Source organism: Grampus griseus (assembly GCF_964374135.1).
Source record: "Grampus griseus genome assembly, chromosome: 8".
Lineage (NCBI taxonomy): Eukaryota > Metazoa > Chordata > Mammalia > Artiodactyla > Delphinidae > Grampus > Grampus griseus.
Window position 1 is genome coordinate 87,282,699 of NC_139002.1, and position 144,179 is coordinate 87,426,877.

The 144,179-nt window shown below is 45.3% G+C and overlaps 1 protein-coding gene across 1 annotated transcript; it reads right to left on the bottom strand.

The window, feature by feature from the left end:
- Positions 1-1,125: 1,125 nt before the first annotated feature.
- Positions 1,126-94,370, bottom strand: SLC1A2 (solute carrier family 1 member 2). Its single transcript, XM_082660036.1, has 11 exons — positions 94,242-94,370; positions 50,841-50,980; positions 48,853-49,005; positions 46,752-47,002; positions 40,851-41,019; positions 36,358-36,484; positions 28,244-28,477; positions 22,860-23,054; positions 18,738-18,872; positions 5,638-5,869; positions 1,126-1,709 (listed from the first exon to the last, which is right to left on the bottom strand). The coding sequence occupies exons 1-11, from the start codon at positions 94,247-94,249 to the stop codon at positions 1,638-1,640; spliced, it is 1,716 nt and encodes a 571-aa protein (XP_082516162.1). The 5' UTR covers positions 94,250-94,370; the 3' UTR covers positions 1,126-1,637.
- Between the last annotated feature and the right edge of the window lie 49,809 nt (positions 94,371-144,179).

Genomic DNA, 144,179 nt, shown 5'->3' on the forward strand with positions numbered 1-144,179 from the left:
TGTATGTCCATAAACACCCTCTCCTAAGAAAATCTGGACTCTATGACTCTTCCTGAATATCTCAGCACCCATCTGCTGGCAGCAGATAAACACCTTAGCCTCACATTGGACCAAGGTTCTACACACGTCAAATGTGCTTATTTCTCAATGATTCATGCTCAAGTCCTCAGCGAACTCCTAAAGCCAGCAACCTAAGGAAAATACTGTGGGTTATTCAACAGAAAATGTTGAAAAATGTAGCTTGGAGGTGCCTACAGCATGCAAGGCACCGACTGGGCTATTCCAATTATATTATGTATTCCCTCAAACTTCCACAGCCTTGAGAAGATTCCATCTGTGAAGTCCTGTTGAGCCATCCTTTGTTCCTACTTCATGGTTCAAGGCTACCTTGACTTTGCCATAAGAATGTCACCTTTATAGGATTTTGCACCTATGTTTGTTTTCTGTTCCTTTCCACAGAGAAGACTGGGGGAAAAGATGGGCTCTGCTTCCAACTGTGTCCTGTAACTGGTTTTAGGTGCTGTGATATAATATAACAAAAAGCTTTCTGCATATTAGATAACTAACAGTGTTTTGGTTTTGTTTTTATCATGAGATTAGTATTAAAAGAGGCACAGCCAACCCGACTACCCTCCATCTGTGAGGAGAGTAGAATGATTAAGCCTTCTAGTCTGATGAGAACATGACTGAAATAAGTTGGGGATTAAGAACGTCTTTTTTTGGTAGAGACCCAAATAAGAATTGTATGAACGAAACAAAGACACTGAAGCCTAGATCAAGTAATCTCACTTGATGTCACTATGCCAGGTGATGCAAACGAAACACAAATTGGAATCTTTGAATCTGGTTAAAATTTATGCTGACTGTGCTCTCTTACTTTTGTCAATATATACAGAAGTTATATGTAAATTACATCCTAATCCCTTATCAAATTTAGAGCAAATGATGAAACCTACTTTGAAATTCAACAATTATTCCCATAAACTAGATGGGGTAGAGTAGAGACTCAGTGGGTTCCGTAACCGGCTACCTTTAAGATATGGCTCCCACTATGACTCTCTTTGAAACACTTAGCCATTTAACTTAAAGCGTATACGGAAGAGAAATTGTACCTTAGGATGGGTACTTTGTTTTAATCAACACAAGGACATACGCTACAAGACATTTAAGGGGATTTACTTCCGAAGGCTTCTAACAGAATCTCTTGTGTGTTACAAGGTGAAGCATGGAGAACATTGGAAGGAGTAACACACTGACTGTCTGCTCATGAATCCAAATCCCTGGAATGTGCCACACGGCTTTAGTCGTGTCCCCTGGGAAAAGACCATCCACGGTTCTGCATCTTGAGAGAAAAGGGAAGCTGGCAAGAACGCGTCTTCAATTCAAACTGATTCCTCCAGCGGCATCCATTCAAACAATAATACAAGTGAGAAAATTAGATGGTTACCAAGCATTATTTGGCAAAGACACAGCACCGTGCCTAACACTGACTCACAACAGATCCTCTAAGCCTCAGCTAACAGATTAAGTAAACATAGAAATATTTTTTTTTCTTTTTAAAGAAAGCTTGTTTATATCCTCTTTTACCATAAGATACGCTGGGGAGTTTATTCAAGAATTTGCTGACAGTCACATCCTTATTTTTCACGTTTCCAAGGTTCTTCTTCAACACTGCAGTCGGCTGACTTTCCGCTGGCTGCCAGAGTTACCTGAAAATAATTATCATCAATATCCAGCTTACGGGCCACGAACCAGAAAACCACCTGGGGGGTTACGTGGAGGACCACCAGACCCAGGTTCTACTACACGACTTAAATATTAATTTTAAACGTTGTTCCTTCCAAATCGATTTTGAACTGGTCTTAGTTTTCAACACTGACTTGCGAACATTAAAAAAAAAATACATATTTGCCTTGGGGGGTATTGAGCGACTAGAGATACTTTGCAGGTTGGGGGATAAATAACTTCTACTATGATTTTAGGGTTATGAGGGTGTCTCATTACCCATAGACCCCCCACACAACAATGCAGTCCTGAAAACACAGTGCCCTTGTGCTACTCCAAACAATCACAGAGAAAAAAAAATCCAGAACTAGGCAGCTAGCTCTACTCATGCACGTGAAAGGTTCAGTTGCAACGAGGCCAGGTGGAGTTTATACACGTCCAATTTTCAAATCACGATGGTCTGGCTCTACCATATAAGCTATCCAGGCTTTAAAAATTAAAAAGGAAAGGAGGGAATTAAAAGGCTGAAATCAGTATCTCTAAATTATGTCATTGCAGACATTTATTAATCAACTATAATCTCCAAACTGTCAGTATTATGCTTCCCTGGCTCTCAGCGAACTGAACCCTTACACAGAGTGGGAAGTTTTCCCCTCCACATCTAAGTCGTTTTCCTAGCTTACCTTCCATCTGTCTGTCCTCAACGTCATGTGCAAACTTAAACCCACGACTGATATTCCACATAATGGAGAGACTGGATTTATGGAAGCATTAGGAATATGGAGACATGACAAACGCAGCAATGTTTGAAAGAAATCTGGCCTTCCTTCTTACCCAAATGGAAGTGAGAGGCATGCATTATGAACGCACACAACATGCTAGGCACAGAAAACCTTTCACGAAGCAAGCAAATGAAAAGAAAAACTACTCATTCCTCCGGTCCCCATGAGGCCCCCGCCTTGTTTTTTTTTAAAAGACCATGCAACAAGCAAATGAAAGCATCCCATGCAGTTCTTCTGATTAAAATTAAAAACATTGCATAACTTCAAACTACGGTTACAAGGCAAGAGTTTGAAAATAGAGAGACCAACATGACAGAACAATGCTTAGAATGGTTAAAGTTGTGACCAGAGCGGCAGCAAACTTGTTTCCCCTTCAGTGAACTGTCAGGAAAGACAGCCAGGGACAAACTATCTGCCTGGAGCAAGCTGCCTGTTCACCATGACCTTGAATGTACCTATTTGGCTTTCAGTGATGAACCAGATCAATAGCTGTGCAACATTATGAATCATGGTGCCTTTGGAAAACCAGACAGAGCTCAGGTGGCAGGGGCAGGGAGGCTGTTGTTTTCAAATACCGAGACCTGTGTCTCTGAAGTAGCTGGGACTGCAACTTTTTTGGCATTTCCTTTTTCTGGCTGGATTAAAGGAAGCAGGGACTCCGCTCCCCCAGTCTATTCCACCCGGCTCCGTCCCAACACCTGGGTAATGGAAGAGCCAAAAGGGAAGAACTGGCAGTAAGCAGTGATGTCTCCCAACTCAGCTTTTAAAACAGTGAGACTGAGAATGGACCAGAAGGAGGTTCAAAGGCAGGAGTAGATGGGACTCAGATATTCTGGGAAAGCCTTCAAATTCATCTCCACAGCTCTGACTGCCTCCTTTGCATACAGGTGTCAACTCAGTTAACTGGTCTAGAGCGAGAAGGGTCGACTGACCTCGCCTCACAATCTTCACTGAGCTGAACCCATCACTTCACTAAAAACTGCAAACCGCCAAAGAGTTACTAAACCAATATGGCCGTTTCATCATTTCCATGATCTGCTCAGTTTCACCATTTGACCATCTAAACACTAATTCACCGAGTTTGCAGGTGGTTGGTTTGGTGGTCGATTACCTAGAAAGACTGAGCCACTATCTCTATCAAACTGTCCAGCAAAAAAGGTTATCTGAATTAAAGCATGGGGTCGAGATGCTAAACGTATACACTCAATAAATATATCTGAACAGCCTACTGCATGCCTGGTCCTGCTTTAGGGCACAGCAGTGATAAACAGGGACACCGTCTCTCTCATGGGCTTACTTCACAGTGATAGAGACAGCTGACCAACATTTCCCTTTAGGGACTGAACTGTTTGCTAAAATAAACGAAGCACATTTGTCCTGATGTGCTTGATATGCTTTAAGGGAAAAAAAAGGTGCAGGAAGTCTGAAATCTGAAGACATCTCCATGCCTATACACTTTCCTCAAAACTTGTCCTACACAATATCGTTAAGAAGCCTCTCCTGAGACGCTCCAAAAGGGCCGCACCAAAGGCAGTTAACCACGAGGACTCTTCTCATATATAACTGCAAAGTTAAAGAATATATGTGGTGATTTTAGTTTGTTTCCTACTACTATTTTTCCTCATAGGGAAGTAATTGCGATCAAGCTGTTATCTCCACTATACAACTGCACATTCATTTTGCTGTCCTCCAGTGCCTAACTCAGGGCTTTGCCGATTATGGGCACTCAATAAAACTTGACTAATAATCAAAATATAGGAGGTCATAGGAATAAGATGGGGGTGCTCAATTAAACCCCACAAGGCACACGATGAATACTTGTTAAATATAATAGAGCATAAAGCCATTCCATGGAATGTTGACCCTTGTTTACCAAAACTAACATTTTGATGGAGAATAAGCCAGCACAACCATCGAGATGTGGAAAACACGAACTTTCCAGGAGAATGGCGTATACCATTTAGGTGCGTCTGAATTTCTAACAATTTTAATTGTTTTCACTGAGCCACTTAATTTATGCAATTGCCTCTTGATGGGCGGGGTCCCTCCCTAATTTGCATCAGAGCCCTGGTTTACCCACACATGTAGCTTATACAGAGGGGATGAACCAAAGATGGTGGCTGCACCTATGATACAGTCCAGTAGAGGGGGTTGCTTCTGTGTCATCCTTCGTCGTCTGGCAGAAGCCATGGCATATAGTTGGAATGACCCAGAAATAACATAGGGAGAAATTAACTATTAAATGAGATCCATCAACAGGAGTCAAAAAGGTATCAGAAATCTGTGTTCGGTTCAGATTGGCCTCAGTTGCCACTTACAACACTTAAGAGTTGACACTGCTCACCTGCCAGGGTTTCTCCAAGTTTGCTTCACTCTGGTCATGACACTTTGACAATATCAAGTTAGTTACAATGAAGGCTGGACAGAGCCCATCAAGCTTGAAGACTTAGCATCCAACAGCTTGGAAAAGAGTCCGGAACATCCATGCTTCAGGAAGAATGGTGCTGCCAGGCAGTATGTGACATATAGTGTTTTTTTAAAGCCATCTACGGATAACTGTCCTGAAGGAGAGTTATTCTTTACTTGAAATTGCTTCCCCATTCTTGGGGCAAAGTGATTGCCAGGTGAAAACTCACCTTCCCACAAAAATAATGAAGAGAAAGAGAGCTGCACAAAGTTATGTGGGTACACTTTTGACCCACACATGATATACAGCAAGAAGGAATACTTGTGCTATGTAAATCAAATGATTCTGGGTATTTCTCTTGATGTTTCACTTGAACAGAATATTTGAAAGCCAGCAAGGCCCTAGAAACCACAAATTCTTGAGCGTAATATTCAAAGAAAACTGATTGAATTTGTGAAGTGGGTGGACGGGGGAGTCAAAATGATTGTTTTATATCACATGGATAAAACAAGCAACCGATTGGCTCTTTCACCGTTAGACTTGTGGATTTCCTGCCACGTTAGACACAGAGTTAGATGATCTGGGACTCAGAGACACTTGAGTTACATGATTCTTTAGAAAAATAAATGTGACAATAATACATGCAGGGCTTTGTGTTTGCTTTAAGAAATTGAGCATGCACTGCTATATACAGGTCTCGATATCCAGGAATGGGAACGGTACCTTGCACTCATCTACTATGACAGAGTTGTGTGCAGCATAGACACATTGGTTGGAGTTGTTTTCCCTGTGGTTCTTCATGTCATCATAAATGGACTGAGTCTTGGTCATTTCAATATCTTCATGCACTCGGTGCTGGGAGTCAATGGTGTCCAGCTCAGACTTGGAGAGGTGATAGACAATCCCAGCCCCAAAAGAGTCTCCCACAACATTGACGGATGTTCTCATCCTGTCCCTGGGGACAAAGAACAGGACACGTTTAGTGAGGAAGCAGTACGATGTGATGGTTGAGAGGTCAAAGGTCTAGAACGGAGAGACCTGGGGTTGAGTTCTGGCTCTACCTTTCCCTCTGCCTGGTCTGGGGCAAGTGACTTACTTTTAGGAGCCTTGATTTCCTTGTTTGTCAACTGGAGATAACAATCATACTCCTCTCATAAGCGCGTATGAAAATTAAATGAGACAATGTATGTAAATTGCTTAGCAAAATGTCTAATGAACGGTAAGTGCCCAATAAACAACAGGAAAAGAGAAAGGAGGAGGAGGGGAGGAAGAATTAGAGGGAAATAATGTGTCCGGATCTCAGAATTAGCTCCCAGACTGCAGCCATTCCTAGCTGTGTCCAGCAAGTCCTCTTGATTTAAACTGTTCTTCGAAGATTCCAGATTACCTCCACTTATTTTATTTACTAATTCTACAGGAAAGTGCAACCACCTGTGAATTCCCCCATAGTAGAAAATTCATCTTTTTTGTAAGGATCAAAACAACACTGCCTTCCCCCTGGGCCCCAGTCTGTCCCTAGCACACACATACACAGACACAGTTGTTGGGTAAGAAACCCAGTCACAATTTCCTCCCTGACCTATATGTGTAGTGCCTATGTGTCCTGAAAAAAACCAAAATGCTTTCTCTTGCACTCTCTGTTAATTAAAAAAAAAAAAAAAATCTTCCAGAGGGCCTCTTGAACCAAGAAGGGTTGAGAAAAATCCTTCCTCAAATCTTGTTTCTCAGGTTCTGACTTGAAAAAAATAGGATGGTTGATAACATCCCCTCTTAGAACGTCAGCACCAGGAAAACTAATTAAGTTCTTAAGAGTAAGTTGTAGTCTCTCACCCATAAGTTTAAATCAGTGTGAAGAGTCCTTTTGACCAGGCTTATGAGACACTCAAAGCTCTAAAAGGAAGGATGAAGGAAAACCACAAAGAAAAGAAAGAAAAAGAAGGAGTTTAGGTAAAAATGCTGCTGAGACATCTTAGTTCAGGGCACGCTAGTCTTCAATTTAAAATAAATAAATAGGGCTTCCCTGGTGGCGCAGTGGTCGAGAGTCCACCTGCCGATGCAGGGGACACGGGTTCGTGCCCCGGTCCAGGAAGATCCCACATGCCACGGAGCAGCTGGGCCCATGCGCCATGGCCACTGAGCCTGTGCATCCGGAGCCTGTGCTCCGCAACGGGAGAGGCCACAAGAGTGAGAGGCCTGTGTACCACAATAAAATAAAATAAAATAAAATAAATAAATAAATAAATAAAGGAAGATACTAGAATTGGTTTAAGGCAAAGTGGAAACCTTAATAGGTTCTTGGAACTAAGGCCTAAAATAAATTCTAGTTGCTATGATGAAATCTATTTCTCATTAGAGAACAGTAATTATGAAGTTGTACTAGGAGGAGTCTGGCCTGGTTCTCTTGCAAGGAACTTGGGAGCCAGCTGGCCTTCTGGTTTCAAGCAGGAAGATGCTGTCCATGAAAAAATAAAGATCAAAGCCCAGCTTCCACTCTCAGGGGCATCTCTCCATCTGAGAAGGCTCTTCCCCTCCCTTCCGCTTTAGAGAATCTGCCTCAGCGTGATAGTCTTAACATGAATGAAGACTGGGTCTTGAGGTCATCCACAGAATCAGGCTCTTGAACTCAAGATCACTAAGAAGCCCCAGTATAAGGAGGTGAGCAGGAATATGTATGAAGAAAAGCATGGACTCTGGAGGCAGGCTGACCTGGATGAAATGCCAGCTCTTCCCCTTACCTGTTGGACAACCTTGATCATACTTAACATTTGTGAGCCCTGGTTGTCTCATTCATAAAATGGAAATAATAAAAGTGTTCCCTACATAAGGGTTGTTGTGAACAAAATGCTTAGCACAGTTCCAGACATTTAATAAGAACTCACAAAACATTAATTTTACATGATGTATACTTTTCATATCACTATTAATCTTATCAAGTCAATTCATATATATTTTTGGCAGCTCCTAGGTAGAACATTCAAACATGCCTGCTTAAGCTACTCTCTACCCTGAAAACATTAACCCTATTTATAGCCCAATTCCTGTGGCAGCACACCCAACTAAACAGCTGAGTTATTTGTTCATCATGCAGTTGTAGTCTCCTTTGTTGCTTTTCAACTATACTTTCCATCCCTCCTGGCCTGTGCTCTGAGCCATGCACCCAACACCCCTGATCAATTGCTAAATTCCAAAGAGCACTAAAGTCTTGGAGAGGAATGCTTTCAATACTCACTTATCTCATGGCCCAGAAGAATCTGCCTTACTGGCAAGTAGAGGGACCAAAGGTAATGGTGGTGGTGATGATGATGGTAGCTAACTTTTATTTGTATAGGAATATACCTTATAGATATTACCTCTATATCCTCATTTAGTCCTCACCACGACTCTATAAGAAGGACTATTATCCACATTTAAGAGATGGAAACACTGAGGCCCAAAGAGAATAAGTGGCTTCCCAAAGTCACACACCCTAGTAGAGTCACAGAACCATATTTGGACACAGGCAACGTGCCTCCAGAATCCCCGAACAGATGAACTGGTTTGCAAGGCAGAAAGAGAGACACAGATGTAGAGAACAAACACGTGGACACCAAGTGGGGAAAGCAGGGGCCGGGTGGCAGTGGTGGGATGAATTGGGAGATTGGGGTTGACCTGTATACACTAATATGTATAAAACAGATAATAAGAACCTGCTGTATAAAAATAAATAAATAAATAAAATTAAACTAAAAAAAAAAGGATCCACTGTCTGCCACGTGACACAAAGCACCCAGGAGCCAGGCAGTCCCGATTCTGAATCTAGCTCAGCCACGTACGAACGGTGTGACCTGGGTGACTTCCCCAACCAGAATTTTTCTCATCCAGTCAAAATACCTACTTTACAAAACTTGGGGAAGATAATGCCAGTTCCTGATCCACAGCTCATACTCATTATGTGCTGTCTCCTGCCCCTTTTGGAGATAAGCATCACTCATATCACATCACGGGGACAAAAGCACAAAATACTATGCTCAAGGGGTAATTACTTTTCCAGCGTAATAATGCCATTTCCACTCAAATGAGTGATACAAGTTCACAAACTCCTCCTTCCTCAACTCTTGGCTTTCTTTGACACCAAACCCCACTCTCCTGAGCCGTCACTGAACCAAGTTTGGGGAACAGCATTTCTGGGTGAGTTCTCTCCAGATGTGCACGATGCTCATGTCTCTTCCATACGCTCAGGTCTCTTTGAATTTGAAGAGGAACTCTAGCCAATGGAAACAGTCACCAGGACAGTAATGGATGGAAGACAGAGTGGGGTGAAATCAAAGCAGACTAATGTTTGATGCCCAAATCAACATACAAAGGGCCCTGGACTTAGGGCTAAAACCCTAACCCAAGTGTTCTAACTCTCTCACTTCTTGCCTTAGCATGAAATATGGAATCAGGCTAATTCCAACTTCACAAGAAGTTGCGAGGGTTAAGTGAAATGAGAGACACAATGGGAATGCCTTAAATACTCATTAAAGATTGCAGGAGCACATAAGCCTGAAAATGGCTAAGTGGAAACAAGAGAAGAATGTGGACTCTAATACTTGCTGAGTTCTTTGTTAGTTCATTGATTCATTCAACAGGTATATAACGAGCATCTTAGTGTGTGCGCTATGCCAGGTGTCCAAGCAGTAAAGAGCAAGAAAAGACCCTTTCTTTGTTCTCTTTTCTGGTAGGACCCACACTCTCTTTACTTGTCTCTATCCCCCACTAGAGTAAGATAAATATTCTAATAGGAATAAGTGCTGCGTGTTCTTGGGTTTTGTAGGCAGGACAGTTTATCTACACTTGGGCCCCAGCAAAGGCTTGAATAGAAGTGTCTTGAGTCAGGCGTTAAGGGTGGGTCTGAGATAATGAGCTAGAGAGAAGAGAGAACTAATACGTGTAAAATCTAAGAGGTGGGTGCCCTCAGGAGTGTTCAGGATGACTAGTGAGTACAGTGAGAGGCAGAAAGTAAGGACTGACCAAATCATGTATAGCCTTATCAGTCAAGTGCAGGAGTTAGAACTTTATCCCGTGTGTGACAAGGAGCCATGGAAGGGAAGGATCACGCTTGTTCCATTATAAAAGATGGCAAGACTGAAAGAGCAAAATCCACTTAGTGAAGATGTGGGGAATATGGAGAAAGATGAATTTGAGAGACATTTAGGAGACAGAATTACAGGACTTGAGGACTGATTGGTTATAGAGAATAAAAAAGAAAAAGAGTCAAGAATTCCTCCCGAGTTTCTGGTTTGGACAACCAGTGGACAGGGCTACCACATGTAGGGGACACAACTCGTTGGGGTGAGAAAGATTCTGGTATCATGTCCCGCAAGTGGTTGGGAATACGGACTAAAGGTCAGGAGAGACAGCTGAGCTACAGGTAGGAAATTAGGAGTCAACACCTAGAGAGGCCATGGATGGGTGCCAAGGCAGGTTCAGCTCATCCTTGGGGAGAAGTAGAGTGAGACAAGCAGACAATCTAGTCTAGAACCCTGAGGGACACCAATATTTAAGGACTGGGCAAAGGAGTAAGAGCCTGCAAAGGTGGCAGGAAATTAGAAGAGCCTGGGGGAAGAGTGTTTCAAAAATAGAGGTGTGAAGGACAATACCCATCATTGCCTGGAGGTCGGGTGAGATAAGGGAAACCAGTGTCTCTTGGTTTCAGCAACGAAGAGGCCATGATTGACCTGGCAAGGGTAGTTTCGATACAAGGCAGGGACAACAGAAGCCTGCTCTCCATCGCTAGAAACTTGAATGAGAGATGAGGAAGAGGGCGTACTATGTAGAATCAACTTATTCAAGAAGACTGACTGAGACGGCGAGGAGACAGAACGGTAGACAGAGGCAGACGGAAGACAGAAATTTCAGTTTGCTTTTGAGGCCACAGGGGAATATCTGACCAACTCTGGGGAAGTCCGATTCTGGCCAAAAGCAGGATATGGGGATTTATGGTTCACATGTGGAAAATTTCTCCACAGGCAAATACTTTCATTTTCTCTCCCAACAGCCCTGACCCGTTCATGAAACCCTGCTGACCTCCGGAGTTTTTAGGCTGCTTGGTAAGAAGAATTTTAGAGGGCTTGCTGTTATTCTTGGGTCTGGATGTGGTGTGTCAGGACCTTGAGAAGGGGACAGAGGTGAAGGCAGAATCTTTAACTGAATGAATTCACTACAGATGACATAGCTATTCTTTGGGGACTACCGGGAATCAGAACCAAGAGGGGAGCTTGACGAAGCCCCTTCATGCTGCGGCGCCGGGTCTGGTGCCCTGGAAGAAAAGCATTTGCCAAGGTGCTCTCTCTCCTTCTCCTTCTTTCAGTGTAAATCTTCTGGCAGGAAGACGGTGGGATTGTCTGGAAGTCCTGCTCACAGACGAACAGAACCAAGGGGGCAGGGTCACTCAAGATTCATCTGGTCCCTGGTATTGGAGTGAACCACGTGAAATTCCCATTTTAATGTGTCCAGAAAGGCCAACTATTGGCAATTTCATACGAGTCAGCTTAATATTCATAGAAACAGATCACTGTGTCTGCCTCTCAGAATGCAGGGTGCACAGTGTGGCAGGTGGGTCACCTGAGGCCCCAGACCTTGAGAAGGCTGGCACGGTTCCGGGCAGCTGAGAGCTCAAACCACATGGGATTAGGGAAGGGAAGAAGGACCCACAGAAGCATTGGTTAAGAGTGTGAATTTTGGACTCAAGCCTGGATTGCAATCCTGGCTCCAGCAGGATTAGCTGGGAAAACAGCTTTTTCCACTCAGTTTTCTCATTTGTAAAACACGGAAAGTTATGTCCACCTGCAAGCATGTGGAGAAGGTAACAACGGCTAACCCATATGGAGCGCCTGTCCTCTGAGAGGTCCTCAGCCAAACTCTGCCTATAAAAGGCTTCACAGGGCGCCTGACCCAAACTCAGCGCTCAACCTTAACTGCTCACCGCCATCATCATCATTAGTCCAAGCGAAAAGGGGAGCAAGTCACTTCCTATCTTACTCCTCCATCACGTCTTATACGTTCCTCTTTTGCACCTAGCACTGTGGGGATTTTTTGACCACATCTATCCCCATTACTAGACTATTAGCCCTTTGAGAGTCGATACCACATTCGTTTACGACATGGGTAGGACCTGGGGGAAGGAGGTAGGCAGGTATGTGAAGGACGCAGGGTGGGGATGGATCATTATTTAAGAAGTGGCAGATTAACTCTAGAAGGAGAACTGTCTTTTGTTTAGCGAACATCCAGTTGGATATTTTGGTGGTGAAAAGTTAGGATGCAGGACAAGATCTAGAAGAAGGAGGAGAGAGACACCGAGAGACACAAGATTCCCTTACAGAGGAGAATGAGAGAGGTGTCTTGAAAGCTGGGGGAAGACACAGAGGAGGAGAGCCAGGAAGCCCAGCGAGGCAGGCAGAGACTGGAACTAAACAGGTGTAGGGAGAGGTTCCCCGTGTGGGGGACACTAAAGGATTTTTTTTTTAAGAAAATAAATGCCTATTATTAACATTTTACTTTCTGTAAATTAGTATTAGCAGTGATTACTTCAGAGAAACAAGACCTGAAATTATAGGGGCGGAAAAATTTTCCCTTCCTCCCTTCTAGATTCTTTGGCTGGTCTAATAATTATATTGAAAATTTAATTTTGTACATATACAATCGCTTCTCGGCCTTATGGCTAAGATCAAGTGTAATTTTGTACATATAGGAAAATTTAATTTTGTACATACCTGAGCCTTATAAAAATAGGAGACTCAAAAGCAGTCAGGCAGTTGAGGTTTATATCCCATCCTAAGCTAAGGAAGGGGATAAGGGTCTGGGGCTTGAAAGGGAGCGGGGGGAAACAATTCACAGGAAGAGCAAATATTTGGTAAAAAAATGTTTGCCCTGCCACGCAGGTAAGTCTCTCCGGTGAAAAAGTTCTCTCTGGTAATAGCATTCTTCCTGGTATAGGCCTCCTTTCTAAATTCTTGTAGGCAGTTAAGGGGAGGTAAAAAGCTTGTCTTGAGTCTGCTGGGTCTTGACTGCTTTCAGCTTAAAATAACCCACATGCCAACTGGCATTTTGCAGGGAGTCGCATATTCTGCTCCTTTTCAAGATTCAATTGTAGGTGAAGGGAGACTTCTCTTTCTCATTTTATAACTCTCCCGAGCTTGGTCCCTCCTCTCCCTTCCAGGAGCACATATTTCTTTTGTGAGCATTAAAACATGATTTCACTGTGTGGAACTATCGCCCCGCCTCCACCCCACCCCCCTGATGGGCAATTACACTGTGTTGAGTCAGGGACACTTTAGCAGGGGAAGAAAAGACTTAGTCGAAAAGGATAAGGATGTCATGCTAAGGATGACAGAGAAAGAAGATGAGGTAAGATGCAGAAAAAAGGAGAAATCAGTGGAAATAGGAAATCAAAGCAAAAGGCTTAAACATGAGCCCCTAGACTCTTCAGAGATAGGGTAGATGTAGGGATTGGTGTCCACCAGACATGGAATGAGGGTTAAATCAGTTATGTGTGTCTTAAATAAGAGAACGAGAACACAGATGGGCAAGCCTGGAACATCTAAGAAATAGCTGGATTGTCTGACTTTCAATTCCAGTTCAGCCCTTTAATATCTACTAAACTGAGATAAGTTTCTTGGCTCTCAGCCTCAGTTTTCTCAACTGTAAAACAGGGATATTACTAGCTGCCTCAAAATTTGCTGCAACTTTTTAAACAAGTCTGTGTAAAGAGTTAGAACAATGTCTGACGATGAAGGGGCACTCACTGAGCATTAGTTATCAGAGTCCTGTGTCCTTTTGATCTAGTTTCATTGCATGGACGCACATGATGTCAACCAGTGCTCAAAAAAGAGTAGAGATGCTCATATACTACAGTCAGGAGCTGCTGCTCCCTAATTCTGGTCCATTGCTTCTGGAAGTCAGGTCCCTGGACCAATCATCAGCATCCCCTGGGAACCTGTTAGAAAAGCTACTTCTCGGGCCCCTCCCCAGATCTCCTGAATCTCCAGGAGGTTTTGGTGCACGCTCGAGTTTGCGAACCAATGCTCCATTCCATCCTGGGAGGCTAATGAGGGAGCCTCTGAGTGCCCGCTGCAGGGTGGAGGCGCCCTCAGGCTTCCTTATAAGTGCCGTCTCAAGTATACCCCCTCATGAGCAAATATGTCCCCAGGAACAATCTCACTAGCAGTCCCATGTGATAAGTGGGCCATAGATGCACTTGGCTTTCCTTTTCCCAGACCCAGTTATTTATCATCTCTTCCTGGTATTGGCCCACAGTTCTCCTTCCATCCTGAATCCTTCAGAGAGAGAGGGGTGTCACAAGATCTCATAAACACCTGCCAAGGACTCCTGTTACAAAGGGCTTCTTAGATTCTGGGGAAGGTTCTGTTTTTACCAGCCCCACCCATCCGGTGTTCTAGGACTCGGATACTTTTCAGGGCTCGGAATCTTGGTTTCCACCATGACATTTACAGAGCAGCTAAGCCTGTTCATTGAAAAACGTCCAGGGCTCGGCGGGCAGTAATGAGGCTGGCTGATCTCCAGCAGCTGGCAAACACTCTGGCACGTTAAATGTCACTGCGGGCTTTGTTTGGTTTTAAATTGAAAAGTTGAAAGCTTACAAATTGAAAGCTTACAAACCTTGCCTGGGGAGGAAAAGAAACGCCCCCCTGTTCTTTGTCTCTGCTCTCCCTCCACAGACTACGTGTCACCAGGGAATCCCTGTACCCCCTCTCTCAACTCATGCCCCTGCCCCACTCACACGCTGATGGGCACCCAACAGCCACGGCGCCCATGACCAAGAGCGTGTTTCCAGAACTCCTCTTGCTGGTGACAAAGAATGTGGAACCATTCCTAATTCAAAGCAGATCTGACCTAGCTACAGACCCCTATGCACACTTTCCCAGGATCCTCTACCCTCCCTTCTTCTTTGCTTCTGAAAAGGAACGTTCATGCTTATTGTATACAAACATCCGTCACCAGCAGAAGCCTAGTCTGGGTCTTAAAACTAGAAGGGCACTCAAGGGCATGGGGTCTAGACTGTGCTTTCAAGCCGGTAAGTTACTGTTCCCATTGTACACACGACACAGCTGAATCCAGAGAGTGAGTAACTCGCCCGCAGCCCCACAGCCACCAGGTGCAGAGCTCAGACCCAGGGCTCCTGCCTCTGCCTTTCTTCCCTTGATCACGGGGCCTCTTTCCATCTGAGATCAGACCCCAGAACTCGAGGCGAGCCTTCAATCACTTTTCCCTTTCCAGCTGCAGCCTGGGGTAGAGTTTTCTCAAATGCAATTTCATCAGTAGAGTTAATCCAAATGTATCATCATTTTCTTGTTGTTCTGCCAGCACGTTTCAGCCCCGGAGTTGAGACGCCCTGCTCTGGGTGCAAGTGTGAGCACCTGAGCGCCCATTCGCTAACATTTAGGTCAGGAGGAGACAGGGTCTTGAATGTTTCATGAGGTGACTCTCCTCCAACAGGCTTGGAAGCACATGACTGTCAGAAAGACAGGGCCCACAGTGAATGACCTGGGGGGGTGGGGCTGGAGGACTTGAATTCTAAGAGTGGCTGAGACCTTGATTGTATCCCATTTGTCCCCACTTAACCTGTTTGTTTTGTTTTGTTTTAGTCCTGGGAGAGGGGAAAAACCAGGTCAAACAAAAAATTCTCTGATTAGCATGTAGAACCGGGGGTGACCCGAATCGGTCTGTTTTCCCCAACGTCTCTGACTCTGGACCCCTCTGTTCCTCCTCCCCACTGTTAGATCTGCTGGGTACCAACTAGGATGCTGTGTGCGGTGGCATGAAGGGCCCTGACCTGGCCACACAAGCTCCCCTGTGCCTTTTGATGCCCAGTTTCCTCATCTGTTAAACACACCATAGTGATCTTTAAGGATTAACTTTAAACTGATGTAAAGAGCATGGATGGGGAGGGGGAAGGGTAAGCTGTGACAAAGCGAGAGAGAGGCATGGACATATATACGCTACCAAACGTAAAATAGATAGCTAGTGGGAAGCAGCCACATAGCACAGGGAGATCAGCTTGGGGCTTTGTGACCGCCTAGAGGGGTGGGATAGGGAGGGAGGGAGGGAGGGAGATGCAAGAGGGAAGAGATATGGGAACATATGTTTATGTATAACTGATTCACTTTGTTATAAAGCAGAAACTAACACACCATTGTAAAGCAATTATACTCCAATAAAGATGTTAAAAAAAAAAAAAAAGAGCATGGTGGTACCACCAAATATCTGCTCCTTTCCTTCAGTCCTGATAACACAAGTACATTTTTCCACTTAAATGCATTTGCATTATAATGGAGGCAGCATCTATAATAATAACTGTTAAAGAGATGAATCTCTAATGGTGGATTTCAAGCCTCAGCAACAAGCCCAAGAAGAGAATAGGCAATGTAATTGGAGCAGGCAAAGGACCCTCGATGACAACGAAAGTTCAAGGGGCAAAGAGGCAGGGGGCTCAGTAAGCCGAAGCCACAAGGGAAGCAGCTGGGACTTTAATAGCTTCCTCTGTCTTTCTTCATGTGTAGAAAGGCCCCTGGTTATCACGCAGCAGCTCTGTGGGTGACTTTTAGCATGCATTTATTGAGCTCCTGCCGTGTGCTCTGTCCCCAAGCGGTTGCCACTGTCTTCATTTCCTCTTTGTCCTCCTCCTAACCAAATCCAACCCCACCCCTCTGTCTCCATCCTATTCCCTCCAAATCCTTCCACGATTCACTGCCACCGAATCTCAGCTGCCCCCATGACTGCCCCGTCTGAATGGACCTCATGAGAAAGATTGCCCCTTGGGGCGAGCGTAGGGCACAGAGAGCAACCAAGGTGGCGCTGAGGACCCCGCCACCCCTGCCTGAGACCGGCAGGGACAGATAAGAGTCATTTCCTTTGCTCGTCACCTTCCCACTATAGGCATTTCCAGAGCATTTCTCTGGTGACGGAAGAACCAGTCAGGAAGATCCGTGCCCTTCCTCGCAGCCCTCCTGAGTTGAACAGATTCAGTGCACTTCTCAGTTCTAACCTAAACTTCAACAGCAAGCAAGCTTTCTGGAAAGACCAGGCTTCCTTCTAGCCTTCCCAGATGTCCTTCTTCCCTTCAGTCACTTGCACGTTTCTCTCTTTGGAAGGGTGGTTGTAGAAGAGTGGAACTTGTTTCAGCATCGAGGAAACTCAAGTCCATAAAATGTGGCTTCTGGCTCTTAAAATCTTTGTCAATAAATGTCAGAAAGATTGCTAATGGAATGTAAGGTAATAAAAAGAAAATAAGTGTGAGCACTTTGGCCTTGGATCTCTGCACTTGTTACTCCGAGCCTCTGACTTTGAAGCCAATGGCATCCCCCAGATCCTGTCACTTAGCTCCAGTGCTGGACCAGAAGTATCAGTGTACATCCCATAGAATATCAGAGCCCCAGTGAGACCTTAGCAAGAATTGATTCCAACCTCCTTTTGGGGGACCATCTGGCTAGACTGACCCACCTTTGGGAATGGGCTGAGAGTCCCACACTAGGACAATGCCCTTCACTGGGAAAGGGAGCTGGGCTATGTATACACTGTCAAGTTCAAGCATCTCTGCATGGCCTCAAGGCTGTCCATCTTGCCTCACCTTTTACCACTCCTTGCCTTACACTTTGTGCTCCAACAATATCAAACCACTCATAGGTCCCCATACGATTTGTTGCCTCAGTGCCTTTGTGCGGGCTGGCCTTGACCAGAAAGTCCTATTGCCCCCAACACAGTTATGGACACCTGGGTAACTTCTACTTACCCGTTATGATCCAGCTCAGCTGTCACTGCCTTTAGAAGCTTGAATGCGGCCATGATTATGAATTGGTGGCCTCCAAAGCCAAGCAGACCTAGGGCCCAATCTCCACTCATTCTCCCTAAACCTCAGGCTTCTTATCTATAAAATGGCGGTTGCTAGAGGCAGCGGCGAAGGGCTCCACGCAGCAGCTGGCGCATCGTAGGCCCTCAAACTCAGCAGCCATCTTCCTTGTTTTCTGACTTCTCCACTCTGCCCTTCCATCCTAGTCTGGGATGTGTGTCTGTCTCCGTCGCTATTCTTCTATGTGTGTGCTCTTTTAAAATCTACTTTGTTGAAGTGTAATTTACATACAATAAAATGTACCCATTTTAAGCGTGTGGTATGGTGAGTTTCGACAAATGTGGACACCTGTGCATACCTGTGTACGTGGAACATTTCTATCTCTCCTAAAGCTTTCTTTGTGCCCTTCCCAGTCAATCCTCATGCCTCTACTTCTGGGCCCAGGCAACCATGATCTCTTTCTATTGCTAGAGATTATATTGTCTTTCCTAGAGCATCATAGAAATGGAATCATACAGTGTATATTCCTTTGTGCTTCGTTCACTCAGCATAGTGCCTTGAGATCCTTTGCCTGCTTTGGTAAGGGTCCCTTATAGCACAGGCTCCGGATGCGCAGGCTCAGCGGCCATGGCTCACGGGCCCAGCCGCTCCGCCGCATGTGGGATCTTCCCGGACCGGGGCACGAACCCGTGTCCCCTGCATCGGCAGGCGGACTCTCAACCACTGCGCCACCAGGGCAGCCCCCATTATAGCGTTGCTTTTAACTTTGTCTTATAATTTACCTGCTTCCTCCGCTAGACTCTGAAGCCCTCAAAGATTCTTTTCCTTCTCTGGTTCCCAAATAAGCACTCAGCAGATGTTGGAAGGAAGAAAGGAGGAGGGAAACAGGGGAGTTCTCAGGGGGATTGGTGAAGATCCTGGCTGCAGCCCTGCATCTTGTCCACCCCTGGGAGGCAGTGTTCACATCCCCAGCAGAAGCACACACACAGACACTTACAGCAGCCAGTCCACAGCCACCAGCAGGCTGATGTCCTCGGTCGGCAAGCCCACAGCCGTCAGAATGAGGAGCATGGTGACGAGCCCGGCACTGGGGATACTGGCTGCCCCAACGCTGGCCAGCGTGGCCGTGAGGCTGTGAGAACAGAAAAGGCCGGGTCAAGGGAAGAGAAAGTGGTCTTGGCAAAACCATCCCTGGCAGGCAATTCTCGGCTCTCATTTCTGCCGGCAATCATAAAATCCCCTTCTCCTCCCAAGGAATAAAGAAATCTGGAGGACCAAGACCCAGGAAATAGGGTCTATTTGGATGCTGCTTAACCTTGGTGGAAACTCATAAATTCATGGATGAGAGTCTTACCCCCATCACGACATCCAGTTCACTGAATATATCACAGGGCTCAAACAAGGTAAGCGTGGCTCTAAAAGCAGGCAAGGAAATATTAAAGAAGAAAAACAAGTCACCCTTAATCCTTCCACAGGAACACCACAGCATTCATTTCTGCTTACCCCTTTACGTCTCTGTGAGAAGCAGAGACTTCTAGTCTGCGTGGCAAGAGTCTGAGAAGGTTGCCAATGTTAACATGAGAACTCATAACAGCGAGTATCCAGACTCAACTGAGTGGACATCGGGGGAACAAATCAAAAGAATTCCAAAGGGCATTAAGGTTCAGATGCCTGGACGTTCCACCATGGGCTGGAAGATACATTATTCAGAAAGAGGGTGCCAAGACATGACAATAAAATAACAGGAGGCTTTCCTTCTGAAGCATCTCATCCCTTGCTTTCCAAGCAATGCCTAGGGCATACTCAGCACCATTTTGAAGTCGTCTCCGGAAGAGGGTTTAATCTAGGGTTCAAGGGCCCTGTCTAGACACCAGAGGGCCTCTGTGGTCCAGCAAAGGGCAGTGACTTTTTCTCCTCTTTTCTGGATGTTAATTATAAAAGCTATCATCATTTCTAAATGGAAGGAGGCTTATGAAAACATGGATTTGCAACTTGCTTTTCTAGCTGCTGAAAAGAAAAAAGGGGCTGCTTTCTTTGTGGTTATATGATTCCAGAATTTTTTTGGTAGGTCTTCGGGCTTGAAACTAAGAATCAGACTCCCAAACTGGTTTGCCAACTGGTGTGTCCAAGCTCAGAATCCTGGTCTTACGGTCAAGAGGAACCCAAATTTACCTACTCTTACATATGAGGAAAGAAAGGTCCTGGGAGGTCTTGTGTTTTGCACTGGTTTTTCCACATTGCCATCCTTCCCACATTTAGGCTTTCACAGAATAGACACTTCCACTAGGTGGGATCTAGAACCCATCTTTGCTTTTCCCCTGCTCCATTAACATGGAGTTGTTGTCAGGGTTTAAAGAACTCCATTTTGGTGGGAGATCCATCTAGGTCATAGGAGGTAGTAGCGTGTAGTGGTTATCAGTGAAGGTTCTAGAGTTGAATGACCTAGGTTCAAATCCCAACTCTGCCACTTAACCACATGACTTTGGGCAACTTACTTAACCTCTTTGTGCCTTGATTTTCTTATCTGTAGAAAAGAAGATAACAATGGTGTCTCACTTGTAGAGGCATCAGGAGCTCAGAAATAAAGCACTTAGAAGAGGCCAGCACATTGCAACCGGAGCTGCTTTGCAATGAAAACATCCTTAGTCCTGAGCGATGGCAGGTGGGAATTCTCAGTCATTTTCCCAAGATGGATAGAACACCAGGGAAGGGGAGCTTCCCAAGTTCCAATGATCTTGGCCTAGGCAATTTTGTTTACATCAGTTGCTTCTATTACATGAGTCACTCTTACACATCCCTGTGTACTGTGGCCACATTGTCTTGTTACCCCTTGGTTGTGTGAGACAAAATCCTATAAAGAAATCTTCCTGGTGGCTGGTTCTCTTTCTGTTCCTCCATCCCAATTATACCCTCACCTGACCACAGGTGGAGTGTCTGGGGCATTGTAAGTCCTGTGAAAGCTCCCTGGGCGGTGATCTCCCCATGTCCTTTTATCCCCTCCTGCTTTTCCTGTCCTTCCCTGACTCATTTCCCTATGGCTGGTTCTTGGATGTTGTACAAGTTACCACACACACACATTAATCACAGCAGAATGTCACAGTAACCCTGCAAGGTACATACGGTAGTACCACTGATTGGAAGGGTGGAGAAACTTAGGGTCACACAGCTTGAACATGGTCTGCTGGGATTTGAACACTTGTCTGCTTGATTCCAATACCACACTGGCTTTTGATGTCCCTTGATTCCTCCTCACATTGAAAACGCTATGACTTAATGAATTTGCTGAGAATTCCTGGCCACTGTTCTCCTGCCTGCAGGGAAATGAAAAGATGAGGAATGTACTTGGAAGCACAGCAATGAAGCTGGACTTGGCTATATTTTTCTGACTAAATTGAAGACATTGAACAACATACACTCCATGGAGAGGGGGCGGTCCCCCCAGAGACAGCCCTTGTGACATGTACAGATATGGCAGATTCAGCTGAAGTTGCCAGGGGCACAAGTATTAAATATATTTGGCCAACTTTATCCTTTGTCCAGTGAAAATTCTCAGTCGTATCATTGTTAAAATAAAGGATAAATTTAAATAATTCAAGCACAGTCTCAACCACCTGGTCACTCCCTGGTACATCCTCCCACCTCTAAGTCCTCATCTAATGGTGTGAGCTTGATGCGAAGCATGGTTGCTTCATCAATGAGGAGAATTCAGGGCCATTAAGAAGCTCTATTTGTCTTTGAATTTTAAAGCAAGGGAGATTGGCAGTCTCACATGCAATCTGTTAGGACAGAACTTAGATGGCTTGATAACCTGACCCAAAGCACGTTTTCCACTGAGTAACATCACGGCACTCACTATATCATAGTCACATTTTTCTTTCATATCCTAGGAGTACTGTATTTTATTAAGCATCAGTAATAGTAATAATACTAGTAGCTAACATTTATTGACAGGTGACTATGCTCTCAGCCACACTAGAATATATGATTATTGTACCCATTATACAGGAAACTGAGGCTCCCCTACAGTACTGCTATGGGCTGAGTTGTGTCCCCCCTGAATTCATTTGTTCAAGCCCTCACCTCCAGTGTGATGGTGTTTGGAGATACAGCCTTGGGAAGTAATTAGGTCATGAAGGTAGAGCCCTCATGATGGGATTAGTGTCCTTATAAGCAGAGATGTAAGAGAGCTCGCTCTCTCTCTCCATGCACCAAGGTAGGGCCATGTGAGCAAACATCTAGAAGGCAGTCATATGCAAGCCAGGAAGAGGACATTCACCAGGAGCTGAACCCGCTGGCCCCTTAATCTTGGACTTCCCAGCCTCCAGAACTGTGAGAAGTAAACATCTGCTGTTTGAGCCATAGTCTATGGTATTTTGTTACAGCAGCCCGAGCTGACTGAGACAAGTACATACCTCATAGGGTGGTTGTGAGGATTAGATAAATTAATATATGTAAGTAGGTGTGATCTTTAAGTTTGCAGAGAAGCGATGTGTTTTTAGTGACGTCTTGGAAAAGTATTCTTTCTGAATTTTTTAAAATGATGAATACATATGGTAAAAATACCTTTAGTAAAAACAACAAAAAATATTTGCTGTTTATTTGTAATATAATGTTATGCTATATTGAGGAATCTCTTCCTCCCCGTATTTCATCATTTTTGCCGTCACTCCTTGGAATGCTGAAGGGAACATATTTTAATGAAAGAGAAACTGGATCCAGAGTCAGTCGATGTTGGCCCCAGTGACAGCCCTGCTGGCTCGTTACTGATGGTATTACAGCCTCAGACAAACTACCATGCCCCTTGAAGCCTGTGCTTCCTCATCTATTAAATAATAGAAATAACTGCCTTGCAATGTCACAGGATTGTTAAAAATCAAATAATATCAAATTTCTGAAGCAATTTCACATGGGCAATACAAACATAAGGCATTAATATGAGCCTGATTCCTTCTGAACCCTTCCCTTTGAGCCTGCCAGTAGTTCCTCTTCTCCTTTACTTCCCTCACCATTCTTCTAACTGGAGAACAGCAGTTCAAGTGGCCTCTGTGAAATGGAGTTAGCATGGAAGGGGATAAGGTCAAAAGTTGTTTCAGTGCTTCACACCACCCATTTCACTCACCTTACGGTCACAATCTGGCCTCCATCTAGGATGACGCCATTCATCTGGGCTATAAAGATGGCGGCTACGGCTTCATAAAGGGCTGTACCGTCCATGTTAATGGTTGCTCCAACTGGTAGGACAAATCTGGTTACACGCTTATCAATCCCCAGATTTTCTTCTAGGCAACGGAAGGTGACGGGCAAAGTTCCGGCACTAAGGGGCAAAGAGAGAGAGAGAGACAAGAGTTATGTCCATTTTAGAGAAGCAAGACAAAGCACAAACCGAAATGCCACCACAAAGCTTTCATTCTTTTGTTCCAATCAATGTGACTTGAAAAAAGCAGTGTCTGGAGCTAAATTAAAAACCATCGATTTGCCATATAGGCCATTACAGAGTATTGAGTAGAGTTCTGTACTCCAGTAAAAATTTAAAAAATAAAATCCAAATAAAATTTAATTCTAATAATAAAGATAAAAAAGCCCATTGATTTGGGGTCTCAAATACAATCTTATTAACATGGTAATAGTCAGCAAAATATTTTTGTTGGTTCTAGCTTTTGAGATCTACTCAGAGCTTCAAGTTCTCCTTTCCCTTTGGTCATTGTTTCCATCTTGGATTAAATATTGAAGCCCATGTGATTGCCCACATCAATTGGGCTGCCAAAATAAAGTGTCAGAAAAGGATCAGCTACCAACAGTAAGATGGAATGAGGAATTCTTGAATGACCCATAATTTCATGCTAGAAACACTGTTTCCAACAAGATGACTACACGGGTTTTATCTAGCCCCTGGGAATTGCCCTGAGCCGGGCCTGCTAATGTTGAGAAGGCTGGACAAATATGTTAATGACCATTTAGCAAGAGTCCAAGCTTCTAGCAATTCACTGGGGACCCTCACAGACAGTCCAGCTCCCTGATAAATGGTCATTGCCAATTCTACAGTCTCTCCAATGACATAGGGCAGAAAAGCCTGTGCTCTGGAGCTAATCAAAGACCCAACATGGAGTGACTTCACCCCCACTCCTCCCAGGCATGGGATGGGAATTCACGACCATATGAATCAATTTCAAAGGCCAGAACTCCTGACATGTTCTGTGCCTTCTAAAACAGGAGACCTATAAGAGTAAGTGTTGCTGAAAGCCAGAATATTATTTCCATGTGGATAGAGGTGATGGGAGGGCAGGCGGATTTGCTTCAAAGTTTAAGTGATATGGAAAGCAATGTAGAACATTCCAACTGCCATGGGAGTACCTTGTGGTCCATTCTCTTCTCTCTTATTCAAACGTTAGCAAACTGTCCCCAGTGCAGACAGCACATTTTTCTCTCTTGCATTTACAGCCTTAGTCATAGCTCCCTCCTTCTACTTGTCAGAATTAGGGCTCCAGCCAAGCTGGACAAAGACATCTGCAGAGGTGTCAGTTTCTCAGAGAGTGGGACAGGACCGTCAGCTGCAGGGACGCTAAGTAAAATGCAGATTCCAGGGCCCACGCAGAACCATAAAAGTCCCTAAAGTTCTAAAATTAGGGTCTCCTAGATCTGCATGTTATCAACCCATGGACCCACAAGCCCTATTAACAACCTTAGGGAAACCAGAGTCATCTTACTGGAACATTCCTTGTGATTTTAGGTCAAGGGTCTTTCTCATGCCTCCTCTTTGGTCTTAGGTGAGGAGAAGAAATGGATGCTTGGAGATCTCTCATTACCAAAGCCTTATAAACCCAGGGAGAAAAGTTGGAGTCTGGCCTCATTCACATGCTGGGCTGCCATCGTACCTGGCTTGCTGCCCCAGCTGTTTTAATGAGAAGTTAGTGTCCCTTTATTCCTCTCTCACACACTCCCAGCCCTTTCCTAAGACCCCTTTGAGGTTACCAGGACACCATGACTAGCCTGAAATGGCAGCAAGGCTATGGGTGGCAGCTGAATTCTCATCGGTATGAATCTAAGGACACTGCTGGGAGGACTGGAACATATCCATTATCGTTACTGCATTCATTTTCCCACAGTGTCATCAAAGGGTCTTTAGACAATTCAACAGATTGGAAGAAACAACTGGTAAGGCATGAAAATATTCTTAATGTCACTACCGGACAGGCTTTGTGTCTTAAAAATCCATATGTACCCCATCAGTCCAAACTGGGACTTGAGAATTTTAACTCTTTCCTGTGTTAACAGGCTGACATTCTGACATTGTTTTTTTGGTTCCTGCCTCAGTGGCCATATGACAGTCTTCAAATGAATAATAACTGTCTGGTACTTGAGATTCTTCTTGTTTTTATCCAGATTAGTTTTAACAGCGCACTCGGAAGTCAGAGGGATGCAGAGAGACGTGTCGCAGGCCATCCCCACTCCATTCAGCTGCCCTGACACCAGCCTCTGTGCCTATTGAGAAAACGGGGTCAACCCTTCCCCTGCACATCCCCATTCAGTCCAACGTCTGAGGAGGTGGAAAGTATATTTAGCGCTGGCTGTCCCAGGGCTTTTCCCCTGTGGTCATAAGGGCAAACAAACCCTGAGTTAATTCTTAGTACGTGACTCCTGCTACAGTGACTTTTTTTAAAAAGAAATTCCTCATCTAGGCAAGAGCCACATTTTAACCAAAGATTAAAACCATATTTTTTTTTCAGATGAAATACAGGGCAAGGGGGAGATATGAGTCTAATGTTTGTGGTCTTGGTCAGATAACCCAAGATTTTGTCTTTGATTTAAATATGATTTTGGGTTTCCCCTATGCTTTTAAGATTTACCTTTGTCTTATAAAGGGGCTAGGATAATTGTCTAGTCATTCAAAAGAAAAGATAATGATAATATTTTGAAATAGTGTAGTATCAAAACCATAAAGGTATTGGAAGAAAATATAAAGTTATATTTTATAATCTTTGGCAGAAAAGATATCCCTAAGCAAAATCAAAGTTCTAAATACCAAAGGAAAACACTGACGACTTTGACTGCATACAAATTAAAACCTGCTAGTGGCAAAAAGCGCTGTAAGGGCTTCCCTGGTGGCGCAGTGGTTGAGAGTCCGCCTGCCGATGCAGGGGACACGGGTTCGTGCCCCGGTCCGGGAAGATCCCACATGCCGCAGAGCAGCTGGGCCCGTGAGCCGTGGCCGCTGTGCCTGGGCTCCGCAACGGGAGAGGACACAGCAGTGAGAGCCCGCGTACCGCAAAAAAAAAAAAAAAAAAAAAAAAAAGCGCTGTAAGTTTTTAAGACAAATGTCAAGTGAAGGGGGACACTATTTACAACATATGACACATAAGTTGATATTTCTATACATGTAGAGAGCTGAAAACCAATCAGGAAAGGATAAACACCCCAACAGGAAATTAAGCTCACAAACAATTCACAGGGCAGAAGAGGGGAGGGAAGGATGGTCAAAAAGAACATAAAAAAGATGTTTCCCCTCACTAGTAATCAAAATAATGCAAATTCAGTGAGATCACTTTTCACCAATAGGATTTGAAAGTATTAAAGTGACAGATAATGTTCAGTGTTGATGAGCAGGTGGATAAAGGCACACTCGTACCCAGTTTGTGGGTACATAAATGAGTGTACTTTTCTAAATAGTAATCTGGTGACATGTTTCAAAACCATCAGGGTGCTTACCACTGGATTCAGAAATTCCACTTCTAGAAATTTATCCCGAGGGGATCACCAAACATCCTTGCAGAAATGTATTTACAAGGATGCTTGTCACTGCCCTGTTTAATAGACTAGGTTTAAATGTACATTTGGGGTGGGGGATGTACTGTAGTACGTACAGTATATTATTATGAAGTTTAAAAATAGTAGTAATAGATATGTAGTAATAGATATAGTAAGAGCTATATTAATAGATATAACATAACTTTTATGATATGTTGACCAGTGAAAATAGCAGTGTACAATATCTATACATAATAAGAACTGGAAATGTACATAACTGTAAAGATTAACAAAAAGGTTACTACCAGTTATCAGTGGTGTTGCCCATTCTTCTTCCTCCAAAATTTTATACACTGTCTGAACTTTTTCATAATGACCAAATACCATGCTCATAACCAGAAAACAAAAATAAAACTAAACATGATTGTTTTTATTTTTGAAAAAAAAGTTAACTTTTTCACCAAAATGAGAAAATCTTTATGGATAGAGATACTTAGCGATAAGAAATGTATAGGACCAAGAAGGAAAAAGAAAATTTTGAAGTGTTTCCCTTCATCTTGGGAAACTGAATGCAGAATCTAGATCTCCCGAATTGTATAGATTTTCGCTTTTTCTGAAACCTCACACTCTACTAGTACAGAATTCTCACTGATTTGCAAGATGGAAATATAATTTGGCTTTCCCAGGTTGTCACCACTATTGGCCTGTTAGGTCACTTAAGAAAAACCTGACTGACTGCTCAGTAGTTTTGGAAAAAAAAAAAATAGCAGTCTCCCTGTGTCACAGCAGCTGCCTCCCTGGCAGTGAGTGGTCATGGGTTCTGTAACAAGGACCTGCCAACCTGTGACTCCAGAGATAACGCTGAGCTATGGGTTGCAGAGTTTACTTGCCTCCCTGCCACCTGCTTTATGGCCTCAGTCTTTGTTTTGTGACCCAAGGATACACATGCAGAAATAAAAGCAACTATTGCAGGCTGAAAGAATAAAACTCTTTTAGTCTTTGAAATTCTACATTGCTGGCTGTTTCTTATGTATCTGTTTTTGTTGGGTTGTTGGTTTTATTTTTGCTAAATTCAGTCCAAGATGATATCAAAAAAAAAAAAAAGAGGTTTTTTTGCTTGCACATCTCTGGAGTCCTCACTGGCCTCTGGGAGGAACTGGGACTAGGTAATGAAGAAGGAACTGACTCTCGGTCAATGTTAAGTCAAATCAGTGCCAACCTGACTTTCCTCAAAGTCAATGGGGCAGAGTAGTTCCATTACAGGTTCAAAGACTTGTCTGATTTCCGGTTTGTCTGAAAAATCTCACCTAACCTACCGTTTACCCTGCAAAACCTTGTTCTCCTACTTTTGAAAAATTATTCCAGTACAGTGATATAATAGCCTTTCTCAAATCACAAGTGAGAGAATTTCTTAAATAAAATAACATCCTGTTACACCCTTTTGGAAAACATTTAAAACTGAACTGATGCTATATGTGGCAAATTATGTCTAGAGATGAATAGCATGTATTCACCTGGGAAACAATATGAGATCATAGTTCCAAGACAGCTACATACCAGCAAAAAGTTCATCAGAAAGCTTAAAAGTTCCTAAAAGGAGTGAAGAATCTAAAATGTTCCACTTTTTCAAAAATATTTTAAACATATGTGAAAAGTGTTCTCACTGAACGCTGTGATGGGAAGGTTTTGAAAAAGAGGAAGTGACAAAGAAGGAAAAGGAATGAGCAGAGAGAAACAACAGTGATTTCTTGTGTTCTCTACCTGGAAGCAGTACCCAGGGCAGTGATCCAAGCTTGGAAAATTCCAGCAAAAAAAGAGAAAGGGTTTTTCCTGGTCACTAGAAAGTAAATCAAGGGGAGAAAGATGCCCCCATGGATGATGAGGCCGACAATCACCGTGATCATGTACATCCCCAGTTGTCTAGCAACCACTTCTAAGTCCTTGATGGCAATGATCTTCCCACAAATTAGGCAGGCGATACCTAGGGGAGAGTACCTGAAAAACATAAAAGAAAAAAAAAAAGCATTGAAGAGCTGGTGATGGGATTCAGAATTGAAATCAGGGCCCTCCTTCATACCACACCCTGAGGAAAACCCTTTGCATTCTTGTAGAGTGTTGCCAAAAGAGGACTATGAGATTCAATAGATGCTATAGTTTGCTTCTGACTAACTGCATTATCTGAAATATTTTCTATGGACCTGGTGGCCCCTGCTTTGATGAAAAATCCCAAGGCAAATTTTGTTGCTCAGGTAATTTTTTAGGGCTAAAGGAGACATGATTTACCACCTCTTAAGTAAGCACCAAGATAAAAGTTGAGAGACACCCAGGTTACATCTTTGAGAATCTTATTTGATTTCTCTGTTCCAGATCTCCTTCCTTGAAAATTGAGAATAAACTTAGAGCTTCTCAGAAAGCTCATTAGAGTTTCACCAATTTACAAACACTGGTGTTTGCAGATAGTGCTTTGTTTTTGCCTTGGAAGGAATCTAGGAAATACATTGAGAGAGAGAGAGAGAGAGAGAGAGAGAGAGAGAGAGAGAGAGAGCTGCCCAAACAAGAAAACCATCTGAGCCAAGAAGCATGTTTAGAAAAATGTGGTTTTATTCTTCCAAGTCTGAAAGTGTTTCTTTCCATACCTACTCCAAGAGTAACGCTGGCTGCCATCCATCGTGTTTCAAGAATATGGGGACACATCCACACACTTAATTCTTACAAAAACCCTAAAACCAAGGAATCATTATGCCTGTTTGGCAAACGAGGAAATTGAGGTTTGGAAAAGTTAAATAACTGGCCCAAGACCATGAAAACAGGAAGGAGGAGGAGAAGAATCTCAGATCTGTGAAACTCTGCCACTGGGGGTTTTCATCCCTGTCAACCAAACCACTTCCTTGAAGGAGCAATTGTAGCTTTCTGTACATAAGTAGACAATTTGTTCTTTACCAATCTATCCTAAAATAGACTTATTTTATATTTCTATATTATTATTATTTTATAGCACGCTTGGAAACAATCTACTGTTGTCCTCACTCTTGAGTCAGCTAACCACGCTCTCTCTCGTCTTGGGTATACTTTTTGTTTGGCAACACCCTTTTTTTATTGCCTAATCCGGTGGTGTTAGAGCATGAACTTGTTCAGCCTGTAACACTTCTGACTGAAATGAAAATGTTTGTGGGAACGTGGACACCTTATTAAGAATTATGAACATATTTGAAAGAAAGACTGTGGGGCAAATGAAGTCACGCTCCCAGCCTGGGGAGGGGAGTCAGGAAAAAGAGAGGGCCAGCAAGCAGATTGGGTGGCTTTTGTTTTTTCAGTTGTTTGGAGCAAAAGCACTTCCTGGGTTAAAGCAAAGCCATGAGGAGTAGACGAGAGTCATATACACGATTACACGAGACACAGAGCTTGTCCAGCCACTTACCAGCTATATGACCTTGGTTAGTGACTTATTCCCGTTTTACAGATGTGCAAGTCGAGGCGTAGAGAGGCTACCTGCAACCTCATGGGATTGCTGTGAGGATTAAGTTTTTGAACATGCATAGGTACGCGCTATCAAAAGTCCCTCCCCCATCCCTGTCAGTGCCATTAGTTCTCTGACTTCTGACACAGGAGTCCCTTGCAGGTTCTATTTTCACACATCTACCCCATGTCCCCTCATCACCTATGCGTCATGAGTCAAGTCTGAGTTGAAGAGGTTTACTAAGGCATCTCACAGGCTACTGCCACCCAACTGTGCATGTTTTTATGCGCAAACTATTTTTTCAAGAGGAATCTTCTCCTGAAAGAGCTGATTTGTAACTGACACTAAGTAGCTGGTGTCAGTTACGTGAGCGTGGCTACTCTCCCTGAGGAGCATCTAGCCTGTAGTCTCCGTTTCTCCATTCCTGGAGGTGCAGCCTGGCGATGTTTGAGGGCTGCTTTCCCGGGAATTAGGGAGTCAAGTCATTAAACCTTCGGCTTTCCCACCATTTTATATTATCTTGCGGTGCCCATAGTCACAACATCTCATAGATCCGTCGGGTGGTCTCAGGGGCCAGCTCTGTGTTCCCTGCGATTGTAGACAACTAAGCAGAATGCACTTTCTGATAAAACCAACAAGCATCCAGCTTCATAAAGCAGGAGACTAATTCTTTCCCAAGCACCAGTCGCCCCTTAAAGATGTCCAGAAAAACGCAAATACGAGCTGTTTTGGGTGCCATTTTGGGTTTTGAGCTGTTTTGGGTGCTCTTCTAGGACAAGCGATTTGTAGAATGGAGAGAAAATGTGTTCAAGGCTCTTTGCCAAGCAAGACCAGCTATAGAGACCCCTGGAGGACACATCTGCCGGAGCCCAATGTTAGAGAGAGGTGACAGGTTATCTCCAGAGCACTCAGCTTGCTGGGAGAAACCTGAGTCCCCACTATCAACGGACAGTGTCATTCAAAGGCCGGAAGGTAGAGTGTTAGGGTAAATAAATATGGCAAGCAGGGGCCCTAGTTAACCCAAACACTTTGGTCTCTGGAGCTAGAATGAGCCTTAATTAGGACAGGGAAAGAGACTTTGTTCTATGATGTTTTTTAGGGTCATGACTTCCCTGCACCTGTTTTCAAAGCAGGTAGCTTAAGCCTCCACTCAGGAGCTGGAGTTTCTGAGTTCCTGGGTTTCCATATGAACGAATTACCTTGTTGAAAATATACTCAATGGAAAAGAAAAGGCAAATGTTCAGGGCTCAAAGTCACCATTTAAAGTTTCTGAGATGAAGCAAACAAAGCCATAAACTAAAGTGCATAAAGAGGCTGAGAGCTCCCTTGAGTGTTCTGAAGCCAAGTGATGGCCAGTAATTGTTGGACCAGTTTCTAAGTTAGAAGGACATAACTACAGAGCTGGGAGAGGGAATGGCTCCCTTGCTGCCCTGAGACTGGCTATATCCTCAGCTCTGGGCTTCATTTTCAAAGCCACTGATTCATCCAGGACTGGCCTGTGGCATCTTTTCCTTACTGTTGCATCACCCATTCTTGCCTCTGCCCACTTTGCGCCTCAGTCCTTGTCATCCTAAGGTTCCAGCCAAGATGCCCCCTCAGGTCTGCTCTCTACTCCACAAACAGACTCGTCCACAGCACTAACATACCCTGAACTCAGTCAGTGCGTCCATAGACTTCTGCCTCAGAATTACCTGGCCTGCCTGAAACAACATGGATCCCCTGGACCCACCACATACCTATCGAGTTAGAATTTCCTGGAGCTGGCCTTGGGACATTTATATTTCAAACAAGTTCCTGGGTAATTCTGATGCGTTTGGAAATCAATGTTTCCAAATAAATCAATGTTTCCAGGAATAAAATCTGATCTGCAGCTGATGAAATACAGATAGTCCTTGGTTAGTCTTTGGAAACCATTTACTTTATTTAGCTGCATCTTATTCAAGGCCTTTGGTTTTAACCCACTAAAGTGATAAATTTGGGACTTTCAGGCATAGGACAGATGGTGGGCCAGACACCTGGAGTGGAGGTAAGTGGAGGGACTTTCTCAGTCCTGCCATAAAGCCACTGTGGTTCTGTCCCACATGTTGCCAACAGCAACACCACTCTGTCAGTTTGGGACAGATTTCGAGAGAACTTAGAGTTGGAAGTCTGTAAATAAAGACTTAAACATGGGCTTCCCTGGTGGCGCAGTGGTTGAGAGTCCGCCTGCCGATGCAGGGGACATGGGTTCGTGCCCCGGTCCGGGAAGATGCCACATGCCGCGGAGCGGCTGGGCCCGTGAGCCATGGCCGCTGAGCCTGCACGTCCGGAACCTGTGCTCCGCAACGGGAGAGGCCACAAGACTGAGAGGCCCGCGTACCGCAAAAAAAAAATAAAAATAAAAAAAATAAAGACTTAAACATACATTCCAAGAGTTACCTAAGGTGCTCTCGGTACTCAGGGTAAGGAAGTAACACAAATCTCCGTATTCCCAGTCCACTTAGGGAAAGGTTCTGGCTATCCAAGGAGTGACTTTTGCTGGGAGTTACCATATGAGGATTAGAACTTTTCATCAGGATAGAGTGAAAGTCAGTTCATGGAGCCTCCAGGCTCCATTATATCACCAGTGCCTAAAATTGTTGTCAGCACGGCAGAGGTGCTCAAAAGTATTTAGGAAGTGAAGGAATGAATGGATGGATGGGTGGACTGGTGGATGGATGGATGGTGGTGGTGGTGGGTTAACTGGGAGGGAGAATTGAAAGAGTGAGCAGAGATTTCACTTCTCACTTTATGTTTCTATGGTGGTGAGATTATGAGAAGTTTTACTTTCTATTTAAGTTTTGCAAATTTTGAAAAACATGTTTTAAAGTACTTTGTGAAAAAATGAGGATATGAAAATCACACCGAGATGAAGGTTTTTCTTATTTTTTGGTGATTCAGAGGGCTTTGCGGGGGCTTCCCTGGTGGCACGGTGGTTGGGAGTCCGCCTGCCGATGCAGGGGACACGGGTTCGTGCCCCGGTCCGGGAGGATCCCGCATGCTGCGGAGCGGCTGGGCCCGTGAGCCGTGGCCGCTGGGCCTGCGCGTCCGGAGCCTGTGCTCCATAACGGGGGAGGCCACAGCAGTGAGAGGCCCACGTACCGCAAAAAAAAACAAAAACAAAATCAGAGGGCTTTGCGGGATTCTTAAGGAATTCACAAATACAGAGAAGCAAAGGGTTACAGATTGAATTGATAATAATGGTAATTACAGTGTAACAACAATAATAATGCTAGTTCATACAAAATGCTCAGACAGGTCCTGGCACATAGGAAATGCTCCATAACTATTGGTCACAATTTCACTTAATTCTCACAGCAACCCTATGATATGGATTCTATGATCAATCCGTTTCACAGATCAGGACGAGGGGTTTAGAGTGTTTCTAACTTACCTAAAGTCACACAGCTAGTAAGAGGAGGATCCTGGGTTCAATCCAGTCTGAGGTCAGATGGAAGTTGATTAAGGTAATGCTTCTCTATAATTCCAATTGCTTAGGCTGTGCAATGAGTTAATCTCTGTGCTTAGTTTTCTCCTCTGGAAAATAGGGCTCACCAAAATACCTATTTTTGCTAGGTGTTATTGTGAAAAATAAATGAGTCAATGCATGTAAAGTATTGGAATAGTATTAAGCATACAGCAGGAATCTGGTAAATCTTAGTTGTGATTTAATAATAATTATAATATTATTATCTTCTCGATAATAGGTACAGGACAGTAACTGAAAAAGTATTGAGCATATAGCAAGAATTTAATAATTCTGTTATAATTTTATAATAATTATTGTTAGAATAATAGTAATCTCCTCAAAGATGCATTTTGCTATTACTACCCTTCTTACTACCACGTAGAGAAGACTATGAAAGAACTCTGATGATTTAAGCTTTGAGGGTGTCAGTTAAGGAGTGGTTGGTTGTTTTATCCAGAACCTTCTCACACACATCGTTTTCACTTGTTGATGAAGCAGCTAAAGAATGAAAGAAACGTGTAGGATTGGCACCTCACGTCATATTACACCCTCCGGACTGTTAGCCTAGATGAGGTAACCCAACAGCTGTCAGAAACTGTTCCATGGGTCTTATTCCTGACTCACAATTGCTCTTCATCTCCTGGGATATGATGCTAAATCTTTAGGAGATTTGGTTTCAGTGAAGAGGAAACTTCTCGATCCACACCCACTCCATCCCTGCAGAGAAGGGAGGCTACACTTTATCCCATGACTCATCTGATTTCCTAGAAGATTCCGTCTGCTCCAAGGGCTCAGTGGAAATGACAGTGGTATGGATAAAGGAAGGAATCTTCATACATTACCCACATCGCTGGCGTCATTAGACAGAAAAATGGACTGCCTATCTAGAGCTAGGGTGCTCACTCGGCTAGGAATTTTAGGAAATGAAGGCAGATCCTAAGGTTTAAAACCAAGAGCCCTATTCTGCTTCACGTATTACCATTTATTAATCTCTCAGCAAGCTCAGAATGGATTTAAAAATATTTTTACAGCATGACCTCGTGTGTGACTTGAAATCTTCACACAAAAGAAATATTCAGAAATCTAGCATTGACTGGGAAGTTGAAGAATCAGTACAATAATCGAAAAGAACACACTACGGCACTAGCATCCTTTCCATGTTTCTAAAGTACAAGAAAGCAATGACCAACACCAGCCAGACCTATTAAATACGGTTCGTGAAATCACGGGAAACATCTTCGTGATCTAGGACCCTGGGGCCTTCAGCGAGCCCCTCGCTCAAGTTTCAATAAGAATTTACTACCGGTACCTCATCATGTTTGGAGATAAAATACAAGAGAACAGATTGTGCCCTTGTAAGTTGGGAGGAAGGGTCAAGGAGAGGAAGAAGAGAGAACGAAGGTGGAATTTCAGGGGAAGACACGTGGAATCGGAGGAGGACCAGAGGCGGAGTGGGGAGGCTGGTGGGGAGCACAGGGAATCTGTAATGCGGAATTCCTGCGGCAAATAGAGCACACATGTGGTTTGGCCTTATTTCTAGGCAGGCATACGGGACCGTCATAGGGGTCTGAAATGAACGTATGTAAAAATCTTTCTGTCTGAGAGATACCGGACACGAGAAGTTTCCAGTGACTGGAGGTGACACAATTTCCTTGGTGAAGGAGAGAACACCTGTGCTCTGGGCTTCCCTATACTTCAGAACCACTGACCATAAACACACATGAAATGAAGTGGAGACAATATTGCTTACATGATTCAAACAACAACAAAAAACCCCCACCCGCTTACATATCCAAGGTTTTGATATCAGCATAAACCCCAGCTCTTCCTCTCCCTAGCTCTACACTCTTAAGCAAGTTAACCCACCTCAGTGAGCCTCAGTTGCCTTTTCTGTCCCATGGGGACCATAACACCATCTTTGCAGGGTTGTGGGGATTACATTTGATAGGTATGAAGCACTCTCATGGCTCTTGGCAGATAAGAGGAAATCAATAAAAGATAGTTTTTATGATGATGGTGGTCATGATGATGTTAAAGAATCAGGATTTAGTGTCTCTGGACCAGTTTTCTCTGCTGTAAAACCAGAGAGTGGGACCAGATTTCCAAGAGCACTTACAATTCTAACCTTTTGTGATTTCACTTTTTCTTGCACGGCCTGAGAACTGCCTTTTCTTTTTATATGAGTCACGAGTAACCCAGGTCGAAGGTGCATTGCTTTTGGACACCAGAATACTGGCGCAATGGTTCTCCCAGACACCCTGGGTCATGCCCTATCCCTGAGATCTTGGCCCTGTCTTGGTGTAGTGTATCCTGATACCGCTCACCTTCAGGATTACTAATTGGTTTTTTCAGCTTTTCTGTCCTTTCTTTCTTTCTTTTTTTTTTTTTTTTTAACGTCTTTTCTTCCAGGGCAGGGATGGAAGGGGCCATCCCTTTTTATGTAAGGGGCCAAGTACTAAATATTTTAGGTTTTACAGGCTACGCAGTCTTGGTCACAGCTACTCAACTCTGTCTTTTTGCACAAAAGTAACCCTTGACAATACATGAACAAATAGGTATGGTTGGGTTCCAACAAAACTATTTATGGGCACTGGATGTGAATTTCACATAATTTTCACGTGTGGTGGAATATTACTTCTCTTTTGATTTTTTTTTTCAGTCAAATAAAAACATAAAACCCATTCTTAATTCACGGGCCATACAAAACAAACGGCAGATAAGATTTGGCCCACAGGCTATAGTTTTCCAGCCCAGTTTCTAGTGAAAGCTCCAAAAAAGAGATTTGCATCCCTTTCTCAAAGTCTTTCTGGAGAGCCCTTTGCTTGGTTCACGCCTGCCCACTCTTTCCTGCTGGGAGGGCTCCAGTGTCCTCTGGCGACCCCACGGCCATCTCACACGCCACCACCGTGAAGTAAGAACAAGCCCACTTACCACATGATCATGATCACTAGCTTCATTACAATCTCATTCAAAATGTTGAAGAATTCCACCATCAGCTTGGCCTGCTCGCCCATCTTCCCCATGGCAATGCCAAAAGCAATGAAAAACCCTATCAGACCTGTTGGGTGAATCACAGGACACAGAAGGACAAATTACCAAGTATGTGTTTCTTCTCCCTTGTTCGTTACTATCCCCCGTGTGTGGAGCCACATTCTTACCACCTGTTACCCTATGAATTAGGCATTAAAAGACAAAAGCATTACGTTTCACACTTCTCCCCTGGATGATTATGGCTTTCCTGAATACTTTCCATACAAGCAAGTTGAACTGTAAGCAGGTTAGTTCCTTGCAGAAAAGGAATTCATTTTCATTCCAAACTGAAAAGTACTCTCTTCTCTCTCCTCCTCACTTACGAAATCATGTGGAAGCAGATTCCATTAGTACACAGATTAAAGAAGGAAGCCTTGTTGGGACTTGGGGATTATCATGCAAACTTTGGAGCCAATATTAGAATAGCAGAGACCAATTAGCCAATTCAGTCTCTGCCAGGGTTATGTCTGTATTAGTTTGGTGTTATCCCAAGTTCATGCGTGGCTGGTGTGTTTCACTCTAGGAAAATCCTAAACATAAAATATTTTTCCTGTTGCTGTGTGCCTAATTGGAGAAGGAGGAAGAATCTCGAAAAATCCAAGGGAAAGCAATGAAAAATCCAAAACAGTTGGGAAACCCCAAATGACCCAATTTGTTTGGATTTAACCTGTTATTTATTAATTCATCATCATTGTTTCCATGGTCAAAATGGTTAGAATGCTTTCTTTTTTATTGTGGTTTTTTTTATCAGGATCATAAAGTGAGAACATAGTCTTTGTTACTTCCTAGCCCCTTGGCCCTCTTCTCCCTTCACTTGATATCCCTTGACTTCCATCTAAATGCAGCCCCCCTCCCCCCAGCCCCCAGGCTCAATCTAATCCCAGGCCAGCAGGATTTGAGGAACCCTGTCCCCAGGTCTTGATGCTGGCATCAAATTGCACTAGGTCCTGGACCAAGCCCAACAGCCAACCTTGGGTCTTATTTCTATGTTACCTTTTACCTCATTCCCTGAGTATCTGTCCAGGGAACCTGCCTGATACGGTAGCTCCTCCTAGGCAAGACCTGGCTTCTCTCTCCCCAGAATAGTTTCTCTGGCTCCACTCTGTCCCACCCCTCTTCCTCAGCCTCTCACCCTGGAGTCTCACCCAGACCCTCCCAGGGACTGGGGCACACTACATGGCTAACAGATGTCCCTGTTACTGCCTGAAGGCTCTCTGGATTTCTGATAACCAGTCGTCATGCGCCCCCCAGCTCCCAATCTGTTATTGCCAATCTTGGGGCTCCAACGCTGAAGGCTTGCATGGACTATAAATCAATGTCATTGTCCCCTTGGCAACAGGCCCTTGCTTGCCCATCTGACTTTTTCTCTGACCTGCAGTACGGGCCATCCACTCTTCCCTCTCTCTCCCTCCTCTCCTTACACCTACCCTGTCCCAGTTTGGCAGACTTCATTTCCGGTCCCTCCCTATTCCATCCAATTTCCTATTGCGTCCGTCCTTTTATGCCTGCAGTCTTGAGCTGTATCAAAGTAAATGATAGCATTATGATATGATTCTCTTAGGGGAAAATTCTTTCTAAACCTCTGCTTTTACCTTTTCTCTAGTCACCGAAACCACTCACCTCCCACACCAAGCACACGTCAACCCAGACTGTTCAACTACCCTTTGCTCCCCTCAGCAAAAAAAATCTAGCACTTGCACTGAAATTGTTAATCCTCGGGAGTTAACATTTCCCCTTTTTAGCTCTTGGCCAGAAAGCTTAACTAGTGACTTATAAGTGAGTTATTGGCCATAAACACAAAGGCTTAATGAGAATTAGCATGACCTAGAATCAGAGTGACAGAAGAGAGTGACCTAGTTCTGTGGTAATGGAGGAAATCAAATTCAGGCTCTCGTCAAGCCCATGGAGAGGAGTTTGCTAGGTGTGTGGTGAACATTCTGGCTGAGAATAGCTAGTATCACTTGGTTAATTCCATTTGGAAATTTTAAGAGAAAATGTTCAAGGTCTCAAGGTCCCCAAGAACTAGAATAAAATAGCTTCCCTGGCAGGGTCACCAGAAACGGGCCATCTCTATGAGTGTAAGAGAGAGATGTTGAAAGGAGCTGTCTCACACAGGAGTTGATTTAAGTGGTTGGGATTGAAGTAGAGCCCGGAGCAGTCTGGAGGTTTTGGGGGTAAAGAAATGAGTCTTTAAAGAAGTGGGGGGCCAGAGCCAGGATTTTTCTCTTCACTCTTGCAATGCTTGATCCTTGGGACTTTCCAAAGCCAAAAAACAAACCAAAACCAAAAAAAAAAAAAAAAAAAAAAAAGGCCACCATCTCTGCCCTTGGAAGACAATGGAAAGAACCTTATTTCAGCCATGATTCGTAAAAGGGAAGTTTCTCAACAATCTAACCTCCCTTAGCTTTCCAGAGCTTCAATTTGCACTTGGAAACCCACAGCCAGCTTGTGCATTTCCCTCTGTAAACACTGCCTCATTGAAGTCGCTGGAACAGGGGTGTTTCATTTGAACAAAGCCCTCTTAGACTTGGTCACTGGGGTTGAGAGAGTCCTGAATTGTGTTGAAACTCCCTGGTACAGCCAAAGGTCATGTGACTTCCCAGAATCCACCAGAACTCTGGAAATGAGCACAAAAGTCTTCTGAATGATTCACCCCAAAGCACTGGCCCCATTACTCATGGCCACAGTAGAAAATAGTGGGGCCACTTTGGGTTTGTGGGGCAAGGTGATTTGGGAATGCCTGAAAGGGTCACAGATATGTGGACAGTGGGAGAGAAGAGCCACTCAGGGTTGGATGCTGAGGATATCTGCAAACCCTCCTTTTCAGAGGAACTCTCCTATCTTCTCCTCACTCCTTCCTCCTCTCGCCTCTCACTGGTTATCAGCAATGTTTATTGATCTTCTGTTGCCTGGCAACCCGGTCAGCTTATCTCTTCCCTCACTCTCTGCTTCCTGCCAGGTCAAAGAAAAAGACACTTTTCACTGGTCAGGCAATCCTTCTCCCTCCGCCTCTGTTTCTCCACCATTCTGGATAAGTAAGGAGAACGGTTACCAAATTTAGAACAAACAAAAAGGACTCCCAGCTAAAATCTGAATTTCAGAAAAACAATGAAAAACATTTTTTAGTACAAGTATATCCCATGCAATATTTGGGACATACTTAACACTTGAAAATTATTTGTTGTTTATCTGAAATTCACATGAAACTGGGCACCCTGTATTTTATCGGATGCCCCTATCAAGAGACAAGGGCATTTGATCTCCTAGATGGTAAAGTGAGCTCAACCTTTTCTAAACAGCTCTCATTCAAATCCTTAGAAATCTCGCTTGCATGGATCAACATACTTCTTCCACATAGATTTCCCATTTCTCCCAGCTTATGACCAAATGTCTTGTCTTGGGACACCATTCTAACAGTGGATGGGGGTTCTTATGGGTGGGGGAGTGAACCCGGAGGGTGGATGGGGAGTAAAGTGAGCAAACTGGAGTCACCCACACAATGGGGGGTCTCTATCCCCTGTGGGGTGTTTTCTACTGAGCCGCTTAGCACTCCACCCCCGGCCATTAATGATGACAGCGGCTCACAAGATAAAGCATATGGCGCGTACCATCGTGCCTACGTGCGCAATCTCGTTGAATCCTCACAACGATCTACAGGAGAAATGCCAACCCCATGCCCGCTTTACAGATGAATCTTGAGAAGTGGAGGAGGCAGCCCACGATTAGATAACCGGTGAGTGGTCCATAAGGGATCCAAACTGGATACAAACCAGTCTAACGTCAGAGCCAGAGAACCCCTGGGATGACACTCTCAGAAGGTTCCAAGCTCACTGAAATCCCAGAAAGTTAAGCCAGACAGTCTCCTTTTGACAAGCTCGTTTTGGCACCAGCGCCAACACGTTCGCTCCTGATAGCACTACATTTGTTTACAGACTGTGAGGGCTGGGGTGGGACAGCCCCCATGCCTAGCATAGTCCTGGGACAGACACAAGGGCGCCTCAAAAAGAAACGCTTAGGAAATGAAAGGATTGGACGTGTAACTTCATGAAATGGAGAGTCAGAGAGAGTGACTTGCCAACACCACGCAGAAAGTGGGGGCAAGTGCCCTGTGAACGTCAGTCCCCTCGCTTCGCCCATACCCCAGTCCAGCTGCCACGTCCCCACGTGCTGTTGCTCCTGCCGTCTCCCTCTCCCCTCCCCTCTCAGTTTTCAGTCCCAGTGACCCTCGAATTCGCTCCCCAGAGACAGCCTCTTGCTCCACCTACAGGACATCAGGGCGATCGGCTTTCTGAGAAGGAAGCCAGGATGCCTAGGTGCTGACCTGCAGGGAAAGCTGGCCACTGTGGCCCCGGCAGAGGCACCTCCCCCAAGGAGATGAAGCCCAGTGTGCCTACCTAAGACATTCATGCCGTCCTTGAACTCCAGGCCCTTCTTGATAACCACCTGCGTCTCCTCAGGCGGCTCAGTCACAGTCTCATTCAACAGCGAGAGGACAGCATTGGTGGCATTGCTGTCCTCGTCTGATGGAGTGGCCACCAGGACTTTCTTTGTCACTGTTTGAATCTAATGGAGTGGGGAAAAAAAACCATAAAGATGAGAGGTTTGGTGTAAAAGGTCACCAAAAGCCTGGCCGCTTACATAAATGTTTGAATTCCCAATATGTCAAAAATATTATAATTAAGAAATGGCCAAACAAGGTTATGAAATCAGGGAATATTTTATATGTTTGTGCTTGACAGAGTGACGCTTCATGGCACAAATGCAGTGGGAGACGACTGTCCTCATCCCACGATAATGACGGGATTTATAACATTCTTTTGTAACTACTATAAGCAGTGTGACTGGTAATGGGACCCAAGCTTCAAGTTGAGGGATGCCTGTCTGCTTGTTTCATTCCCATGGAGATAGTAGCAAATGTGAGACCCAGCTGGATGCCCTGCTCGCCCCTGTGGAGGGTCCTGGATCTGGTCACGAACAGGAGGGCAGGGGTCTTGTTGGAAGTCAGATCAGCACCTCATATCCAGGTGATTGGCTTCTCCCTGCCTGGTTCCTGTCGCACGGAATCTTCACAGGTCCACTCTCACTGAGGCTCCTCCCAGAGCCTGGCTCTGCTGGGAAGTTCCATGTAGCTGCCAGATGTGCCAGCTGCCAGCAGCCCCCATGGCAGGGTCACTGGCTCCTATGCCATATGTAAGGTGGGAAGACACCCACTCCTTCAGGGCGGTGGTGCCAAGCCTTGCTCAATGTTCCCCAAGCATCCCTGTGCAAACGGCCCCCTAAGAAGTTCTCATGCTACTCCTCGACATCTGGGGCGGCCACCCTATTTTTAAAGGTGCCAGGCACCCTGCATGCTGTGAAAACTCACGTCTAAGCCCCGAGAAACACTACCTCCAAGGGCATTAAAACAGAAGTCATGCAGAATCCTAGAACGTCAGTGCCGGCACGTAGTCGGCGACAGATGGCTGAAGCCTGAATAGATACAGAAGAGGGGGCATGGAGAAGTCAAGTGACTCATCAGACGTCGTAGAATTATTGGGAGAACTGGGACCTCAACTCAGATGCACTGACCACCGCTGAGGTCTTTCACCACCTGTGCTGCCTGATAAACTCTATGGACCCAACCGTACAGCAGCTGGGCCCGAGAGTAAGTAAGGCTGACCTGACCAGTTCTCCTAACTGGGAGAGAGGGAAGCATAGCATTCCCTGAGGCAAGGCGCTTGTGCAGGGAGAAGGGCAGCCCCAGCTGAATGGGAACGGGCAGTTCATTGGTCCCCTTGGTCTGGGCAACGCTGGCACAAAGAGAGAACGCAGGAAGGATCTGAAGGGAAGCTTCCATGAACAACAGAGTCACCCTCCTGGGGACAAAGTGGGGATCAGAGCCAACTGTAGGCCTATCCTGAGAAGGCTAAAGAAGCCAAAGTTCAAGTTCAAAGGAGTAACGGCCGTGGGCCTGAATAAATGGTGCTTCCAGGATCGGGGGGCGGCCAGCTGCTCCACCTTTGACAACTATTACTTCTTGTGTCAACAAGAGCCCCTCAAGGCTCACAGGGCTGAGTACCTAACCCCAGGACAGAGAGCTAGTAGTTTACTGAAGCAGCATTCAAAATGAGTTATGTTCACCTCCAAAATCTAGCTTCCAGAGAGCACGGCTCAGCGGCTGATTTGAAGGTTGGACGACAGGCCGGGTTCTCTGAGTTCTCAGTTCAAGCCTGTTTGGGTTGAAGAACCCCAGCTGGCTGCCAACTCCAGTCCCAGCCACCAGGGTCTCTCACCTTAAAACCTGCAAAAGCCTGCTCACTGACTCATCTCCTCTTCCTGGCTACCTGCGATCCCCAGGTAAGTAGCTACCTGGAGCTCTGTCTATATCCAGAGCTACCAGGTTGATTTTTTAAAAATAGAAAAACAGGGCTTCCCTGGTGGTGCAGTGGTTGAGAGTCCGCCTGCCGATGCAGGGGACATGGGTTCGTGCCCTGGTCCGGGAAGATCCCACATGCCGCGGAGCGGCTGGGCCCGTGAGCCATGGCCGCTGAGCCTGCGCGTCCGGAGCCTGTGCTCCGCAACGGGAGAGGCCACAACAGTGAGAGGCCCACGTACCGCAAAAATAAATAAATAAATAAATAAAATAAAAATAGAAAAACAGTCATCTCCTTGCCTAAACTCTTAGAATAAGAACCAGAGTTTGACCCTGGCCTGCCAGGTCCGCCTGCACCCACTCCACTCCCCAAGCAGCAGCCTTGCTTCTCTTCTCACCAAATGCTTGCCAACCTCCATGAGCCTCTGCCCCTGCTTAGCGGGCTCTTCCCCCAGTTCTCCTCAGGCTGGATCACTCTTTTTTTTTTTTTTTTTAATAAATTTATTTATTTTATTTATTTATTTTTGGCTGCGTTTGGGTCTTCGTTGCTGCGCACCAGCTTTCTCTAGTTGCTGGAGAGCGGGGGCTGCTCTTCGTTGCAGTGCGCGGGTGTCTCGTTGCGGTGGCTTCTCTTGTTGCAGAGCACAGGCTCTAGGTGCACGGGCTTCGGTAGTTGCAGCACGTGGGCTCGGTAGTTGTGTCTCACGGGCTCTAGCGCGCAGGCTCAGTAGTTGTCACGCACGGGCTTAGTTGCTCCGCGGCATGTGGGATCTTCCCAGACCAGGGCTTGAGCCCGTGTCCCCTGCATTGACAGGTGGATTCTTAACCACTGCGCCTCCAGGGAAGCCCCGGGCTGGCTCATTCTGACCCCTTATCGTCTCAGCTCAGACGTCTCCCCCAGTTACTAGCCCATCAGCCTGCTCCAGCTCTCAGAGTGCACTTACCTTAATTTTCAAGTACCTTGTGCGTTTACCTGACATTTGTTCTGGTCTATCTCCCTGCAGTCCCTGAATGTAAGTCAGCTCCACTGAGCAGGGACCCCGCCTGGTTCATTCTCTGTGGCGTCCTGTGCACCCAAATATCGGCCAAAGGAGCAAACCCAGTTCAGTGAATTCCCCGGAAGAAAGGACCCCATGTGGTCACTCTCACTGGGCCTGATGAATGTGGTCAGGCCACACCTGACAGCCCGTTGCCACCTTGGAAATCTCACCTTGGTTCAGAGTCAGCCCGGAGCAGTGAACAGGAGGCCTCCCTGCTCTCAGAGACACAGGTCCTGCCACCTTGGGGGAGGAGCCTCTGCACTGGAGACAGCACGACTTTCTCTTTATGTCTCTGTGTCTAACTCTGGTCCTGAAACTCCGTCCACCCAAGAGAGGTTATTTGAAACCACTCCCAGCTGTACCCCAAGGGCACGGAAGGCACCACCCAGCACCCTTTCTCTCTGGTAATTCCATGTCACCGTCAAAGAGTTCCCTTTCCTCCAACCCTCTTCAAGGCCCTCCTAAGCCTGCCGACTGCACCTAGTTTAAGCTTCCTTTCCTCTGGGCTGCCAGGAGTCTGGCTTAAGGAAGCTGCACCCTCCCTCACCCTGCGGTCACATATTCCACATGATTATTTCTCTGAGTGTCCTAACCCAAAGGACCATGTCCTTGGGCTTATAGCTGGAGGACTAAGGGCTCACTCCTCAGATGAATTTTGTCAGTGGAGGGGTGGGTCCAGGGCAGGGCTGAGGCAGGGAATGGCGTGGTCCTCTATTCTAGTGTCCCCCAGTGCCCCTTGCCCTGGGGGACACTAGAGATTGCCCATCGACCAGACAGGTCAGGGAGCACAAGCATGGCTGACACCACAGAAATTCACCGCAGCCCAGAGCAACAGCTCTGAGCGCTGCCTGCTTCTCACTTCTGCCTCACTGACTCAGACGAAAGGGACTCCTTCTTGCATGCAGCGTGGGCGTGATGGGGCACAGAAGGGAGGCCCAAACCTGTCCCTCCCCGTCCTTCCGATGCTACCCCTACGCCCAGACTCCTACCAGCTCAGCCTCCAGCTGCTACAGCTCCAGAGCTCTCTTTCCAAAACGTTAAGAATAGACTTGGCACCCGGTTGCGTCTATCACCCCAAAGCAAGCAAACTCACCTTTCTAAGCAGGCTGGCTGAGGGGCAGGCACATTGCACAGAGAGGGTACCGGTAAGCACCCCTTCCCTAGCCTGTTTCCATTCACTCCCCACCCAACTTCCCCTGCCTGGAATGTTTCCTTTAATATAGCTCCTTGCTACAAGTGCCTCTGAAGTGGTATTGGAAATCAGAGACCATATTCCAGATTTATCCAGAGTCAACTGGGCTCAGCAGTGATGGGCAATGGCACTTTGGGGACAGCTGGGAATGCAGACTTTTCTTCTCTGCGACCTGTTTCCTCAATGTATTCTTCTGTGATTCCCTGGAAATGGTTGAAGGAGGTTCCTTGATTCTAGTTTACGTCCAACCAGAGTTAATGTGAACTGAGGTGTATTCGAACCTAAACTTAGGTCTAGACAACAGGCTGGTGAGGGGGGCCTGGGCAGCTAACTCAGTGGTTCCACTTGAGAGAGGCTGGGATGTGGGACCCGGGATATCTGGGACTCTTTGCTGCAGTGCTTGCAGCTGGACAGACAGCAGAATACAAAGAAACTATAAGGGACTAAAAATAACTGCGTGCGTGCGCAGTTGGGGCAAATTAAGAACAACCAGATACAAAAAGACCCAAAACCCAACTGCCACTTCTGAGGTGTCTGGAGCAAAAGCAAAAGCTGCACACAGCACCACCAAGGGGGTGGGCATGCCACCCAAGCCACCCCTCCCGCCTAAGCCCTGGACCCATCCTCACCCTCACCCCATTTAAGGGACCAGCTTGCCGGCCCCGCCCCCCACCCCCAGGGAGGGAGCGGGGGAAGCTGTTACTTGTTTTCGCTGTACGGCAGCACAAGTCCAAAAAAGCCTTGCCTGAACTTCTCGTCTGGCCTCTTATCAATTTCTATTGATTAAAGAGTCCAAGAACCCTGGTCGGTAACACAGCCAGCAGAATCAACTGGTTTTAAGAGTCGTGTGTTAAAAACTAGATATGCCTGTGTGCAGCTGGTAGGAACATATATATCGATACAAATTTTGTAAGGCTATTTTTGCAACATCCAGCAAATTCAAAATATCAACTCTTTGGCAGGACAGTTTTGCTTCTAGAATTTATCCTTTAGAAATACTACACAACAATGAAAAACGAAAGAGAGAGATGACGCTAAAACACTGTTGAACGAAAAGGCAAGGTGTGACACAGTATGTACGATGCAGCACCACCAGAGCTGAATTTTTTTTAATTTTATGCACACGCGTACGTGACAAAGAAAATATACAGGAGGAAACATGAGTAGCTCTAGGGAAGCGACGTGGGGACTTGAATTTTTACTTTATGTGCATCTATAAACTTTCCAAAATCCTCATGTATTACTACCAGAATTTGACAAATACCCAGTCCCCGGGCCCACCCTGGAGATTCTGATTCTGTAGAGCACGTGCATTTTTAAATGGACCACATGTGGTTTTGTTATACTGCTAAGATCAAGAACCACTGAGTACTCTAGAGAGTTGTGGGCAAGGGTGATCAAAATGTCCCCTTGGACGACACAGAGACAAGAACCAAAGAGAAGAAAAAGAGATCAAAGAAAAAAAGGAGAAGAGGGACCCCAGAGCTAAATGTTATGAAGTGGACTGCAAAAGAAAGGGAAGGTTAAGAAAACAAAGACAACACGACTCCCATCCTAAACTCCTGCCCCAGATGACCCCATACAACCCCTAGGCAGAGTATAAATACGAAAAAAGTTACCCCCCAGAGCTGATTTGTTGAAACAGTCTCTAAGTTACCACCTCTGTAACTTAGGAGTTTGGAGAACAATGGATATCAGAACTCTAGGTTACCTGCTGAAAACAGGCTTGGACAAGGTTTTCAGGGAAGAGATTTCGAATAAGGTCCAGAAAGGCATCCAGGCTGGACACTTCATCGTTCTTCTGCCCAGGCCCCAGCTGCTTCTTGAGTTTGGGGTTCCCCGGGTGGATAGCCAAGACCAGGATGACCCCCAGCACTGCAGCGATGATGGTCGTGGACATGTAATATACCATAGCTCTCGTGCCTAAGCGGCCACTGGCTTTAGCATCCAGGCCTGACAACCCTGGATGGAAAAGAGATCCAGAATTATTAGTCCTGTTATTTTCCTGTTACTAGCCCCTCTCTGCATACCTATAACCAACCCTCGGCTTCGTATTACTCAAACGTATTAATGGTTAATTAAAGCTTCTTCACCTGAATATTTGGTCAATTCCACAGTTTACAATTCAATTTTCCAAGGATATTTTTGAGATTCTAGAGAACTGGGGAGAGTTGGAGAACATCTGGTTCAGGGTTTATAAACTGGTTGGTGACTACTTTTTGTCAGTCTGCAATAGTGAGTTAAAATTGAATACTCTCTTCAATTTTTGATTCTGAGATTATGTCCTTCCCATTTATTTGATATTAAGATATCCTTTCTTTATGAAGTGGTGGTCCTGGTACATGCTAGGTTTTTTTGTTGGTTTTAATGTCCTCGCTTAGGAAAATAAAAGATTGGTAGCCCTGTTTTCAAAACGTCTCTTGAATACATTACTGGTCATGAAATCAAAAGTCTGGAAAAGTGATTCTAGCACAGCCTTCTCATTCCCCTGAGGTGAAACTTGATGGACACCACATTTTCTGAGCTCAAGTAGGGATGTGAGAACAGGTGCACAAAACACCCAGCATGGGTGGGAGCTTCATCTATATTTCAGGAGCTTCTGTGATGGTTAGCGGAAATTCCAAGCAAGTCACAAAAACTCCAGCCTTCATTGGGTTTTTTTTCCAGTAGTTTCTTCAGTTTTTCTACTTCCTGGTTTCAGTTCCTGCTTTTACTAGACTGAGAGATGCAACCCTTTCTGGGGATCAGTCTTTTTTGCCGTGGGGGAGGAAGTTATCACTGATGTTAATAATTCTCTGAATGAAGCTGACCCACATGTGACACGTTTCGCCTTACAACCTGAAGTCTAATTCTGGCCAACGGAAGTGAGCTTTCCTTACCAGGTTGGCCAGTGTACAATCTGTTAAACAGGCATGGAGAACAAATTTTCTCTGGTTTAAAAAGGAGCATTTAAAGTAAAACATAGCTTCACTCAGTCTGAGGCTGAATGATAAGATCCTCCTGACACTGAGTCCTAGCTTTCCCTCACTGGATTCACTGATCAACCAGCTATGAGACTGTAGCATCTGAATCTCTTGGAGTTACCAGAGCTTCACTACCTTCAGAAGGTGGATGGTCCAGAGGTACAGCTTTCTCAAGGTCACCCAGCCTGTTGGCACCCAGATATAAACCAAAGCCCAGTTCTTCATCCCTAACTCAGAGCTTAGTCTCTAAACTTCATCTATTTATACCTTGTTTGAATAATATTATTTGGTAAGGAGGAAACTATCAGTATAAGCCCAGGGAGGGGAAAAAAATTCTTTCAAATAAAACAACTCTTTCAGCCAAAGGACAAGTGAACATGACCTATACATTAAGGGTACCTTTCTTCTGAAAAACTCGAAGGGTTTCATATCTAGTATTTCATTTATTTTTAATACCCACTTCCCTCTACACCCAATTAAGTAGTAAAGAGAAAATTTCTTTTTCTATTTGTTACCTTTATTTGTCAGTTTCTGAACAAATACAATTTGGGAAATGAGAAAAGTATACATTAAAAATTAAAATCACTCGATATGATCACTTTTAACATGCGGCTATTTCCTTTTTATCTTTTATTGCTAGACAGACAGATGGACCAACCAATAGATGGCAAACTCTATTTTTAGGGATGCTTATCCCAATTTTAGAGACAGGAAAAACCAAGGCTCTGAAGTGAAATGACACAGATGATCACATTCACTGATTCAACCAAATTGAGAATCTATGGTCAATCCAAAAGCTGGAGTGGGAGTATGACCCGCTTTGGCCCGGTGCCACAGAGGTGGTCTTACCTGTGATTAAACTGGAGATGATTAGAGGCAGAATGAGCATTTTTAGCATCCTCATGAGTATATCCCCTGGGAAGGCTATTAACATAACCACATCAGGGTGGATAGGAGATGCCAAGCGAAGAAGCCCTCCACATACTGCCCCCAGGATGACACCTATAAGAAAGGGGGAAAAATATGAATTTAGCTTTTGCCCTCATCAGATGAATAGCTCTAGAGATGTAGTTCAATGACATTGACCTTCCTCATACTTCTCCATCATCAGATGATGACTAACACATAACAAAAATACCATTAGAAAAGTGAAGTTGATTTTGATGACTCGTGAGAAAATACTTTGTATCTCCAACTATTCTAAAAGGCAGCACTAGAAGAGTCAAGAAGAGCCTTCTCAAGGCTTTGTGGGAAATATAACCTGGCAACTTGACTCTGACTTCTTTGAGGATATCATCCACTTGCAGAGTCACAGATTGTCAGCAGAAATAATCCACAGTGCCAGATACTGCTTCTCTTCACAGCCTAGGCTGGCCACATTCCATGGTGTTTAATGTTTTTCTTCCCTTTTGAACTGAATACCAAATAAAAGGAACATTTAAGGGACCAAGCTGGGGTGTTTTCTTTATTCTTCTATTTTCTTTGACTTCTGATCATTTCCCCATGGCTTATCCTCAAGAAGTTTTGTCTTTGACTTCTATGTCCTTGTACATGATCTTGAGACTTGCTGATCTTAGGAGAGGTCAAGGGGGGTGTCTAAAAATATATAATTTGGGAGGAAACAATTTGGGCAGAGATGCTAGCAGGAGCCTTTCACTTTGCATACGCAGGGATTCCACAAGAAAACCTTGGATCTCTCCAAACTGGTGGCCAACATAAACTACCTTCTGGAGTAAGAGGGGGAGGGAGGTCCTAGATATGTGGCTATGGTGTTAACGCCAGATATGCAAAGGGAGTAACATGGCCAAAAGCCTTATCTTTTTTTCTTCCACAGGTGAAAAACACACTTCTTCAAAACCTGTGATGAATGAAATTTGCTTCTGTAGAGGGTAACCCTTGGAAAACCCTACCATACCTGTGGTCTTCTTCTATTAAGTGAACTGAGCTGGGGGGCAAGTTCCCAGTCCTGACTCTAGTCCACCGACATCCAAGATGACTGACTCGAAGGAGAAGCCATGGACGATGTGTGTGTGTGTGTGTGTGTGTGTGTGTGTGTGTGTGTGTGTGTAGATGGCTCTTCATTGCTTCACTGTATAGCCTCATAAGAGTTGAAGAACAAGGAGGGGGAGTTGAGAAAGGAAAAGATGTGGTTGTCACTATAAGAAACCGTAATTTTCCCCATTTTCAATCAATCCTGGTCGAAAACCCAAGGCCAAGTCTGTAGCAACAGTCACACGAAAGGACAACCAGAGCTTGGGTGAGGCCAGAGGCAGGGGAGTAAGGCTTTTGAGGTGGAGCTGGAGTGGGTCAAGGCTTTGGGGCAAGCCTCTTCCACACGGACCTCGTTAGCCAATGTGCTAACTGAATCTAAGTTAATGAGGTGCTTGAAGAAGGTCAGACCTTGGGAGCCCTGTTAGTGGGGTTTAGGGCAACTGTTGCCTTTTTCTGGACACAGGTACTTCTCTAAATGTGGTATACTGACCATCTGCTTTGGAATCACCTAGAAGGTTTGCTAAGATGCAGATTCCTAGGTCTCACTCCAAGTGGCCCAGAGTCTCTGTGAGTAGGGCCTGGGAACCTGCATGCTGACATACCCATGGGAAATGTACACGCATACTGAAATCTGAGAACCACAAGAATCCCAAGGGGGCAAACATGGCTAGGGCAGGTGGCAGGGAAGATGACATCACTGAGGCAGCCGTGCCTGGGTAAAGGCAGAGTTAGGCAGAGCGTGTGGCTTGCTTTCCAGGGCGAGGGCTGGCTTCCAGAACCAGCTTCCACACTTAGCCAGGAGAGACCAGGGGAAGAGGGGAGGGTGGGGCAGGCCTGTCACCTACCGAACACGGTCAGCGTGAGCAGGAGATTCTTCCCCAGCTTGTCACACAAGCGCAGCCCCAGATGCCGGGGCTTCAGCTCCTCCGAGCTGAGGTGGCTGTCGTGCATCCGTACTTCCACCTGCTTGGGCATGTTGTTGGCACTAAAACAGAAGGGGAGGCAGTGCTTAGAGTCCACTGGGCATCTCTGCAGTTTGAGGGTCTCAGGTTGTAGGAGGCGAAACAGCCTTCCCCAGGCACAGCTGGGAATCTGGAACCATGGGCAGAAAAGTAAAAACCAGGGCAATTCAGGGCACCCTGAATTCCAGTTTGCCTATAAGCAGGTTACTAGGACACACCGAACACCAACACGCCAAGTGCTTTTGTCCCTGTTATCTTGGATCATCACAGAAAAAGGCATCACATAGGCAGTGGGAGGTTTTTCCAAGAGCTGCCCACCATGGTAACTCTCTGAGGCAAGTATCTCTGCCCTGTTTTACAGAAAGTAATTTGCCCAGGGTCACAGGCTAAAAGGAATGGATAGTCAAACTCCATATATGCCTGGCTTCAAAACCTGAGCTCTTTCATTCTTGTATCAACAGCAAGAAGATGGCTTTTGAATAATCCAAGGTCAGGAGCGTCCCAGCCTAAGTCACCGCTAAATTAAATGCCTCTGAGCTCAAGCCTTCCCCATTCTGGACACTGAAAAGTCATAAATGCTAGCAGTCCAGGTTTTTCCTCTCTTTTGGAAAAGATGGTTTATCTAGTAAAAAAAAAATTCATTCCATTGTGGTTTTTAAAAGGTCACTTGCATTATCAGGACTCCTCTAAGCTGCCAATAGTCATGCTACCCCGTGTCAAAGAAGTATGGCTTTAAGAAGCATGCGATCACCTTCACCCGTAGAGGCACCCCAGCCCTCTTCCAGAAAAACCCCATGTGAACCCAAGCTATGCTAAGACTCTGCCAATGGAGCCCTTGCCAGGATAATGAGTATACTGCCTTTTTTTCCAGCTACGTCACTTCCCAGGCCAGTAAGATTTCAAATTTAAGCTTGGGGACCAACATAGGAGGCCAAGTTTTCACTTTGACGTCTTAGGACGCCTTTGTTAGCTGCCATTTACAACCACCGTCACGTGACAAACAAACAAAACAAGTTCTTTAACACCTAGAAAGACAAGTCACAGTCTCCGAATAAATGACGATACCTTCCCAGATGGGCAGCTTCATCCAGATATTCTCACCACAGCCTGGGGAGATCTTCCTTTGGAACCAACAGAACTCTTCAGGTTAGTGGTCTGGAATCACTGGTTATAATGGAAATGGTGTGGGTTTTGGAAGCAGAGAGCCTGGGTTCAAATCATGACTCTATCACTTGCTAGCTGTGTTGTTTATAGAAAGAAGGGCTCAAGGCCTACCTTGTGGAAGTTAAACATGATAATGTATGTTGGGGGCCTGGCACGGCAGCCAACACAAGTGGTTCCTTTCTCCAGGGAACATTCACGACAAGCGTGACATTTAAGTTCGGGGACCCACCCAGTTGCACCATCGTTCTTTCAGGACACCAAGCTTAGCTTCCAGAGTCTCAGAGTCAAGACCAGGGACCCAACACAAGACTTACTTTTTCATAACAGGCTGCCTAATATACTTGCTTCCAGAATAAAACGATACAAATGAACTTATTTACAACACAGAAACAGATTTAGAAAGCAAATTTATGATTACCAAAGGGAAAGGTCAGGGGGGGATAAATTAGGAGTTTGGGATTAACATATACACACTACTATATATAAAATAGATAATCAACAAAGACCTACTGTATAGCACAGGGAACTCTTCTCAATAGTCCGTAATGACCTATATGGGAAAAGAATCTGAAAAAGAATGGATATATGTATATGTATAACTGAATCACTTTGCTGTGCACCTGAAACTAACACAACATTGTAAATCAACTCTACTTCAATAAAAAATAAAAATTATAAATAAATAAATAACAGAATATTTTAAAACTAGGAATAATGTGACATGGTCTGGTAGGACGCCCAGATGATAACATTAGTCAAAATATAAGCTTCTTGGGCTTCCCTTAATGGCCTAATATTCTACTCATCTGGTTAGTCTGGGGGCGATCTCTATCCGGCATACGTGTGTGTTAATGATCGCTCAGACAGTCTAAAGAAGAAAATAGGGCGTGAAGCTCACAGCAAGCAGACGGGGGCTTTCTGACCGGTGAGCAGTAAGTACCACTTCCTCCCGTCACCAAGTGAAACAGACGGAAAAGTTCTTTTTACAGTACAGCAGGGAAAATGATCAAAACCATCTTTTTAACACGGATAGACCATATTTCTATGCTTGCATTAGGATCTTTTTATATTTTTTAAACACTTCTCCAGCCAGTAATCTGAAGCTGTAAACCAGGAAGCTGCCAACGGAGAATGGGGGCCGTACGCGTTCAGAAGTGGTGAATGCGTTCGTTAGCCAGCCCTTGGCAAAAACTCTAGGAGCCCCTTGAGAGCGGAATCCCCTGCCTTCTGCTTCATTCGAAGCCCTCCTGCCACCGAAGTTAGAATCAGGCACGTGGTTGGTATTTCAGTGAGACTCACACGTATTTAAACCAGACATCCTGGCAGGATCCACGTGATGTGATGAAAGTGTCAAGCATCAAGGCAGCCGTGTCCAAGTGAAAACACACAAATATTAGGTTAACGTACACACCCGATCCAGCAGCGTGGCCGGATGCCTCCTGGCCACACTTCTTAGTTGCACAAAATCACTGTATGTTTAATGATTTGTCTTTTAAGCCATGACAAAATGTCCCTGAAGCCCTGAATCAAAACTGCCTCATCAAAGTGGCAGCATCAAAATGTCATGAACCCACAAGTACTGAGAGAATGCCTGTCACTTGCCCTCTTGAAGTTAAACATGTGCTCCAGGCTCAGAGGCGCTCCTAACCTCTGCACATAGAAAATCATTATTAAAGTACATCAGAGCCTTGGCTGGCCTCTGGGGATGCAGGGAGTCCCCGGAGAACTCTTTGTAAAGATCCTAGACCAGTCTAAGTGATCCCTGCATCCCCCAGAACACAAGGAGAGCTTGAAATGGAGACTATTATAGAACATAACATTAAATAATATTGTATAGCATAATACAGAGCTGCTTCTAAGCCTTATATATCTTCAGAAGAACAGATATAGTTTTGGTTTTGCTTTATTTTATATTCACCATTTCCAATGCTCTTTATTTCTTCCTATAATTCTGGGGTTTTTTCTTCCAGTTTTATTGAGATATAATTGACACACAGCACTGTATAAGTTTAAGGTAAGCAGCATGATAATTTTTATTGGACATCTTTATTGGAGTATAATTGCTTTACAGTGGTGTGTTAGTTTCTGCTGTACGACAAAGTGAATCAGCTATACGTGTACATATATCCCCATATCTCCTCCCTCTTGTGTCTCCCTCCCACCCTCCCTATCCCACCCCTCTAGGTGGTCATTAGTGGGAAGCAGCCGCATAGCACAGGGAGATCAGCATAATAATTTGATTTACATACAACATGAAGTGATTATCACGGTAAGTTTAGAAAACATCCGTCATCTAATATATGTACAAAATTAAAGAAAGAGAAAACAATTTTTTCCTTGTGATGAGAACTCTTAGGATTGACTCTTTTAACAACTTTCTTTACATCCCTAGAACAGATATAGTTTTTCAAATGAGATCACACACGTCCACAGCTACGTGAATGCTGGTTACTGAATGCACATAGTAACAGCAGTGATAACAAGGATAACTGGTGTTTACTGAGGACTCTGTGTGTCCAACACTATAGTCAGTGATGAGTAAGGTGTAATCCTCGTGCTTAAGGAGCTCTTAAGGGGAAACACAAAGCACGTTGTGTGGTACTTGTCTGCTTTACATATGGGCCATGATAAGGCCCTGTACAGGATGCTATGGGACACGGTAAGAATGGTGCCTAACCTAACTTTGGGGAAGAAGCCTGTTCAAGAAAGGCCCCCAGGAGGGGCTGATACCAGAGCTGGATCTTAAAGGATGGATTTAATTTAAATGTCTACATCCTCTACCAATATTTGAACCCTAAGAGCACCTTTAACACCTGGTCCCAAGCACTTGATAAGTGTTTGCTCAAAGAAATTAAGAATTGGAGAGCAGCTATAGAGGGCACTGTGCTCTCTCCTGGGAACCAGGCCCTTCTACAGTAGACTGGCAGCATACCACCTAGCACCCCTCATACCATTCTGCATCTGTTCCACAAATTCCCATTGGCCATATATTACAGGCCCCATGCTATTCTAGGTGATAAAATATCACAATAGACAAAGCCCTTGCTCTCACGGGCTGTACATTTTAGTGGGATAACAAATAAACGAATAAATATATTTCAAGTGGAGATAATGTACTAGGAAGTGGGTGACAGGTGGGAAGAAAGCAGAGTTATTTTGCATCCAGTGGTCAGAGAAGGAGGGCTTCGTGATAAGGGGACATTTGAACAGAAACCTGGAGGAATAAGGGGTCTCCTAAATTACCTAGGCAGTTTGTCCAGAGCTTAGCAAATAAATGGCATACACACAATTTGGAAATCTGTTGGTCCAAACCGGAGACCGAAGCTCCCACCAGATGCCAATCTTGGTGTCCACGCATTGGTTTTTAGCACAGGCTCTGATTCAAATAAGAGTCAAGGCAGTAATGCTGCATCCCATTACCATCATGAATATGGTGGAGGTTCAGTGACTGTCCCAGTTCCAAGCAAAAGAAATGGATATCAGAGAAAGGTGAGTTGGACACAGGAGGAGGCCCGAGGTCACGACAGCCTGCAGATTTACTTCTTTGGCAATGAACAGAAAGGGCAAGGCCTGATCGGGTAGGTCCACTGTATAAAGACAATAGGTTATTTCGAATGTGCACACTTATTCCCTCATGAATGTTCCCTCCCTACAACTTGTGGCCATGCAGACGGAACCAAGAAATAAGGATTTTGAAAGCCCAGGCATGGCTTGGTTATACCAAATCCATCAAGCCTGATGCTCTCCCCACACTGTTCACCACCTCTATTTCTACCCGGGTGCCTTCCGGATGGAAGATTTAGCAATATAATTCTTTAATACAGTATAAGCCAATTAGTCCACATCTCTCTCCATTGCCCAGCAAAGTAAGGCCATGCGATGGGAGAGCTGTTTGTATAATTTAAACTTGAACCATGAGCCTATAATTGCCTTCAGCCTTAGCTTCTCCACTAAACTGTTTAAACAGCTGTTAATTTTGCAGTCACTGCCCCGTCTTTCTCACACAAATCCATGTGAGTCCTGTTTCAAAGTCAAGCTCAGCTTATCATGCAACACATCCTCTGTGACTCCAAAGGGAACGTGTAACGGGGCTGGTGCTAAATTTTAAACAGTTCTCAGGACCTGCTTTGCATTTGCATTTGCTTTCCCTTGCTCTGCCAAGAGCCTCTAGTAACAGGCTCATTAGATGTGGTGCTGGATTCGGATTTCCTGCCTGACACACTTCTGTGTCAACTTAACTGGCACCAAATTATGTTTCCTCCTTCGCTGGTTCAATGAGGTGACAACAGAATGTTCCCCAAGGAAGCTAAAAGCAACCGGTGTGTTTTTGCCTGGAGGATGTGAGGTCTGCAATGGGCATCACCCATCTGACCCTCTGCTACTCAACTCTAAAGACCTCAGAGGCACAGAAGAGACAATGTCCAGAAATGGCCCTAAGGGGCGGACACTAGGTCAGACCCTCAAGAGCAAAAATAGTGGTTGTTGATGGGGCCTTCCCCCAAGGTGGTCAAGGTATTTGAAAAAGAATGCCGGAAATACCAGTGCTGTCAGCTCCAAGCACCACAAAACGGTGATTACAGTTGTGACTGTCCCATATCTGGGAATCCCCTGGTTCCCTAAAGAATGTCACACCCACAGGAAAAGGGACTGGAACTCTAAAACAGCTGGGAATTTCCAACAACCAGTCTCTTCACCCGGCACTACGAAATGATAAAAACACACTCTTAATATGAAATACCAATGGGGTTTAGGTATCAGTTTGGGCAGATTTTTATATTTGAGGTCCCAGGCTCTTAATCTGTAAAATAAGAGGGCTGGATTAGAAATTCTTTAACGTTCTAAAATTCTGTGATTCTCTAATTCTCCTGGGGTGGGAGGTGGTAATCAATAGCCTTCAGTTCCAGAGATGCAGCCTCCTTTCTATTCTATCCAGCACTGAATGAGCTTAGAGATCATGGGTGACTTAGAGATAAGAGACAAACCAATAATAACAGTGACAACCATTTCTTTATGTCTTTAGCTCCGTTTTTACCTTTCCTATCTCTGCTACATAAACATGTTTTTCTAGTGCTACTAAAGCTGAGTTTGGGGTCAAATTCAGTATACAATTCAGACACAGGCATCATCTTAATCCCCCATCCACGCTTGACCAATTCTCAGTCTAGACTTCTAAGGTGGGCAGGTCAATGCCGTGGGAATATAGTCAAACAGGTGAACTGGCATTGGGACCAGCCAATAGCCAAATCCACCACTGAATCACTGAGAGTCCACCTATCTCATTCATAGTCAACTCCCGTGGAACTGGACAGGATGCACTCACAGGAACATTCAAGATGAAAAATTGAGGGAAAGGAATCCTTTCTCCATATCACTTCCCAGGCCAAGGGGCTCAAACTGGCTAATGACATGAATCGCAAATAGAGAGTCAGGTGGGACTTTGGATGTTCTCACACAAGAAGTAGTAGGAGAGAGGGAAGAAGTAATGGGAGACAAAACCATGAGGGAGTAAGTAAAATCGCACTCACTCTGCCAAGAGCCGTAAGTCAAAACACTGGCTCTGATTAGCAGCTGAGACAAGGCACCTCAGTGGAATGAAATTACATAATAACGTGGTCATCGGATTCTTGGTTAAAATCTACCTTTTCCAGCTGTGGCTGGGACAAGGCATTCATTTAATCTCTTGGACAATAACATTCAACTCACTGGGTCATTACAGAGCCTTCAATAAGATAATACTTATGAAAGCACCAACAGCATCTAACATATGATTGATATTCAATTTTAGTTTGCTTTCTTTGTCTTAAATGCCCAAAATGGTGCAAAATGACCATTCAGATAGCTTAGCTACTGTTGAGTTTTAATAAGTCACTTTAGCAACAAATGGTATTTGTGCTCTTTACAAAAAGAAAGTTCTAGAAGGGGGTCCAAGTGGGTGGGAGCCTGGGAAGTTCCCACTGCTGTAGGCTTCCACACTGTGGAATGGCCTAGACTACCTCTCAAAGAGCATCAGGAATACAGTCTCAAGTATAAAACCTTTGGACTTCTGTGAAGTCCTCCCCAGGGTGGAGACTTAAGTTGGCCTTGACCCAGTGGAATTGCCCATTTCCAGAAAGGCTCACCACCCAAAACAGAAATAAGACACCAAGGCACAGTAAACCTCCAGGCCCAAGAGACAGAGTGGGATGGGGGCGTTTGATCTTCCCAAATTGGGAACCCTTTCGAAAAGTAAAGATTGAGCCATGGCCTAGGAGCACACTGGCCAGCCCAGTCCCCAGAGGCATGTCGATTCTGAAGTAACCGCCACCCCCTCTGGTTCACGGAACAACATGAAAATACATTTGAAAACTTCACATAACTTCAATCAACTGGAGGAGATTCATGGGGCATGCACTCTGGGTTTGAGCCACACGGAACTTGGCCCCAATCAGTTTGCCTTGAGGCAAACCGTCTCTTCCAGCTAAGATGTCCTCCCCACCCTACTCTCCAACCCAGCCTTCATAGACTAATTTCTATTTCTTCTTCAAAACTCAATTCAAGTGTGACTTCCCTCGGGAAGTCTTTGTTGACTCCCAAATTTGCTTTTTGGACGCTCCTTCTGCAGCTTACCCGAGCTTACCTGTGCTTACCTCTCTCAAGGTATTTATCACAATTTACTTGTCTGTTTCCCCACTAGAATATAAACTCTTCTTTTTTTTTTAAGAATAATAGTTCTACTATTTGATTAGTGCATTTCTTTCTTGTTTTTCCTTTTTTTTTTTTTTTTAAAGAAGATGTTGGGGGTAGGAGTTTATTAATTAATTAATTTATTTTTGCTGTGTTGGGTCTTCGTTTCTGTGCGAGGGCTTTCTCTAGTTGCGGCGAGCGGGGGCCACTCTTCATCGCGGTGCACGGGCCTCTCACTTATCGCGGCCTCTCGTTGCGGAACACAGGCTCCAGACACGTAGGCTCAGTAGTTGTGGCTCACGGGCCTAGTTGCTCCGTGGCATGTGGAGTCCTCCCAGACCAGGGCTCGAACCCGTGTCCCCTGCATTAGCAGGCAGATTCTCAACCACTGCTCCACCAAGGAAGCCCTAGAATATAAACTCTTTGAAGGCAAGATCTTGACTTACTTGACTCTGTCTTCCCCCCACTCAGCATGGTTTCTGGCATATAGTAGATGCTCAATTATTGTATGTTTAAATACATAAATGAATGAATGAATGAATGAAAAACATGTTCTAGTCACAGGTTCTGTGTGACACAGTTCTAGAGGGTAGTATTCTCAAAGACTAGGAAATCTGAGAAGAAGAGAGAAGAGAGCAAAAGCACAAACACCTGCATTAGAAAAACCAGTGGGTGGCAGGAAGGGGTGGGTCAGCACCACCCAGGGCTGGCCCTTCCCTGCTGCTGGTTTTGATCCAGCTGCCCTGCCCAAACGTGGTGGCTCCAGGGATTCCAGCATTCTTGGGGGAGGGTGGAGCCATGAACCAATCTGGGCTCAGCTAACATGACCTTCAGGGGAAACTGATGAGGACAAAGGAAGACGCCTTAGGACTCAATTGCCAAGATCAACATCCCTAAATTTGGATTCTCCAAAATGTGATCTTTCAACCAAAGAGCCTGGGCATTTATTCCCTTCCCAATGGGATTCTGATTTTAAGGTGCTCCCTTGATTAACAGAGCTCTGGATTTGGCCCTGAGGCCTGAGAATTTCTTTCTCTAGCCCCAGAAGCTTCCCAGACTGAGCCTTCCCAATCAGTCCCCCAGACAGGGGAGTGGCTGGAATGTTGACTAAGTGGCTTAATTAGCTGCAGGGCCTTCAGGCACCAGCAGAAACTGGGTGAGGCGTCCAGTAGCTGAGACTTTCTGGGCGTTTTGGTCACACCCTACAATTGCTTTTCTTCAGCGCAGTCCTCTCTCTCTTTGTGAGCAGAGCAGTCTGTCTGTGGGCCTTTTCTCACCTTTTAGACCAAGCAGACAAGCAGGAAACACAGTGTCAGTTCCAAGCAAGAAGGCAAGTCACCACCGTGACCATGCCAATGGTCGGTTCTCCCAGGGCTGGCGTTCAAAAGGCCACACCGTGGGGTGAGGCTTCAGGGCTTCTTTAAGGTTTCTCTATTGCTCTTCAAAGTCACCCGCTTCTGGCTCCCAGAGGCCTTGAAATTCCTTCTCGAGAGACCTGTTCCTTTGTATCCACGCAGGAGGCCAGATTAAAGCCAGAAATCCAGGGAAAAGCATTCACTGACACCCCAGTGAGAAGGAGCTTCTCAGATCTATCCTGAAGAACAAGACTTGCTGGGGAAAACTTCTCGACACAGGTCCTGACCAGAACCACACCCAGAAGCCAAATAAAAAGAGGGGAGAGGGCTTCCCTGGTGGCGCAGTGGTTGAGAGTCCGCCTGCCGATGCAGGGGACACGGGTTCGTGTCCCGGTCTAGGAAGATCCCACATGCCGCGGAGCGGCTGGGCCCGTGAGCCACGGCCACTGAGCCTGCACATCCGGAGCCTGTGCTCCGCAACGGGAGAGGCCACAACAGTGAGAGGCCCCTGTACCGCAAAAAAAATAAAAAATAAAAAATAAAATAAATAAATAAAATAAGATAAAAGAGGAACACAAAGGGACGAGCCTTCAGGGAATCTTCTTTTGGAAGATAAACTGTGTGTGAGAGTACTTTGCAGTTATGGGCATGGAAAAGCAGAGGCAAAGACCAGGAATTTCTTTTTTTGGCCTGTGAGACCACTCTCTTGTAACCTGGGCTACCCAGAAGCCCCACTGCTTTTGTCTCACCTGAAGGAGACCTTTACCTGTTCCCCAAATATAAGGTGTTTTCTGGGTCAAATTAGTACCTGTTCTTTTGTTGACAAATCCACCGCCATTGGAATCAGTCATTTGGGGTCCAAGCTAGAAATATAATATATATTTACTTCTAACACCATAATTTATTTAGTTTACTTGTTTATTTTTAAAGTCTTTATTCAAGTCTAAGGTGCACACAAAAAAGCACATAGATCTTAAGTAACTAGCTTGATTAATTTTCAGAAATTGAACACACATGTGAACATAGCCGCCAAATTAAAAAAGAAAGGAGAAAGAAAATTGCTAGGCTCAAGAAACCCTGTTGAGGCCACAGAGTTTTGAACTCAGTGACTTCAGAACTGCCTGGGGCAGTAGTAAAGTTCACATCCAGTGTCCTGACCTCCCCCCCTTTTTTTTTTTTTTTGGCAGTACGCGGGCCTCTCACTGTTGTGGCCTCTCCCGTTGCGGAGCACACGCTCCGGACGCGCAGGCTCAGCGGCCATGGCTCACGGGCCCAGCCGCTCCACGGCACGTGGGATCTTCCCGGACCAGGGCACGAACCCATGTCCCCTGCATCGGCAGGCGGACTCTCAACCACTGTGCCACCAGGGAAATCCTATTTTATTTTTTTAACATCTTTATTGAAGTATAATTGCTTTACAATGGTGTGTTAGTTTCTGCTGTATAACAAAATGAATCAGCTATACATATACATATATCCCCATATCTCCTCCCTCTTGCATCTCCCTCCCACCCCTCTAGGTGGTCACAAAGCACCGAGCTGATCTCCCTGTGCTATGCGGCTGCTTCCTACTAGCTATCTGTTTTACATTTGGTAGTGTATATATGTCCATGCCACTCTCTCACTTCATCCCAGCTTACCCTTCCCCCTCCCCGTGTCCTCAAGTCCATTCTCTACATCTGTGTCTTTATTCCTGTCCTGCCCCTAGGTTCTTCAGAACCATTTTTTTTTAGATTCCATATATATGTGTTAGCATACAGTATTTGTTTTTCTCTTTCTGACTTACTTCACTCTGTGTTCATCTTTTAAATTATAAATAATAACCAACATTTCATCTGTTGACCTTTAAACAGATAAGTTAATAATAACTTAAAATATGCATAGTTCACAAAATATTTTCACACCCATTGACTTATTTCCTCATGACACCCCTGAGAGGAAAAGAATTAGTCCGTCTTAGAAATGGAGATTCTGAAACTAACACACCATTGTAAAGCAATTATACTCCAATAAAGATGTTAAAAAAAAAAAAAGAAATGGAGACTCTGAAGCTCGCCCAAGTTCAGAAGCAGCAGAACTGGAATTTGAACCAGGTGGTCAAGCAGCCAGAATTAAACCTGTGCTGCGCTCTGCCTTTGAGTCCAGGGTCCTTTGGCTACATCCTCTCTAGGGATGTTTGCAGAGTGACGGACACAACAAAACTTCCGTCTCTGCCCAGGCACTAGCAACTTATGGGACATGTGATCCTAGCTCCTGGAGAAGGACAACAGAGGAGTGCGCCCCTAGGGGAAGGAAAAGGCATTGTGAGCTCTGGAAAGCCATCACCTTGTTGCCCGTCTTGGACAATCCATGCTCCTGGACGCCCACGCCCCGCTGCGGCCTCAGGTGTACCAGAGCGGACTGGCATCCACTGAAGTGGCTCCTCCCCTCAGGCAACCACAGCGTGCAGGAAGCACAGGCTGGTGTGAGATGCCTCCAGGGGTCACTCCAGCTCCCCCACTTCTTCACCAGGAAGGACTCTTCACTTCAGAGGCACTCACATGTCTGGTAACTTGTAATAATAAGGATAAAAATGATGATGATGACAATAATGATAGCAAGTAATGTTCATGCAAAGCTTACTTTGTACCAGGCAGTTAGACATGCTCTTTCTAAACGTTTTATGTGTATGAACTCATTTAATACCCACGAGAATCTCAGGAGGTAAATATATTATTAGCAACCTTTACTGAAGGGGAAAATGAGGCACAGGTTGGTTAAAAGATTTGCCCAATGTCACAGTTAGTGGGTAGCAGAGTCTGGATTTGAACCCAGACAGTCTTGAACTTGGAAGAACAGGTCAGCCCACTCTCCGTCTCCAGAACTAGAAAAATTGCTCTTTATATTAGATAACTTTGTGCTAACCACAAACATCGACACTGATCCTTTGATCAAGAGAATGATTTTGGTTTGGGGGAGAAAAGTCCAGAGAGAAGGCTAATGCCTAGTCCAAACCAAAGCCTGATGCAAGAACTACGTGGAATTCTAGAATTTCAGAACCAGGGAAGCTTTCAGTCTTCCCTCAATCTCAACCTCAGACAAATTATCTGGTTTGTCCTGATTACCTGGTCTGGAGCCCCAAATCTGTCTCTGGATTGCTTTTGATCTCCAAAATACAAAAAGCTACACCCGGATGCTTAGAGCAGCTCTATTCATAATTGCCAAAACTTGGGAGCAACCATGATGCCCTTCATTATGTGAATGGATAAATAAACTGTGGTATATTCAGATAATACAGTATTATTCAGTGCTAATAGAAAAGAAATGAACTATCAAGCCATGAAAGACACGGAGGAAACTTAAATGCATATAACTCAGTGAAAGAAGCCAGTGTGAAAAGGCTACTTGCTGTATGATTCCAACTATATGACATTCTGGAAAAGGCAAACTAGGCAAGCAGTAAAAAGATCAGTGTTTGCCAGGGGTAGGGATGAAAACACAGAGCATCGAGGAGTTTGGGGGGCAGTAAAACCGGTATCTATATGATACTATAATGGCAGATACATGTCATTGTACATTTCTCTAAACCCGTAGAATGTACACCACCAAGAGTGACCCCTAACATAAACTATGGACTTTGGATGACAATGACGTGTCAGTGTACGTCTGTCAATTGTAACAAACGTACCACTGCGGTGGTGGGGTATTGTTAGTGAGGGAAGATGTCCACATGTGGGAAAAGGGAGTCAATGGGAACTCTCTGTACCAGCTGCTCTATTTTGCTGTGAATCTAAAACTGTAAAGTTTCTAAAAACTTTAACTTTTAAACTTTCTATAAATTTTCTTTAAAAATTAAGTCTATTTAAAAACCGGGTCTTCCCTGGTGGTGCAGTGGTTGAGAATCTGCCTGCCAATGCAGGGGACATGGGCTCGAGCCCTGCTCTGGTAAGATCCCACGTGCCACGGAGCAACTAGGCCCGTGAGCCACAACTACTGAGCTTGCACGTCTGGAGCCTGTGCTCCGCAACAAGAGAGGCCGCGATAGTGAGAGGCCCGTGCACCGCGATGAAGAGTGGCCCCCGCCTGCCGCAACTAGAGAAAGCCCTCACACAGAAACAAAGACCGAACACAGCCAAAAATAAATATAAATAAATTAATTTTTAAAAACCCCGCAGATCTCTAAGCCCCATCCCTCAATATCCCAATTCAGCACATCAGGTGGGTCCTAGACCTCCCGACTTTTTAGAAAGCACCCAGCTGACTTTGGTGTCGTCAGTCCATGCGCTGATGTCTAGTCAACACCCAAACAGGTGCAGTGAAGGAGAGCTTTTGACGTCACACGTCTCATCATCTCACCATGGGACAGCTTTGACTATTACAGAGCTCTTCCTCTACCATGAGCCTAAATCTGTTTCCCTGTAGCTTCCACCCACTGGTTATTTTTCTACCCTGTGGAACCAGTTAATAATAATAGTAGTTAGCACCAGGCAATGTACTAGACACTTCACATGCACTATCTCACTGACGACTCGAAACACTTTCACGAGGTTGATACTATTATTATTCCTTCTTTATAGATGAAAAACTGGAGATCAGAGAGGTGAGGTCATTTGCCCAAAGCCAGGCAGCTGGTGAGTGGCTGAGATGGGATGTGAACCCAGCTCTACCTGTGCAAGGTGCATGCTCTTAATCACAACACGCTTGTAATACGTGAAGCCTAATTTCTCCTCCACCCACCAGCTTTCCAGACACATGAAGGAAGCTCTCCTCTCTGCCCAGATTTTTCTCTTCCTCAAATTCCTCACCAACCTGGTTGCAGCACCTCAAACCATTTACATCCCATTACAATGTTCCTCCTAGACCAGACACAGCCCTCCAGGTGGGGTCTGGCCATGTCCCTGCCCCCCTGAGCCAGTCAGGAAGGCTTTCTAAAATCTACCAGAGCTGAGGCTTCAGTCCTGCATTTGAAGAATGAAGGCCAGTAGGTAACTTCACACTTGAGAAGGAAGTTACTAAGAGTACTGGTAATAAATAAGGACCATTGATTGACTTTTTATTGTGTACCAGCATAATAATACGGATACAGAATAATGCCCACTCCCCCAAAATGCCCATGTCCTAATCCCCAGAACCTGTGACTATGTCAGTTACACGGCCAAAGGGAATTAAGGTTGCTAATTAACTGAACTTGAGATGGAGAGTTTATTCTGGATTATTCAAGTGGGACCAATATAATCACCAGGATTCTTAAAAGTAGAAGAAGGCAGGTGAGAGCGAGCGAGCTAGAGAAATGGCAACATGAGAAAGACCCAGTCCAACATTGCTGGCTTTGAAGATGGAGGAAGGGGCCATGCGCCAAGGAATGCGTGGACAGCTTCTGGAAGCTGGAAAAGCAAAGAAACAAACTCTTCTTTAGAGCCTTCAGAAATGGACACAGACCTGCTGACACCTTGATTTTAGCCCAGTGAGACCCATTTTCGTTTCTGATCTGCAGAATTATAAGAAAACAAATGAATCTGTGCTGCTTTAAGACACTCAATTTGTCTCAATTTGTTACAGCAACAATAGAAAGCTAGTGTACTACCAGATCCCAGGCTAAGTATCTTATTTGATGTTTATCATAAGCCTAAGAGGCCAGGCGGCAGATACTGAGAGTTTCTATCAATATCCACTCCTCTCCTTCTAGAGTTCTGTCCAGAGAGGCAGTATGCTCGAATACTTGCTTCTCAGCCTCCCTTACTGAGATGCAGGCAGAATTCTTCGACGCCACCCTTCCTTCCTTCTTCCAGCTTTGAGGGAAGCTCTAGATAAACACAGGCTAAAGCAACATCTTTGCTTAACCACTAAACTGTTTCAAAGGTTGGTCAACATCATGCTTCTAAATGGCTCCCATCACCTGTAAAAATTCATGAACGGAAACCCCGCTACAATGGAGTCAGGGGACCAGAAGGGAGAGCTCTCATGCACAGACCAACAGGAAGAGACATACTTTGCATCCCCAGCAGGGAGAGACCCTACTTTACTACCCTGAGCAGGAAGAAGAAAAATTTCCGCTTGTCTGGCAACAGTTCAGCCAGTGAGAGACTGTCACAACTCAGCCAATGAAAAGCCCCTAGACTTTGGACCCCCAGTTTCCTCCAGTGGACTTTTTTGTTTATAACAGCCCCTCCCAACTTCCCCTTCTCCTCCATAAAAGAGTCGCCTCTCCTTTGCTTTACCAGATTTGCACATGTTTCACCATAGTTGCATGTTCCAAATTGCAATTCTTCTCTGCTCCCGGTTAAGCCTCTTTTGCTGGTAAAAGTAACTGGCTGTTTTATTGCTTTAGTTTAACAATGAAGCCCAAGGAAGCATCTCAGGGCCTCCTAGATGACTTGTGTTTTTTCTTTCTTTGGTTCCTTCTAATACGCCGCTAAATATGTGGCTATCGATCTGTCAACTGTTCAGTCCCTGCTGATTCCACCAGATTGACTGCCCAATCTCCTCTTAACTAGTGTTATATGTTTATTTCACAAGTGATAAACTGAGTCATTCAATCACCACAGAATGGTAAACCTCTCACCAGGAAAGTTCCTTCTTAAGAGAAGAATGTGCATTTCTCAAACTGGTAGCTTATTGAGACAGATTGATTCACGGTGCTCTATGTAAACGTGGCCCAGCGCACAAGTGGACTACATCCTTTTTCATGATCCATTTCCCCCTTTTTAAGAGCCAGTCGCAGTTCATGGCATTCTAGAACTGTATTACTTCTTACATTAGAACCTGAAATCTTAATTGACTCTGACGCCATTTCTTTGAGTAATCCTATCTTGAGCCCCCAACCTACTTTTCATGCCTGTAATATCCTGCACGTCACGTTTCATCACGTTCAGATTGTCTCCTTGATGTCTGCATGTCTTCCCCACTAGACTTTAAACTCTGCAAGGGAAGGGCCTGTAACTACCCCTGGACCCAATACGCATTAGGTGCTCATTAAGACTTTGTTAAGGTACAGGTACAAGGGGGACCCAAGTCTGCAGGATCTAGGAGGTCACTTTGGTAAGTGGCAGAAGCCTTCCCAACTCAGGCACTGAACAAGAGGCTCCTCCTGTGGATACAGATTTGGAAAGGAGCCTAGAGAAAGCACAAGGAAAGGATGTAAAAAACTCCTTAGTCTTGAAGTTGACCAGAAGCTCAAACTAATGTCTGATGACCTTGCCAAAAGCAACCAGGGCTTCTAATGAACATAGGTGATCATACCTTGAATTTTTATGCATTCCTGAAGTCATTCCAGCAGCAACTCTTCCTGCCATCCCTGGAAGTGGTCTGGTATGCTGGCCACTGGACCACCAACACCACTTCACTCCACAGTAACTGAGGTGAAAGTCCTTCATCCCAGGTGCTTGGGAAGAAAGGCTCAATCTTGTCCAACTTGTAAAATCTTTCATTTATTTGAGTGTGGTTTCTTTCTGTGTCAAGGCCTTATCTGGTTGGCTCTTAAATCATGACATCAAAACAAGGATCATGTCTTGTCATTCCTTGTATCCACCATATAACGGCATGTACAATGCCAGACACCCAAGGTGTTCAGTGAAAACCAGTCGATCGGATTAAGTGCTAGGATAAAACATGGTCATAGCGAGGCAGGAGATAGATGGGCTTCAGGCTAGGCATTTACAACTGGCCTCCTGTTCACATTTCTTGGGGCAGGAAAGAGATGGGCTCTAGGCCGGACATTTGCAACTAGTCTCCTGTTTACATTTCCTGAGGCAGGAGGCAAGTGGGCTCCAGGCTAGGTATTTACAACCAGCCTCCTGTCTGCACTTCGAGATCGAAATAACAACAAGAACAGAGTAAATAGCTGGACTTTGCCCCCTGTGGACACTTTAATATAACAGTTATGGCAGGGACAGGGAGGGGCTAGGCCCTGTCTGAGTAAAAGATCAAGAGGTCACATATTTCCCATCCTTGGGGCAAGGGAGACACCGCACATGCGCAGAAAGTTTCCTTGGGGGTCAAAAGGGAGGGGGTGCCACCCCATAATAGGTGATGCCAAGGCCCCCATAGGCCTCTGGGCTGGAATCCATCTTGGAAAAGAGTTGTGCACACATGCTGAGGAGGGCCCTAGGACGGGTCAGGTGTGGAAAAAGAAACCAGGTAATTGGCCAAAGGTAAACAAAGACCCGGAAGAACTGCGGATATAACTGACTTAACCGCCTCTTTACCGCACTCCTCCTTATTAGGGGGGACGCCCACACCCTTTCTCTCCTGGTATGTATCTCTCTGCTTGCCTTCTGCCTTAACTAAACTGTTTCCCTGTGTGATCTTCCACTTGTGCTGTGTCTCTAACAATAAACTTTGTACCTGTTTTTACAGTTTTTGCCTCCTTGAGAAATGCATTTTTCAATGGGGGCAAGGGCCAGGGGAATTTTGCTTCCAGCCTCTAGATTCTGGTGGACGAGCAGCCAGGATTCCTGGTTTTCATCCAGGCTGCCCTGGTGCAATTCCTGGGCAGAAAACTAAGATCTTACTTCAAGCCACCATTCACTGCTGCCTCTCTGAGATCAGTAGGGATTGGGTGAGATCTGCAGTGTTCCTTGATATCAGTGTCCTGGACTCCAGGACACCCTAGGGCTTTGGGTTAACACAGAAGTGGCAGGCTTTCTTGCCATGGGTGACTTTGCCTCCTTCCTCTACCCACCCCATCTAGGTGCTCACAGTCAGCCCACCGTCCCTTACTTGAAAACAGATGCAATTCCACAATCCAATACACGGTAATCACTATTGTATGGGGAGAAGGGGAAGAGGTTTTACATCACACACCACCCAGCAAACACCTAATAGAAGTTCGTGGGAAGCATCTTTGTTCTTCCTCCTCAGACTCCCCCAAATTTCTCACTCTCAATTTCCATAGTCCATTGAGCAAAACACGAGCCTGATGGATTGTCCAACAGCTGCCCAGCTGTTTTGCCTCCAGCATGCTGCTTGGAGTGTGTCTCTTCCCCATGCCTACACAGCATGTCAAGTCCTCCCAAAGAGGTCTCTTTCTCAGCCACTAAGAATATATTCATATATTTTTACACTAAAAATAATGGAGAGAAGTCACAGAACGCATTCACTCCTTTAGGCAAGTGTTCCTTTTCTTTACTGTTAAGTTCAGTCAGCAGTAACTTATTAACACTCAGTGACACTATTAACGATAACAAGTTGGGAATTCTAAAAACCTCTTAATTTGCAGTGATAACTGCCAATAAATTGTTAATCATTTAAATTCTTCTTAACTAAACATCAATACTCTTCGTTTTGACCTTGTTATTGAAAAGTACTTAAAGGTGTTTGACCACTTTCCTGCCTTAGTAAGTAATGTCTAAGGAACGTGACAAAACTTGAATGAAATAGGCAAGCTTTTGCACTTGGAGTGTGTTACAAGAAAGGCTGTATACAATTTTTTTTTTTTTTTTTTGCGGTACGCGGGCCTCTCACTGTTGTGGCCTCTCCTGTTGTGGAGCACAGGCTCTGGACACGCAGGCTCAGCGGCCATGGCTCACGGGCCCAGCCACTCCACGGCATGTGGGATCTTCCCCGACCGGGGCACGAACCCGCGTCCCCTGCATCGGCAGGCGGACTCCCAACCACTGCGCCACCAGGGAAGCCCTGTATACAATTTTTGAGGTGTTGGTCCACATGACCATCTTCCCCCATCCCAACTTCATTTTTTCCCCACCAGTTCTCTCTTTCAGTTTATGTAAGTGCTTATAAATGCAAGAGTAACACACAGTTGTTGTTGCTGTTTTTTTAATTTGAATTATTTAACAAAATGTAAAAGCTAGTAGATTTCACATCAAAATCCAGATTTCTCCCATCTCTTAAAGTACTGGAAAAATCTAGCTATCCTCAGACTTCATTCCTGAGTGGCAACAATCAGCTAGAACTGAGAAGTGATTGTCCTTTAGACAGACACAGATTTTCCAGTCTGCCACGGTCCCCACCAGTCCCTATTGCTCCCTGACATGAAGGCCAAATGTCAAATACCACTTGTCATCATGCTTGCACTGCTGTTTTGCCTGAAAAAAAAAATGTTAACAGGAGAGTAAACTACCTCCTGATCTCGTCTGCACACCTGCCTGGCTCCTGTTAAGTTAGCAGGCCTTGTCCCATTTAGTTTCATCACTGAATAGATGGCGGCCTTTCCCTGTGTGCTGAAATAAAATCCCCAATCAAGGAATGAAGATTTATCGGCCAGGCTGCAAAGCAGGTGGAGCATGGTTTAGAGCGAATCATGTTGTTTCTAAAGATGTCACATGACTTACAGCTTTGAGCAAAGGTTCTCGGGGACAATTGTGAACACAGAAAAGCAAGTGACCTGACAGCAGATAGAGCCAATGGAGGAGGTACAATCAATGTCAGGCTGGCAGGCCACAGAGGGTGGAGTAGGCTTTACATTGTCTTCTCAGCAGGTCTCCTTGATATCATGGTTGCAGGATTAGAACCTTCTAGAGTAATGACTCAGCGTGTGCTAAAATGCTGAGAATCACTTCGGCCTTTTTTTGTTCCAAGTCTGCCATAAAGGGCAGGGTGTGCAGATTTGGTCATTTGGATCCCAGCCTGTACGGTCCGGCTGGGCAGCAATTATTTGCAGCATCTTTTAAGACAGACATTTTGTACAGTGTGAGAAGTGATTGTAAGTTAGTGTACAATTGAGGAAGCAGGATTCAGTAACTTGCCTGCTGTCAAATAGCTAGGAAAGGGCAGAGCGGGAAATGACAGGCTGATCTGTGTTCATTCAAAACCCAATCTCTTTCCACCACAATATGTTGGCTGTGAGAACCTGGAACTTCCAGATGAGAATGCATTCTTAGATATTCCTTGAATTACTGCATCATAGACCTGTGCTTGAATTGTTCCAGGTAGAGTGAGTGTGTGTGTGTGTGTGTGTGTGTGTGTGTAAAAGAAAGGGATTATTGTTTTGCACTTTCCTCTGAATGATGTAAGGACTCATTTTGTGGAGAAAGGAAGACGGCCTGTCATGAGTTAGCACTAGGCTCCTAGCAACAATGCAAAGCCAATGTGATCCAGTCTCAGATTTTCCCCCTTAGAAGATGATGATGAAAAGAGCTTTCTTGGCATTCCCTACCTCGCTCCCTTTGAAGGTAAACAGATAGGTCAGTTCCTCAACTGCATGCTATTGAATAGTCCCTCTTATTCATTGGTCTTGGTTATCAGTAATAGTGCTAGTTATACTATCATTTAGAGATACCAGCCCTGTGGCAAGTGACTTTCTTTGCTTGATCCTCATGAGTCTTTAAGGGGAGACTATTACTGTCCCCATTTTATAGACAAGGAAACTAACATGCCTAAACTTACCCACTAAGCAGCAGAACCACAGAACTAAACCTACATCTGTCCAACTCTAAAGCTCAAGTTTTTAAAGACCACATTCAAGTAACTGGGCAGCCAGTTCAAATACTCCATCCCTTGGTCTTCTTTTTCTAACTAACTAGAGCCTAGAGCAGGAGTCAGAAAATCATGGCCCACCAAACGGACCACAAAGCATGAGATATTTACTATCTGACCTTTACTGACCCTTGGGTTAGAGGAACAGTAAACCAAATCCCAAATGTTCCATTCTGTTTACCGAGGTCTCTGTAGTACTTGAGACCAGAGGACTATATGGCTTGTTTTTGATTCATGAAAAATTTCTTTTCATTGATTTATGTAAATGACCCTGAGTAATGAAAGTTGGAAATAAATTTGCAAAAGAAAAAAAAGCTGAAGAGCTGTGGTCCTATAATATCCACCTCTGGATCACTGCAGGATGACCGGTTAACCAAAACCCACAGAGGGCTTTGCTAGTCAGGAAGAATTTGCCCAAAGCGTATGACCCACTTAGTGTAGATAAAAATGCCCATGGGCCTCTCTCTGTCCATGTTGATGGCGGATTTGCGGGGAACCCTTTCATCCAAACCTAGATGTTTGGATGGCTACCGGCATACCAAGCCAACAGAAATAGTGGCAGAGGGCAGTAAGCAAGGCAATGAGTAACTCTCCATTTCATACACTGTTTTCAAAAGTACCAAGAGGTGTTTGGTAATCTTCATGTAAAACAAACATCGGAGTCATCCCAACAGCAAGGAGTTCTCCTGAGTCATAAAAACACATGCTGGTCCAGAATAAGGTCTTTCCACTGGCCCAAGAATGTGCCAAGAATAGTATCGATACTAAGTCACCACGCTACCCAGTTTGGATCCAAAAGTCAATGAATGTTTATGGTCTGATTCTACCTCTGTTTACAAATGTCCTAGGTGTACCATGTGTCTACAGGGCAGAGTCCTTCAAAACTGCAGGAGAAGGGCCAGAGGCAACAGCTACAAATTCTGAAGCGCCACTAGTTTGCTGTATAAACTTGTTCATGTGTTGTCTCTGGTCTGGGCCTAAGATTCATTGGTAAAATGAGCCATTTGCATTGGATATCCCTGTGGTGCCTTCTACTTGTGACTATCCCGTGACAAGGCCCAGTAGAGTACTGGCTTCTCACGTGGTAATTCAGAGGAAGTTGTAATAAAAACTGGGGTCTTAGCCATTTCTCAGCCCTTCATTCTTGCCATACTTAACTGGGAAAAAAATTTGCTGGAGAGACAACTTACCTCCTTCTGTTGGAGCATACGGTTATCTAGCAATCAACATTATGTAAAAAGGTAGTCTCCATGTAGGGAGCAGGATTATAAATCAGGATCCTTCTCTAGCAAGGGATCAGTAAGGGCAGTCTTTGCTGAAGCACGGATTCCATGAAATCTCACCCAACTGGATCCATCCATCCCACAGGGCCTTGAAGGGGAGCAGAACATGCCACCCCAAAATATCCCTCTTTGGTATGAGGATTATTTTGAGTGGAGTCAATCAAGGCCCAGCAGGCTCAGTTAAAGCTTTTTACCTTCCCCTTAACTGCCTAAAAGAATTTAGAAAGGAGGTCTGTATCTCTGGAAGAAAGCTATTACCAGAGGTAACTTTTTCATCTGAGAGACTTAACTGCACGGCAGGGCAAATGTTTGTTTGCCAAATATCTGCTCTTCTTCTCTCCCTGCAAACTGCCTCCCTCCCCTTTGAAGCCCTAGACCCCTATCCTTCTTCTTAGCTCAGGATGGTATGTAAGTCTCGATGGCCAGGCTGCCTTTGGGTCTCATATCTTTATGGAGTTCCTGTACATATGTGCATAAGTAATTAAATTTGTTTTTCTCCTGTTAATCTGCCTTTTTATTACACGAGCTATCAGCCAAGAACCTAGAAGAGCAGAGGGAAAATTATCACCCCACTCCTACAGCATCGTCTTATATTCCGCTTTGGAGAGAAGGACAAACACCAGGAGGAGTATGGTGCAGGGTGTGGCAACACAACCTCTCAGGGAGGTTGGTGTATGACTCGGTGCTATACCTTCACCAGCTAGAGGACTTTATAATGAGGACTGGACCTCAGACAGGCATCCCAGGGGACACACAAGACCTTCTGTCAGGGATGTACTGGTCCTAACACACCAAACCAAGATGAGAAAATAAATGTGAGAATATCAAATGATTTTCAACAAGAGTTAAGCATACGTTGGAATAGAAGGATGGATGGTTACATGGATGGACAGATGATTACATGACAGATACAAAATATACACACTTGTTATTGTATACAAAAAGATTACAGATAATATTTCTGGTGGATCACAGGACACTGTTAATAGCGATGGCCTCTGAGGAGAAGAATGAGTAAACGGGCATCTCAGGTGAGAGGGAGACTCATTGATTATTACCTCCTCTTTAGCAAAATTTGAATGTTTTGCCTTGTGTGTTAATTACTTTTTCAATGTAAGGATTAAAAATAAGAGAATTACCAAAAATATATTTAACGACAAACCTTCTAGTTTCATCTCCCAATGACTCAAAAGTTAGATGACCAGAACCCCATTTCCTCAAGCTTCCTGGTTAAGCTTTTTCTTTGAGGCTTGGTGAGATTGGCCACTGCAAACATACACCCTGGCGTGATCTCTTCTCCATGTCACTTCCCTGAACAGAGAGAGAAGAAGCAATGGGACCCAGCTCGTGACAGGCAAGTATGTGACACAGGACCTGCTGCTTTGGGGTCTGCCATAGCTCTGAGGTAAAGGGGAAGGGGATCATTAAGGAGCCAGGGTTCCAGCCACAAAGCCTCCAGTCCATCTGGGCACAGCCAGGTCCAGGAGGGTATCTCTGGCACAGAGATCAAAGAGCTGGCCTCAGCCTGGCCCCCAAGGCACTGGAAGTCTTCAGAATGGTCTCAGCTCCCTATCAGCTTTATGTCAGTGGGCAAAGTTTGTCTTCAAGAGAACAGGACCTGAAACAGAGCTGTCCACACACACACACACACACACACACACACACACACACACACACACACACACACACACAGGCACATTCTATAGGCAGAACCTGGGTCTGGCTTTACAGCCCAGGGCTGGTATCTCCAGCTGTATGAGACTCAGCTACTCATTTTCAGCCCTCCGTCTTCTTAGAAGGAAAGAGGATTTCAGAGAAGATTAAATCAGATACAATAACTTCTGCTAAGTGTCTGCCACAGAGTAGCAGTACTGTCCTTTCTTCTTGCCCCATTTCCTTCGGCTATTTTTGAAATAACAAAATGCTTTTTAAAGCATTCAATTGACTAAAAGAGACAACATAAACCCTTGTCAAAGTGAATTTTCACACTTCTTAGAAAACTCAGCAGACACTCCAGTGAGACTTGGATCTTTGGACTCATACGTAACAAGTTACGTAAGGGGCATCTTATTCCCCCAGTGTGCCCTCTGGGGTTATGGTGTGCAGCCTAAGGGCGAAAGGAAATGACGTAAGCGTAATCCTGGGAAATCGGCAAACAAAGCAGAGACCAGTTCAAGGAGCAAGGCAGCGGTCTGTTCCAGTGAATGTCTCAGAAGCCAGAAACTTCCAAATGGCTTAAAACACTGGTGGAGTACATTTGGTTGAGAGTAGGGGAGAAAATTGTCGAAATATTTTTTAAATGGTACGTCAGGTGCCAAACCACCTGAATCAGAGCTGGAACTGCAACAGGGCAGGGCCTTGAAGGTCCCCTGCCGCTCTAGCCTCCTCATTAACCTCTTAGTTGCTGCCTCCCAGGCAGGTCCAGGGCAGGAGGTGAGGGAACAGAAACTTGAGGTCAGGGCACTCTACCAACAAGTGTGAAAGTATTTCAATATTTGATTTATTTATTTATTTTTGGTTATTTCATCTGGTTTATTACCTAGCCACAGACCACATCAGTGACAGAGGGAGTCTCATTCTTCTAACATTAGTTTTAATAGTATGGTTATAAGCCAGCTATGTACACCAACATATTCCTTTCCATAGGATTCTGTGTTTTCAGAGTTATTAAAGTATATAACATAACCAGAGCTATGTTTCCGTATTGACTTCTAGATCAGAAAATGCTTTATACCTCCAAATCACTTTCACATCCCTATCCATACACATATGGTAAAAGCCGGTTGTTTTTGCAAAATATTTCAACATTTTAACTACCACCTGAGTGTCAGCCCTGGAGGAGAGGCATTTCTGAAATAGTCTTATTAACGAAAATGTGTGAAAACCATGTTAAAAACCCACCAACCTAGGCAGTATCACAAGCAACAGACAAAAAGATTCTCAATCACCTTGGAAATCAGGGCAGAGCAAAGGAAAACAGCAGCTCTCACATCAAATTGACAAAACACTTTGAAGTTATAACATCTAGGATCAGCAAGGACATGGGAAATTTAACATGGGAGTCTAGATTGGTAAGGCAGGGTGGAGGGAGGGTTGATGTGGTAGTTTCTATCAAAATAAAAAGTGTGCAATACCCTTTGATCCCCACCCCGGAAACATTTTTTCTTAATATCTGTCCTAGAGAAATGTGTATGTCTGTGCACAAAGACGTACATTCTTTGCTGAATTGTTTATAATAGTAAAACCTGTGAAATAACCTAAATTCCATCAATATGTAATGGTTGAAAAAATTCTGATACACTTTGATACAATGAAAGACTATGTACGTGTTAAAAAGGCTGATGTATCACTATTTGGAAAAATCTCCAAGATATAAATATGTGAAAATGTTATACATTTATAATGGACATTTATAATGCATGGAGAAAAATTCTGGAAGGAGAAGCAAAAAAATACTCTCAGGGTTTAACTCTGGGAATAAAAGAGGGTTTTCGAGGCAGGTGTGTGTTTACACATTTTTTGCAGGCTTTTTTTGTGTGTAGGTTTTGACTTTTTAAAAAAGTCATGTGTCATGCTCTATAATTAAAATTTATTTTGAGGAATGGTGAATCAGCCATCTAAAATGTTTTGAAGAGAACATAAAATTTTTTAACGCAGGAAAGTATTAACTTTTTAAAAGACAAAATTTAGAAGCTGTCCTTTAGAAAGGAGTTGTTATCAGGGAGGTCATAAGCCCTTTGTGCTGAATTTACTTTCAAGCTCACCCAACACAGATATTGACAAAAGATAACCTTAAGTCCGAAATGATTCTGAGGTTTATGCCCAAGAAACAGAACAAATAACCTGTCCAGAAGGACCAGAGGAAATGTACTTCCTGGAAAACTGGGTACCTTTTATCTTCTTCAAAATTAGAGGAAAATGCAGAATCTCTTTTCCTAGTCTGAATTCCACTTTTCCTTGGCCAGTAACAGAGGCAGTTGCATCCCATTCACACAGCAGTTCATGTAACAGAAAATACTAGCCCCAAACTGGTCCTGGCCACTTACGTTCAACACTGGGACATCTTCCCCAGAATGTTAATAATAATGATTCTAGGATAGGGCTGCAGCTTGCAAGTGAGACTTTCATCACTGTCCTGCCCTGACACATTGTGAGGACCCAGGCAAGTCACAACAAACATGGTGATGTGTCTGTAATGTCAGCACTCCATCTTCACAGGGGGTAACCCATTATCTGTGCACCAGAATAATAACAATCAATAATAATAATAATATCGGTGCACCAAGATCTGACCCCTTCATTTTGACACACACACACACACACACACACAGATCTGGCAATTTCGAAGGATTGATGAAATCAATGATAGATGCACCAACACTGTGAAATCCCTAGAAGGCTTCTGCCTAAACATCCATTGCAGTGCCCAGGTGAGCATTTCACAGCAGATGAAATTCTTGAAACCCAAGGTACATGGCTGAGAAGTGGCCACGCTAAGAACTCAGGTGGCGGAGTTCACAGCAGCACCGTTTGCAGCGGCCAGGACGTGAAGGCAGCCTGGGAAGCCATCGAGGGATGGATGGAGGGAGGATGTGGTGTGTGTGTGCGGTGGAATATTGCTCAGCTATGGAAAGGAGTGGAATGCTGCCACTTGCAGCGACATGGATGGCCCTGGAGATTATTGTGCTGGGTGGTGTGGGCCAGACAGAGCAGGATGAACTTCATGTAGTATTGCTTGTGTGGCGAGTCTAGACAAGTGATGCAGGTGAACTTATTTGCCGGACAGAGATAGACTCACGGACTTGGAAAGCAGACTTGTGATTGCTCCGGATGGGGGGAGGGATAAATCAGGAGTTTGGGAATGGAATACACACACTACTGTGTATAGAACGGATGGCCAACAGGAATATACTATATAGCACAGGGAACTATAGTCAATGTCTTGTAATAACCTATAACAGAAGAGAATGTAAAAAAAGAATACATATGTTTATATACATATGTGTGTAACTGAATTGCTTTGCTGTACACCTGAAACTAGCACAGAATTGTAGATCAATTATATTTCAATAAAATTTTTTTAAAAAGAACTCAGACCTTCATTTTCCATCATTTAAAAAATACTTTTTAGGGCTTCCCTGGTGGCGCAGTGGTTGAGAGTCTGCCTGCCGATTCAGGGGACACGGGTTCGTGCCCCGGTCCGGGAAGATCCCACATGCCGCGGAGCGGCTAGGCCCGTGAGCCATGGCCGCTGAGCCTGCGTGTCCAGAGCCTGTGCTCCGCAACGGGAGAGGCCACAACAGTGAGAGGCCCGCGTACCACAAAAAAAAAAAAAAAAAAAAAAATACTTTTTACATCTGAGACCCAAATATGATCCAAGTTATTAATTTGTTCGTTTACTCATCCATTCAGAAGATATTTACTGAGCATCTACTCTGGGCTTGGCACTATTCTACATACCACAGAAAGATCAGTGAACACAATAGAGGCTCACAAAGAGTGAGGTCATGAACAAATAATTAATGTCATATGGTAATAAGTACTGTAAAGTACTGTGAAAAAACAATGGAGTGATGTAATGGTGGGTGGGACAGAGAGTGACGGGGGACTATTTTATATAAGGGGGTCAGGAGGGGACATTTAATCAATGACTTGAAGAAAGTAAGGGTGACCATGTGGAATCCCTGGGAAATGTATTCTGAGAGTGAGAACAGCAAGTGCAAAGGCCCTGAAGCAGGCAAGGTGGTGAATTCTAAAAACAGCAAGGAGGATTTCCTTACCGTCATGCACACAGGCAAATTCTGTAAGCACATGTTTGATGCAGTTCAAGAAGCTTCCCCCTGAAAATGCACAGACAGAAACATTTTCCTTACCCCAAGACCCCTGGAGCCTTTTGTCCATGGACCCCAGTTAAGAAACTCTATTCTACTCCAACCATTGAAGATGGTGGCTTTGGAGCTAGTGTGACTCCAAACGGCTGAATCATGGCTGCCATGCCTCATGGGATGAAAGAGACAAAGAGGAGATGAATTCCTTCTTCAGACAACCTGCTGGTTCTGAATTTCCAAAGGGATGGGAGGCCCTTCCCTCATCTTGGGAGACAGAAATTAACCTGGGGCAATGATGAACAGGCTCAATCGCAGGCTCGCTCACTGCCCCCTCTCTGTGCAGGGAAAGCCTTCTGGGTCCTGAGCACTCTGATTGGATCCGATCCCACTGCCTTCTGAGTTGGAAGTGACCCAGAGGCACTTTTAGTCTCCAGAAGGTATAATAGTAAGAGAATCGAACCATTCAATTAGGCTTAGCAGCTCTGTTTCAGAGAGACAGCAAGTAACTGACAAATACTCCTGGTTTGTCTCTAAGTTGAGTTTTGAATGCCCCAGAGTAAAAAATTAATAACAGTAATTAAAAAAACAATAAATAGGCAGATTTAAGCAGTGCTGAATCCAAGCAACCCACTCTGTGATGTTTACTTTACCTGTTTCCCCTGCCAGTTTCTCTCAGGTCCCTACAGGACTCTCAGTGTTAAGACCATCACACCTAATAATTCTTGCTAAATACCAGGGTTCCAAGTACAGCTTCACCATAAAACACTTCATAAAATGTGTGAACTTGGCTCCTGCTTTTGCAAACGTGAGTCTGGCCCTCCTTCCTTTCTCCGCTCAGTGTTACACACACCTTCCCGCTCTTGGAGCCCTCTGCGCAGTCCTGAGGAACCCACCCCGGCCTGGTGCGCCTGCCACTGCGTTGATCAGTGAATTCTCTCTGCGAGGGAACCCTTGGGTGATTTCATTCCTTTTCTCCATGCAAGACTTCTGGGCATCAATCATGACAGCATCCACGAAGGTTGGAGCTTAACACTGTGAAACTCTTAGACTAGGAGGGACCAATGGGGACAGACAGGAGACAGGGGGATTGAAGTTTACCTCTCCTACACGAAGTGCACCAAGAAATACACACACGGGGCAAGGAGCAGGGGCTAGCAGGGCTAACGCTGACCCCCTTACCCACCAGACTCTTTCCTTGTCTCTTAAAAAAAAAATTTTGTGTTTCTCAGATTACATAAATAATATGCACTTTGTTTACAGAAAGATATAGAAAAGAAAATCCCCAGTAAATCCCATTGCCAGGAAAGTCTAAGTAATAGCCAATGCATATACCAAGCATTGTCTTCACCGCTTTACACTCATGTAAACCCATTTATTCATTTAAACCTCACAGCTACACTATAGGGGTGACATTACTTTAAGACCCATTTTGCAGATGAGAAAACCAAGGCAAAGAGAAATTAAGTAACTTGCCAACATTTCTTAGTTATTAAGCAGAAGAGCTGGAATTCAAACCCAGACCTTGTTCTTATGGCATTTTAATCGTAACTGCTTTCCATTAGAGGTGTCCATCTCTACCCAGCTCCCGCTGCTCTGGGGTCCAGCCCCCACGGGCTGTTCCTTCTCCTGCCAGCGCTCCAACCCTTTGTGAGCTTCCCTGAGCACCCTATATTCAATGGAGTTGACAGCAAACCAAAAAGGAAAAGAGGCCACTTTTCAGTCCACTCAGAATGTGGAGAACATCAACTATATGTACAGGATGGTGTGGACACAGTGACCACAAGGGGTTTGGTCTGATGGCAGAGACATGACATGTGAACAAGAACAACTAACAGCAGGAGTGTGGCCAGACTCTAAGCTCCTTGAGGGCAGGTTTGTATTGTATTCACTGCAGACTCAAAGGAGGCGGTTAGTGGCTGTTTGCCGAATGCCTGAAAGAGTAAGATAATAAGAATCTCGGCCCGTGGTGCTCTTCTGAAATCATAAAGAAGTTGGGTATGACTTTCCAGGTGAAGTGACAGTTCAGCTGAGACTCAGAGGCTGGATAAGACGTGACCAAGCAGAGAAGGGGGGCAGGATGCCCCACGGCTGACTCCACAAGACTTGGACCCAGGTGCTCCCAGCAGAGGTTCTGGAGGCAAGGGGCGGGGGCTGGGGAGGGAGTGGGAAAGGTAAGTAGGCTCAGGTCATCCCGGTGCTCCAATGCCAAAGGAAGGAGGGGAGACTTGGGAAAAAGATGTATCTAAAGGTAAAGATTTGGGAGTTAACCACTCTAATTAGCTCTCCAAGTGAGAGAACAGGCAAGAACAAAGACCTTAGAAAGGATGAGAGTTGAATCTCGCAACTAGTTTTGTGGGGAAAGAGGAGGAAGGAGAATCCTCCAAAAAGGAGGCAGAAAGGAGTCACGAGGAGCAGGAGAAGCATGAAGGCGTCGTGAGGAGCCATCTTAAGGGGCTTCCCCAAAAGCAGTGCTACTTCTTAGCGCTCCCACCAAAGGGACAGACACAGTAACTCAATGCAACGAGCCTCCCGCCCTCTGTCTCAGTGGCCTTTAGACCACCTTAAAGATAAGAATGGATCACAAGCCAATCAACTTTGGGGCAAAATCCAATTCAAAAATAGTGGCTGCCTGGAGCAATGTATTGAGAAGGATTCTGAAGCTCAATCCGGATTCAAAGTGAATGAGTTCTATGATCCATTAGAAATGTCTGCCATGGACACATAATTGATTGCCCATATTTGCCATCTTTGCCTCAGTAATTTGCACACACTTTATTTCTTAGATGTAGGGGCTCATTTAGAGCAGAGACTGTCATATATATATATATTTTTTGTTTTGTTTTGTTTCGGTACGCGGCCCTCTCACTGTTGTGGCCTCTCCCGTTGCGGAGCACAGGCTCCAGACGCGCAGGCTCAGCGGCCATGGCTCACGGGCCCAGCCACTCCGCGGCATGTGGGATCTTCCCGGACCGGGGCACGAACCCGTGAACCTGCATCGGCAGGCGGACTCTCAACCACTGCGCCACCAGGGAAGCCCCGAGACTGTCATATTTATCTTTGTGCCAGGCCCTGTGCCAGGTAGGCACTAGGGAACAGAGATCACTGTGCTCAGCAAATGTTTAAATGAATGCTCACACTCATTTGTTCCTAAGAACAATGACGACAAAGAAGCTGGGTGCTGTGAGCTTTCGGAATGCAGGGGTGGCAGAAGGGCCTTCTTCCTCCGAAGCCAGCTTTCCATTCTGACCCTGCCAGGGGCCAAACTCCCTATGACAGTCTGGGCTCCTCTTGGGCTGAGCTGAGGTTGCCCTCATTCAGGGAAAGTACCTAGCCAATGGACAACATCCATGCATTGCCCTGCAAGAGATGTTACTAACATAGCTGATAAATTCTGGAATTGATGGGCACGGCCTCACTAGGAACAGGCCTGTGAATCCAGGCTGACACCAAAGCCTTCCCCAGGCATCTGCTTCTGCAAAGGAGGCTTGTGGAATGTCAAAACAGAGACACACCCAGCTTGGCTTCCCCTGCGGTTAGTGAAAGAACTTCTAGCAATGAGTTGAGCCAATGAACAGCCATTTCTGGGGGTCTTCCCTCAAGTATTTATTGATGAGCAAACCCTATAATCCTCTTTGCTGTCCCTCAACCCTCAGCAGAGTGTCTTGTATGTAGTGGAGACTCAGTAATAAGACAGACACTTAAAGAACTCCTGAATAGATGGGGAGGAAGGAAGCACATGATTAACTGCCGAAGGAACGATGCACACACGCATCAGTGCTACTGGAGTTACAAAGAGATGGATGGGACAGTTTGGAACAGAGTCACAAAGGAGAAAGAAGAGTGTGGGCTGAGTTTGGAAGGCTGTAGGTAGATGTTCGATAGGGATAGAGAAGGGGAGACAGGCATCCGGCAGAGGAAAGGGAGGGCAAAAGCTCGGAGGCAGGACGGGAAAGGCAAAGTTCAGTAACAGGAGGAACAATGTGGGAGGAGAATCTGGGAGAAACAGGGAGCAAAGATTGGAAGCAGGGATGTGAATGGGGGGCACTGCAGGGGCCCAGGCAGTGAGGAATGAGGCCGGAATTAAGGTGTGGACTATATGGATGAAAATAAAGATGATAAAAAAAACCAAGCCCACACTGAAAGGGAGAATCAGGAAGGAATCAAAGGTGCAAAGGGAATCAAAGGCCAACAGGACCCTAGGAACAAACATCAAAGGACGGATGAAGTGGCAGTTTTCCGTAAGTCCTTAGAAACATGGATTATTTGTGGACTGCAGACCACCAAACCTTGTCTGGCAAATGCCCAGGGCCCAGAAATCAATCATTCAGATAGTTTTTTTTCTTTTGAAACCTATGGCGCTGTCCTCTTCGTCCTAGCTCCTTTTCCTCCCTTCCTTTTGTAGAGGAACAAAAAGGGAGGAAAGGCCCTTCCCCTCCAGATTTGCAATCTCCTTTGCTCTGGGCACTCACCCAGAGACCTGACAAAGTCCTGGTGTCTCTCATAGCAAAGATATGTATCTAACGCACTTACTATTCACAGGACATCTGCATTTAAAGGAAGCCTGGCTCAGATGCTTAGATTTTCTGGATGTCTGTCCACAGTTTCCTGTTTGCTGCATGCCTGGGAGGGGATGGAGTGAATAACCCCCAGTCCTTGGGCTCAGGGAGCTTACAGTTAAGCAATTGAAAAGGCCATTCTAGTCTGTTTTGTACTTATTTTTTTCATCGGGGGCAGAAGTCTTTAGTTATGAACAAGCTCTCCAGGGTACAAATCCCAGCTCCACCACTTACCAGCTAAGAAACTTGGAGTGAGTTTCTTAATGTCTCTGAGCCTCAGTTTTTCTCCTTTTTGGAATGTAAGCTCTGAATGGGATGACCCATGCAAAGGGCTCAGTTCAGTGCCCGGCACATGGCATTTACTCTGGTTACCTGCCAGCATGTGCCAGGAATCACTACTGACTTTTAGGACTCACACTCGGAGGACAAGACAACATCTCCCAAACCCCAGAGGCTGAGTGAGCCATTAAGTCTTATCAACCCTTCTTATTTCCAGATGGAGAAACCAAGAGACTCTCTTCTTCTTCCTTGTTTTATCTCGCAGCGTGTAGGGGTGGAAGATGCTATCAACATTTATTGAGCATCTACAGTGAGTCCAGCAGGGCATTAGGCATGTCCTAGGCTTTATCTCTTTTAATCCTCACAACAACCCACAAGGTACAAACGTTTAACCCAGATCAAGTGAGAAGGAAAAGAGAGACTGAGGGTGTGAAACTTCCCCAAGGTCCTATAGCTACTGCAGAGCTGGGCTTCAAGCCCGGGCCTCTCCAGCCACCTCAGATGCTTCCCCCGCTCTTGACTGGAGCCATACCTGAACCCCCGGTACCTGGGGATCCTCCCACGAAGGCACACCAAGATAAGATGTCATCCCAGTGTGTCCATTTCAGGCCCTAACAAGCTTGGCAGAAGCAACAAAACTTTCGACGATGTATTAAATACTCTTAGCTACTCCATCAAGTCTGATTGGGAAGATGCCCGCCTGGGGTTGGAGCCTCTCTCTGGTCTAGACCCAGACCCTGGGGTGGGTGACCTCCTAGCAGGCATTGGAAGCACCCTCCACTCATGGCCTTAAAAGCGTAATGGAAGGAGCTTTAATTCCATTCTTTGTATCATCTTGCACCTTGACCATACCACCTCTCTGAGAGAACATACTAAATCCCACCCACATTTTTATTTCCTTTCAGAGACTTTCTTACAGAGTGAACCCATCTACCCACTACCCTCATAGAATGGAATCCGCTGACCCAGTCTTCATTTGAGAGATTAATCATAATAGTATACTAACAATCGCTACTGAGTACTTACTCCGAGTCAGGTACTCTCCCAGAGAAATAGATACAATCAATCATTAGTTCCACTTTACAGATGGGAAAACTGAGGTTTAGAGTATGAGGTAGGTTAATCAAAGTCAGGCAACTGGTTAGTGGCATAGACAGAATACAAACCAGAAATGCTTTCCTTAGGAGCCCAGGCTCCACTCACTGTGTCACACGTTCTCTAGGGAAGCTGGGGCAGCCTCCCATTCCTTCCCCACCTCCCTGAATGGCCAGCACGTCTCCGCTCTCACAGATGGCACGTGGGCACCTGGGACTGTGGAGTCTGAAGAACACTCCAGACTAGCATATTTTCCTACCAACATGGACATGTGTGCCACCACTCCACCGCACTCAGCCCGGCCAGGAGGAGGTTAATAAGCCCAAAACCATCTGGTTTTCAAGTAATATTTAGTGACCTCATGAGATACAGTATCATTGTGAGTGCTCTGTGTGTACTTTTAGAATGCAAGACAGAAAACTGCATATATCACAATTTTAGGAAAACCGTACATTGCATCAAGATGCCAAAAAAAAAAAAAAAAAGGCACTAAAAGTTTCCAGTGGCTGTAATGGTAGGATGACGGATGCATTTTATTTCCTTATATATTGACGGATGCATTTTATTTCCTTATTAATTCTTTCCTTTATGTTCAAACTTTCTACAACAAACACAAATTAACCTTTAGAACAAGAAACAAAAAACTGACAAAAATAAGCCGATTGACCCCCAAAAAAGTCTACATTATTCACGGTAAAGACAAAGGATAGTTAATCTGTAAGTAACCTCACTGGCACATGCTCCGTCACCTGGCTGCTTAACACATCGTGCCTGGTTACGAATTTACACCTCCATGTAGCACTACGTGGTTTCCAAGCCTGCCTCTGATGCTAAGAGAGGAATGTCAGGGTTGGGAGTGAATTACCTTAACCTGTCCCTGGCCCCTTTCCAGTCTGAGCCACAGCCTTCTGCAGAGGGAAGGTTTATTTACCGACAGCCTTGTGATGCAGCTGGCCTATTTTTGGCTGGCAGGCAGGGCAGGATAGCTCTTTATCCACTCCTGCCTTGGCCGAGCCTCAGAGGTCAGAGAGACACGGCATTTTCATCTTGTCCCGGTGCCAAGGTTGTTTTTCTAGAAGCCACTCCAATGGCTGAGGAACCAGCCAGGCTCCAGCTCGCTTCTCCAAAGCACTGGCACAATTTCTCCTCTTAATAATATCAACCCCAGTTAGATTTGTAAAAACGTCTCAGAATGAGCTGTACCAAATCTGAGAGAGAGAGAGAGAGAATGCGAGCGGCCCTTCTTTTGTAATACACCTTAAAGGACACAGTTCACTCCAGGGGTTAGGCTGAGACAGTTGGGAGTAAGCTAATGCAATGGCTAAACAGTGCTGCAGAAGATGTAAATGGTAAATGGGAATTCAGGGCGTGGGGGAGAAGGGATCTGGGGAGGAAAAGGGAGGATCTTGACCAGGAAGCAAGAGGTCCTATCAACACAGTGGGGAGGTGGGAGCTTGCGTGGCAGAGATGGCCAATGAAGATTATCCTAGCTAGCAGGGGTGGTCAAAGGACCTTCAATAATAATAGCAATAATAATAACGTTGATAGTAATGATAGCTAACATTTCCAAAGCACTTAACTGCAGATGTCCTTCCAAGCACTTTATACCCACAACGATCCTGTGAGGTAGGTACTACTCTCATCCCCATTCCACAGGTGAAGAAACTGAGGCACCAAAAAGTACAGTTATCTGCCCAAAGTGACAGAGTAAGTGGGTTTTGAAAATCTCAGCCTGACTTTAGAAACTTTGTTCTTAACCACATCACTACACACTCTTTCCCTAAGAACAGAAATGCCAAAGGGACCACTGTATCCCACCCGCTGTGTTGTTCTGCAGGTAAGCCACCCGCTTCCCTCGCCGCTCAGACCATCAGTAAGCTCTGCTGTGTCTGCAGCCTCAAGGCTGTGGAACCCTGGGAAGCGGGGCATCAAAACGGCTTCCAGGGAGGGAAGGCAGGGTGGAAAGAGCCTGCACAGATGGTGACAGGGTGGAGAGGAAGAATTCGACAGAAGCAGGACTCAGATTGGGAGGTGCCTTGGAGAAATGCAAGCCTCTAAGAATCCATGGAAGAGAGGCTCAGTGGCCCTCCGAGTATGAGCTTCAAGTCAATTTCACGTAAATCATAAAGTACAGTAACATCCTGTGCCAAACTGGATGATTTGTGAAATTCTGAGACTCTGACACTTGAATCTTGATGCCTTACTTCCTTGGTTCTAAGGTAAGCTTTTTTCTTTCTTTAAATATTTTAGAACTTCTGAAATTGGAATATATACTTGCATATAATATTCAATATATACATCTATTGTGGTGTTTGCCTTTCTACTTGAAAAAACTATTATTAAATTGCTTTTGCAGATTACAACTAAGGGTGATTTAGGATGGAGTAAATGCAGCTGTTTAAGAACCTTCTGATCGGCCTTCCTGGTGGCACAGTTGTTAAGAATCCGCCTGCCAATGCAGGGGACATGGGTTCGAGCCCTGGTCCGGGAAGATCCCACATGCCGTGGTGCAACTAAGCCCGCGCGCCGCAACTACTGAGCCTGTGCTCTGGAGCACGTGAGCCACAACTACTGAGTCTGTGTGCTACAACTACTGAAGCCTGTGCACCTAGAGCCCGTGCTCCGCAACAAGAGAAGCCACTGCAATAAGCCCGAGCACCACAATGAACAGTAGCCCCTGCTCGCTGCAACTAGAGAAAGCCCACGGGCAGTAACAAAGACCCAATATAGCCATAAATAAATAAATAAGAACCTTCTGATAGAAGCAGATGCACTGACTTTCTCACTCACTTGTCTCTTTACTGTTAAGGTTTCCACGACTCAAGCCGTTCATACAAATGTACAGAAGCAAATCCCCGCCTCTGCCTCACCTAGCAGACTCCTGTTCATCCTTCTGGTCTTGGATCAAATATTTCTTCCTTCAGGAAGTCTTCCTGACCGCGAAGATCAGGTCTAACTTCCCTGTTTGTCTGTGTAATGGATTGATGTCCACCATCCTCCACTAGACTGTACCCGCCATGAGGGCAGGATTGGGCCTTTTTTCCCTCACGGTTAAATCACCACTTAAGAGCACAATACATAGCAGTACTATTCCCAATAGCCAAGACATAGAAACAACCTAAATGTCCATCAACAGATGAACGGATAAAGAAGATGTAATATTATATATATATATATATATATATATATATATATATATATATATATATACACAATGGAATATTACTCAGCCATAAAAAGAATGAAATAATGTCATTTGCAGCAACATGGATGGACCTAGAGATTATCATACTTAGCGAAGTAAGTCAGAAAGAGAAAGACAAATACCATATGATATCACTTATATGTAGAATCTAAAATACAACACAAATGAACATATCTATAAAACAGAAACAGACTCACAGACATAGAGAGCAGACTTGTGGTTGTCAAAGGGGAGGGGGCTGGGGGAGAGACGGATTGGGAGTTTGGGATTAGCAGATGCAAACTAGTATATATAGGATGGATAAACAACAAGGTCCTACTGTATAGCACAGGGAACTCTAGTCTATATCCTGTGATAAACCATAATGGAAAAGAATATGAAAAGGAATATATATATATGTATGTATGTATAACTGAGTCACTTTGCTGTACAGCAGAAATTAACACATTGTAAATCAATTACACTTCAATAAATTTTTTTTTAATTTTTGAAAATACAAAAAAAAGAGAGCACAATAGGAATTTCAATAATTCTTTGCTTCATGAATAAACTTGAGTCTCTAATGAGAGCTGGAAGACAAATGATTAATTCTTGCCTCAGATGATTCCAAATTCCTTTCAGAAATTCTTGGCGGGCTTCCCTGGTGGCTCAGTGGTTGAGAGTCCGCCTGGCGATGCAGGGGACACGGGTTCGTGCCCCGGTCCGGGAAGATCCCACGTGCCACGGGGCGGCTGGGCCCGTGAGCCATGGCCGCTGAGTCTGTGTGTCCGGAGCCTGTGCTCCGCAACGGGAGAGACCACAACAGTGACAGGCCCGCGTACCGCAAAAAAAAAAAAAAATTCTTGGCAAATATCACCACCTACAAGGGTGGACACGAGCTAGACTTTCAGGAGAGAAGAAAGTCTTGCCATCTTCCTACCATCACCGGACCATGTTGATATTTAATCCACTGCCTGTTATATAATATTTAGGCATTTATTATTTTTCTGTACTGGCTCCTAGTGACTCTTTCTTACTCCTCTTTCATTTATAAGCCAAATCCTCACTTGAATGAATGTTAAATAAATAAATCATATGACCACAACATTTAGTATAATAATAGTATACATTTTAAACCTTGAGGAAGGAAAACTTCAACAGAGGTATTGGAATGGTGCGATAGGTTATTATTGATACTCTTTCAAATCCTGTAATCCTTTCAACCATTGAGAAAAATTTCACACTTAGAAGGATCCCTAGAAACCTTCAGATCTGGCCACTTGGCAGATAAAAGCCAAAGACAACATCAGCTACCAGATGACAGAGGTGTCCTACCGGTGTATCCTGGCACAAGAGACCCCCTAGAATAAAAGGCAAAGCTTACGGCCAAAGGCTCTGTATTGGTCCACTGCTTCAGGCGCTTCTCTTTCGCCCTAACACAGCGGTTCTCAACCGGGGGCAATTCTACCATATCTGCAGACATTTCTCGTTGTCACAACTGAAGAGAAGGGGTGTTCCTTGCAGACAGAGGCCAGGGATGCTGCTGAACATCTCCCTGAACAGAGTTAGCTGGCTCCAAAGGCCAACAGTGCAAAGGGCAAGGAGCCCTGCTCCGAGAGATGTCAGAGAAGGACCCAGAAGGAGCTCTGGGCAATTCCTCACGCTTCTCGGCCCCAACCACAACATGCTCCCCTCACCACAACACATCTAAGCTTGTACATCATATACCAAGGCACTTGTCTACTGCCGTATGTACACAAATATGGGCCAGAGGACAGCCCCAGCGCCACCAGAAACATGACACATCTTCTGGGAGCAGCAATTTTACTCAGAATTCACTGAATTGTCTCGATTCTCAGATACATCTGGTTCCCGTATTTGAATATTTCTGAAAATGGAATGTGCCTTATAATTAATGCAGGTTTACCCGCCCCCGTGCTGTTATGAAGTCAATGGAAACTCTTACAAACGATTATGTATCAGAAGCAGAGAAACATGGTAGTTTAAAACACAACACATAGAAATCAACACAAATAGACGATGGAGTGTGATGTAAAATGTGCTTGAAAGACAAAGACTAAACACAAGCCTTCAGAGAATTTCTCTCTTGCAGCTCTTTCCACCAGTGTGAGGTCACATGCCTCCACCTCGTAGGTAGAAAAGTTCAAAGCGTAGACTTTACTCTCAGGATGAAAAACAACCAGTAGCCTGAGGGTCTGTGATGAGACCAACCATGGTGGGCTCGCTTTAAAACCTCAGGTGGTCTGCCCTCCTCCTCCTGGCCCTCAGCACCCTCCTCCCGCATCTCCACCCCATTCACCCCCGCTGTCTCTCTTCTGTTCTCTCCCATAACTGGTACCATTTCCGGTGGTCAGCACCTGGCGGCATTCCGAGGCTCACTAGGAGGACAGCACCCATGGGTCCTGCCTGTTGACTGCCTTGTTTGACTGCATGGGTGCTGCAAATCAGCAGGGCGTGGTCAGTACAATGGCTCTGGAGTGAGTGAGGCCAGTTACAGACCTAGACTCAGCACCTTGGCCGACTGTCTCCCGGACAAGCTTAGGTAACTCTTTACAGCTCGGTTTTCTCCTATGGAGAATGGCAGGGGATTATAATAGAACTTGCCCGCTACAGAGTTGTTTTTTCTTTTGGATATAAATAAAATAATCATGTGAAATACACAGTGCATGGCCAACTACCCATAACAGTTGTTTTGGTCTTCTGAGCGGGTTGTAAGACATCCAGCCACAGTGATTCTAAAGACTCCATAGCCTGGTACGTAGTCACACATTGGGTAATCCTGAATGGGTTGAATGCTATCAAATACATCTAAATGGGGGAAGCTTGTGATTTTTTTTCCAAGTTCATCCTCACAAACCTATAATAAACCCATACAAAATCAGTAATTGATTTTTTTAAATTATTATTAATTTTTTGGCTGCGTTGGGTCGTCGTTGCAGTGCGTGGGCTTTCTGTAGTTGCAGCGAGCAGGGGCTACTCTTTGTTGGGGTGCGTGGGCTTCTAATTGCAGTGGCTTCTCTTGTTGCGAAGCACGGGCTCTAGGCACATAGGCCTCAGTAGTTGTGGCACGCAGGCTCAGTAGTTGTGGCGCGCAGGCTCAGTAGTTGTGGCCCACAGGCTTAGATGCTCCACAGCATGTGGGATCCTCCCAGACCAGGGACTGAATCCGTGTCCCCTGCATTGGCAGGTGGATTCTTAACCACTGCGCCACCAGGGAAGTTCCACTAACTGATTTTTAACAATTAGTTAAAAATAAGGGATAATAGGGTCTTGTGTTCCTTTGTTCTATAAAATGTACAGGGATGAGATCTTTGACCCCACTGGTATCCCTGCATCGTAGAAAGGTTCAGTTGGAGAGAATTTAATAATGTTTATGCATGTCTCTGGTCAAGTGTTATGGCTGTGCATTTGCTAAGATTAAGACTCCAGACAACAACCAGGGCTCACCTGGAACTCTGGGCAGAATGCCTTTGGTCAGGATGTGAGCAGAGAGGGGTTAACATTCCAAGACAGTCACTTTGGGTCAAGAATACACTATGTCTTTTCTTTCTGAGGCAAGGAAATTTAAGGACCCTGCTCTGCCACTTGAAAGCAAACTGGTTCTGAAGGTCTAGAATATCACTTTTCTCTTGCTGTTTAGGCTTGCCTTAAAACATTTAGGGCAAGTAGGTGAATGGCATTGAGAGGTGTAAAATTTCTGACAATTTGGGGAGAAGATAAAGAAAAATGAGGGAAAATGAAAATGGAAGCAATCCTTTTCCTTCAGAGCTTTTCCCCAACACAAAACACCATGTTAATTTTAGAAACTTTCTACTAGCACATTACATATTTTAAAGTATTGTTTATCGTTAATAATTAACATGCTCTTTTAATTCGCACATTTTTTTTTGCAAGCATTGCGTGTACCTCCGGTTATGAAAAGGTACAAGTTTTCAAAAGTAAATTCAAACCTGTTGAACTTAACTTTAGATCCCTGTTAAGGCATCAAATATAAATATAATGACTTAAATCAGACAGGAGTGGGGCTTTGTGCAAACAAGTACATTTGGACATCATAAGTGGGAGTATTAATTGGAGTTAGTAATTCTGCAAGGAGGTAACAAGTATTATAAATCTGTTTATATTCATGGGCCTGGTAACCCCATCTTGGGAACAATGTCCAAGAAAAGTAAATTTAATTCAGACAAAGATGGTCATTTGTAGCACTATTTAGATAAGAAGAAAATTACGAACAGCTCCATTCAATCACTCTGAAGAGGTTAAGCAAATGATACCACAACAGTAGTGAAGTATAACGAAGCCAGTTAAAGATGTAATTTCTTATCCACATTCCCACACGGCAACCTAGTGCCTGTCCACACAGCTGGGCATAAAGCAGGTCCTCCACAAGGCCCGCACAAGACAAGAACGGACAGAAGAAAAACCACGAGGATAGAAGGGACGTTAGAACAGGAGTTTACAGTAAAATGATTTGAGTTCGTTTTCTTAAAAAAGGGAGGAGGGGGAAGGCAGCCTAAAAAACAGATATAAGACTAAAGATAATAACATGATCTCAAATATTATCCTATATTATGACTAGAAAAAGATTCATTCTAATAATGATTATCTCTGGTTGAAGGAGTTGCAGGTGATTTTTTCCCCCTTAATTATACTTTTAAGTATTTTGACAGTTATCTGAAATGAGCATACAGAACTTTTATGATCATATTATTAATAACCTTTTTTTAAAAAAAGAAACTATAAACAAATGAACCTTTAGGACTTAGTTTTAAACAGTGAGAGAAATGAGGCAAAATGTGAAAAGAATAAGTCATTTATATTACTGTGAAAAAGGAAAATCATCAGGTTTTTTACAGCTTGGTGTCATCCACCATGTCAAACACATAGAGTCCTCGCCCAAAATCCAAACTTTCCACAGTTTATCTCTTCTTTCTGATTTCCTGAATTATTGCTATCAGCAGTTTCTGCTTCATTTGACTCATTTTTTAAAAATTAATTTATTTATTTCTGGTTGCGTTGGGTCTTTGCAGGCTTTCTCTAGTTACGGTGAACAGGGACTACTCTTCTTTGGGGTATGCTGGCTTCTCACTGCGGTGGCTTCTCTTGTTGCAGAGCATGGGCTCTAGGCACATTGGCTCAGTAGTTGTGGCTCACAGGCTCTAGAGAGCAGACTCAGTAGTTGTGGCGCACAGGTTTAGTGGCTCCGCAGCATGTGGGATCTTCCTGGACCAGGGCTCGAACCCATGTCCCCTGCATTGGCAAGTGGATTCCTAACCACTGCGCCACCAGGGAAGTCCCATCATTATTTTTTTATCATCTTTTTGAGCTTCTAAAAACAAAAATCAGCATGTAAAAGGATAGAGTATTTAAGTACTGTCCCAATTGTGGTAAACCCTAAAACTGGGCCCAAAACATAGAAAACACTCAAAAGATGTGATTGAAGAACAGAATGAACATAAGCCATTGTCTTCCCAATTATGGAGGAAAAAAAAAAAGAGTAATTTGAAGGGAAAAACAGCATGAGGAGCTGGTGGTCTTTGTAACACCTACACTTTGTGTTGCAAGAGGACTAAGAAGTGCTAGGGTCCCTGAGTAGAGCATTGGACCAAACACCTTACATATTTAGCAATATCAGAAAATATCTTTCCATCATGTAAACCAAGCCTGCTGGCTTTTCCATCACACCAAGTGCAACATCGCTTACACTTTTGCTTTTCAACCTTTGGTCCCAAGACCTTTTGCAGCAGGATTAACTGGTTGATGATACAGTCTTAATAAAGTCATTCACATACCGTGCACTCGCACAGGGGAATACAGTTACCGCACAACAGGTAAATGGCAGAGCTGAGGTGCATGGACTTTTATCTGGACCAATTTCTTCAGCAATGATTGCTGAAGATGCTAGCTAACATTGGAACTTCTAGAAAGAGTCTGGGGTTGACTGCAGAAGACATCCTCGTTAAGGACTCTGTGTCATACTTCTGGGTGCTTAAGTTCTTCAAGATGCAATCATGGATGATGATTTTGGTACAAGGTACAGTTTTTCCAACTCATCCCTAAACACCTTATTAATATGTTATTTAAGCAATCATCTAAAGGAGAAAACGTCTATATGAAAAAGTATGAATATCATTTATTCATTCACTGATTCATTCAAAACATACTCATTGAGAAGCAAACCATGTGCCTGGTTCATTGCTAGGCATTGGGGTGCAGGGACCCCCAATTCTAGGGAAGCCCTGGTTCACAGAAGGAAGCCCACGTTATCTCAACCACTGGGAAAAGCAAGAGTCTTTGCCAAATACCAAAATAGGCTCCAATAAGTGTTTTATAATAACCCATTGTCCCACTTTCTGCTTCTCCTCTTCCTCCAGGAATATAAGGGGATTCCTCTCTTCTCATCGCCCCGCACTGTCCACCACCACCCCACCCAAGGCTTCTGACCTGACCATCCTCTCGTCTCCAGGAACGCACTGGCCACGTAGCGCCGGAATGAGTTCTGTCTTCCATCTCGGTGCTGTTGTACCTCCGGGAAAAATCTGCCAGTTGCTTTAAAGTTTACCTAGCCAGAGTTCTGATGTCACAGAAGTAACAAACTGTCCTACTGACTGTTGTCACTTAGCTGAAAAGCTCAAGGTCACTAAGTGTTTGTTTGAACATTGTGTAATTATGGGAGTTAAAGACCTCATCAGGATCATCTTAGGCCTTTGATGTCCCTTTCCTCTCCATAAGCAAGAACCGTACCTGTTTCCTATCCAGGTGTTGTGACTTTCCACTCGGCGAGCCCAGAAGCTTGCTGGCAAGCCCCAGTCACTGTCACGAGACCATCCTCCCTTGGCACTTACCCTCACTCCTCTATCACTATCCTTACAGCTACTGCGATCATTAACCATTCCATCCCTGGCAGCCTCGCTCCCTGACACTTAACCTGGAATCATCAAAGTACTGAGTCTTTACCTTCTAATTCCCAATGTAAATGAAAGTAACCCTCTCCTTTTAAGGTTCGGAGATGTTGTCGCCTTCCAATCGATCCGAAATTTTCACAAGAGCTATGCACCTGGGAAAAAATTGTATTTTATTTGGTTCCTAATCTCAGCCATAGGTAAGTCTATAGCATGCAGTGCACACCTTTTGGGCCTCCACCTGAGACTTCAGTCCTACTTCCACCACTCATGATCTGTGTAATGCTGGGCAGATTACTTAACAACTCTGAACCTCAAATACCTCATTCATAAATAATAATAATAATAACATAATACCTCACAAGATTGTTGTGAAAATTAAATCAGTCAATATACATGTACATACCTAGAACATGGATAGCATGCAACACATAGTAACTATTATTTTCCTCAGTATTTATTCAATCCACAAATATTTCTTAGGTACAACAGCCATTGCCTTTATGAGCCCTTAATGTCCTTTGAACAATTTTGCTATTGAGAGCTGCCATTAGAAGCCATGGCAAATCCACAGCCAACTGGATTTTCAGATCTCAGATCCCCTTGGGAGCTTGACTACATTCAAGCTCTTCTAGTTGCAGCATCTTCGTCCTCTGTTGGTGCCATTTGTCACTGTAAGATCTTGATATTAGCTATTCTTCACTGCAGACTTACTATGTGCCAGGCACATTCTACATGCTTTACATGTGTTTGGCGAATTTAAATCTTTCAACAACCCTGTGAGGTAGGCACTACTATTATTTACATTTGTAGACCAGGAGAAGGCACAGAGAGGCTGAGTAACTTGCCCAAGGTCACACAGCAGCTCCATGGCAGAGCTGGGATCCAAACCCTCAAACTCAGACTCCTGAGCCTATGCCCAGAACCATCGCATGACCCTGACTCTCCCTGGAGGGGTTTACTGTCTCTCTAGAGAAGGGGCAGTGTGAGGCATGAATATTCGAGAAAGAATGGGAAGTGGAGGAGGCAGGGGTGGGTGCTGGTGAGGCATAGAGAGTGAGACCATCTTTTGGGTGTCGTGCAGAGAAAGCAACCAGCTAATCAATTAGTCGGGCACAGTCTGAGCCACATTCACATTCTACCCCAGAATGTTCTGGGGTTGCCGCAGACCCATGGACGCCTGAGCAGGAGGCAGAGAGCAGGTTGCTGCGTGGCAGCAAGGAAGGGGTCCCAGCTGGAGCCTGGGACACAGCTAATGAGAGCAAAGCACCTACAGATGCCTCTTTCTCTAGGTTGCCAAGGTGTTTGTCACTTGTAAAACCGGGGGTCACCAGAGGGTTTCAAATATCACTTGGGGTACAGAACCAGAGGGTACCTTAAGATCCCTCCACATTGTGGAATTCTAGGATGTCAGTCCTTCTCCCCCGGCCCCATCAACAGAGCCAGCTCCATTTTCGAAATGACAAACAGAAGAACTACCACTAAGAGTACTTTCTATAAGCCGGGTGCTCTAGGCTGAATTCTTCCAGCCACTCTCTGTATGGAATTATTATTCTCTCCACCTTACTGATGCGGCGTAGAGAGGGAAAGAAATCTACCCCGGAACATGAAGCCGGCAAGAACTGGAGCCACGACCTGAGCCCAAGACGGGAGACGCTCAGATCAGGTGCAGTCTAGGCACTCGATGGGCGGTGCTGTGACAGAAGGAGCGTCCACACCTTTCGTTCACTGACTCTTTCTTGCTGGAGCCTCTACAATGGGTCCAGGACACAGAACTACATATGGCAGGTCCATATGCAGTTCCATGCCCTCACTGAGCTGTATTTTCTTTCTTTTTTTTTTTTTTTTTTGAGCTGTATTTTCTGTTCCTACAAGAAGAGGCTATCAGAGATGAGAGCTTAGCAAAACACAGGGCCACAGGCAGAAGAAGGGCATCGCCCAGACGCTGGGATCCTGTGCTGATCTCCATACCTGTCACCAGGTACACAGAGGCTGGAATTAAAACCAGTCCTTGGAACAGAGTGCTGGTCTGGGAGGATCCCGCATGCCGCGGAGCACCTGGGCCCGTGCGCCACAACTGCTGAGCCTGCGCTCTAGAGCCCGCGAGCCACGGCTACTGCACCCACGTGCTGCAACTACTGAAGCCCGCACGCCTACAGCCCGTGCTCCGCAACAGGAGAGGCCACCACAGTGAGGGCCCCACGCACCGCAACTGAGTAGCCCCAGCTCGATGCAACTAGAGAAAGCCAGTGCATGGCAATGAGGACCCGACGCAGCCAAAAATAAATAAATAAATAAATAAATTTTATTTTTAAAAAAAGTCTCTGCTCACCCACCTTCTTATTAATAATATGTAAGTGTATTAAGGACCTTCAGCCAACAGTGAGAAAAGTTCATTTATCCAAAAGTTGGTACACTGGCTCTAATTGGTGGAAACTTTATAACCAAGCCCTTGATTTCTCTTCAAAACGTTAAGGGGAAATGCTAAGTACTAAACAATCCAGCAAAGGGACTGCCTGTTCAGACAGTCTGCTGGCGTCTGAGTACCACTCACCCACCATACATATTACTCTGTGCCTTGACCTTTCCATACGTAAAACGGAGATAATAATCACAATAGCTATTGTACTCAAAGCTTAATACATATAGGCCCTTGTGATGGTGCCTGGAGCATAACACGCACTCAATAAATGTTAGCTATCATTACGCAAATTCAGCATATTTCATAATATTTATGGTAATGATTAACTGTTATTTATTCCTCTCATACTGTGTGCCAGGCACAGGGCTGAGAGTTATAGACATAGCATGATTTGGTCCTCAAGGCAATCCCATAAGGTAGGTATTATACCCATTTTACGGGTAAGAAAATGGGGAGGGAGTCAGAGAAGCCCACAGCTGGTGGATGGCAGAGGAGAGCTGGAACCCAGGTCCATCTGAACTCAGAATGCTTTGTCATCACAAGGTAAAGATGATTCAACTACAGTCCTGCATACTGGCCTGAGTGTGAGAAGGCTCTGAAGTCAGCACTTCCAACATCAATTATTATAGCATTCCCAAGTCTCCACTATCATCAAAGATTATATTTAACTTCTACCTGTGGTATCACTCATCTGGAAAACTCCTCTTCATCCTTCAAAACCTTACTCAGCTGTTTCTGGCTCTATACAGCCTTCCTTGTCCATCCCCATCCTTCAACGAATGGATGTTTTCCATTCCTGAACTACTTCTGCTTCTTTTACATATTTCTGCTTCCTTTCCATATTTCAAAGTGCTGCAACACTGAGTGACTTGCTGTTTGTCTCCCCAGTTAGGCTGTGAACTCCTCTATCCAGGCACCTATGATTTATTTTAATTCTTTGGGAATTAGAAATTTATTTCAATTCTCTGGGAAATAGCAATGCATGCATAATCCACATCAGGGGTTCTCTGCGGGGGCAATTTTGCTCCCCAGGGGACACCTGGAAATCTGGAGACATTTTTGGTTGTCACAATTGGAGGTGGGAACATGCTACTGTCATCTCATGGGTGGAAGCCAGGGATGCTGCTACAGTGCATAGGATACAGTGCATACGATATCTCCTCCACAACAAAGGATTATCCAGCCCCAAATGTCAACGGTGCCAAGGTCAACACACCCTTGTCTACCTAGTAGTTCTCAATTAAGCATCACTGATGCTCTTGACTAAAGAGTTTACTGTACTCCGTACATCATGGCTCAGGGCCTGCTGCAAACTGTGCTTCAGACCTCAAATATTTGTTTGCACCTCTGTGGGAGGATGATATGTCTCCATTCCTGATGCCATGCTTTGCCTTTCCACTTTGGCCAATGGGATGAGAGATGTCTCAGATGTCCTCCCTGCCTCACCCATAACACACGCCTATCACTCTAATGCACTCCAGCCGACTTCCAACTGCCAGTGTCTCTGTATCGTTGCCTGAGGGCTTTCTCAGAAGCTAAAAGGCTACTCTGCCCCCATTCAGGTCAGAAGCGCCTGGGAATTAAATGCCCCAGCCAGGAGCAGCCCTCAACCAGGGACTGTCAGGTTTGAATGTGTAAATACACCTGCTCCCTCATTCCTGGAGAGGATAACAGGACACATGATTCCAAGCATAACAGGACATGTGATTTGCCCTGTCTCCACAGACTTCCCCACGGGTTAAACTGGAGCTGCCCACAGTGGTAGCGGGCTTGATAACCCACCCTCTCTTGGCTGCCCTTCCACTTCTCCCTTTCCTACTGGTATTTCCTGCACCTCCCAAATAAACTACTTGTGCTGGAATCCTTGTTCTGGAATCTGCCCTTAGGTACCCGAACCGACACAGATAGAAATAACACATGTCTCTTCCCAGCAGAAGCATCAAGAACCTTCACATGATTCTCTCATTGCTCTTATTCCCTCTGCTACGACAATGGCATGACCCAGCTAAGGGCTGCGTCTTCAGCCTGGGTCCCACATGGAGGAGACATGGTGGATACCTGCAGCTGGCCTGCAACCAACAGGTAAAGACACAAGAAACAAACTTCCGTGGTTGTAAGACACAGACATCGGGGAGTTGTTGTTACTGAAGCATAACCTGGTGAAACCTGACTAGTACGGGGCTTATCACTCCTAGAGGGACCTTCCTAACTGATGCTATTCTAGAAAACTGGGGCTACTTACCTCCCAAATGATGCTCGTCTAAGGGCAAAATCATACAGCAGAGCCTTGAAGTTGGAGATGATTATTTACTTTCTTCCCTTTGTGGAGTTTCCTGTAACTCATGGTTCCTCATGCAGTGCTGGGAACCGGTGAGCACCTAGAGAGGTGGACTGAACCCTGAGCCATCTGGGTTTTACCACGAACCAGTTCAGGCCTGGTGACTATTTTGGGAAAAGAGACTAAGAAGAGGCATTTGGCCTAGAAACGGATGAAGGCACTAGTCACACTGCGGCTCTCTCTGCCCGGCTGACCTTGGGGGAAACCCCTTCTTCCTCTGGAGCCTCCCCATTTGTAACCTGGGGTCTGACCCTAAGAGCTGAGGTCCACCGCCAGCACTCAGCCTCCGTGGTTCGCTGAAGACCAAAACCAACCTCATTTTCTTCATCCCCTGCTTGATCCATCAGCCTTTAGAACAAGCTAAAATCAGACCCAAAATTTCAAGGGAAAGACCGTCGCATGCAGTTTACCAACAGCTCATTTCTTTTCCTTTGTTCCCACATGGAAAGAGAGAGTGGCAGCCTCCCTTCCCTCTGTCCTTAACATTCACTTAAGTATGAACCCTGTGCAACCCATCAGGCTGAAACCTACTCATGATGTATCACAGGATTTCTCATGCTTGAGTCACTCACATTGGCCTTTGCTATTTTTGCCATATCTGAATACCACCTCTACTAGTACTGACTTAATAATATTTAGCACTGATGGATTCTTTGTACTTAAATACATGTATCTTCAGAGGGAATATTACAGTAGTACTGTCAATGAAAACCCAGTAACACTTGTCATAAAGAGAAGGTAGCCGTGAAAACAAATGTGACAACAAACATCTTTATTGAATTGTACCTGGATGTTTGCTGAAGCCTTGGCCTCCTGCTCTCCTGGTTTAAAAGGGAAGTTGAGGGCTTCCCTGGTGGCACAGTGGTTGAGAGTCCGCCTGCCGATGCAGGGGACACGGGTTCGTGCCCCAGTCCGGGAAGATCCCACATGCCGCGGAGCGGCTGGGCCCATGAGTCATGGCCGCTGAGCCTGCGTGTCCGGAGGCTGTGCTCCGAAACGGGAGAGGCCACAACAGTGAGAGGCCCGCGTACCGCAAAAAAAAAAAAAAAAAAAAAAAGGGAAGTTGAAAGGTTTTAGGACAGTGATAAAGGCCTGGCAGCACCTAACCAAGGTTTTAACTTTGTCCTAATCAGAAAGATTGGAAGATATTTGAAAAGGGAGTAATTTTCTCACCACATGATGCAATGTTCCTCAATTTGCCGCCAGTGAACAATCATCTCATGTGTCCTCTAAAATCGTCTTTCATTTCATTGAGCATCTGTTTCACGCTTTGAGTAAAGCTGTATCATTGCCTTGGATCCTTACCTCATGTGGTGTCATTATTAACAGCATAGGTTTGAGTCCTGCTCTACCACTTCTTAGCTGTACAATTCTGGCAAAGTCACTAAACCTCTCTGGGTTTGTTTCCTCATCTGCAAAATGGGGATAATCATAGTCCCTACTTTGTAATGTGCAGACCTTTGAAAAATGCTTGGCCCACAGTCAGGCTCACTAAATTATGCCTGTCATTATTATCTATTATTGTTCACTCTGTGTGGTAGGTATTTTGATGCCCCTTCTACAGATGAAGAAAGGAAGGCCCAGTTGAGTAATCTGTCAAGGTCACACAGCCTCGCTTTTCCCACTCTTATAAGCAACTGCCCGAAAGAGCAACCAGGATTGTCAGCTATATTAAGTCAGGTATTTTTACTCCTGTCCTGTTTTATTTTATTTTTCCTAACTCCGCAAGCTTGCTTGGTTGCCTCCCACTAAAATACAGAGGGCATTGTTTCCTGGACATAAGCAATAGGGAGCAGATTCAGGCCCAATTTGTAATGCGCCTGCCTTGTCTTTGACCCCCAAAGTGTGCCAACCTGTGCTGGGGTTTATCGTTTCATGGAGGACAGCACGTGAGGTCAGAGATCTCATCTAAAACCACTGGAGACACATCGTTTGTGTGGAGCCCGGCTACTCGTTGTGATGGGGGTGAGTGTGGACGAGGCTGTCATCCCTGTGCCTTTCTGTTTTTAATATTCCATTTATACATTTCTCACCTGATTTTACTTCGACTCTACTTCAGATCACCACCTGCAGAGAACACTTTAAAATGACAGAGAAGCACAAGTTCGGAAAAGAGAGAGAGCGTACGACACATGTCACTTGCCTTCCCTCCCCATACCCTGGTCTTAAAGCACCAACATCAAGTCCTGCTCTGGAGTTGACAGTGTGAAGGCAGCAGAAATAACACACATCCCGGAGTGGAGTTTTCTTCCCCACCGCCTTCCCAGAGACTAGGGGCTCTGAAGACTAAAGTAATACCCAGGGGATGGGTCTTTTGTCATGGGACTCAAGGCATTGGTGAGGGTGGAGTGAGTCAGACACTCTTTTAGCTTAAAAATTATTAGTTCTATTTCAGCATCACCTGTGTTGCAGATGCTCCGTCCACAGAATCTGCTTACAAGGCTCCAGGTTCCTTAGCAGCAGCCTTGCACCTCCCTGCCTCTCCCGAACTGAAGTAAAACAAATGTGCAGAGAATGAATGGAAACCCAGGCTGGAGGCTGGAAATAAAGACACGGGGCCTTGGGGATAAAGGAGGTACGTGGTCTGTGGGACTGTGGGAAAGGGGACCCGGGGTGTTCTTGACCCACCACAGGGCCACACCCAGAGTGCACCCCAGAAGTCCCTGGCTGAGGTTGGGAGTCCCAGGACAAGTGGAACCGTCCAGAAAAAGCCACTCTGCATCCCCAGTGCCTGCTGGATTCTGTCTGCTTTGGATTTGATCACTTGATTCTGAAGCAAAGGACTGTCTGGACATTCTCAGGGAGCCCCCCCAAGGGACTTGGCCGGCCAGCAGCTGAAGGACACTTAGTGCTGTGGCTACGGACACCCCAGGTTGCCCATGGGCATTCATGGGAAGCAGGAGGGGGGAAGTTCTGGATGGAAACTTATGTTCTTTCATTTATGAAAATGGCTTTGTGGATACTTGTCAAAGCACTGTCCCTAACTCTAGATCCCTCACACCCACCAGAGCATGATACAGCCATATCTAAGGGCCTGAAGGGGCTTGGCATTTCCATATCAGGATTTGACACATTTATTCTGAATTTTCATGGACTGCCTTCTATGCCACCCACTGCAGGCCGAACAGGGCTAGACCCCACTGTCTGACAACTGATCATCATAGATGTTGGCGGGGTGTACCTGGTGAGGCAGGGGGCTGGGTAGGATGGTACGGTAGTAGCTCAAATACATAACTAATGCTAACGAAAATCAGAATATGATACGTATCCTGAGCTAGAACAGTAAGAAACTGTTCACATAGGAATAAAGTAATGAGCTCATCTGGTTGTGGACATCAAGGATCGCTAGGGGAAATGATAGGGGAGGGGTGACGGCAGAACATTCCACTATCCCTTCCTACTTCCCTTTGGTGGTGGTCCACCTGTACTCCAGGCAGAGCTAAGCCTCCTCAAGGAAGGAGCCGAGACTGTCCTCAGATAACTGCATGAGTTACCCGAGCTTTCAAGTGAACAAGGATGATGCTGGCATGGCGGTAACTATGCCCCGCCAGCCACGAGAGAAGCAGCCTGGAGTCTCCACATCCAGCAGCCCGACAGACAGGATTATAAATTGGAAGAGAAGTGCAAAGAACAGAGGGGCTGTTAGAAGGTACCCCTGCGCTCTAGTGGGGGCAGCGGGACTCTTCCACGTGGAGCAGTGAGTGAAGAGAAGGGCTAAGCAGGGGCATGGGGACCAAGCAGGGTGAGGTGAGATCTCTTTCCATTCCGTGTGAGCGGCTGTCTCACTTGAGTCAGACGGCAGAGGGGAGAAACTACGGGCAGTAAGAGGCCTCAGGGCTGAGTCTTCTTTCCCGGCATTTTGGTGGCCAGTTAGAGATTCCATAACCTCCTAGACCAAGAACAGAATGCGCTGTCTCTGCTGAGTAGCGAAGGGGAAGAAGAGATGGCCAGAGTGGGTGGAAGATGTGAACTTTTGCCCTCCCTATCTGACAGCCTGTGAGGGCTCAGAGAACCAGAAAGGGGGGGCAGCCCCTCTGCCATCAGCAGGGTGAGTGTTGAGCTCTTTCGTCACCAGGTGATGGAATGAGTTGACTCACCCGTATTGACTCTCATCCTGCACCTTTAAGCCTGGCGGCCACCCTGAGTGAGAACGACCTTGCCTCCTGCATCCCGAGCAAGTCCCCTCCCGCAGCCCATCAGGGACACTTCCGGTACGGCTCCCATCCCCTTGCTTCCCATCATTCCGTTCACCCCCTGTCTATGGCCTCCCCTTACCACCTGGATATGACACCAGCTCCGCCAGAGCCACACTCCTCCCTTCCCGCTGACCTGGAGAAGCATCTACCATGGTCTGGCTGGGCCCTCAGGACCTCATCCCTCAATCACAGTGGATTTTTCTCTTCCCTCGCTGGCCCTTGCATGTGACTTTGGCGGCCAACGGCTACTGAGTTACAGTCTACAGCTGCGGAGCAAAGTTAAGCTGACTGCTCCCTGAAAAGCTGGTTTTGAACCTGTGGCCTCATTTGCCTTGGTACCAGCAGAGGAGGGAATATGCCAGCAATGCCTCGAAACCTTTGCCAAGGCAGACTGTGACCTCATTTACCATCTCTACGAGGAGGCGACACCTGCAGTGAGACTCAAGGCAACACCTTTGTACTTTTAACTCTTTATCGAACAGTCAGAAGTGCCACTGGCTGAACTAATGTGCTGGAGTTCCTGCTTATCAGCAGATACTCAAGCAACCGTCACCTAGGAGACAGAAATGCTGAGTCTCAGGCCCCACCCAGCCCTGAGGAATGAGAAACTGAATTTCTAACGGAATCCCCAGGTGATCCTTAAACCTCTGAGGTTTAAGAAACATCCCTCTACCTGATCTTGAAACTCATTTGACTAGGTTGCGGGTCTAAAATTTGTTTAATTTGAAAAAAACAAAAACGGAACACAGTAAGAGCAGCCTAAGAGCCATGAAACCACCAATCCTCATGGGAAGTTTAGGAAGGAGACCTGGGGTCTGGCCCACAATCCGACTCCCCCTTCAGCCCTTGGTGCCTTTGCCACCGTCGGCAGCTCCCCCAGGTGTGGGCACAGTGTAGGCAGGGAGAAGGGCGAGCAAAGAAGCGACTTGGCGAGAAGGCAGGCAGGGAATGGAAAGGGCAAGAGAAGGAAGCGTGCCTGGGAAGAATAATGATGAGGCTACCCTCCCCCCGCCCCCCCATCACCCCTCCAGGCAGCCACGCCATGCTCCCTGCCGTCTGGTCTCTTAGGATTGGATGCTTCTTTCATTCATGTTCAGCCAGACTTAGAATCTCATCATTTCATACACAGCCTCCAGCAGCAGCTCATACCACCCAGCTGATGGCTTCGCTCGGTTACTATTCTCCGTGGTTTCATCCTATATGTTAGCCTCATCTCCCCTGCTTCTGTGGTTCTGGAGCCCAGGCCTGGAGCCCACATTAAAACCCTCCGAGCTAGACTATTAACTTTTCTACTTCTTGGAGTATCTCCCAAGTGCACACTCCATACAACTTGAGATATTTATTCTCAAATCCTCAGGTACTTATTGCAAACTTATTCTCAGTAACCAGGAAGGACCTAGCCCAGGACCAGCCACAGATACGAGCAAGATGTACATGGCCTCGAGAAATTCCCGCTAATAAAAATAATTAGGATCAACACCTTCTGAGCTTCCTTAAAATTACTTTGTGAGGTAGATACCCTTAGTAGCTCCATTTTACAGTTGAAGAAACCGAGGCATGGAGGATTGCAGTAACCTGCCCGAGCTCATTTGGCACGTGGCAGTTGGGATGCAAACCCAGGCACTCCGGCTGGAGCATCTGGACTCTGCCCACTACAGCTCCCTGCTTTACAGCATGGTCAGAGATTCAGGTCTGTGTACAACCCAGGGGGCAGACTTTCAGAAGCACCGGGATTCACCAAAGCAGGGCCTGAGCCGGATCTAGGGCATGGAGAAGGCCTCCTCTCAGACACGGTGTCTGGAACGGAGCCTCAGGCAACAAGAGGGGCCTCCAGTCACTGGATGAGGAAAAGGGCTTCCTGGGACCAGGGAACAAAACGCTGGCTGGCTCCTGCCCCCTGTCCCTTCTACAGCTGTCCTTTTGCACTCCCCTCTCCTTGAATACCTTCTTTCAGACCTTGAGGACCATGGCCAAGTGCTGTTGTTTCCATAACAGGGTAGAGTCCCTTCATGAGATGGGCAAACCCAGCAGGGACACCAGTCACAAGGACCTGCCTCAGTCTGTGCCACACGACAGGTCCCAGGGGCTGAGCCTGGGGACAGGAAGCAACTGGTCCAGGGTAGGCATGAAGCCAGCTGTGGGTGAGAAGAAGGCAGAAACAGGGCCAGAGAAGCAGAACCAAACACTGGAGGTGCAGGTGAAACTAAATGGAAAAGGAGCAAAGACACTAGAAACTGAGTAGATCAGAAACAGATAGAGGACTGCAGGCTGGGCTGTATCAAGGTGAAGGGCTGTGGGTGAGCCCATCTGCTGGTAGAGGGGAGGTTGCGGGACTAATACAGCATGGCCTGGGGGTACACTGGTCTGGGAACTGGGCAAGGTAGGGGATGCGACAAGTACATTCTAAGAGCTGAGCACCGCCAGGAGGCCCTGGAGACTGAACCTCTATATGATCCCGGCAGCCAAGGTTCAATCCTCCCGTTGAAATGGATTTTCTCCATGGGACCTGAGGCCCATGTCCAAAACCCCAGGGCTTTGCTGCAAAGTCATCACTCTGGCCAGAGCCACACCTGAATTTGCAGACCTGAGAAGTGACACCAGGATATCACTAGGCCTGAACTTCTGTGGGGTGGGGCTGCAGAGGGCAGCAATGGTAGCAGCTAAGACACACTGAGTGATGGTTACATGCAAGGGACTGTTTTTTGTTTTTTTTGCAGTACACGGCCTCTCACTGTTGTGGCCTCTCCCATTGCGGAGCACAGCCTCCGGACACGCAGGCTCAGCGGCCATGGCTCACGGGCCCAGCCGCTCCGCGGCATGTGGGATCTTCCCGGACCGGGGCACGAACTCGTGTCCCCTGCATTGGCAGGCGGACTCTCAACCACTGCGCCACCAGGGAAGCCCGCAAGGGACTGTTTGATGCACCTTGTATTTTAACTCAATCTTCACCATAATCCGAAGAAGTCATTTCTATCCCCATTTTGTAGTTGAAGACACTAGGCACAGAGAGGTCAAGTAACATTCATAAGGTCACACAGTAGGTAAGTCATAGAGCCAGGAACAAAACCCAGGCTCTCTGTCTCCACAGTCCATACTCTTAACCTCTAGGCTCTCTAATACCCACACCAGGCTAGCCTCAGAAGCAACTAGATTTATTAGTTCTTGAAACATTCATTTGCGACTGGTTTCTCGGCCTGGGTAGTCAAGTGTACATAGAGCAGCCAACTAAAAAATTAGAAATGGAGAAATTATTAGATACTTCCAACTTGAGTGGCATTCTACAAAATAACTGATCAGTCCTCTTCAAAAGTGTCAGAGTCATAAAAGACAAGGAAACTGTCACAGACGGGAAGAGACAGGGCAGTTAAATGCAACGTGGGATCCTGGATCGGATCCCAGAACAGGAAGAGGACCTTCTTGGAAAACCTGGGGAAATCCAAAAGAGTTCTAATAGCATTGGAGCAAGGTTGACTTCTTAGTTTTAATCAATATTCTGTGGTTATGTAAAATGTTACCATTACAGGAAGCTGAGTGAGGGGCATACGGGAACTCTCCATATTATTTTTACAGTTCTTCTTTAAGTCTAAAATTATCTAAAACTTTTCTAGAATTTGTTGTTGAAAAAACAAAGAAATACAAATGACAAAAGGATCAAAACCACTGACATTCTCGGTTTATAAACTAATGTGTTTATCTTTGTAATTGTAATCAAGCTACATTGTTTCCTCCTATGTATGTGAATAAGTAGTTATCTCGATTTGACATTAAATCTGTTAAAAACTGTAAACAACAATAAAAAAGAAAGCTGGCAATGATTAGGTTTAGAAACCTGTATCTTCTTCAGAAAAACCCATCACTACAGTTTTAAATGTAGAGAAATAATGAATCACAATGTGGTACACCAGGAACTAACGTAGTGCTGTAGGTCAATTATACTTCAACAAACAAACAAACAAACAATCTCACAGAAAAAGAGATCAGGTTTGCGTTTAGCAGAGGTGGGGATTGGGGGAGGGGGAACTGGATGAAGGCAGTCAAAAGGCACAACCTTCCAGTTATAGATACATAAGTACTGGGGATGTGATGGGCAACATGATGAATGTAATAATGCTGCTCTACACTACATATGAAAGTTGTTAAGAAAGTCAATCCTAAGAGCTCTCATCACCAGGAAAAAATTTTTTTCTATTTCTTTTATTTTGTGTCCATAGGAGATGATGGATGTTCACTAAATTTATTGTGATAATCATTTCATGAGGTCCGTCATTCAACTCGTTATGCTGGACACCTTAAACTTGTACAGTGTTGCATGTTAATTATAGCTCAATAAAACTGGAAGAGAAAGAAGGACGGATCACTTACACGTGCTTCAAGATGTGACCGTCTCATCTTTCCCTCTCAGATTCCCACTCTCAGTGTTGCTATTCAACAAATCTACTCAATACCCACAGGTAGACGGCCGCTGCCCAGGAAAGGCCTGGACCCCTTGGAGGCTGAAGGACCACTTCGTAGGCACGGGTTTGACACACACAAGGAGGGATGGGCAAGCCAGAGAGAACCAAGTCTTCATGAGGGTCAAGGTGGCTGGCAGCCGGCAGCCAGCGGGGTAAAGGAAAAACAGATGCACGGCTCCCTGAAACTACGTACAGGGCACTGAGGTAACACTCTGCCTGCATTAGCTCATTTAATCCTCTCTACAGCCCTTGGAGGAAGGAGCCATTGTTATTATTCCCAATTCACTCAACAGGAAATTGAGGATAAGCGAGGTTAAACAGCTTCTCAAGGTCACACAGCAAGTCAAGAGCAGAGTTGGGATATAGCATGAAAACCATGTTATCACGAGAGACTGTAGGCTTCCCTTTCTTTGTTGACTTTCTTATTTCAGCCGAAATTGGACCGGCTCTCTCTATCAAATCATCCTCTGGTTTGTCCTCAACTCAGAGAGTGAGATGCAAAGTGAACCAGATGAATATCACAGAACACACGCTATGTACCAGCTGCTCTACATCCATCATTCCATTTGATCATCACCAAAGAGGAGTGATTATCAACTCCATATTCAAATGAAGTAACTGGGGCTCAGAAAAGTTACCAGACAGCTGAGTGGCCACACCAGAATTTTTTTTTTTTTTTTTTTTTTTTTTTGCGGTAGGCGGGCCTCTCACTGTCGTGGCCTCTCCCGTTGCGGAGCACAGGCTCCGGACGCGCAGGCTCAGCGGCCATGGCTCACGGGCCCAGCCGCTCCGTGGCATGTGGGATCTTCCCGGACCGGGGCACGAACCCGCGTCCCCTGCATCGGCAGGCGGACTCTCAACCACTGCGCCACCAGGGAAGCCCCACACCAGAATTTTTTAAGCCCGGATCTTCCTGATGGCCAAAGCCCATGCTCTCTCCATTCATTCTATTTCCAAGGCAGAGTCACAAGGTGAAAAAAAAAATAAAGTAGCCAAGAATAAATGAACCTCCTCTCAAGCCCCTGAAAAGTAACCCTAAAAGATATGCCTGAATAGGCATATTCATGCCGATTTTACCATTATCCTTGATTTTGCCTGTCACATTGATCAAATCCAGCTTATTCAGACCCTGAACAATTAGAGTAGTTTTCGTTTGTCTCTTTTGCTTTGTTTGTTTTGCTTGTTTTCTTTTGTTTGGGGCCTACATCTCTTATTTTAGACACCTCCATGACTTAAGCTTTCTAGAAAATTGCAAATACCCCTCTCCTGCATTCCAATGTGAGTTTTTCTTTAAGAAACTCAGATTCACAATCCATTTCACGAAATAGGCAATTCTAAATGAAAACACTTGCACGTGGCACATGGGACCAGCCTTACACCTGGAAGTTCCTTAAGCAGTTTCAGCCAGAGTAAAGCCACGCCGAACCAGACAAGCTCTCCTAAACGCAGGCCCAGCCCTTTGGTTTCAAACTTGGAAACAGGATCAGCAATACCACTGTCTCCTACCTCACAAGTGCGTTCGCAGTGTAGGACTCCACGTTTCGAAAGGAAAAGCAATACATGAATTTAGGAAAGGACCGAATCCCCAGATTCTAAAACACAGGCACAGTGGAAGTGGCCCGATGCCTTTGTACTGTAGGACTTTGGGTACCGATTATTCTGAAACGTTGTCTGGGTGATGAAACACAGGACACTCAGGGGACCCTACCTCCTGGGAAGACAATAGTCTTAGAGCAGCTCGTGGCTTCATATTATACATCTTTCCACAAAGGCAGAGGAAGAGCTAGAGAAGAACATTAACGACTAATGTGAAGCAGTTTAAAATTGTCATAAACCTGAACTGATTTGTCAAAATCTTCATTTCTGAAAACACTCACCCTTTCCGTTCACATCAGCAATTTGTGTCTTTATGAGCAACTCTAAAAGTCCACTGCGCTTCTTATTCAAACTTACAACACGTGGCTCTCTTCAGTTAAACTCTATTAAAAGTCAAATCTGTATGGATACAGTTAAAAGTTGGCAATTACTTGGCCATCTTGGAAAGGGTGTATAGGCATCCTGGCTAATTTTAGCTCTGAAAGGAGACGGAGAAGATGGAGGGATAAACCTGAAACCCCACTGTTTGTGGATTAAATGTATTAAAATTTGTGACACACAGAACAGTGTCTGGCATAAAGGAAGTGCTTTAGAAATGTTAGCTCTTATTCCTGCTATGATCATCATTACTAATATTGTTATTGGGCTGCACAGATTCACAAAACTATCAGAAACCTTCAGCACATTTAGGCAATTCAATTTAAATAAGCAATGCAGATTTTTTAAAGAAGGGACACGCAATCCTGAAGGAGCAAACTCCCACCCACAAAGAGCAAAGCACCCCTGCCTCTGACACGTGCCTTGGGAGAGACCACCTAGCAATTCAGGAGCTTAGAAGCCTTTACTTGAGGCTTGAGAAGATGCCAAGGACTTTCCACGAGAACCAGTCCAGAGAGAGACATTTGATCGCATTTCCCAATGAGAAGCATATGTCCAGGGTACATATGCTTCCTCCGCTCACACATGGGTGGAAACAATGCTAAGTACATTCTGTCCCAAGAATTGACTCATGCTTACCCTACAAGGCTGAACTTTTTAATTTAAATCCCAGCATCCTGCCATAAACCAGCCAACTGGAAGGCCGCTCTGAGAACAACTTCTGGGCAATCTATTAATCGCGTGGCAATTCCCAACAGCTAAAACAAAGGTTCAATGTAGTCCAGACACCCGTAGAGTTAGTAAAAAGCTGTGTTTTTTTCTCCTTTCCATGATCATCACTCGTGACATCTATTAGATTCCATTTAGGCACCAACAGCAAAAGACATTACTTGAATGCTTCCACTGGGTTCAGGTTCATTACCTTAAAGAGGATGTCTGATTCTTCCAGGCAATCTATAAAAGGTCAGATCTGTAATGACTCACATATTTTCATAACCCACCTGATTTTATCATTTAATCCCTTGGTCGGGTTTCAAAAAACCCCAGTACTCACTGATTTGATCAGACAAACGACGCTAGGCAGCTTCCCAAACCATGTGATGCCCATATTCTTAGGTCCTCAGTCCCACAAAATGGGACACCTCCTTGAAACAAGAAAACCTCAATTCCCTGGATGGATCAACTCCACCTAAGAATTTCACAGAAAGGGGATGGGTTTTTGCTTTGCCTTTGGAAAATAACCCAGGTTGTGGCCCAGGTCGTTCGTGAGTACTAACCTTCTCCGAATATGGTCCTCGGGTCTCTTCATGGACACATACGTGAGAGTTATTCTAGGTGACCTCTGGTTAAAGAGTTTTATGTTAAATGCCAGCTAATCTTTGCTGTTCCCTGGACTGATCTGATCTCTTGACACATCTTAGTTCAGGTCTACAGCGAGCTGCAAAATGACAGCATGAACTAGTTTGGTGTTTCTCTTTCCCTTTCTTCCAGTCAATTCTGTTCCGTCAATAACCCCTTTTTCTTCCTCTGCATAAGCAGCAGTATACGTGAGCCAAAACTGAAGATAAAGAATGAAGAATAGAGCCGAGGGAGCCAATGGCTGCCTTTCCAGTGACAGCGCTAAGGCATTTAGGGAGCCTGGATGCAGCGGCGCCTGCGCACGCCTCGGCCCCACTGTTTGTTTTGAGTGCCGCTGGGTATTTTTAGAATCTGTAGGGAGAAGTTAAGCTGCACAGGGTGGCTGTTATGCCACTAATGACACCCTGAGCTTAAAGAAGCAGGATGCACGCAGCGACTGCCAAAGTTTCAGGTGAAAGGAAGCCACGGCTGACTTAGAAATCACACATAAGTGGAACTAGAGGTGGAAAAGGGAGAAAAAATTCTTCGTAAATTAAGTATTGCAGAGCTCAGGTGTACGCCACATAATCATGAGATTTTTAGGAGTTTGTAGTAGCCAGACATATTTCTTTTTCTTCCTTCCTTCCTTCTTCCCCTTTTCTTTTTTTTTTTTTTTTTTTTTCTTTTTTCCTTTCTTTTTGCTCTTCCACCCCTTTCCATCTGCTCCTAGAAGTGAAGCCAGGGATCCAGACCTGGCCAATCAGACAACCTTTCCTGCAATGGTCAGACCAGGAACAGGTGTGACTGATAGTCTAGCTAATGAGACTGTTCCCTGGGCCTTTTCCTGGAAGCATCAGGAAAGAGGCACTTTTTATTGCTGAGATCATCAATGGTGAGGATGCTATAAGCCCTGGGCTGCCAGAAGCCATCACTGCCTGAAATGAGACAAGCCAGGAATACCCAGCCGAGAGACGGGAGGGGACAGGATGACACTCATGGTGTCTGTGCCCTTGGCCCTGCTCTGTCTGCAGCCCACTGACTCCTTAGACATCCCAGTGACCTGAAAAATAAAGCTCCCCCTTTTCTCCCTTTGAGTTGGGGTTCTACCAAGAACACCCAAAAGAAGCTTAATGCAGAGTGATCTCTAAATGTAGATTTCTAAAAACACCAGAGGAATGTTGAAGTACAAGCCATAAGCCTATCCACTTATGCCCACCCGGCTTTCTAAGATACAAGCCCTGTCAACAAAGGCCTCCTAACTGCCCTCATTTGTCCCAGAAAGCAGATGGGAAATTCCAAGCTGATCCTACTTTGTACTTCCAGAAAAAGAAAAAAGTGTAACGTTCATTTCCCACAGATGTCGCATGGCATCCTTTCATTTGTTGTCATTCCCAGAAAAGCAAACTTCCCTGATGGTTTCATGCCCCCACAACTGTGTGTGAGTGCTGACCTCCGATCACACAGTCCTCTCCACTGAGTGATGCTGCTGGTAATGAAAATAATGATAATGAACTTGCAGTGGTCTAGTGCCCTGCACAAAGCAACCAGCCAACAGCCGTTAGACTTCTACTCACATGATCTGGTTAAATCGCCAGGACAGTACTTTGAAACAGATACTGTCACACGCCCATTTTACAGATGTAGGTACTGAGGCTCAGAAAGATGGAGCAACTTGTGTGAGGTCACACAGCAAGTAAGACGTGGAGTTAGGCTTCCAACTCAACCCCACGTATCTGCAAAGCCTGTGGTCGCCCACTATGTGTTGAACCACCCACTGCTTGATGGACATTTACTTGCTATTTATTTCACACTGTGTTTTCCCTCCTGGCCTGTCAGACTCTCTACAATTTTCACTCCTACAAAGTTCCCGTTAAATTTGTGCGGTGTCTTCCTGACCCTCTTGTGTTTGATTCTCCATCATTCCATTGTGATTCTTCAAAAGGGGTGAAGAGGGGCAACCAACCAGTTACATCTTGGTTTAGTTAACCTTTGGTAGAATCAGGAATCCAGGTCTCAGGAAGAAAATTCTCTATATTTCCAAGAGAACAAAACCTAAGTTTTAAATTTTTTTCCTAAAAAAAAAAAAGATGATTTAAATCATGCTTCAGACATTTATGATATTACTATTTCTCAGCTCTCCAGGAGTAAAAAGAACTTAAATTGTTCTTTGAAACCTAATGCTGACATCTGATTCTGCTTTCCCCACCTAAACACCACAAAAGTTAAAAGCTGACAACCACCTAAGGAAATTATCAAACATATATGAAAAAAATGTATATACAATGATGTGCATGACCATGTGGTTTATGACAGTGAAATGTAAGTTGTAACCTAAATGTCCAACAATAAGGGATTAGTTAAGTGAACCGCACAGTATAAGTGTGATTTGAAAACACGTACACCGATTAAGTCACTGAAGTTATGTTGAGGAAGAATACAGTGGGGAAAAAACAAACCTATCATAATCCTCAACGAAAAATGCAGACTTTAAAACGTTTATTTTTACAAAAATAACAAACACACAGGTTTAAAGGACATAAATTAAAATGGTTAACAGTAGTGGGATTGTGGGTGATTTTTTTTTTTTTGGTTGTTTGTTTTTTTGTCTTGTGCCTTTTTGGTTGAAAGTTTTTTGTTTGTTTTGCTTTGATCAACATTATCTTTCTAATGGTTATTACTTGATAAATGGTTGTTTATAACGGTTATTAAGAAAAAGGCTACAAGGATTAGGGAGATGAAGATGTTAGTGAGGTTATCAGAGAAAAGGAAAGTATAAGCAGAATATGGGTGGGAGCCCAGACTCAAGTCAACTGCTTGAGTTTGGATTCTGGTTCTGTTACTCACTTGCTTTGTAACTGAGCAAGTTACCCACCCTCGCTGCATCTCCATTTCCCCACCTAGAAAACAGGGATGAGAATAATAGTACTGACCTCATGGAGTTGTTCTGAAGGTCACATGAGCTAACACACATGAAGCATTTAAAACAATGCCTGGCATAGAGCACGTTCTGTACAAATTGTTGCCGTCATTACGGTGTAAACCACTCAAGAGCGAGCCCCTTATCTTATCCATCTTTATATTTCCAGCATGTATCACAGGGCCTCCTGCACAGTGGGTTTCTGATCAATGTCTGTTGAATGGTGCCCAGTTGGATTCCAGGGGGCAATGCTAGTGTTTTGAGCTGCGGCCACCATGATACCACCTCACTCATGACATACATTGCATAAATCCCCCTCCAGATCCTGTCTTTGGGGCTTCTTAGTACTGAAGGGTCAGCAGTTGTTCTAGTGGCCAGTTTGGAGGGCTGACTGTTCAGGGAACAAAAGGGACAGTTGAGAAACGGTATGGCCACAACCCAATAAAGTTTATCAATGGCCTGCCATCTTCCTCCATTGTCCTGGTCTGGACTTTTTTGGTTGCTTGAAAGAGAAATGCACTCACAGAAAACAAGAGAAGACTGTGACAGTGTGAGGCATGGGTATGTCATGGAATCCAAGAACAAGAAGCAAAATAATAATGGAAGCTGCCTTGCCAAATGCAATTTGGACCAGTCATTGGGTGATTGGTTAGCTAGAGCTGGGAATGACTTTTTGAAATATCATAATACTAGAACTATTTTAACTGAAAGTGTATAAAAACATTGCCAAACTCTGGATGACCTCAGATCCCACGTGGCATAGGGATGATGACTGCTCTCATCCATATGGCTTGATCCTAGTGTGCCTGAGTTCTGAACTCATCCTTAGAATCCCATGAGTTTTAGAAAAGTACAGATAAAGGAAGATGACCTCTTCCCTGTCAAACAAGGAAGACCAGCCCCGAGGCCATCTGCACAGCATGTGACCATAATTCAAAATGACAAGCGCGTGGAGGATCTAAGAATCCTAAATGAGTCTCAGACAGCTCCAGCCTTAAACCCTATGGATTAGAGAACATCAGTTCATCCCCGAAGCTTACTCACTTGCTCAGTTACCTGTCCATACTTGCACTATGGCATATTCATCAGTGTTCCAACTTTCAAATCTTCAGAAGATTCACCAGCTTCAGGGAAGAAAAATACCACCTCAGGAGTTAGGCCATTTATCTGCTTATGCTATTGGACAATTACACAAAAAACTGAGAACTTGAACCATAGAATTTGGAGGATGTAGAAGGATTTTAGAAACCCAGTCATCAACCTCATATTTTACATATGAAAAAAAGAATAAAGGTTAGAGAGGTCAAGGTGATTGCCAAGGCCAGGAAGCCCACAGTCAGTGCAGTATGGTTTTCCTAGCCTTCTGTGTACCCAACAGGTAACCATCTGCCTAAATATGGCACAACTCATAGAGAGGCACTTGGTAAATTTCCCAGAAATTTGTTGTGCATACAAGGAAAAACTAAAGAAGTATGATTATAAAAATTTACCCACAGGCTGAATGATTGATAAGATCATACTCTATGTGGTGGGCCTCAGAGTGAACCAATAAGAGCAAAATAGAAATATTCAAAAATAAAAGCTCACTCCTAAATGTAACTTATAAAGACCAGTAAATCTCCCAGGTGAAACCATCCCTGCCCTCTTTATGTATTAGAGAAATGGACAGCTCTTTCAATTCACAGAAGAGGAATAACAGATGTTGAAAGCCAATGACATGATGAGCACATCACAGATTGCTTCTCATTTCATCCTCATCACAACCTTACAAGGAAAATATTATCTCCCTTTTATCAGACGAGCAAACTGAGGCTCCAATAGGTTAGGCAATTTCTCCAAGGTCACAGAGCTAGTCTGTTTGGTTCTAAAGCTTCCAGGTTTTGCAGTGCTATGTTTCCCACTCTTGCCTGGCAGAAAATCCTCAGAGGGGCACAACTGGCAATAAAATGGTCTTTTGGGAATTCCTTAAAGGTACACTGTTTGGGGCCCCTAAGTTATCTCGGAGTACCAATTCCACAAGGAACCAGGCCAGCCCATCTGCTTTCCTGATTTCATCTGTCCCCAGGGTGTGCTCCTTCAAAGACACAGAGTTTGGCTTCATTTCTCTCTGGTCCCCTGGATTCTCCTTAGCATCTTCTAACTAAACTCATGTAATAATTTTTTTTTATCTTGACCCTACAGGAATTTGTCTCATCAGAATTAGAATTTAGGCAGAGGAGGCAGAAAGCCACAAGCAAAACCATTAGAAACTATTATCTCTGGGCCTTAACCATGTTCCTTGCTATGTTTCTTCCACACCACCAGGTCTTTCTCTTCAATGGAATACTCAAAATCTTAGGCCCACCTTGCTTTCTCTCATCTCTCACTCTTTTCCTGTGTCAGTAAAGGAACATGTCTTTTAAAATGTATATATTTTCTAGATACTTTCAGACACTGACACCCTCAGACACCATTGCAGTGAAATTCAGAGATGTTAGTATAAACCAAAACTCGATACTGAAGAAAAAGCCATCAAGATGTTCTGACTTGGATGGCAGGTTCAAGCATTTTCTTCGGAAAGGGAAAGAAAAGCAATACTTATTTTTTTTTAATGATAATAAAATCAGCTTTAACAGGTTTTATTTTGAACATCCTAACAGATTTCAGGAGATTTGACAATGTCAGAGAAATACTGAGGTATGACCTGGGGATCAACCATTTTAAGAACAACAGCTAGCATACCAAAGGATTGCTGTGTGCCAGGAACTTCCTTCTACATTCTCTATGCACTTATCTTCACAACCACCCCTAAAAGACTTGGTCAAACCTTTGGTTAAACCTTACATGTGTGGAAACTGAGGCCCAGAAAAGTTAAGTAAGTTGCCTTAAAATTACCTTGTCTGGGAAGCTTATCCATGGCTAACATGCAGTGCTTCTTAATTTAAAATAAAAATGAGGACAGCCATTTATATCTCTATAAGTTGCAAACATGTACTTTCTGACTTTCTCATCTTCCAGCGGCCTCCCCATTCTCTCATGGACTTGGTATAAGAATTTGTTCCTGGTCAACCAATCGCCGTAGATGGCCATCTTAATTTGTGGGAAGGATTTTCTGAGCAGAACGGGTCAACTCTTTCTGGGAATGAAAGAAAGTACTAGTTTAAGCATCCTGCTTCTAGAAAAGTGACTCAGAGAGGCACTCAGCCTTTTAAGCAACCTGAAATGCCAGGAAAATAGACTCTGGCCATGCAAATGGCTGGCTCATCTGGGTCTTCCTCCGTGGGTGGGCTGAGAAGGCAAGACCATGCCCCACTTTCCCAGCACTGCAACCGCTCTCTCGCTATTAGAGCCACATAACCTTCCCCTCAGAATGACTCTCTGGACAGGGCTCTTTAATAAATTCAGTCTGGATAACTGACAGGAGAGGGTTTGGGTGTCATGGCAACAACATAAATCCCTTCTTTTTTTTTTTTTAAGTATCTAAAACATGAGGCCATTTCTTCTCGAATGTTGCATTCCTGACGGAAACTGTATACGTGTGAGAATGAGATGGGAACAGGTGGAGGAAAGATATCTTAAAAATGCAGTCTGTAAGTCATTAAATATCAGGACATTAAAATAAACGAAACAAAAGCATTTCTTGGCTCTACACTGCACCCTTCTGGAAGGAAGAGGAAGTGAAAAAAAATCATTTTCTATACTCAACTTGGCTCTATTATTATGAAAACATATTCATATGGAAAATTCATATATAAAAGTATTTTCCCACACTCAAACATTTTTATCTTAACATATATTTCCACAACTAATCTTTACCACAAATTTATGAGGCCAAAATTATCACCCCCATTTTACAGACGAGGAAGCTGAGTCTTAGAGACCACAGCTAAGCCTCACAGCCTAGAAGCCATGCAGGCAGGATCTGTACCCAAGTCAGCCTGAATCCAAAGTCTGTGTTGTTTCTACACACCAATCCTGTGGGAAAGGAAGAAAACTGAATCCAACTGGGAGTGGGATAAACCCAGAATTTCTTTCAGGAAAATGGACCTTAAATAATTTTAACTATACACATTATTTAAAATACCTTCATCACATAGCTAAAGAGAAGAGGGGAAAATGAGTTTTATCAATTTCCTATTTTCTTCTTTTATGGAATTACGAGCCAGACACAACAACATGCTCTTTTCCACTACCCTCTGAAAAATATTAGACATATTTTTAGAGAAAGATAAAAGCTGAGCTGTCTGAGAGCAGAGCCTGAACCTACTTCACCTTCATTTGGGGGTGCTCAGAAAAACGTGTGAATCAATGAAAGAATCAAGAAGAGACGGAAATACTTTAAAGCAACATCCCTTTAACTTTTGTTTCATAAATTCCAAAGTTCCGAGCAAAAATGACTCATGACACTTAAATCACCAGGTGAGCTGGCCCAGGCTCCCATTCGCCGTCCACGTGCACAGGCAGAGCTCCAGCACGTGAGGCAGGAGATGTCCCCAAGCTGGGCACATGGAGCGTCTCGTTCTCACCCAAAATCATGGCTCACGCTTGGGATCTTAATTACGCATTTCAGCTCTCCGGGCTTCAGTTTACTATCTGTAAAATGAGGATTCTGTGAAACTAAGTAGAGCGATAGTAAAGGTTAAAGTTGAGAGACTTGATTTGTATTTTTGAAACGGTCAGCCTAACACTTAGTAACTGGTTTGACTCGTTTTACACCAGTCATGTGGTCAACAGTTGGCTTTGGTACAGCACAGGCACGGCCTAAGTGAGGAGGAAGCTTAACACCTCAGCCTGAGTTTAAAAACAAAAACAAATAAACTTGACTTTAGCTTGTAAAAGAGTGAATTTCAAGCATGTTTGACAACAGTCCACAGGAAGAAATACATCTGATGTTTTTCATCGTGACAGCACACACATACGTGCATCACACACACATGCACACACACGCAAGCATGCGCACACATGCACATATATACACACATGTGCAAGTACGCACACGCGTGCACACACACAGGCAAGCATACACAAAACTGCAGGAAACAACCTATACTCTTTCTATATGCAATGTACTCCGTTAGATTCTATTCTCCTCTAGCTCATTTTCTTAATTTGACATTTTTCTACAAATGGATTTCTTGACTCACTAAACGGTGGGGACGTGCAGTTTGAGAAGCACTCTCCAAAGCTGTGCTGTCCAGTTTCATGCTGGAGCACTTGAAACAGGACTAGTATGAAATGAGAGGGGCCGCAAGTTTAAAATACCCTGCAGACATTGAAAAATATTACCAACCATTAAAGGAAAATACCTCACTAATGATCTTTCATATTGATTGCACGTGGAAGCAATAACAGTTTGGATATTTTGAAGCAAATAAAATATTTTACTAAAACGAATTTCACCTGTTTCTCTTTACTTTTTTCCTGTGGCCACAAGAACATTTGATATTACAGAGGAGACTCACATTAAGCAGGGTCAGTGGCCACCGTCCATGGTCAGATCCACCCTACTATTTGTTTTGGTAGATAAACCCTTATTGGAACACATCCTCACTGCTTCATTCACGTACTGTTGAGGAGTTGCGACACAGACTGCGTATGACCTGCAAAGCCTAAAATATTTACCACCTGGCCCTTTGCAGAGGTTTGCTGACCCCTAACAGAGTGCCAGATGCTTATTATCAGCTAGTTAATGTGTGTGAATATATATATATATATGTACCTATACATGTTATTTGACTTGATACTGAGGACGATCCTGCAAGAGGAGTTTCATTACCACACTTTCTAAAGGAAGCCCCAAGCAATTAAGTAACTGGTCCAAGATGACCCAGCTGGGCAGCAAATAACAGAGCTGGGATCTGAACCCGCGCCAGTCTGACGACAAGGCCTGGGCTATCATTTCTACCTCGTATGCACCCTCCCCACCCTCAAACAATCCCTTCCTAGCTAGATGTAGCACTAAATTCTACCTTTGTGGCTGGAGAACTGGCCCATGGGACTGTCAACCAGTCCAGAGGGAAACGGGGACAGGTTTGGGGGAAGAAGGTCTCTCCTCAGGGAATTTAAGGGTGGTAAATACTTGTTTAGTTCTAGGGAAAGTGAGCGGCCTGCTACCCACCTGGCAAATAAATACTGCTCAGATGCTGCTCTAAGACTGACCGAACTGCCATCATTTTAAGCCTCTCTTCACTTCAATTAGGGCTTTTCATTAAGGTGCCTGGTTGTTTATTTTCAACCCTAATACTTTAGGGCTTCACACCTCAGATGTGATGGTCCCAGACAGTTAAACAAAGTCACTTTGAAACAAAAATAGCGTGGGAAAGACTGAAAAAGTTCACTGGGGCTATTATTAAGTGAAAAAGCAAATAACAAAATAGTTTTCAGAGTGATATCCTATTTTGGTGAATAAATAAAAATCAATTGTAACTGTCGTGTGTGTGTGTGTGTGTGTGTGTGTGTGTGTGTGTGTGTGTGTTGAAGACTATTCTCACAGGGTGTGTGGAATTCTTTTTGCTGGTATGTACTTTTAAATATTTGTTACAATGAAAGTGTATTGCTTGCAAATTTTTAAATTTTCCTGGTTGAAGAAGCCATGCACATTTTCTGTGTGTGTGTTTTTAGAGCACTGCCATCCTTCCACTGATTTCCACATAGGAAGACACAGAGAATAATCACTGAGTACAAAGGACTGGAATCTTCAGGGCTCAGTCAGGAAACCCGGGGAGGACCATCAGCCATCTTTGAGGAAAAGTGGGGCTGCAGCGCCCCCCTGCGTCCAGGGTCGGGGACGTCACCAGCAGCCGGCGGAGGAAGCCGGCCTCTGCTGCTCCGGGGCAGGGGTCCTGCTGGGCAATTCCATATAGACTACTAGGAATGCCCAGGGCCAAACAGTATTTATGCTTATTGAGTTAGACAAGTGAGAGAGCTGGAGCTCCAAAGCCCACCTTTTGCCTGCCGAACTAAAGGCTTCCAGGGTTTCCAGAATCTTCCCAGCGGCAGTGGAGGGGCTTGGGAAAGCCACCTGGAAGGGATGCCCTGAGTCCTGCCCAGCATCTGTCCAGGCTCAGCATCATCGAGATCTCCCTTTCTGGCAGATTCAGCAGCAATGAGGTGCACATGTGTGCTCGAAGGGGGAGCATGCATAAATGTAGCATTACTACACTTTGAACAAAGGTTTTATACATCTTGAAGGCTCAGTTTTAAGTGTTCCAGGGGGATTTAAGCACAACTGTGCTTACATGACAATATGTTTCAAAACAGCCGCCTTTTTTTCAAGCACCTATTTGTTCCAGTACCAGTCAAATGGCAGATGACCTTCATTACAGTCCTGCAAGGTAGGTGCTATTTTCTCCACTTTATAGTAGGGGTAGAAGAGGAATCTGGAGCTCCAAGAAGCGAAGTCACTCATCTGGAAAGTAGCTGGTCCTAGATTCAAGCATCTCTAGCTCCTTCTAGGTGCCAAGTGTCCTGTACTAAGGTTCTGGCCAGGCTGTGAGGACAGCAGGTAGCAGAAGACCGAGATGCATCCTCTCCAGGCACCAGGCTGCTGGGTCCCACCAGATGGCTGTATCTGACCCACAGAGGGTCATCCTTAACACCTAGCAGAGGGCCAGCCACTCCACAAGCATCTGTTAAATCAATGAACGGCACCATGCTTTATTGCGGCTTAAGCTGGGGGTCCAGGTGATATGTCAGGGGACTCCCCTGATTTCTAAAGCTGCCACGAAGAAGGCAGAGGCCAGGCCAGCCCCTGATCTCACCTCCACCCCCCACCCCCCGCCAGCTAATACAGGAGTCCCTTCCCTGGTCACTTTAAAGCCAGATGGCTGCAAGTGACCCAGAGCATCTACAGCCCACCCTTCCATTCTTTTTGCTGCCTTTGTCCCGAGCAAAGATGGCAAAAATGATTCTAAAACTGGTATTCATTGCTAAGCCTTCAGTCAAATTAATATTTGTAGTCAGGAAGAGGCACTCAGACAAAATGGGAAGGATGTTTCATGAATTTGAAAAAAAGTCATCCATCCCTTTTCCTGCAAGCTTTGAACACTCCCTTTAGTGATCTGTGCCCCCCTCCATATACAAAAAGTAACCAAATGAAAATCATTATAGACATCAATAGAACATGCATCTTCAAATAGTATGTGGGTATTAAAAAGGCATTTTAAAAAAGTCTTTGCCTAAAATGTTCTGGTTTTTTAAAGATGGGAGAGAATAAAGATTCCCTTTTATCATCATGGGCATTTCCTTCACAATTTTCCTCTTCCTCCCCCGAGCTTGTATTCTCATGGGAATGGCTAGAGGAGGTCCCAGGCCCTTGAGACCCTTTTATAACAGTGACCCAGCATTCTCCGGTCCACATGTAAAGGAAGAAGATGTCTTCGTTTAATGGAGCCCTTCCGCCCTCAGCAATTTGCAAGTTTACTGCCCTCCTGTCACCAACTCCTGCCCCTGCCCCGGAACAAATCCCAGCCTTAACCACAGGCGTCTGGAAAGGTAAACTCCCCTGCCTTGTACAAGGTCCCCCAGACGTGATCCTTCCACCCACCTTTCCATGGTGCGTGTGGAGGGTGCACTGCCCCCTTGGACCCCTGCTGTCCTCAGGAGCCCAGATGCTCTGTGTGGTGAGCATGGGCCATGGCCTATAGTCGCTCAAAGGCCCCCAGAGACCCAGGAGGAGGTGAGCTCTCACAGGGATGCTGCCGCTGTGGCATCCACAGTGATTAACTCTGATCTCAGGAACACTCCACAGTGAACAGCTATGAGCTGTCCTGGAGCATCGAGGGTGACAGAGATCCAGGGACAGCACCCACATCTCCGTGGGCAGGCGTGCTGGTTTTCAAAAGGGACTGGTGCCCGCCCACCCGGTGAAGGACTGAAAGAGAGGTTCTTTCTCTGCGCTGAGACCTCAAGCCAGAACCAGGAATGAGCTCATCTCTCAGGAGACCCCTCTGTCCAAAGTTCAGGATTTTTTTCTCTTAAGCACTGAGAATAGTCTTTTTTATGGTTATCTTTTTTTTTTTAAATCTTCATTCCCTCTGGTAATTCCCGTATCTTCAATAAAGATTTATTCAATAAAGATGTATATTCACAACCCCGTTCCATGTGAGAGGCTCTGGGGAACTCAGGGGTAGGGGAGCTAAGGAAGTTTGGCTTTCCCACCTCACCCTCCACTGAGACTGCAGACAGAGCTGCACCATCCCAAGGGACAGCAATGGTCCCAGGGACCCCAGAATAACCAGCGGAGGCCCAAGGTGAAGGGAAGAACACAGGTGAAGCGAGCAACACATCTTCTAAAGCTCACACACTGGGAAGGAAGAAGAAAAGCTCAGAACACGCCTAAGGCACAGTCTTTGACTTTAGCTGAAACCTCATTTCCGTCTTTCTCCCAATCTTTGAAACTCACAGAGGGTATTAGGAGATATAACCGTCCAGAAGCCAGTAGCAGAGCAAGGACTAAAGCCCAGGTCTCTCAACTCACTTTGACTGTGGGCCTCAGGCTAATGAGGGGGCTGGCCCAAACGTTCTGGAACATTCTGAGTCCTTGGGGACAACAACGAGGAACCCCTTATTATCCTTAACGTGACCTAGAAGCCGATTTAGCATTCATTTCCAAGGCAATTTCACACGCACTGACCACTCTCCCTTTTGAAGGGGATGGAACAAAAATATGGTCCAAGTTTGGCCAAGGAATCACAACCCAAACTTGAAGTGCTACCCCGGTGAGTAGCCCAAAGGATATTAAGCCCACAGCAACTCCACACTGAGTTAAGTAAAGCCTGCTCAAATAGATATTTGGGGTCCACTATTTGCAGAGGAATAAAGAGCAATGCCCCTGCTTCTCCCTCAGGGAGATGACGTGATTTACCTAATCTTAAGAGAGCTAAGTAAAGGTAGAGAGAGTCTTACCCTAAGCAGCAGCAGCTTAGCCTCCTACTCAGCTCCACGGGGCTGTGAAACACGTGAGATGAGAAGAGAGGCCATTTGGAGACTCCTGGAAGGGAAGGAAGGACACCACACTAGCCCTGCAGAGCCTGCCCGTGACTGGACCACCATCTACTCGAGGGGAGACTCCATTTGCATCAGCCTGTAAGTTACTTGCAAATAAAAATTTTCAGCTGCATCTCTTCCTACCACCCTAGGAGGAGCCATCCCATCCACGTTGACCTTCACGTTGACCATCCCATAGCATGTCTGTACTATTCTCCTCTTCTCTTTCCCCTGCTCCCTGAACTGCCATCCTCCGCATGAGGTCCCCCTTTACCCTTAAGGAAGTCGAGGGCTGGCCTTTAACAGACTCAGCCCTCTACAGACATCTCCTAGGACACGTTGGAAACTGAAGCAAGCACTTCGAATGACTTGGTCCCAACACCTTAACTTTGACCTGCCCAGATAAGAAGGACAAACGGGATGGTTCTCCCTGTTTGCTTGTGAGGTAGACATCACCTCCTTAGAACTGGGGTACAAAATCCAGATGACCAGAGCTGGAGGCAGGGAGGTGGCCAGGGTAGGGGCAGGGCTGGGTCTGGAGACAAGGAGTCTGAGAACGCAAGAAGCAGAGCTCGCACCCGATGCCTGCGTATGGAGGATGCCTTTGCCAGGTGTGCACAACTGGAAATAGCTGGAAATAGTCGTTCCATCATCTATTCCTATTCAGCGTAGAGGGAATACTTAGTTCTTTCCATCTGCAGCAAAAACACAGAGCAAAAAGGAAGAAGCCAACCCCACGTAAAGTCAGAAACCACCTTTTCATGGAAATCACTCATCAGAGGAGCGATAACCCCTTAGAGACATAGTGTGAACAATACACAGTTGCAGATAGACATCACTAGAACATTCTGCAATTTGTCTAAAATCTCTGAAACAAAGCATGTGATCATTTCAGTATAGACTGATGTGGGATATAAAAGAGGATATGTAAAACAGGAAAAACCAACACAGAAAAAAAGAAAAATGTTTTCTAACCAAGTGCAGGAGAAAGGCATTTCTCAGTCTACACCTGGCCTATGTTTTTGCCAGGAATTAAAGTTAACTACAGAGCCATCCTATATTAGAAATAGAATTAATAATTAATAGACACTGCAGTGAGGTAGATTCAATAAGACACTGAATTCACCCGAATTCATTCACCTGAATCTCCCGCCCCTCCCAGTCACTGCACAATTGATATATACGTGTCAAACTGGTAAGTATGTGCGCCATTTGACCAAGTGATTCCACTTCCAACACTCCACCCCAAGGCATTGATGAGACAGGTTTGCACAGATGTATGTACAGAGATGTTTATAACAGTGGAAAATTAGAAACAAGCTAAATATCTGACAACAGGAGATTGGTTTTAAAAGTTTTGATATCCACAGAGTGAAAACGGCACTCATTAAAGTTTACAGACTTACTTATTAACGGATGTTCATAACACATTGCCAAGGCAAAAAATGAGTTCACAGGACAATCTCTAGGCTCTGCTTCTACTTTTATTAAAAATGTATTGACATGTAAATATGCATAATTCCAAACTGAAATATACCAATATTAAAGGTACTTATCTCTGGTTAGTGAGATAATAGGTATTATGGGTTTTTTTAATCTTGTTTGTGTCTAACCAGTATGGATTTCACATATAACAAATAAATTTGTTGTAGATAAACTCTCCACCCTTCCAGAATAATGTCTTAAGATGGCTTATGCCTGCCACAAATGATACAGAACATCCCTGAAAAGTCCGAGTCCCATGAAAGTTGAACAGAGGTAACATTAAAAAGAAAAGGGAAAAAGGAAAAACCCAGAAGTCTTTCTATTTGATTTCCCTTGAAAATAATCCTATAGTAATATTTTAGTGCCCAGCTGCATATTATATTTTATGTTTTATTTGGGAGATACAAGCATTCTTTTCTACAGCACACAGAGGTCCCTTTTACCCCGTATACCAGCTCACCTGATAAAAGAGTAACATTCTGTCACATGTTTTTGGTCATCTACAAGGCGATTACCAATCAAACACCCATGAGATGCTTTAAGGCGGTTTAACGTGTTGGAAATCTTGAACCACCAGTTGTTGGAGTTGATGAGGGTAACTTGACAGAGAGGAAATCCCAGACCCTCAGTGTTACAGGAAACAACAGTCATCTAGCCCACCTCTCTTTCCAAGGCTTGGCTACCCTCCATGGTGCCCCTGCCTGATGGTCGTCTGACCTAGGCCTGAAGACACCTTCTGCCCCATCTCCCTGCCCAGCGTCTCCTGAAACAATTCATCTTATCTTTAGACAGTTTCAGAACAAATGAATGAGTGGGGAGAAGGATGCTTCTTGCTTGGGGAGACCTTCCTATTATAGGACTGTGATAAAATTAAAATAATAAATATTTGGTCTTTGTCCCTGGTTTCTGGAAGGCACATAGCTCCCCAAACTGTAGGAGTCTCCAGGGCAATAAGAGCATCTTTTGTAGGCTAATTTGATGAGTGGTGGCTAGGGGCCCCATCCCTTGGTAGCTTCAGGGTGGTGGCTGTCTCCAAAAAGACCGAGGCATTAGAGGGTTGGAACTTTCAGCCCTCTCACCCTCGACACCCTGGGGGAGGGTGGGGGGAGAGGAGCTGGAGATTGAGTTCATAACCAATGGCCGGTGATTTAATCAATCATGGAACATCATGAAACCCCCATGGAGATTCCTAAAGGATGGCTTCTAGAGCTTCCAGGCTGTAAACACATCAAGGTCTGCCCAGAGAGGGCACCAAACTCCCTCCCCCGTACCTTGACCTATGCATCACTTCCATTGGCTGTTCTTGGCTTGTATCCTTTATAATAAACTGGAAAACGTAAGTAAAGTGTTTCCCTGCATGCTGTGAGTCATTCTGGGGCATTATCAAACCTGATGAGGAGGTTGTGGGAACCCCCTGAATTTACAGCCTGTCCATCAGAAGCACAACCTGGGCTTGCGACAGGCATCTACAGTGGGCGGGGGCAGCCTTGTGGGACTGAGCCCTTAACTTGTGGGATCTGACGCTAATTCCAGGTAGACGGTGTCAGAACTGAATTGAATGGTAGGACACCCAGTTGGTATCAGAGTGTGGTGGAAAAGGTACCATTCATTTTGAGTCAGATGTGTTATGAGTAAAAATAGTTCAGGGGTTAAAAGCACAAGAAAAGAAAAACCTTCAAACAGACCTTCACTAGTGCAAATACCACCATAAGATCAAAGAAGTCTAGGACCTACTTTCTAATCTTATCACCTGGGGCTCTCGAGAAAGAATTAGCAAACATAACCGTGGGTATGCACTGAGTGTTAACAACCTAATTTGCAAAGTTAGGAGACTGAGGGATAACCCCACCTAAGTTCAGCAGGCTAAAAGCAACACAGTAAGGCTATTCCAAGATATAGAAAGACAGTCATCATTACAGGGTGTCCTCCGTGTCCCAGGCACTCACATCCTGTCTTAATCCTTTCCAAAACCCTATCGGGTGGGTGATATTGTCCCTATTTAGCAGATAAATAAATCGAGTCTCAGAGAGGCTAACTAACTTCCCTGGAGTCATACCGTTAGTAAGGAAATTTGGCTTGGGTCCGAGTATAAAACACATCCTTTCAACTACCGTACAACACTGGCCCCCAGAAGCTGTGTTATGCAAAATATCTCATTATGAAATAGTCTAGTGCACTGCAAGAGGTCAGATATTCTCACAGTTATCATCTTCTTCATGGTCACCGTCACCACTAATAGCAGTATTTCACACTGGCCTGTTTCTGTGTGGCTTCCCTACAGCACTGGCCATGTCATTTGTTGGGCCCAGTGCAAAAAGACAAACCCAAAGCCTCTGTTATTAAGAATTTCAAGATGGCAACTGTAGAGCATTAAACCAAAGACAGGCCCCTTCTGAGCCCTGTGTGATGGCCCATCGCGTGCCCACGAAGCAAGCCCTGCTTCCCTGTGTTCCTATGTTTATAATCAATAAACTCAGATAATCCAAGGTTCTCTTGAAGGAGGGCTCAGGAATTCTTGCAGCAAAGAACTCATCCAGTGAGCTTTTCGACTGCTTTCATTTATTTATTCAGTAAATACCCTGCGCTTCTATGACATGAGAAACTCAAAGGTTAATGTTAAATGCCCCCTTGACTAGACACGAAAGTTACAGCTGCACAGAAGCCTGATTTTCCTGCGGCTTGAAAACTCGGGAACATCTCCGCCTCGCTGGCTGGCCTGGGCAGCTCAGTCAAAGGTGGAGAGGAGAGTTCTCTTTCAACCAACATATGGACACAGGGCTAAGCCCCTTCCTCCTCTACAGCCTCCTCCTAAGAGAGTGAGCATTTTCACGCCTATTTTAATTCCATTTCTTGCTTCCAATTGGGTTGGAACACAAGCTGGACTTCTGGGGTGGCTGGTTAGTCATTTGGAAAAGAGGAATATCTGTTTTCATGCTCCCATTCTTGAATTGTTTATTCTGGGGCCTTTCCAACCCTTTCCAAATGTACTTTTCAATCCCTCGTCTGTTTCCTCCCCTTTAAAGGCCTTTCTCCTGCCACGGGGTTGCCCCTTCATTTTAAAAAGTCTGCCAATAACCCAGACTAAACCCAGGTTGGACATACCCAAGCTCTGGAACCAGCAAATCTCGTTCGAACCCTGCTGATGACTCTCAGGAAGTATCCAGGAGGACGAGGACAAGAACGTGGACCCAGGACCAGGGTGTAAATGGCGACTGCGGTCAACTCACGCTCCACCTCAGTCCCGTGGACCCAGGTGTAGCCTTGGGCTCAAGAGCTCCGGTCCCCTGGTTGTTTTAACAACTCCAGGTCACTTGGAATGTAAACAGTCAAAGCGGAAGGGCTTCTCTTCTCAAAAACCGAGGCAACAGCTGGTGCTGGCCTGGGGACAGAGGCAGTTGCCTTCTGACTCTTGATTAAGGGCAGCAGGAAAATCAGCCTTGCCCTGCAGCTGGCCACCGGGAGGCTCCACCTTGCCCCTTTCTGGACAAACCCGGTAGGTCTTTTAGATTGCGGAACAATTAATTACCTGGGGATTGTGTGTGGAGATCTGGAGTTTACTTTCCTGGAAACCCACTGAGAGTCTTCAGAGGGAGAGAGAAAGCAAAGAAAGTAAACACACGACCTGTGGGTGCTCCAACTAACAATGACTTCTGTGTCAGAGGAGACTAGAAAACACAGCGACTCTACTTTGATTCTTTCAACTCAAAAACAGCAGTTTGAACGCCCTAGCTCTGACTCTAGGAGGAATCTAGCATTCGCCATAAGGATGAGGAGGGATATTTCAGCTGAAGACTTTCTCATAAGGCTCAGGAAGCGGGTTCCATAAACTGGCCCTTCATCCAATCACAGAATTCTCCCTGAGAGTCGAGAAACAACACGCCGGGCAGAGTTTTTATTTTCTTATCCCACCGGGACACAACAAACACCCCTCAACATGTCCCGGCCCTGGAAAACTCCAGAAAAGAACTCCACTTCAGGAAATATAGAAATATCAAACATTGTTATTTATGTTACCAGAAAACATATATAACCAAAGGCAAGACATATTATTTTTAGACCCATGGCTCTTTTTTTCCCCCGACCACAATAGGAAACCAGAGAAGAAAACTCTATTGGGAATGATTAAATACATTCAGAATCTCTTTAAAAGTTAAAAAGCGTCAAATTTGACAACAGTGCTGTCAGCTTCTGGTACCTTTTTCTAAATCAGTTTCACTAGCAATTGCACTGTCTGTAGAGCCTTGGATTTATTCACTGATGTAATTTAAACACCATCTTTGACTTAAATCCTTCCTTGCATCTGAATATCAAATGCATGCTAACTTCTTGTTTTCCTTCTCAAGGAACAAGGAAAAGGAATAGAAAGACATCCCTCTGAGGGGAAGCAGGCAGTCTTAGGAAAGATTCGGGGGCATGGGGCGGGGGGCAGATGGGCTCAAAAAATCTTATCTGATTCCATTTTATTGCATTTTAAAATAACACCAGCTATGTGAGTTTGTAATCATTCCCAGACAACAGCACTGGAACAGGATTGACTGTGACAAATACATTTTGGCTTCACAAGATGAGCTGCTGCCCAACTAATTATTCTTGTAACCTACTTGAACCCTATCAACACTTTGCAGTGAAAAGGCTGGTTACTGACTGCAAGACAGGGAAGTTCAACTGACCACCAGGGAGGACTTGTCCCAACAAGCAAAAGAACATGTTTTTTTCAACTTTGGTCCTGCTACCCCCTTAAAACCCTCCCTTTCCTGCCCTCTCTATGCCTTTGCATGTCTCTTTCCCAAAGAGATTACAATTCAATTACTACATGCATTGTGATAATGATAATAAATTGGGGCACAAAGAAATGAATGGAGGGACTTCCCTGGTGGCGCAGTGGTTAAGAATCCGCCTGCCAATGCAGGGGACACGGGTTCGATCCCTGGCCCAGGAAGGTCCCACATGCCGCAGAGCAACTAAGCCCGTGCTCCGCGACAAGAGAAGCCACCGCAGTGAGAAGCCTGCGCACCGCGACGAAGAGCAGCTCCTACTGGCCGCAACTAGAGAAAGCCCGCGTGCAGCAAGGAAGACCCAACGCAGCCAAAAATAAATAAATTTATTAAAAAAAAAAGAAATGAATGTAGTCCTGATACTCAGAGAGCTCTCAGGATAGTGATGGTTCAGACAGACAAGAAAACACTTAGCACCCTCTGTTATAATGAAGTGCTGTAATAAGTGTAATGGGGACAAAGTCCCTGGAAAAGGCTCAGCCCAAATGTCACCTCTCCTGAGAAGCCTTCCCTATGTCCCTAGGCTGAGGTGGGTGAATATTCAATCAATAAACGCTTACTGAGTGCACGGTCGTTAGGATCCTGGGGGAAGCCATGATGAACCAGCCCTCAGAGTGCTTACATTCTGGTGAGGGAGGTAGATACAAATAAGAAGATAAATAAATGAAATATTTTAAAATTGTAACTGATGCCATGAAGAAAGGAAAAAAGGAGGAATGATGTAGTACTAAGAAAGGAGACTTATTTTCAGTGGAATGATGAGAGAAGAGTTCTCCGGGAAATGTCGTTCAAGCTAAGAACTAAAGGATGTTCCAGGATAAGAGGGTGCCAGCCAGCTGAAGAATGGTGGCAGGTGGTGGGTAGGAAGTGGTCCAGACAAAGGGAATGGGCCCTGAGGTGGGCAAGAGCATGGGGTATTTGAAGAACTCAAAGTTAGGAAGCCGTGAAGCTTCCACTGGAGCGATGACAGTTGTCTGGGCTGATGTGATGGCCATGGCAGTGGAGAGAAAAGGCCAGACTTAGGGACGTTTTAGAGGCAGAACTGAGAAAGCTTATAGGTTGGGGCTGACAGAAGAGAAAACAACAGGGGTAACACCTACATTTGTGGCTTTGAATCTCTAGAGAAACTACTCAATACTCTGTAATAACCTATATGGGAAAAGAATCAGAAAAAGAATAGCTATATGTATATGTATAACTAAATCACTTTGCTGTATGCCTGAAACTAACACAACATTGTAAATCAACTGTACTCCAATATAAAATAAAAACTTTTTTAAAATCACGATTTCCATTGCACCACAGTCATTTCAACATGTCTGTGTGTTGCACAAATGAAGATGTCTATTAGGTGGTAGAATACAGGAATCTGGAGCTTGGAGAATAGGTCTGGGATAGAAATATACATTTGAAAGCTATAAGTATACATGTGGTGTGCAAAGGCCCAAGAAGTGATCCAAAGAGAATGCAGAGCCAAGAGAATGGGGACCAAGAATGAGTCCAGGGCTTCCCTGGTGGCGCAGTGGTTGAGAGTCCGCCTGCCGATGCAGGGGACATGGGTTCGTGCCCCGGTCCGGGAAGATCCCACATGCCGCGGAGCGGCTGGGCCTGCGCGTCCGGAGCCTGTGCTCCGCAACGGGAGAGGCCACAACAGTGACAGGCCCGCGTACCGCAAAAACAAAAACAAAAACAAAAAACCACAAACACATTGATAATCAATGTCCTGGTCTCAAAGCAGACCAGGTCACACCTGCTGTGAGAAAACAAGGGAAACTACCCACAGAGGTATAATCTGCAAGGCCTTGGATTATGTACAGAAGTGTTCTTTCGTCTCTGAACACATCTTAATATTTACCAAGGGAATAGAGCAGAGAACAGTCAACATACAAGCACCTTGGGCCCGAGGTTGACAGAATGCATGACTTGAATCAACAGAACAATGCAGTGGATATTCCAGAAAGGGGTGACCCAGTTCACTGCCCCCCTTTTCCCAAGGTAAGGACTCCATGGAAGACCACACTGGTAGGAATATAGAAACAGCTGCTGTGAACACTGGTTCCCAGGATATTTACCTATGGCTCTTTCTGGCCCCTCCATTCACTCGAGCTGATTCCCCTTTCTTAGGCAGCAGTTTGAGATAACCAGCCTCCCGCTGGACCAGACACCTTTGGAAGGTCTGGAGTGAAGAGAAGGGCTCAGTCATCTGTCTTTCGGGGCTGTGTGGGTCACAGCTAAAACTGAGGCAGGTGATGTCCGTTAATTCTCCCCAGCCTTGCCCACCAGAATCCACCTTCCCTCCCTGCCCCACAACTGCACACTCCTTTTAAGGTACAGTATTTTATTACAGATGATAGCTTTGTGGAGGCCTGGATATTCAGATGGAAAGCAACGGAACCCATTAATTTATACTCTCTCAAACATTTGAATCTGGAGTCGATAGTGGATGGTGTGGTCTGCTCCCCTGGCCTCCTTTCCCCCACTTAAGGACGGAGGGATTTATCCCTCCAACTGCTGGGAGTGTTGATAAGTGACAACGTTTACCAACTATATCCCCCTCTAAGGCCTTGCTGTGTATTCACCCAGGGCCAGGCCCACTGCCTGAGCACAGCCCTGATCCAGGGGCTGGTTGATGTAATAGTAGAAGGCCTCTTTTCTCTCAATTCAGGACCGTTCTGCACCAGAACTTCTTGAGGGATGGACTGAGCACTTCGTTGTACTGTTTCAACTTCTCCCTCTGCCCACCCTTGCTCCCTGCTCTCTTCCACGGGGATTTATGCTGCGAGCTCCCCCCCCAATAAATTTCATGCACACAGGTCTCCATCTCAAAGTGTTTCCCAGGAGCGACCAGCAACAATGCCTCAACCCCAATGTATCAATATCCTGAAAAGACTCCAAATTTGAATCTTCTCAGACTAAGAGAGAAACGCCTATAAATGATTAGTTCTTCATTGAAATGTTAACAATTAATCATGATGGAAAAATCAATGATCCCTTCAGCGCTTCTATTCTATGATGGTTTTACTAATGTCTGCTGATTGATGACTTTGAATCCCAGAAAAACACTAGGAGAATAGATTCAGTTTATAATTCCATTACACTCTATTCTCTTCTTAGAAATTAGTCCAATATTTATTTTTGACACTTTTTCTAGACCACATGCTGCATTTCAGTATAAAATGTAATAGCTGAACCCGGAAACCTTTCGCTTGTCTGAGATGAGTGTTGTCAGCTGATACTCTTCCATTTCACCCCTAGACAAGTTGATCTAATTGTGCTTTGTTCAGGTGGACTTCTGTCCACTTCCCTAACGAAGCTGATTATCACATCACAACTGTCCTTTTAAGTAAAGACTGAGATAAAAACAAAAATACAATTTCGTCTGCAGCAGTTCACCTTGTCTGATACGTAATAGACAAGAATGCTTTCCTTCTTCTATCTGTTTTCTTTTACCTTATCTCCCTTCATGCACTGCAACTGCTTCTTCTATTTCAAATTCTCCAAACTAATGTCTACAACCTTGGTCTGACCATCATTCTCTGTTGCTTATACTTAAGTCTCACTTTTTTTAATGGTGGCGTTTTCTTCTGAAGGTCACACCTCCATTCAAAGGCAAGTTAACTTCTTTCCGTAACCATTGCTGTCCTTCTTGTGCATTGCCTCTTAAATTCTTTATTATCTCTTTTTGCAGGAACGCTTGGCTATCTTGCTACCTTGGACCAAAGTGATTGGAGATACCCACCGGGGCAAAACCAAACAAATGAACAAAGGGAGGGCTCGTGAAATTTTAAAGACATATGAATTAATTACAAAATGTGGATAATATGAAACAGTAGAATTAGATGACCAAAAAAAAAAAAAAAAAAACCCCAGACACCCAATAACATCATAAAATCAAAATATCTTGAAGCTTCAGTTTCTCCATGTGTAAAATGAGCATAATATTCCATAAGAGTTAATGGGTTAATTCCATAAGAGTTCATAAGGACTTAATGAAATCATATATGTATAGTCACACAGACTTGGAAAAAGTTCAAACAAATGGTCCTATTTATGTTTGTTTATGGTGATATCTATAAACATTGTTGATATATGACAATCATCTCACAAATACTAAATGATATATCTGGTGGAGACACTTTTGAAACAAAAGAGAACGGGATGCTGTAGGAATTGTGATTCCCTAAGAACCAAAGGGAGTCAAACCCCCAGTCTGGACAAAGTACTGACATTTACTGCCACCTACTGGATGATCAGCAAACTGTGCCACTCTTAAAAATACACAGAAATACAGCCTCTGAATGATTTTTCCTCAATCTAAAAGGCTCCCCGGCCATCACTGTTTGCATATGTTGCAAACAACAACAACAACAGCCCTCCTCCTAAAGAGGTAGGACTAGTAGCTGCTTTAGGAAAGTGGGTAAGTTAAGTCACAGCCCTAAACAGCCAGGCTTGAAAATCACATAAGAATAAATTCCAGGGGCTGCTAAATACTCCACTACATTTACCACTAAGAAGTGCATGTCCAAGGCTCAAGATTCCAAAGGGTTGGACCCGTGTGGTCATGCCCTGGGCTGTTTCAAAGCACTGCATCTGGATAAGACAATGCTATTGGTGTCCTGACAACCAATAATTTACAAAGGAACGCTTCATTAAGAACAAAGTTAAAAGGGATAACAAGAAGGTAGTGTTTAAGGGGTTAACAGGAAAAAGTAGGCACAACTGCTAAGCAGTGGCATACCCTGAGAAGATGGAACCCAAGCTCTTACTCTCTCAATGGCTGCCTTAGAAAGGTAAGGGGTCAGGCAGGTAGCATGAGCGACTGGTCTCAGAAAAGACTGCGCCCAACCTGGAAGGCACATGCCCTGTCTCAGGGGACAGCCACGCTTCAGCCCCAGCTGACTCGCCCACCACCTTGCAGGTATAGCCTGTGGTTAGGGCCATGGGTCCCAGAGACAAGCTGCCTGAGTTTAAGGCCCGGCTTTGCCACTCACTAGCTGTGAAACCTCGAGCAAGTTACTTAATCTTTCTGTGTCTCAGTTTTCACACCTATAAAATGGGGATAATAAGAGTCCCTGTGCATCACATTTTTGTGGGGATTAAATCAATTAATACATGCAAAGTGCTTAAAAAATGGTAGGGCTGTAAGCATTCAATAAATGGTACCAAGACAACAGGGCAGGTCCTTTGTCATCCGATTTCCCAATGTTTAAGAGAAGCCAGAATCAGGATTTTTTTTAGGTGAAATCTTTTTAAATATAAGCAAATAATTCAAATGTTTTCAAATTCCTGTGTGAGGCAAAACATATATGTCTGTGGGCCACATACAGTCCACAGGCTGCCAACACCTCGAGTCTGGTGTTGTGGGAAGAGCAGAGCTTGGGAAGCAGACAGGCCTCACCCCACTTCCAACTTGGCCACCAGCTCGGTGATCCTTCAAGCACAGCGGCTGGGAAGTCAGGATGGCAGGAGCACGTGATGGAGAGTTCTATGCCAGATTACAAAGAGCGAGTGACAGATGGCACGCCTGACCGAATGTAACAGAAGAAAGTCCTCTCGAGGGTTTAAATGAAGCCTCTAATATACAGGGTGTGTAAGTGTAGGCGGAAGTTGTCTCCCCCCTTCCCCCCAGGGACTTGGTTCAAGGTCTTTAACACGGACCACCACCTATCTCAGAGAGACCCAGATTGACATATCCACCTGCCAAAACAGAGTTCATTCCATTTTTAAAGGACAGTCCTTGCTCAATGAGTCCATAACCCAAAGCAGCCGCGAAGATGGCCAAGAACACCAGACGGCCGTTCAGCAGACAGCCGCGAGAAATTAAACAGATACACTAATGAAAGATAAGCAAATAAACATCAACACTGTTGGAAAACAACCACTGAAATTAAAAACAAAAAACCGAGCACTAAGAGAATGAGGTGTTCTTTTTTAAAGTTTAAGGATCTCCCCTCGTCTTTACTCTCCTTTAACATGGCTGGCCCATTGTCTTTCTGCCACCATCTGATGCCAACCAGACAGATTTATAACGAGATGCTAGTCCTTCTCTATTCTACTGACAAATATGCAGCCCATCTGCCTCCAATCAACGACAGAGCACGTGGAGATGGAGCAATGAGATATTTTTAAACACTCCTTTAATTAATTCATTCCAAGGACTTGGCCCTTGGTGAGGGGAGGGGGGAGGGGCGGGCAGAGGGAGGAGACAGCAAGCTCAGGATCTGGTAAATAAAGAGATTTACCGTAATCTGGATACTAAAACCCTTGCTATGAAACATTCTGCTGGCCCCCAACAAGCTGTTAAGGGCATGGGAGAGAAGACAGCAAGCAAGGCGGTGTGTGGCACTTGTTAGCTTTTTCAGACTTCCAGGACACGTTGTGAAAATGCAAACAAAACTGAAATTTCATCTTGAGAATGACTCTTTTGCCTACTGTTGCTAGAAGATTTTAAATGATGGGTGTCTGATTCGGTGAAAATAAGTATAGCAGGTGACCGAAATGAGTAGATGCCGTTCGTTCCAAGAGGCAAGGCAGTCCCAAGGGGGAAAGAATCAGTATGGAAAACAATTGAGTTTGCCTTTGAAAGGGGGAAAACCAGACATCTGGGCATTGTGTGACACAGCCATGGAAGAGGATGGGGAGATGAGATTTCCATTGAAATCAACCTGTGTTGAGCTTCAAACTGTCAGTTTTGCAATCCTGGATCTGTATGATTTATGGCACAATGACCCAGAAATCTCACACTTTGCTGTTAAACAATGCTCGTTTCTGCAGCCAAAGCACCACCATCTCTTAAAGACGTTTCCCTGTCCGACAATTCCCTGAAATCTGAAGGCTGAGGAGACAGCCCCTCATGTGTTGCATTAAAGAAGAAAAGAAGTGGCCATTGAAACTTATGGGCAGAACTGCCTTTTGGTTTTTTTTTTTCTGATGCCTTTCGGTTTTTAACATCTCGGCTCTTCCATGTCACAAGCTTCATTTGGATTTAGCAATTATTTCGTGAGAATTAAGCTTTCAGTCACTCACAAGAGGCCATGTTAGTAAACATGACATGGCTTTCTCATTTGAGTTTCACTCATCTTTATTTTACCCAAGGAGGCTGATTTTTATATTCTTGAAAATGAAAACTGCAGTGAAGCCTGAGGCACGCAACGTGCAACCAACCTCCTCTGGACCCCAAACCCCATGCCCTCCATTCCCTTCCCGATAAGTCTATTCCGTGGGATCTTCCTCCTGCTGACCTCAACCTCATTCCCAAGGGGGGGGGCGGGAGAAAGCAATCGTTATGTTTTGCTTTTGTTTGCTTGAAATAATACATCCAGTGGTCTCTCTTGTGGGGTTTTTCTGCCGTCAGCAGTTTTCTGTTTCGCTGGCTTTCTAAGTCAAATTGAAACCCAAGCCCTCACACTTGGCTTTCGCTCTGACCCCTTGGCTCCTGGGAGCTTATCAGAAGATAGATCGCCTTGGACCTGTGACACACATGGTGACCTAGCTGTCTCCCACCCCCAGAACGTAGCTCTAAAATGCCTGCCTCTACAGCATCTGAATGCTCCAACATAATTCAGTCTATAATGGACACTAGCCCGTCTGCCACCAACTACTGATAACCTCTTTCCAATTTGGATCAGGGGCCAAAACCATAATTCTAGCTGTGTCTGAGGACTCAGAAAAACAGAATGCTCAACTATCAAATTAGACGTTGCTTTGCAGGAAAATACCTCTCAGGGCCTGGGAACTACCAAAGGGTCCACTGTTGAGTTTTCTAGAAGCTGGATGCTAATAATCCCAGTTCCAAGTCATCAGAAACCTCAAATAACCAGACCGTGTTTGAGCATGCTTTGCAAAGGCAATGACCAAGTGCACAGGCTGAAAATAAGAATATTCCACAAGGCAATTTGCACAGTGTATGCCGAAGTTTTGAGAGAAGGCTGGTAATCTCCTGCTCCAGACACGCCTAGCACACTCTTCCAGGATAATTGACATTTCCAGACGATAACTCCAAAGTTTGGCCAAGTCCTGGAATCTTTTGGGAAAGATGACATTACATTCTATATCAGTTTATTCTTAAAGTCTATCCTCATTGGACCGCCTACTTCACAGTTACTGGGAGAATCAAATGTGATGATGTACACAAATGAGCTTTGAAAGTGAAGTGCTAAACAAACATAAGATGTCACTATTGCTTCTAATAATTCTTTCAAAATTGGTAATCAGCATATGCCGTTGACTGTAACTACATCACCAAATAAATGGTGACCGGAATGGTCAGTTTGCCACACTCTTCCATTCCCCAAACATTCTGGATCAAACAGAGTTGAACTGAAAATACATACGTTGGGGCTTCCCCTGGTGGCGCAGTGGTTGAGAGTCCGCCTGCCGATGCAGGGGACATGGGTTCGTGCCCTGGTCCGGGAAGATCCCACATGCCGTGGAGCGGCTGGGCCCGTGAGCCATGGCCGCTGAGCCTGCGTGTCCGGAGCCTGTGCTCCACAGCGGGAGAGGCCACAGTGGTGAGAGGCCCACGTACCACAAAAAAAAAAAAAAAAAATTTGGAAAATACATACACTGAAAGCATAAGACTCTATTGTTATTTTTGCTTCCTTCTCAGCAATGCATGTCTCAAGGAAACAGTTTCAACGTTGTTAGAAGACACAGGCTAACAAAGGCAACTAGCTTGAGGATTCTTAGTGAACGTCCCTCTGTCAGGCACATTAACCAAAGACATCAGAAGAGGCAAGAGAATCTCACTAAACCACGTGAACAATTTACTAATCAAACTCTCGTGTCTTTGTAGCCCCCTAGAGTGCCTAGCATGTGAGGTCTACCCAACAAGTACTGAGTAAATGCACCTGGAAGAAAAGATGGAAGAAAGGAAGAGAAGAAAAAAGGAAAGACCAGGGCTTCTGAGAATGTCACCTGCTCATCAGTAACTGCTCTGAAGTGACAATGTGTCATGCTCTTTCTGTATTTGTTTCCCAGCCTTTCAAATGTTCTCAATTCTTTCCTCTCCTAAATGCAAATTCCTTTGACCAATCTTTTCCTGACTATGCAGAGTGTATAATACGACATTAATTAATTGAATGTGAATCACTTCTGCTCTATATTTAAATCAAATATAGAGTCATCGTTGGGCAGGTCTCATTTAGGACACAGGTGAGATAAACACACTTAATTTGGGGATTTTTGTTGTTGTCTTAACCTCTCCCTTTACTATCTGGCCATCGAAATAAGGATGCAGGATTTGAAAGACTGCCATCATCAATCTCTTTCACAGATGTTTTCAACCTAGCCTTTACAAGCAGGGACACATCTAGAAGGGACCTTAAGGCAGCCAGAAATGCCTTTATATCTTTTCTAATATGAAAGACTATTTAATTAAACAGGCAAAGACACGGGGGTTGAGACATATGAGCTCTGAATATTTAATTCTAGAGATCTGTGTTAGCACAATGTACCGCCCTCCTTGTACACAAGCATCTTCCTGGAGCATCTCTTTGGAGAACTAATAATCAAAAAGGTCCACACTGCTGAAACATTAGGACAAAAAGAGGAGAAATCTCATGCAACCACAAGGTGCTAGCCCCTCTTTGGAAGGACTCCAGGGGCCAGAAAAGGGATGAGTTCCTTCTCTTGGACACAGGGAGACAGTTTTAGAAATATTTGCCCTTCGCTCGAGGTTGAAGTCTAGAGATCTAACTCTGGAGCCGCTCTACACTCCTACTTAGAGACCTATTCCCCCAAAACAAGCCTGCAGAGTTGGTAAAGTTTATTAGGCAGAAGCCCTGGGAAGCTCCAGCACCAAGGACCTTCCACCTGTGCTCAGAGGAGCCTCTGATATTTGCTTTCCACTTAACATGGATCCAATGGTCTCTTGCAAGTATCTAGTGCACTTTTGTGAATTAACCAAAGGGCTGAGCTCCCCAACCAGTCTTTCATTCCTACTCAGACTCTACCGAGCCGGGAAAGTTTCCTGGGAGATACTGGTCCAGGGACGTTGTTCTGGACACTTCCTTTGAGGTACGAGTGTTCAAGGGATTCTTGCAGCCCCATCTCCCTCTTGCTAAAGACACTCCCTTTATTTATCACTGGGATCATTCTCCATCCAACTGCAGCCTCGGGAGGCAGGAGACAACTCCAAGACAGCGGGCAGAATGGGGGGGGGGGAGGTCAACGCTCCGCTGGAGTTTGGGGACTCCTGTCCCTGCCCAAAGCCACTGATGTTCCTGCCTCTTCCCGGGAAGCACCCAAATCTTTTCCACTTTTCCTTAACACGGGCCAGGGAGATTCCGCCATCCAGGGACAAGAAGAGATCGGAGCAGGCCGGGTATCTACTCCGCGACTCTGCAAATCTGACATTCAAGACGGCGCGCGCTGGTCTTCGCCCCGCCCCGGCCCGGGTCCCAGCTCATTCATTCCCGGCCGGTCCCCACCATACAACCGGCGCCGCGCTCCAAGTGCTGCTTCCCTCAGCAATGTCTGCCGCTCTTACTGTGCCCAATCCCTTATTGTTTTCAAATCTCAAAAGTAACCTCAACAGGATTTTTCGTCACTCTTTTTCACACCTCCACCGAACCTTTTTAATTAAAATAAAGCAATCCTCCGTCTCTCGCATCTTCAAAGGGTTAAGCAGCCAGCTTCTCGAAAGAAAATCAATTCCCCCCACCACCACCATCCCACCGTCCCACCCCCAGCCAGGCCATCGCTCTGCCACCGTCTCCGAGGCCCGGCGCCGGCGTCTCTCTGTTCCCATCCCGGATAGGCGGACACCACACCGCGCGCGCCCCCCGCTTCGCTGCGGGTACAGAGAAAAAGCCCCTCACCCTTCTGTCGATGCCATGGCCTGGGGAACGCCCCCTCCTCTTCGGCACAATCCGGCAGCGGCGGGCGAGAAGTGAGCGGGTGCCGGGGTGAGCGCGCGAGTGTGGCCGAGCGCGGTATTTAAGGGGGAGCCTCTCCCCGCCCTTCCACCCCCCTCCTGGGTAAGCCCTTTAGCGCCTCAGCGGGCGCAAGAGGCTCCAGCCGGAGCTAAGCCGCGTCTCCGCTCGGCACCGCGCTCCCTCCGCCAGCCTCGCTGGGGCTTGGCTGGGCGCTCGGGGGGCGTTGCGGGGACCTCGGAGGGTGGCTTCCTCGAGAGAGCGCCGTCCCCCGGGCTGCGGGAGTGCGCGCAGGGACGACGTGCCGCCGCTGCCACCTGTATTTGCTGTGGGGCTCGCCGCGGGGCGAGTGGCGGAGCGCGGGCTCGGAGGACGGTGGCAGGGGAGGGCGGCGAGTGCGTGTGCCGTGGGTGTGCAGGGGAGTGTGTGCGTGCGTGCGCGGGTGTGTGGGTGTGTGTGCGCGCTGGGGGAGGCGGTGGAGGCCGCTGCGCCCTGGCTCCGCGCCGGTCGGGGAGGGATTGCAAGGTTTAGCCCCGCCGGAGCGGGGGATTTGCAGGCGATCCCTCTCTATTTTCGTCGAGAGCTGACATCACCAGCGCCGCCGCCTCAGGAGACTCCTTTAACTGCCGCCCCCTCGCCCCCCGTCTCCAGACGCCGTCCCTCCTCTGCCATCCCTACCCCCAGCCTCTCGCCATAAATTAGCCAAATAAGCAAAGAAGCCCCGCTGGTCTCCCGGGAAGGCCTGGGCCGTCCGTGGCAGGAGCCCAGGATCTAAGGAGTCTCTATTGTTTCCCCTCAAGCCCGCGTGGCCCGGGGTCACCCCGCGCTGGGCGAAGCACAAGCCACGTCGCGGAGACCTGGGATGCCCTTCCATCCCCGCCTCCCTGGAGCAGCCCCCAGCACCCCGCCTCACTCCTTGGCACAGTCGCTCCGGCTCACTTCACTCCCAAGCTCATCCTCACAGACGGCACGCCCACCCCACCCCCCCACGTCCTGGGTACCAGGCCCCGCGGAACCCAAGCGGCCAAAACACGAGTGGCGCGGCCGAAATACAGCCCAGTTGCGCGCCCTCCCCCGCTACGGCCCGAGTAAATCTCCGGCCTTCAATTATGCATCGGGATTAATATTAATGCAAATCCCTGGGGCGGCGGGCGGGTGCTGGGGAGGATGTAGTTTTTTGGGGTTTTTTTTTTAAGCCAAGGGAGGTCGGCCTCCGGGGCGCTGTAGGGGAAGGCGCGATGAGACGGCGAGGCAAGTGGTGGGGACGCGTTTTCACCCACTCTGCTCCGCTTGCCTTAGGCTTCTGTGCCCCGGGGGCGGTGCGCAGAGACAGATGGGCTCTGTCAAGAGAGGGTCCGAGCCTCCACGCCGGCTTTGCATAATAAAGACAAAATCCGTGCAGATTTTATTATCTCTAGGAAGAGGCAGACACCTACAGACACCCACCCCGGGAGGGCAGGCCTCAATTTCCTCTTCTGGGAAATGGGGCCAAAATAACCCCCTTTGCAGGGCCGCGGTGAGAATTAAACAGGCTCTCTTGAGAGAGAGATTTGCAAAGTGTCAACGCGCCCGAGAGATATCTGCGGTGCAAGCCTGCCCCTTGGAATTTTCCAGGCTCCTCCGGGAGGGGGTTTGGGACGCCCGTAGTGTCCTCAGTCGCCGCCTGTCTAGTCTTATTCCCCGGGAGAGGAGCTCTCCAGCCCCGTGGCTGTGCTGACCCCTTTCCGAAGATCGAATGAAGCGGGCCACGTGGAAACTCGCGGAGTTCATCCCGGGGACCGTGCCAGGGGAGCTGGAGACTCAGCGGGGACGCTTCGTGGTTAAATGGCTGACGCTGGTATCTGAGAGCTTGAGTTCACCTTCCAGTGGAATAATCTGTGAGGAAAGTCCTCAACTGCTCTTCATCCCATCTGCAAAACGGGAGTACCATTCCCAAACTCGCATAGCTAAGAAATCGAAATGAAATGTAAAAGATACGCAAAGCTCTTAACTAGAGTCTGGCGCCCAGTAAACCCTCAAAAATTGTTCAGTTTAATCTGAGGTTCCTTGGAGGATAGTTTCTTGAGCACAATATCCAAGGGTGAATAGGCAGATTAGAGAAATAACAAGAAAAAGAGAAAAGAACTAAATAGAAGGTTTTAAAACGTTTCTGCTCACCTCCTCCTTTCACCTCCCTTCCCAAAATCTGAATCCAAACATCTTCCTCCATCTCTTCCCTTCCCTCCTTCTCTCTCTCTCTTTCCTGTGTGCCCCATTAGATTAACCAGACCTATATCGTATCTATCCTAGGACCCTTCATATCACCTCTAGTTGTGCATTTTCTTTTTTAAAGTTTAGTTGTGGTTTATAATAATTTGTAGATGAAAAACTACCTTCCTGAACCTTCGTGTGATGCTTGGTGCTGCCTTCTCTCTAGTCCTGTCAAGAGTGGGTGTGTGACTTTGTATGTGAAGTTGTCAAGTGCAGAATATGTACAGTCTCATTTTCTCTTTATAATTTAGGGATTTTGCTGCCCTTTCTGCCGAGGTGGCAGCTGGAAAACAAAGCCATGGGCATCTCTCTAGACGTTAATGATCCCAGCAGCACTACCTCAACCCCCTTTACAATGAGCACAAAGGAAGACCTCCATCAGAATTCCTCGGTGTCTGCACACAGGTGGGGAGGGCCGAGCCGCACCATTCCTTAGCCCTCACTGCCAAGGGCAACACACCTGATGGTACAGAAACAGAGTTAAGTAAAAG

Excerpts from the sequence above, each read along its gene's own strand:
- SLC1A2 (XM_082660036.1), bottom strand. Across the intron at positions 49,006-50,840 it reads GCTCACGCTGACCGTGTTCG|GTGTCATCCTGGGGGCAGTA; the intron begins GTAGGTGACAGG and ends CCTTTCTTATAG. Across the intron at positions 23,055-28,243 it reads GCCCTGGGTACTGCTTCCAG|TGCCGGAACTTTGCCCGTCA; the intron begins GTAGAGAACACA and ends TTTGCCCCTTAG.